Genomic DNA, 121,896 nt, shown 5'->3' with positions numbered 1-121,896 from the left:
AGGTAGGCGGTTCGAATCCCCGCGACGGGGTGAGCTCCCGTTGCTCAGTCCCTGCTCCTGCCCACCTAGAAGTTCAAAAGCACGTCAAAGTGCAAGTAGATAAATAGGTACCGCTCCAGTGGGAAGGTAAACGGCGTTTCCGTGTGCTGCTCTGGTTCACCAGAAGCGGCTTAGTCATGCTGGCCACATGACCTGGAAGCTGTACGCCAGCTCCCTCGGCCAATAAAGCGAGATGAGCGCCGCAACCCCAGAGTCGGTCATGACTGGACCTAATGGTCAGGGGCCCCTTTACCTTATACATACTTATGCACATCCGAGGATATACTTTTTGTTTTGTTCTTTACATATTACTTGACAGGAGAACTGTGTTGCAAAATCTGAAGATGTGTGGTATTCAAAGGATGGCTCAATTTCGATTTACATTCCTTGTTGGCATCCATCTGTCTTGGGAGACAATGGAGGAGTGTGCCGTTGTCAAACTTTTGGAAGGTTGCAGCACCTGCTGTGCCTGTAGAGACTGATATGGGAGAGACATGTTTTGTTGCAGCTGGGGCAGGCAAAGGCGTCCAGCTGTGCTGCTGCAGATTGCACAATGGCGTTTCTTCCAGTGGTCCTTCCTCCTGTGGTCAGATAGTGTGAATTAGGTAGGTTCACCTTGAATGCAAATAGAATCAAATTCCTCCCTACTCTCTCTGTGCCGTTGCAAACGTTGCGAGTACTTTCAAGCATAGCTCATAGAACAGTTTTGTCTCCTGCACAAATTTGTTTTGAATTGGTGAATACTGCAGTCATTTTTTAAAGGTATGGGGGGAAATGTCAGGTGTGCATGCAGGAGCCAGGCCCTGTGACGAATAGGACTTTGCAGGACTGGGGCCTTCCTAAGTTTGTTCTGAAGAGGCAAGGCGCAGCCACACAGGTAAGGCCGATTGGTAACTCACAGCACCTGGTGGCAAGAGCTGGGAAGGGATATAAGCTCAGCATTTCCCTTTGGCTCTTTGCCGCAGGAACACTTTCCCTGCGTTTGACTCCCTGCTTCTTGATCCTCGGACCCCTGACTTCGTGACTCCCTGCTTCTTGATCCTCGGACCCTTGACTTCGTGACTCCTTGCTTCTTGATCCTCGGACCCCTGACTTCGTGACTCCTTGCTTCTTGATCCTCGGACCCCTGACTTCGTGACTCCTTGCTTCCTGACCCTCGGACCCTTGTCTTTCTGACTCCTGGCTTCTGGACTCCCATTCCTGCTCCCACACCGCTATCTTGCCCTGGTCCCAACGTCCCCAGCCGGGACTTCGATCGCCCATGAACTGGACCGTGACAGGAAATTACACTACAAAACAAGCTATACAATAAACAAACAAACAAACAAACAAACAGACCCCCCCCAAAAAAAAACAGGAGCAAGAAACATCAGCAGCAAAACATGCCACCAATTTCAAAATCATTAGCAATCGCATTTCATGCTCCTCATATTGATTTTTTGCCACCTCCGACCGCTGTTAAGGACACAAGAACACTCCAGGTTGGGGGTTATCTGGTCAGTTGGCAATGGTGCTGATAGCAAGCTTCATGCAAGCCTGGGAATAAATTCACAAGAGGAATTCCTATTCAGTTTCCTGCAGTTGTTTCCCCTGCTGGTATGGAACTGGCTCCGAGGCAGAAATAACAGCTGGTTGCATGATTAGCCGGCAAGTCAGGACAGAGTGTGTGTGTGGGTGTTCTTATTTGACCTCCAAGAGAGCTGGCAACCTTTTTCGGGCTGGCCTTGGCCCAGGACTGACCAGTTGCCGACAACTAATGTGGAAAGGCAGGTGATGGCACAAGCAGCTCACTGTCACTTTGAAGTGGAAACGTGTTCAGATGTTTCATTCTGGAGCATGCAGGCCACTTTGCGGGGCGCAGCTCTTGCGCCAAGCCCTGCAGACACGCCACACGGCCGAGCATGTACTCATTCATGTAACACACCTGTTTGTTTGGGCACAGTTTTGTTCCTTGGGAGCAGCCAAAGAGCAGAAACAAGCTCGCATCCGCATGTTCTCGTTTGTGAAGCGTGCAGTGCCAAACAAAACAGACACTCAAAAGCTGTTCTTGACTATCAAAAGGAGAGAGGGAGATGAGAGAGAGAAGAGGAATGGCTCTCAGTGGCAGGTCATCTGTTTTGCATGCAGAAGGTCCCGGGTTCAAATCCTGACAACTAAGCAGAACTAGGACAGACCCTGATCTAGAATCCTGGACAGCCTCTGCCAGTCAGTGAAGACGTTACTGAACTGGATGGACCAACGGTCTGACTTGGTATACTTTATTTATTTATTTATTTATTTATTTATTTATTTAATTTATATGCCACCCTTTCGTCAAAAGATCTCAGATCGGTCCACAAGATAAAAACATGAGATAAAGCACAACTAAAACAGAAACAACAAAACAAGGACCGTCCTCCCACAAACACATTTAAAAGGCTGTAAGAATATTAATCAGCCAAAGGCTTGGTTGAAAAGGAAGAGCATTCTACAAACAGGGGGCCACTGCAGAAAAGGCCCTTTCTCATGTGGGTACCCGCCAGACCTCAGGTGAAGGAGGCACGTGAAGAAGGGCCTCAGATGATGAATGCAGAGTCCAGGTCAGTTTATAGGGTGGGGAGGAGGTTCTTGAGGGTCCTGAGTCGTTTAAGCCAGCTTCCTATGTTTCTAGGGGAACGTGAGAATTGGTTGTTGTTACGTTGTGGGTGAACACATCAGACGACACAGCGATTCTTCAAACAGCTCTTGTTTATTCACAGACCCAGAACAGAACTGAACTGAAGGGTTCCGCCAGCCTGCTTATATAGAGCTCCACTACAACGCAACAGTAACCACTTTCTGTAACTATCCAATCACTGAACATCACTTTCAATTCCTTATTTGCATATGTGGACCTGAGTGAAAACTATCTACAGTATCCCCCTGCTGGCCCAGGGTGAGAACTTCAGTACATAACAGTTGTCATGATACACCAGTCCTCCTCTGAGCCGACAATGCAGAAAGCTTCCTTTCCTTCAGCTACTTTTGGTGGATGTGGAAGAAGAGAGAGGCTAGGAACTGCCGGGTTTCCCACAGTTAATTCCTGCAGAAGGCTGCCTAGTTATTTCCGTGAGGATAGGTGGTGGGGCTCAGTTCTGCTGGAAGCTGTGGCCTGTAATCCCAGGGCGAAGTAAGCGATAACAGCACTCTTCACATGCACCAAGGCACCACCTTAGCCTTACCTTACATCACCCAGAGCTTTCAGCCTGATGCTGGGAGCACGTAAGAAGAGCCTTGGTGGATCAGGCCAGCATCTTGGTCTTACAGGGCCCAACCGGATGTTTGAGGGAAACCCGAAAGCAGGACATGAGCACATCTGGGACCAGGGATGAGAAAATCTGTCAATACCAGTTTCTCATTCCCCCCCCCCCCAAATACAGCTTTCCGTACTTCCCCACCAGTTTTTAAAAAGCCACTATGAAAATTCACACAATGCTACACAAACATCTGTTTGAATTCCGCTTTGCACATCTTTGCAAGCCGTTCCTTGCAAGACAATGCACATTCGTGTGCCTTTGTAAACAATATAGCCACTTGTGTGTATGCACTGTATATGCATTCCTGCGCACATTCCTTTGCATTGCAAAATTTTGGAACAGCGTGGATTTTGGTGGGCAGCCTTGTTTTCGGCTCGTGCACTCTTTAGGAAAGTACAGAACAGGTGGGCTCACCTTTAAATGCAAACTGAATCGAATCCCACCCCCTCCCTCCTCCCTAACTGAGCTGAATCTGGAAGATATGAAACCCAGAATCTTGGCTGAAGCAAGCCGTGCTCCTGATGAACTAGACTTTATCAGGAAATCCAGCAAAATCAGCTTGTGTTTCCCTTTCTGGTAAATTAAACTTGAGCGAGGAAACCCCGGGCTTGGCTATGAACTCTGGCAGAAGGGCTGGGTCCAGGGGAGGAGAGTAGGGCGAGGCGAGCAGCCAAGCAGACTGCTGTCAGATGCTTTCCCCATCTCAGTGAGCGGCAGGCTGAAGCCGCAGCAAATACCTCCCCCCTTCCACAACTTCCCCATCTTTTCCCACCCAGTTTCTCTAATTTTGGCTTGTGTTTTCCACCATGATCTGGCTGGTATGGCTTTGCTGTCGTCTCTTGGCCGTTTCTGCACAGCAAGATCCTGAACTCCTAGCCAGGGACCTAGAAGAAGCTGAGATTTTGGATTACAACCTCATTGACAATGTAAGATCTTTTTTAATAATAATAATAATAATAATAATAATAATAATAATAATAATAATAATAATAATGGTTTTATTATTGCTGTGGGTTTGTGGCCAGATTATAGGAGACTGTTAATGGGCAGGGAGCAGAATAACTGAGAAAGGGTGTGCGGAGCTCAGCTCTTGTGACTTGAAGAGAAATCCGACATAATTTAGCAAGCAAAGCTTTTCTCCTAGCCCAGTGGGTAAAGGTTCGCTGGTTTTCTTCCTGCGTGTCCAGCTGCTGTTAAAATAAAAGGGTGGGGTAGCTGAAAAAAACTGAAAAGTGGCAAGCTTAATTAAAGAAAAGACCTCCGCAATTGTCCCATATATGCAGAGTTGGCAAGTTTAGCCTCTAAAAGGGTTCCCTTATCATATAATAAGAGTTCTACGGGAAATGCAGCCATCTGCTACCATTTCTTGCAGGCTTTATAATAATAATACAATAATAATTTATTATTTACGGTATACCTCGCCCATCTGGCTGGGTTTCCCCAGCCATGCTGGGCGGCTTCCAACAAAATATTAAAATACAATAGTCTATTAAACATCAAAAGCTTCCCTAAACAGGGCTGCCTTCAGATGTCTTCTAAAGGTCTGGTGGTTGTTGTTCTCTTTAACATCTGGTGGGAGGGTGTTCCACAGGGCGGGTGCCACTACTGAGAAGGCCCTCTGCCTGGTTCCCTGTAACTTTGCTTCTCGCAGCGAGGGAACTGCCAGAAGGCCCTCGGCACTGGACCTCAGTGTCCGGGCAGAACGATGGGGGTGGAGACGCTCCTTCAGGTATACTGGGCCGAGGCCATTTAGGGCTTTAAGGTTCAACACCAACACTTTGAATTGTGCTCAGAAACATACTGGGAGCCAATGTAGGTCTTTCAAGACCGGTGTTATATGGTCTCAGTGGCCGCTCCCAGTCACCAGTCTAGCTGCCGCATTCTGGATTAGTTGTAGTTTCCAGGTCACCTTCAAAGGTAGCCCCACGTAGAGCGCATTGCAGTAGTCCAAGCGGGAGATAACTAGAGCATGCACCACTCTGGCGAGACAGTCCATATGGTTCTTTCACAGAAGCATAGAATTGTAGAGTTGGAAGGGACCTCTGGGGATCATCTAGTCCAACCCCCTGAAGTGCAGGAATCTCAGCTAAAGAAAACCCTAACTTTGGAGGGGTGATAGTCACACCTGGCAAATAAATAAACCAATATGCACACTTAAGGTGCAGGAGAACCCCATTCTTGAAGGCTGGATTTGATAGCCCTGCTTAAACATGAATGATGCCACCACAAGTAGCTAAATAAAACCTCCCTTTTCAACTGCAGTATACCTTGGTACTGAGGACAAACAGCTGTGGACGTTCATCGCCCGGCTTGGATGCTTCCTGTAGCCCTCTCTGCTTGCTTAATATAGTTTCCTTGTCTCTCAGTTTTTTTCTGTGCTGAAGGATAACTGAGATATCTGAGCCAGTGTGGTGTAGTGGTTAAGAGCAGTAGACTCGTAATCTGGTGAACTGGGTTCGATTCCCCGCTCCTCCACATGCAGCTGCTGGGTGACCTTGGGCCAGTCACACTTCTCTGAAGTCTCTCAGCCCGACTCACCTCACAGAGTGTTTGTTGTGGGGGAGGAAGGGAAAGGAGATTGTTAGCTGCTTTGAGACTCCTTCGGGTAGTAATAAAGCGGGATATCAAATCCAAACTCATCTATTATACTGTGATTCTTTTTGGGGGAGGGGTTTGCTGTATATTGCCCTGCAACCCATCCTGATGATGGACATTTTGGAATTTCAATCAATCTGGCTCGTCAGAATACTAGGCTTCAGCTGCGATCCTATGCACACTTACTTGAGAGTAAGGCCCACTCATCCTGATGAGACTTTCTCCCAGGTAGACATAGGACTTTACTGTAAATAGACCTTTGGTCTGATCTAGGAAGACTGTCCTTCCATTCCCAACTCTCTCAGAAGCCAAGGTCAGAATGCTCAAATATCCCTTCATCTGTCTTGGGGTTGCACCTCGCCCCTTTGGACAATTTCGAGGTGCTATCTCTGGTATCCACGGGTTGTTTTCTCAGCTTCCATAGATTCTCTGTGTTTTGTTTGGGATCTCGTGCAAAGCGAGGGGTGTGTTGTCCTTTACACCGCAGGAACACCTAACTAAACAAGCCTGAGGAATTCACTAGGAAATCTTGGGTTGAAGGGCAGGTGAGAGGCAAACAGGAAGAACAAAAGGAAATAGCAGCTTTTACCGTGGGGGAAAAAATAGGTGATCTGGAGGTGATCTGGAGGTTCTCTGGAGGCTATTGGACACCAAGTCCCACCAGCCCCAGCCATCAAGGGCAACAGGCAGGGGATGATGGGAGTTGGAGTCCAATAGCATCTGGAGGGCCCACCTGCAAGTTGCCCACCACAGGCTTAACCCTTTCCATGCCCACTGCTTTCCTTCTGGAATTCTGCCACTGGCCACAGGGGCAATTTTCAGTATGTTTTACCTATGCATCTTTCGTGAGAGGCGACTCCCTTTGGGAGAGCAGCTGAAAGGAGGGCTTGAAGTAGAACAGCAGCAGGCTGGGCAAGGGTTAGGGAATCCTTATCCTCCCCCCTCCTGGCTGCTTAAGGCAGCCACTTAAAGGTAAAGGGACCCCTGACCATTAGGTCCATTCGCGGACGACTCTGGGGTTGCGGCGCTCATCTCGCTTTACTGGCCGAGGGAGCCGGCATACAGCTTGCGGGTCATGTGGTCAGCAGGACTAAGCCGCTTCCGGCGAACCAGAGCAGCGCACGGAAATGCCGTTTACCTTCCTGCTGGAAATGTACCTATTTATCTACTTGCACTTTTGATGTGCTTTCGAACTGCTAGGTGTTCTCCAGCATACAAGTACTCCCTGGTGTGTGTGTGTGTGAGAGAGAACAGCAATTTTGTTTACATGACCAACACCACTCATGCTTGGACACTGGAAACAGAAGGAATAATGGTGGCAGTGAAGCACTCGTTGCATTTTGCAGGAAGAGCAAACATTACCTGAATGGTTTCATACCATTTGCGTGGCAAGTTCCACAAACCTCTTGCAGTCTTCAGCAGTCTTACTCTCCTGTAAGAGTCGTGAATCTGGGCCCATAACCTGTTGTTGGGATACTGGCAGGGAGACAGAGGCATCAGGCAGGCCCCCAAGTTGTCTTCAGACAATCGCTGGTCTCCCGTGGAACAGCATCAGTCAATTAGCGACACGAGCCTCAGAGACTTTCCAAGACCCGTGAACACCCTTTCAGCAAAGTGTAAGTCTCCACAACGAAAGATGCAGACAAGAGAGCATATTTACAACTTTATTCAACATAGTTCAGAACAAAGGAAACACATGACTGCTTGCCTCTGTGTCCAGAAAAACAGCCAGAATACAAAAGCTATATACAAACGGAAGTTCCCAGCAGACAGTGCTGGGAGTAAACAGGCACGTGATACACAACAATCATGCCTGACCCTTTTAAGGTGGAATGAAACTATATCCTAACACTGCCCCCCCCCACGTGGACATAATTATTAAAGTTAATGGGCTAAATAAGGCCACAACTTTATTGGTTGATGAGCGGTATTGGCTTAGGCATTGGTCCTAACCAACTATATCCGGCTTCAGCCTGTCTGCTAGAAGTCCGGGAAGGGTTAACCACCAGTAGGGGGAGTCCTGCTGATGCACATCAACTAGGAACTCCCCGGGGTCACCAATAGGGGGCGTGCCTTAGGCCCTCACCTCCCCAGGCTTCGGACAGGGCCATGCCGCCAGGAATCCTTTATCGGGCTGTCCTTCAATATGCGGGGCAGGTGATGGCGCTACCTCCCCTCTTCCGCCTACAGAACAATACCAATGCCTAACCACCAATACCAAGAAAGTTGTGACGATTTGCTATGAGGTAGGCGAAAACGAAGTGGCGGATGCCAATTTGCCAAGTGGAAAAAAATCCTACCAGGCCCCTCAACGGCGAACAACCAAGGTCCATAGCAAGGTCAAGGAACGAAAAGCTTATAGGGCGGGAGGGTGGGGAAAACCAGAACAGCTGGTAGGCAGGAAAAGAGGGAGATCCCCGGCCACGCCTGCATTAAATAGGGCAGGCCACGCCCCCAGAGCCAGCCGATTGGCTAGCCAGGAGGTGACGCGGCCAGGGATTCCCCCAATCGTGCAGGGGCTGGGCTCCAGCCACCGTGCGCGTGGTGGGGCCGTGACACCCGCAATCCCACCTCCTCTGCAGGGCGGAAGTGGCTTTGGGGTACAGTTAATGTAACTAAAGTTGTTTACAGTGTATTCATCAAAGGCGAGGAACTGAAACTATGGAACCCCCTTCCACAGGACCAACCTGGATGGATTTAAAACAGGATTAGAGAAAGTCATGGAAGAAAGAGCTACCAATGGTTATTTGCCACAATGGCTCTGCCCTGCCTCCACAGTAGTAGTAGTAGTAGTAATTTTATTTATACCTCACTCTCCCCGGCCAGAGCCAGGCTCAGGGCAGCTAACACCAGTAAAATCACAGTAAAAACACAACGGGTGGGGGGAGGACCAATTTAAGATACAGGTTAAAATGCAATTTAAAATGCAGCCTCATTTTAAAAGTAGCCCATAGATCAAAACCATAAGGGGAAGGAAACATAAGGGTCAGACTGAGTCCAAACCAAAGGCCAGGCAGAACAGCTCTGCAGGCCCTGGAGAAAGATGTCAAGTCCCGCAGGGCCCTAGTCTCTTGTGACAGAGCATTCCACCAAGTCGGGGCCAGTACTGAAAAGGCCCTGGCCCTAGTTGAGACCAGTCTAACCACCTTGCAACCTGGGACCTCCAAAATGTTGTCATTTGTGGACCTTAAGGTCCTCCGCGGGGCATACCAGGAGAGGCGGTCCCATAGGTACGTGGGTCCTAGGCCGCATATGGCTTTAAAGTAGTGCTTCTGATACCAGTTGCTGGAAACCACAGGAGGCGAGAGGGGTCTTGTGTTCGAATCCTGCTTGTGGCTTCCCACAGACATCTGTCTGGCTGCTGTGATATACGTTCTTATATCCCCACGTCCAGATGTTGTTGGACTCCCATCGTCTCCAGCCAGTCTGGTCAGTGGGGAGGGAGGATGAGAGTTGAATTCCAGCAACATCTGAAAGGCTACAGGTCCATGTGGATTGCTTGAAATAGTTTTACAGAACTCTGTTTCCTATTTGCAATATTTTGGAATCTGGGCCCAGGTTTCCCCAGCCCAGTCGAGGGGGCTTTACTCCCCCCAGTTCATTCTATATTTAAGTCAGAGAAGCATTTCCAAATCCAGGGGATTTCTCTGCAATCAAAGCGGGGTTGCAGAACTACATTTGAGAGAGCAGCTTAGTTGCTGGCTGGGTGGGAGACATTGCAAAGGAATGACTTGGCCGTAGGATATATTAACGTCATTCACTTTTCCGCCCCGGGGCAGAAATAAACAAATGCCCACACTTGTTGCCAGGGGTTGTTGTGGTAACGCTGGTTAACATCATCTGTTCCAGCGAGAGGTTTATAAAGCTGTCAGCCCGGCCTGCTGAATTGCTCACATGCCCTTCTTGTGGGTTATTGCTTTGCAAGGACAGAAATGCAATCTGCAAAACAGTCCGGCAATTGCGTTTTCTACACATCTGCTCTGCAGGTCTTGTTTCTTAGCAGAAAGTTCTACAGAAAGGGCCACCGGGTCAGCCAGGCGTAAGCCAAATTGCTGATAGGTCTGCCCTCTGGGGTTTTTCACTGGGGAATTATTTTTTATTTATTGTTGTTGTTTAGTTGTTTAGTCGTGTCCGACTCTTCGTGACCCCTGGGACCAGAGCATGCCAGGCACTCCTGTCTTCCACTGCCTCCCCCAGTTTGGTCAAACTCATGCTGGTAGCTTCGAGAACACTGTCCAACCATCTCGGCCTCTGTTGTCCCCTTCTCCTTGTGCCCTCCATCTTTCCCAACATCAGGGTCTTTTCCAGGGAGTCTTCTCTTCTCATGAGGTGGCCAAAGTATTGGAACCTCAGCTTCACGATCTGTCCTTCCAGTGAGCACTCAGGGCCGATTCCCTTCAGAATGGATAGGTTTGATCTTCTTGCAGTCCATGGGACTCTCAAGAGTCTCCTCCAGCACCATAATTCAAAAGCATCCATTCTTCGGCGATCAGCCTTCTTTATGGTCCAGCTCTCACTTCCATACATCACTACTGGGAAAACCATAGCTTTCACTATACGGACCTTTGTTGGCAAGGTGATGTCTCTGCTTTTTAAGATGCTGTCTAGGTTTGTCATTGCTTTTCTCCCAAGAAGCAGGCGTCCTTTAATTTCGTGGCTGCTGTCACCATCTGCAGTGATCATGGAGCCCAAGAAAGTAAAATCTCTCACTGCCTCCATTTCTTCCCCTTCTATTTGCCAGGAGGTGATGGGACCAGTGGCCATGATCTTCACTTTTTTGATGTTGAGCTTCAGACCATATTTTGTGCTCTCCTCTTTCACCCTGTCGTACTCCTTTCCCAATTTTGAACCAATCAGTTGTTTTATTTATTAATAACATTTTATTGCATTATGCATTTATTGTATTTAAAAACACAGCTTTTTCTTCAAGAAGCTCATAGTGGGGCACATGGTTCTCCCCGCTTATTAAATCTCCACAACAACCCTGTGAGGTAGGTGTAAAGGGAATTGGGGGTTGCTTGTGCGTAGAGGGTACTGATGCTCTAGGCAACGTTCCCTGGCTAAACCTTTCCCTGGCTGGACAGCCTTTACTCCGTGGCTGTGTCAGTCGCTGGCAGAATCCATCAGTGGGCGTTTCCTGAACTTCCTCCAACATAAAAACTCCTTGACACCAAGTCTCCGCCTAGACTCCCTGCGCGGAAGTCTCCTGCGCAGAGTGGGCGTGGGCAGCGGAGGTCCTGGACTCTCCCCGCTGGTCTCTGTGGAAGAGTCCTGGAGCCCTCTCTCCGAAGTCTTTCCCTGCTCCCCTTCCTCCCAGGTGTCACGCTGATTTCCTTCCCCAAGGGAAGTGTTTTCTCTCCCTCTGCTGGTCCCTTCTCCCGCATCGTCGGAGAGCCTTACCTCCACTCTTGGCTCCGATAGCAGTTCCCTGACAGTAGGTTAGGCTGAGAAACAGTGTCACCCAGCTGAGTTTCATTTCTGAGTAGGGATTTGAACCTGTATCTACCAAGTCGTATCCCAACACTGTAACCACTACACAGCACTATCGCCCCATCATTCCCCCGCAAAGATCTTTATTGAAACTTAACGTATATACACAATAACCAAAATTCCCAATGATTCCCACACATAAAATATAATATCTAAATTACAACAGCTGCATAATTATACACTTAATTATAAAACCCTCTACCCTCTACTTCCCTCCACAGCAATTTGACTTCTTTATATTTCTTTCTTCCTTTCCCCCCTTGCATTCTATAATAAATAATTTTTGTTAAATTCTGATTTTTCCTTCTTTGTTATTGCTTACATTTTTTTATTCTAAGCCTATTAGCATGTCATTTTTAGAACAATATTTTGACGTATAATCTTCAAAATACTAGCATGATAACTTGGCAAGTGTACATTTTCACATGCCCAATATCTGCTTCTAGAAAACCTTTAGATCAAGGGTGTTGTGTTTCACCCATGAGTGTGTATGTGTGAATGTGGCCCCCCAGGCCACACTATATGGCCCCCAGAATCTTCCCTAGGCAACACCCATCTCTCTGGGCCACAGCCCTTGTCAGCACTTCTCGGATCTCTTCTCCAGTGCATTGGTCTGGTTGCAATTATTATTATAATTATAAATATATTTAGATTCCACCTTTCTTCCAAGTTGGCAGTTTACAACATTTAAAAGCATCATCACAGAGCACAGGGCAATAAAAATAAACTAGCTAAAAACAGAAAACAGCAACGTCATGTGTTCCGGAGCTGAGAAAATATCTCTTGCTTGCCCAGACTGAGGATGGAGAGGTGAGTGTGACTTTTGCATGGTTGAGATGTAGCCTGCTGTACAAAAGGCATCATGTTTGTTCTGTTATGTACTGAAGTTCTCACCCTGGGCCAGCAGGGGGATACTGTAGATAGTTTTCACTCAGGTCCACATATGCAAATAAGAAATTGGAAGTGATGTTCAGTGATTGGATAGTTACAGAAAGTTGTTACTGTTGCGTTGTAGTTGAGCTGTATATAAGCAGGTTGAACCCTTCAGCCCAGTTCTGTTCTGGCCTGTGAATAAACAAGAGCTGTTTGAAGAATCGCTGTGTCGTCTGATATGTTCACCCACAATTTAACATGTTCCTTCCACTTTTGGCTCTGTTCATGACCACCCTTGGCATGCAGTCCTGGGAGGGCTGGTGTCAGGAGCAGGCCAGCAATATCTCACATGGTGCCAGTGAAGTTCTCTCTCTTTATTCAAAGAAACAACTCAGGAGTCCAAGCCTAGTGAGCGCAGCAACTCTTCTCCGCAGGTTCCTTCCAATCTGAGGCTCCTTCATCTTGCCTGTCTTTGCTACACTCTCTTCATACCGCTTTGGGTTCTGGGAGACCCGGCGGAAGGGAGCTGGTTGCTTCAGGAAGGGGAGACAGCCTGGCTTCCTGACCAGACTGACTCATTTCTGCTTCTTGGCCTCCCTCCTCTCCAGCCTCTGCTTCTGCCTCTGATTCTGGGCTGCTCTCTGCCACAGACTCTTCCTGCTCACTAAGCCCTGTTGCCTCTTCAGCTTCCTTCTCCTCCCAGTATGCTTCCTCTTCTCCTTCTGACCACACATTGTCGTCCCACCAGGCTCTGAGCTATCTTCCCTTGGGGTTCCGCAGCTGGTGTCTCCCACCATTCCTATGCTTCCAGCCAATCCATGACAGCTGACCATGAAGGAACGTGGTCAGTGGAGGGGAGTCCATTAGGGCAAATGGGTCAGTGCTCCAACAGCCTCAGGATGTCCTCACCTGCCAATCTTCTTTCTTACAACCAATTCAGAAGGTAGCCTTGGCTGTTGGATTCCTCCTTGGTTTTCAGTGTTGCACTAGAAGAACTCAGCAGGAATGTGGAGGAGGACAAAGCTAGATCTAGTCGGATCTGCCTGCCGTTTGCTCTGGCTCCCCCTACTGTTGAGCTCCCTTCCTTCTGCCTACCAGTTCCAATAGGCACCAGCAGCGAATGGAGGTAGCCCTCCCCACCACCCTCAATGAGTCAAATCGCTGGAAAGAAAATGAATGAAGGTGCCATGTTGTTGTTGTTGTTTAGTCGTTTAGTCGTGTCCAACTCTTCGTGACCCCATGGACCAGAGCACGCCAGGCACTCCTGTCTTCCACTGCCTCCCACAGTTTGGTCAGACTCATGTTCGTAGCTTCTAGAACACTGTCCAACCATCTCATCCTCTGTCGTCTCCTTCTCCTTGTGCCCTCCATCTTCCCCAACATCAGGGTCTTTTCCAGGGAGTCTTCTCGTCTCATAAGGTGGCCAAAGTATTGGAGCCTCAGCTTCAGGATCTGTCTTTCCAGTGAGCACTCAGGGCTGGTTTCCTTAAGAATGGATAGGTTTCATCTTCTTGCAGTCCATGGGACTCTCAAGAGTCTCCTCCAGCACCAGAATTCAAAAGCATCAATTCCTCGGCGATCAGCCTTCTTTATGGTCCAGCTCTCACTTCCATACATCACTACTGGGGAAACCATAGCTTTAACTATACGGACCTTTGTTGGCAAGGTGATGTCTCTGCTTTTTAAGATGCTGTCTAGGTTTGTCATTGCATACTTTGCACCAAAATCACTTCCATTGTCTGCAAGAGAATGGTGGAAACAGATGCAGAGGAGGTATAATAGTAACAACAACAACAACAACAACAACAACAACAACAACAACAACAACAACAATATATTTATACCCCGCCCATCTGGCTGGGCTTCCCCAGCCACTCTGGTCTGCTTCCAACAAAATATTAAAATACAGTAATGCATCAAACATTAAAAGCTTCCCTAAACAGGGCTGCCTTCAGATGTCTTCTAAAAGTCTGGTAGTTGTTCCTCTCTTTGACATCTGGTGGGAGGGCCTTCCACAGGGCGGGTGCCACCACTGAGAAGACCCTCTGCCTGGTAACTTGGCTTCTCACAGTGAGGGAACCGCCAGAAGACTTTCAGAGCTGGACCTCAGTGTCTGGGCTGAATGATGGGGGTGGAGACGCTCCTTCAGATATACTGGACCGAGGCCGTTTATGTGTTTTGACACTGGGGAATGCGTGACTTAGCTCTAGCCTCTTGGCATTCCAGCCTCCATGTAAACAGTCATAAAAATCTCATTTCTGGGAGGCAAATCAGCAGATATAAATTGACAGCAAGGAAAATTGTAGGGTGGGTGGGAGGCAAAATATACCCTTACATTCCTGAAGTTCCTGTTCCTTTTCACCAAGGATAGGGGGAAAGGGCTTACTGTTCACTTTTAAGAGGGAGATTCTGTAGAAACACTTTCCCTGAACACAATCCTTTCTTCCTTGCCAGAACATTGCACATAATTTGCGAAATTCAGATTGCACCCTCATCAGGAAGAACTTAATAACAGTAAGAGCTGTTGGACAGGAGAATGGACTCCCTTGGGAGGTGGTGGGTTCTCCTTTCCTTGGAGGTTTTTAAGCAAAGGGTGGGTGGCCATCTGTCATGGATGCTTTAGATGAGATTCTTACATTGCAGGGGGTTGGACTAGATGACCCTTGGTCCCTTCCAACTCTACAGTTCTATGATTCTATTATATATGTGAGTGTCTGGAGGCAGTTGGAGGATGGATGGCGGCTAACAGATTGAGGTTGAATCCTGACAAGGCAGAAGTATTGTTTTGGGGGGACAGGAGGTGGGCAGGTGTGGAGGACTCCCTGGTCCTGAATGGGGTAACTGTGCCCCTGAAGTCATTTTGGACTCACAGCTGTCCATGGAGGCACAGGTCAATTGTAGACTGGTAGTTGTCTGGTAGTTGTTCTTCTCTTTGACATCTGGTGGGAGGGCATTCCACAGGGCGGGTGCCACTACTGAGAAGGCCCTCTGCCTGGTTCCCTGTAACTTGGCTTCACACAGTGAGGGAACTCCCAGAAGAGAGGGCTATAAGTGCAATAAATAAATATGAAAACATCTCAGAAACAACAGCTGTTCCAAGGCAGTCCCATGTATAACAGATCAGTGGGGTCTTATCTGTATTTTACCAGAGCATGGATTGCAGTAGCACGGCTGCAACGTGACTTACAAAATTCTAAAAGGTTCCCTGCGTAGCTGGCTCTGTGTGTGTGTGTGTGTACACTTTATGGGGATAGCTTGGCTTTGTGCCAAGGACCATGCATTCCTTAGCTGGACTGCTGCACGTTCCAGCATTCAAACCAGGACACAACCCGGCGATAACTTGGCAATACAATCACAATTCCATTTTCGCAGCTTTGTCCTGTGAAGTTGTTTGCTTTCAAGCGCACGTGTGTGTGTATAAATATAAGGAGAACTTGACGGTTAAACAAGCAATCGCTCAGTACAAAACTGTCCATGACTGCAACTGTTTATTTCTCAGTTAAAATGACTTCTTTCCTTCACCAGGGATTGCCAGTGTGCTATCCATGACTCCTAGTGGTATAAGAAATGGAGAAAGACTTGCACTATTACGCTTTCTCCATGCCACGCATAAATTGTGCAAACTTCCATTATGTTTCTTCTTACTCACTTTTTCTCTAAACTAAAAATTCCGAAATGGGACAACCATCCCTTGCAGAGAAGTGCAAGAAATCTTCATTCCATAGTTCAGTTGGTAGAACATCAGACTCTGAATCTTGGGAGACTCAGCTTCACTAGAAATATATAAAAAAGGTCCAGTAGCACCTAGGAGACCAACTAAGTTTGTTTGGGGTATAAGTTTTTGTATGCATGCACACTTCTTCAGATACACTGAAACAGAAGTCACCAGACCCTTATATATAGTGAGAGGGTGGGGTGGGGTTTTTCTCAGGAGGGTAGTAGGAGATGGGTGATTGACTCAATGGGTATGGAAAACCTGCTGATGACTGTTAACGACTGCAATTAGTCCTACAGCAAAAAGCAAGGGATAGTATGCAGATGACCAAAAATAGCTTTAGCATATGTAAAGGTAAAGGGACCCCTGACCATTAGGTCCAGTTGTGAACGAGTCTGGGGTTTCTGTGCTCATCTTGCTTTACTGGCCAAGGGAGCCGGCGTACAGCTTCCGGGTCATGTTGCCAACATGACTAAGCCGCTTCTGGCGAACCAGAGCAGCGTACGGAATCACCATTTACCTTCCTGCTGGAGTGGTACCTATTTGTCTACTTGCAGTTTGCCGTGCTTTCAAACTGCTAGGTTGGCAGGATAGCATATGTAATGAGACAAAAATCCAATATCTCAATTCAGACCAGGTCTCTCCATAGTTTTCAGTTTAGTGAGAAGTTGTAATTCAGCAACTTCTCTTTCAAGTCTGCTTCTGAAATTCTTTTTGAATTCTGAAATCACTTCGTTAGGTTTGTGTTTCTAAAAAATGCGTTATAACACTGTGACACCATATGGTGCTGTGGAGTCCCATCTTTTGGCAATGTGATTTCCCATTATGAGGTTTACAACACATTTTCCTGAAACCATTTTTTGTGTGTGTGTAGATCCAGCCAGGATTGTGGGTTCAAGTCCCACGTTGGCCAAAAATATTCCTGCATTGCAGATGGTTAGACTAGATGACTCTTGTGTCCCCTTCCAACGCTGTGCTTCTCTCCATCTCAGACGGAGAACTCTCTTTCTGCATGATACTTCCTTGGTGTGATCTCTTTTTTGGCCTGCCTTTTGGCCACCTTGTTAACATTATTGATTTCCTTGCAACAAATCTTTCTTCAGCACCTGCTACATTGTTTTTTCTGAAAAGGAAACCACGACTGTGGGGACCTAACGTTTCTGGAAGTCCCGGAGGGTGAATGGGGCTGGCCTGAGTTTGGGACCCCCAATAGGACATAGTTTCCTTAAGGTCCTTGCCGAGATTATGGATAGAGTTGAACCCGTGTCAAGCTCCATGCGGCATGGGGCCCCCTCTATCTGTACCTCTACATAAATTTTCTCTACGTTGGGGTGGGGCAACTGGTATACCTGGAAGTCCGTGAGCTCCGTTGAGTTGCCTTGGTGCGTTGGGCCATGGGACCTGGGGCTCTTGGATCAGTCATCTGATGCCTGGAGTCGGGTGGGCCGAGCCCGACACACCCGGGCGATGTGTCCCGATTTTCTGCACTGCCTGCACTCTGCGTTGCGGAAACCTGCAGACCAATCATACTGCTGCATTTTTCTAGGACCAATCAGACTGCTGCATTTTGGATCCTATTGTTCTAGGACCAATCAGACTGCTGCATTTTTCTAGGACCAATCAGACTGCTGCATTTTGGATCCTATTGTTCTAGGACCAATCATACTGCTGCATTTTTCTAGGGCCAATCAGACTGCTGCATTTTGGATCCTATTGTTCTAGGACCAATCATACTGCTGCATTTTTCTAGGGCCAATCAGACTGCTGCATTTTGGATCCTATTCAACTCAGTACATAACAACAATGAATAACAGTGTCCCTACCTTTGCAGGTTGCTCGAAGAGTCCCAAGGCATAACCGGTTTCTGCAGAGATTGGTAGGTTCACAGTGCTTACTATTTCCCTACAAAAAGCTGTTGTCTTTGCAAGAAAAGAAAGGATGAGTTTGCAAGTTTGTTTGCTTGTTTTGTTCCCAATATTTCTAGACTTCTTTTCACCGTAGAGGGTCACAAAACAGTTCACACAGCAATCCATAGATCAACTCATCCACCAAAGTAATACAACGCTTAAAACAAACAAAAACTGCAGGTGAAAACATAAAGCGCAACTTACTTAAGTCTCCTGCTGAAATGGAAAGGTCCTCATCATCACGTATCTGAAGTTCAACAGGGGGGCTTGTCTGATCTTGGCTGGGAGAGAGTTGCACAGAATCGGGGCCACAACAGCTCCTGGTAGAGATAAGCTGTACATCTCAACCATTGGGTGCAAGTAACAGACTCCCTCTGAGGACCTCAGTGATCGGGTAGGGAGATAAAGTCCTCAAGGTGTCCTCAAGGTGTTGTTAACACTTGCAGATTAATACAAAAACCTTGAGCTTGGCAGGTAACTTATGTGCAAGCTCTTAAGCACCGGAGTTACGAGCCGGCAATATTCTGTGTTGCAACAGCAGAGATCATTCAGTTTGTAACTTAAGGGTTAACCTTGTTGGCGTTAAACTCAACTAGCCAAGGGGGAACATGGGTGGAAGTGTTGCTTAGCAACCAGGCAGCATGACATGAGGCACTCTGATTGGCTTTGTAGTTCAGAAAGCGCATCCTTCTCTATGCATCTACAATAGGAATCCCCAAACTTGGCCCGCAGATGTTTTGGGACTACAATTCCCATCATCCCTGACCACTGGTCCTGTTAGCTAGGGATGATGAGAGTTGTAGTCCCAAAACATCTGGAGGGCCGAGTTTGGGGGTGCCTGATCTACACAATCATGTGGGGAGACACCTGTAGTACACCTGAGGGTTTCAATATGTTTCTGGACTCCCACCAGCCCTTTCAGCATGGCCAGTGGAGCCAAGGGGGTTGTGCGATTTGTAGTCTTGCAAAACCTGGAGCATCGCAGGTTCCCCATCCCTGGCTTACTATTAAGAAAACCTCAAAGCAGTTAAAAAAAAAACTGGGGAGGGGAAGGAACACACATTACAACCATTTGAAAAAGTGCAATTATCAGAAGATGCACATTTGGAAATAATTACGAGCGATTATGCCACACCCACCGGGGGTAGCAGAACATAAGAGGAGAAAGTTGGATATCCCCAGCAGTGTAGAAAACCAATTGCCCTTCTGCTCGTAGCGTTTTGAACCACCCATCCGGAATCAATGATCTTGAGGAACGTGCCACGTCCTGACTTCACCTTTCGTGAATGATTTGCAACTGCTAAGCTGAGCTCCCCGCCTTTCACAAACTTCCATTCACACCCAAGGAGACTCCAACACTCCTTTGCCTATGGGCCTTTCATGCAGGGATTTGCTTGGCAGTCTGTTATGAATGAAAGCTGTTTGTACTCAAAGCTCAGAGAGCTGTAATGGATTGCTGGAGGTGCATCGACACGTTGTGATGCCGCTAAGGAATGGCTGCTCTCTTCCAACAGGAGACCAGGCCCCGGATGTCTGAATTCTCAGTGAGATCCACAATCATTTCGCGCTATGCATTTACGACCGTCTCCTGCACCTTGGTGAACAGCGGATCGGAGCCCAGGGAAGGCCACTTTGAGATGCAGATACCCATCACGGCCTTCATCTCCAATTTTACCATGTAGGTGAGAGGTTTTGCTGAGCCTGTGGCTGGGAATGAAGGGATTCACATTGCATTTACAGACAAGACATATTTGCACTTTCTGAAATGATAACACACCCTCCCCCCAAAAAACCCCCCAGCACACCAAATTTCTGGAATTTGATCTCGCAATAGAATGTAGGGATACCTTTTCATATACAGTGGTACCTCTGTTTACGAACTTAATCCATTTTGGAAGTCCGTTCTTAAACCAAAACTGTTCTTAAACTAAGGCACGTGTTCCCTAATGAGGCCTCCTGCCACAGGTGCCCTTCCACTGTTCGGATTCTGTTCTTAGACTGGGGTAAAGTTCGCAAACCAGGACACTATTTCCGGTTTTGCAGAGTTTATAAACTGAATCGTTCTTAAACAGGACTGTTCTGAAGCCAAGGCACCACTGTACATCGTGGTGAGATGTAGTGCATTCGGGTATTCCAGCATTTATATAAACCAGTTTTCCCCAAAGTTTTTTCTGTGTCACTGCCCTCTTGATTCCACAAACTCATCCCTAGTGCCCCCTGTTGTATAGTCGTTTAGTCGTGTCCGACTCTTCGTGACCCCATGGACCAGAGCATGCCAGGCACTCCTGTCTTCCACTGCCTCCCTCAGTTTGGTCAAACTCATGCTGGTAGCTTTGAGAACACTGTCCAACCATCTCGTCCTCTGTCGTTCCCTTCTCCTTGTGCCCTCAATCTTTCCCAACATCAGGGTCTTTTCCAGGGAGTCTTCTGTTCTCATGAGGTGGCCAAAGTATTGGGGCCTTAGCTTCAGGATCTGTCCTTCCAGTGAGCACTCAGGGCTGATTTCCTTCAGAATGGAGAGGTTTGATCTTCTTGTAGTCCATGGGACTCTCAAGAGTCTCCTCCAGCACCATAATTCAAAAGCATCCATTCTTTGGCGATCAGCCTTCTTTATGGTCCAGCTCTCACTTCCATACATCACTACTGGGAAAACCATAGCTTTAACTATACAGACCTTTGTTGGCAAGGTGATGTCTCTGCTTTTTAAGTGCCCCTACCCGATAAAAAAATGTTATTCAGAATAGCAGTTTGCATGATCCGCTAAGGACGATAACACAATAAAATTCAAACCGGTAATAATTAATTGCACATCTTATAAAAAAACCCCAACAATTTGTCTTTACTCCCGATGGTGCAATCTTCTACTGCCTCTCGAGACACATGGATGCCAGCAATATTCAGAATCCGATACAAATTATTTAGTGTACTTAATTCATCAAAACTGATGAACATGATGTATTGATACCTGCTTTTCAAAGTCTGATAGTCAAGCACACCTCCAACATCTGCCTGGTACCACATTACTTCTTTTGCACCCCTCCCAGGTTATCCCACGGCCTCCCCCCAGCCCAGTTTGGGAACTCCTGCCAGAAGTAGTCATATAACGTCATTCAAAAATACTCACCGTACTTAAATAACCAATTTTCACACTAGAAAGGAGATTTTGATGGCTGTTTTGTATGAAGGCTGGAATGCCCAGTTGTAAACTTGACCACTTAGCTACATGGCTGTGTGGCCTACTTTGCAGAAACAGTCCTTTATTTGACGGTGAAGAACCTTAAGTGGGGAAAAGCTGGGATGGGGAGAGTTTGAAATTGTCTATCAGCAGCCGGCGAAGAAGGCACACAGGCCAATGGGTCACAGCCAATCCTCACAATGGTGAGATGCGATGCATCTGGGAATTCCAGCCTTCCTATAAAAACAGTCATAAAAATCTCCTTTCTGGTGGAAAAAATATCTCAGATTTTTTAAAATGACAGTTTTATAAGAAGGCTGGAATGCCCACCCAGCTGCAGTGCTTCTTACCACCACAAGGAAAGCTGTGGCTGGCAGAATCCACTCGATCCTATGCTAATATTATCTCTCTTTTTTCCAATTTTTTTTATTGGTTTTCCAAATTTACAACAAACACACATTAAAAAAATTACAATATTAAAAGGAGAAAAACAAACAGACATATAGACACCTATCTGTTGAGAGCCCAATTTAGTTTTCATTGTTAAATGACTTCCTCAAATCCCCCCTAACTGAGTTTCCATAGTCAAAATAAAAAAATTCCTTCCAGTAGCACCTTAAAGACCAACTAAGTTAGTTCTTGGTATGAGCTTTCGTGTGCATGCACACTTCTTCAGATACACTATAGTGTATCTGAAGAAGTGTGCATGCACACGAAAGCTCATACCAAGAACTAACTTAGTTGGTCTTTAAGGTGCTACTGGAAGGAATTTTTTTATTTTGACTATGGCAGACCAACACGGCTACCTATCTACTACTGAGTTTCCATAGATCTCATTGTAGCACTTTTCCAATACAGTGGTACCTCGGGTTACATACGCTTCAAGTTACAGACTCCGCTAACCCAGAAATAGTGCTTCAGGTTAAGAACTTTGCTTCAGGATGAGAACAGAAATCATGCTCCGGCGGCCCAGCAGCAGGCCCCATTAGCTAAAATGGTGCTTCAGGTTAAGAACGGTTTCAGCTTAAGTACGGACCTCCGGAATGAATTAAGTACTTAACCCGAGGTACCACTGTATCCACTTTCTAATAAAATTAACTTAATCAAGTTGCTATCTTTCTTTCTCCTCCTAATATTTTCAGTCCATAATGTTATACAATTCAACATATTTTACTCCTAGGCAAATTTGGTACTTACAAATAGTTCTACTTATGTTATATTGGAATATCTAGCTAAATAGTCCTTAAATTTCTTCCAATCTTCTTGACGTATCTCCTCTTTCTGATTGCGGATTCTTCCAGTCAGGTCGGCCGGGTCCAGAAAGTCCATCATCTTCATCTGCCATTCCTCCACTGTTGGTATTTCTTGCAGTTTCCAGTTTTTAGCTAACAAAATTCTTGCTGCAGTTGTGGCATACAAAAACAATCTAACATCTTTTCTGGGCAATTCCAATCCTATTATTCCAAGTAGAAAGGCTTCTGGTTTTTTAATAAATGTATATTTCAACAGCTAACATTCTCTCTTTCGTGGCTCCAGGGTCATCGGTGAGAGGGTTTACCATGGGGAAGTAATCGGGAAGGACCAGAAGTACGGGGGCACGGACAGAAAGAACAGATATTTGAGACCCACAGATAACGGGTAGGTATTGCAAAGAGAGGGGCAAACCTCCTGCCGTTTGATCTGTTCCAGGTCTTACTGGGGGACTCGACCCATCTTATCTGGTCTCTGGGCAGATTTCTAAGGGGAAATCCTGGCAAATTAATGTGGAAATGCAAAGGTGAAAAAGGGGGTGGATCATTACTTACAAGGCAATGCAAGGGTTTCACTCTTTCCATTTTTTTTTTAAAAAAAAACCTGTTTCAAAGCTTCAGAAACCACCCAGCTGTTTGCAGTTTGGAGTGGCTTGCATGTGAGACTTCTTGTCACCATGCCTCAATGAAAACTTTCAAGGCAGGATTCAGGCACATTCCAGCCTGTCAAAATCCTTATTAAATGGTGGTACCCAGAATTGGACGCAGGACTCCAGGTGAGGTCTGACGAAAGCAGAATTGAGCGATACAATTACTTCCCTTGATCTGGGCACTATACTTGTGTTGACACAGCCCAGAATAGCATTAGCGTTGGTCCATCTACTCAGCATTGTCGACACTGACTGGTAGCAGCTCTCCGTGGATTTCAGATGGGAAATTCCCAGCCTGACCTGCAGACGTCAGGGATTAAACCAGAGACCTTCTGCATGTGAAATATGTAGGAATGGATTTAGGAGAGGACTTATTATTTAGTTATTATCCTTCCTTGCTCACATGAGTGAGATCAGCAGAGTACCATCCTTTGCAGCTTTAAACTTGGAAGCTAAAACAAGGCTAATAATAATAATAATAATAATAATAATAATAATAATAATAATAATTTAAAACCCTGCCCATCTGGCTGGGTTTCCCCAGCTACTCTGGACAGCTCCCAATAGAATATTCACATGATCAAACGTCAAACATTAAAAACTTCCCTAAACAGGGCTGCCTTCAGATGCTTTCTAAAACTCAGGTAGTTGTTTATTTCCTTGACATCTGACGGGAGGGCGTTCCACAGGGCGGGCGCCACTACCGAGAAGGCCCTCTGCCTGATTTAACCTTCTAGAAACAAAACTCCAGGTTACTTTATGGCAAACTGGATTTCCCCTGTTATTTTCCCTTTTCTCCCCCTTAAAAATAACAACCAAACAGAAAATGTTTTGTGAAGAAATAAAAGTAGTATTTACTTACATAAGCTAGGTCTTGAAGCAGCAGCAAAAGGAAGGCAGGTTTATGATGACCATCTAAGTTTTAAAAAAGTAAAGGTAAAGGGACCCCTGACAGTTAAGTCCAGTCGCAGACGACTCTGGGGTTGCGGCATTCATCTCGCTTTACAGGCCGAGGGAGCCGGCGTTTGTCCGCAGACAGTTTTTCTGGGTCATGTGGCCAGCATGACTAAGCCGCTTTTGGTGCAACAGAACACCGACACCAGAGCAGCGCATGGAAATGCCATTTACCTTCCGACCTATTTATCTACTTGCACTTTAATGTGCTTTCGAACTGCTAGGTTGGCAGGAGCCAGGGCAGAGCAACGGGAGCTCACCCTGTCACGGGGATTCGAACCGCCGACCTTCTGATCAGCAAGCCTCAAAGGCTCAGTGGTTTAGACCACAGCACCACCCGTGTCCCCACCGTCTAAGTTACAAAAGTACAAAATCTGTGTTGAAAATGGTATCTGAGCTGCAGAGCTCAGGCATGCACATGTGGTCAGCTTGGAGGCATGAGGAAGAAAAAAAGAGATGCCTGGGCAGGAAGGAAGGATGTAGTGTTACAGCTTCCTGCCAAGGCAGACAAAGGAAGTGATCTCACAGAGCTCTCTCTAGCAAATTTTACAGGAAAGCTCTGTGAGCTTTAGCCCTTCATGTGCCTATCTGGCAAAATATGAATTGTTGGTTTGACTGCAACGAAGGCCCACAAAACAGATGCTGTACCATTGAACTGTGGCTGCTTTGATGGCTACCGCCTCCTCCTGGCTTTTGAGTCCAAAGTAGTCTCCTTTCTGCCCTTTTGCCTCTGTGGGGGATGAGGTGCTAAGTATATGAAAATACATGCCCTGTTGAAACCCACACGCTAACTGCACCTTTGAATTCTCCTGGTAGGGAACACAGAGTTGAGACATTCAAAGCCTCCGGAACAATTCCCCGGAAAACAGAAGCTGTCTTCCTACTGCACTATGAGGAGCTTTTGCAGAGACGGTTGGGGAAGTATCAGTACACGGTCAGCATCCGGCCTCAGCAGCTGGTAGGGAAGCTACGGGTGGAGGTGAACATCCTTGAAAATTCGGGCATCGTCTCTCTGGAAGTCTTGCCTCTTCAAAACAGCAAGAGCAGGGGCAATGGGAGCAGCGAAGGTGAGTAGAACTTAACACGGGGGCAAGGAACGCTTTTCAGCCAAGTGTGCTGGGCATGGGGGGTAACCAGAGCAATGCGGTCCAGGTCCAGTCCGGAATCCAAGGGTTCCACGAGGAGTCAGTCCGACAGGGCCAAGGCAGGAAGTCAGGTACAGGGTCTCAGGCAGGTTCTAGCAAACAGCAACGTTGCTCCCGCAACCTGGGGCGGGGTCCGGCAGCCTTTTATCTCTGACGGGGTAACGACTGGTCCTGATCCCCGGTGACTCACCTCCCTGTCTCGCCTGAAGGAGAGCACTCCTCCTGCGAGTACTCAGGTCTCTCCTTCTCTCAGACCTGAGTCTCTGCAGCTCGGGAGCCGTCTGTGGGTTACTAGACCCAGGGGCCGCCTCCTGACCCAACTGGTAGTGGAGCAGCTGTAAGTGATGGCCCAGCTGAAGGCAACAAGGTAATCCCCACATCTGGAGCCAGGGCAGGCTCAGGCCCCTGACTTGGCCCAGCTGGTGTTTGTTGCAGGGGAACCTGTGCAGACTGGGACTCTTCAGGATCAGGCCCCAGACTTGGTTCAGATGATGCCTGAGGCAAAGGATCTGGTGCAGACTGAGACTCCTCTGGTTCCGAGCCTGAGTCCCAGGCCATCACACCAGGGGCCAAATTCTGTTCTAGGCAATCTCTGAGGGGCCAGCTGGGAGAGGAGGGCTTGGCCAGAGGCAACCTTGACCTCTGTACAGTGGGCTAATTTCTTCATCTAGGCAAGCAAGAGGCACTATCAGAGTTCAAGGAAACCTCAAAAATATGTATACACACAGGTCCCTCTTACTGAACACAATGCGTTCCCAGGAAACCGTTAATTCACTGAGGGTTCACTTAGCGGGCTGATGGCTTCCTTCATTTCCTATGGGAGAATTTCCAATCCATGGTTTCTCCACCTCTGCCACCGCCATGGTTTCTTCCAAAAATGGCAACCAGCCAACCAGCAAAAGAGAGGCAAAAGAAACACTGGTTTGTCCAATCTGTTCTGCTCCTGATTTGTCCGTTCTCGCTTCTTGCTCCCTCTTTCCATGGCTCTTGTCCACAAGTGGCCACAGTTGACTAGCAGGGCACAAACCAGTAAGGAAGATGGCAAGCTCCATCTGTTCGGATATCTGAATCAGCTGTGCAGGTAGCAAGGTCAGGGTATAATTCTTTTGTGTCTGGATAAGTGAATTTTTGCGCAGACATATAGCGGGACCTGCGTGTGTTTTGCAAATTTGCAGGCACAAAATTGTGTATTAGGAGAAAGTGGCCCAGTACCGTTGAATATCTTGCCATTAGAGATTCAGTGGATGCCTTCTGTTTCTTGTTTTTTCTGTGCCAGCTTTTAAATGCTCGCTGATAACTTTTCTGTTCCACCAGCCCTATACAGGCAATTAAGAATACTTCCTTCCGCAATGATTAAATGTCTGGTTTTTACTATTTTAATGATTTTTATTATATGGTTTTTATTGTTGCAAACCACTTCAATGAATGCTTTGCGACACAGTGGTATACAAATATTTTAGCAAATTAGTAGATGTGCACCCCACCTGGATTTTAAATAAATAAATCAGAAACGGGTGTAGAAATTTGTGGAACTGAATCTAAGTTTGAAAGAAGAAAACCCCCTGAGAGAAACCGAAATTGACCAATTAGAATTGGGAAGTTTTTAATGTTTGATATTTTACTATGTTTTATATATCCTGTAAGCTGCCAAGAGTGGCTGCGGAAACTCAGCCAGATGGGTGGGGTATAAATAATAAAATTTATTATTATTATTATTATTATTATTATTATTGCTGTTGTTGTTGTTGTTGTTGTTGTTGTTGTTGTTGTTGTTGTTGTTGTTACCTACTCTCCAGCACTGCCAACCTCACAGAGTTGCTGCGAGGTTTGAGTGCGGAGAGTGGGGAGATGCATGTCACCCTGTCGTAGGATGGGATGGAAACGTAAACAGAGAAATAAAATTCCTTTCTGCATCTGAGAACGATTCTCTCTGACTCCTGATCTCCTCCTGGGAACGTGCTTATTTTAAGCAAATTGTTTTTTCCATCTGGCTGTGCCAAATCGCATAGGAAGTCCAGCTGCTCTACAGTGATGGAAATCCCCCTGTTTGCCAAAAGCAGTAGCCAGCAGGCGACGCAGAGGCATTCTGCCACTCCTCTGTGTTTCCCTGCCCATAGTTTTCATTGTTCCTTTGTACACTGGCAGCTCTGCGGGAAAGGATGAGGACGCTGTCTCTTAGCCTAGCAAACACCGTCCTAAATTAGCAAGGCTGTCTTGCTAAATGACCCAAGGTGGGGATTGAACCTGTGTCGTGTGCCAACGCTCAGATTTCAAGAACAGCAGCCTGTGTCTGTTGCAAGAAATTCGGTGGCATTAAACTAGCCGACGGTCTTTTCCAAGATCCCATCCTCACTTCTTGCTGTGTTGGAGTCAAACAAGATGTTACATGGCAGATGGGTGTAATAGACTCTTTGCTGCAGCCGCCTTCACAATGGAAAACAACTGTGGGTGTTTATGATCTTGAGAAACCAACAAAAAAATCCCTTTCCCTCCAGTCATTTCCCATTCAAAATCCCACTCTTAAAACTTCCTTTCCATGCATTGGAGAGGGACTGTAATCTCCCTCTGGAGACGGAAGGTAGTCATCATGTTCTGCTTATAAGATGCTCAGATGGACTCAGGACTCAGTTCTACAGCTGCAAATGCAATGTTTTAAGTGCATTAGACAAATGTGACACTAGATGGCGATGGTGAGCTTATGGCAAATTCGATATATTTTTCAAAACGTTTTTTTAAAAGCGTTTTCACAGCGTTTTTTATATGTGTCTAGATTCCACCCCTGTCTCTGGATGCAGGGATGGGAGTAAATTTGACTCCGTTCTCATTTAAAGGTGGACTTGTCTAATTTGAACTCTTCGAGGCAACACGTGAACCGAAACACAACCGTCCTTCAAAATTCACACTTTGCCAAATTTAGAATGCAGTTCTCCAGCCAAATAGTGTGCACAAAAAGTCACACGCTGGGTTTAATTGTGCATGAAATTGCATATATATATATATATATATATATATATATATATATATATATTGATTAAGGCAGCAGTTCTCAACCTGTGGGTCCCCAGATGTTGTTGGACTACAACTCCCATCATTCCTGACCACTGGTCATGCTGGCTAGTAATGATGGGAGTTGTAGTCCAACAACATCTGTGGACTCACAGGTTGAGAAACACTGGGTTAAGGGAACATGCAGACATGCATTGTTTAAGGGGAAATTGCTGTGCAAAAATGTATATAAAAATTGCATACAAAACTGTGTCACACAGTTGTGTATTACGGGAAATTCACCTTTAAATGCTTGTGGATTGTTACGAGGGTTTTAGGAAGTGAATGGAAATGTATGGAGAACTGAACTTAAGAATGGAAACTGAGAGAAACCAGAATTGAGGGGTTCACTTGTCCCAATGCCCCTCCACGTTGAACTCCTTCTCCACTCATGAAAAGGGCTCCTCTAGTCTTCCTCTGCAGATAGCAAATCTGTTTCCTTCATGAACTTTCCCTGACGGACCCTTAAATTAAGACCCATCTTGCTTGCTTTTACATCAATTGCACCCACACGTCCTGGAAACCCTCTATTAATGAGGGATAGAAAAATGCTACGTCTTGAACAAGAAGAGGAATAATAAATAATAATAATTTTTTATTTATACCTCGCCCTTCCCGGTTCAGAAAACTGGGCTCAGGGCAGCTAACAACAAATTTAAAACACTTAATTGATGCAACAGCATAAAATACAGTATAGAACGTGAATAACAATAAATTCAGAATTCAAAAATCAATTTAGGGGGGAAAGCCATCCAATAAACATTAGATGATCACCAGGGCTAGCTGGCTAAATTAGTCCTATTTGGGCCAGCGAGGAGACCAGGGGAGAATTAGCTGTCAGGAAGGACTGACGGTGAAATAGTTGGCTGCAAATGGACAGCTCTCTTCGTAAGATACGTGCGAACCCAGCTATTTTGTTTTCCCCAGGCAGGAAACTTGCAAGCCACCAACTTTTGGAAAACTGTTTTCTGAGCCAGGCAGGTGTTGGGCTATTAAAAATTAGTTATTATGATGATTTGGGCTGCCACCAACAAAATGATGGATAGGAAACTGAAGCCAGTATGTTTTGCCCTTTTGGATGATCTCATGCCCAGGCTTTATTCCAGATGACATCAAAAGTCGAGAGTTCCTCTCTCCATCCCTGCTGAAATGTCATTTTATTCTCAGCTATAGATGGACGAAGAACTTTTTGATGGTGAGAACTCCTCAACAGCAGGGCTGGCTCTCTCAGAAGGTGGTGGACTCTCCTTCCTTGGAGGTTTTTAAGCAGAGGTTGGGTGGCCACCTGTCATGGATGCTTGAGTTGAGATTCCTGCCTTGCAGGGCGTTGGACTAGATGACCCTCGGGAGTCCCTTCCAACTCTATAATTCTATGAAATTAGATTCAGTTCACATTTAAAGTTGAACTTACCCAATTTGCAATGAGCTACTTATCTCTAAGGACGTGGGTGGCGCTGTGGGTTAAACCACAGAGCCTAGGGCTTGCCGTTCAGAAGGTCGGTGGTTCGAATCCCCGCGACAGGGTGAGCTCCCATTGCTCGGTCCCAGCTCCTGCCAACCTAGCAGTTCAAAAGCACGTCAAAGTGCAAGTAGATAAATAGGTACTTCTCCGGCGGGAAGGTAAACGGCGTTTCCGTGCGCTGCTCTGGTTCTCCAGAAGTGGATTAGTCATGCTGGCCACATGACACGGAAGCTGTATGCCGGCTCCCTCGGCCAGTAAAGCGAGATGAGCGCCGCAACCCCAGAGTCAGCCACAACTGGACCTAATGGTCAGGGGTCCCTTTACCTTTACTTATCTGACGCTTGCCTCTCAATTCTCCAGCTGGTTGCCATATGTCCTCTTTTTCCAGGACATGCCCTCTTTTTCCAGGTAGAGTTGTCGTAGCAATGAATAGTTAAAAGCAGAAGTAGGCAAATGTGTTCCATTTTTTGCTCTTCAAATTATGGCAACCCTAAAGGTGTACCAGAATGTATATACTACGGTAAGGTGTGCACAATATGCATATATCGCTGGAAATGTCATACAAAAATGCAATCAATTAGAGAAAATTGTCTTGTCAAAAATGTGTCTATTAGGCAAGGCAGCATACGGATATGTATATATCAGGAGACTTTTGCACTAAACTGTTGCATTCAAATTTTCATTTAAAAAAATTAAAGCCTTGTGCAGAACCAGTTTTAAGGTTGGAAAACAACAACCAAGTGCTCTTTGAATTTTGCACCACCATTTTTGACAGTAATAATCATAAAATTATAGAGTTGGAAGGATCCCAAAGCAATGAAGGGATCAATTAAGGGCCAGGGTTATAACGAACAAACTTGCTGCAGGGTTCCAGAGTCAGCAATACAAGTGGGTACTGCGACAAAATGTTACAGCATGCTGTGATCTTGTTTATGAAGCTTGTCATAGGTACTTAACGGTGTGTTTTCCCCACCAGATGACATCTCCCCGCCCCCCTCGACGGTGGTTGGCCAGACAAAAACTTTAGCCAAGGTGACCTTCAACCCCAACGTTGTCCAGCAATCCAAGATAGCACGGAATGGCGTCCTGGGAGATTTTGTTGTCAGATACGACGTCAACAGGGAACTGAGTGTTGGAGATGTCCAGGTAGCATGGCCTGCCGTTCGTTTCATTATTTGCTGTGCAGTTCGTGAAATCGATTTCTGAAGGGAAAAGGCTACCTGGCCAACACAGTGCAAATTGGCATGGGTGGGTTGGTAGATTTAAGCCTCCTGGGAAATTCCAGAAGCAATGCATGATTAAAACTGTGAATTATGGAAGGCCTAGGAGGGGGCTGGCGGTGCTGGTGTCAACCTCTCTTAATGTATCAATTCAACAGTATCCCACGTTGACCACTCCTAATTTTTAAGTGTTGTCCCTTTCTGATAGTCTCCTGAGAAATACTTACTGTGTGTACATACCTCCAGTAGAGTCTTGTGGGGAACTGAGAACATATTGGGGAAAACTTGACCACCTACTCGAAAGTATAGACTCTTTGTCACCCAACCCTCGGCTTGTCTTGGGAGGCGACTTCAATGCCCGGATCGGCCTTGTTTCCCCACAAAATACAATATTATCTGGACTAAACTTGGAGGACGAACCTGAAATCTGTCAGAGGGCAGCAATGGACACCACCTCTAACCACGCTGGGAAATAACTTTGTGAACTTATAATTAAGCATAACCTTTTGTTATGCAATGGGCACGGTCAAGGGGATAGAGATAATCTCTTCCTTTCCCCAAAGTTTGAACTTGCCTGTGACAGCAACTAGTTCCTAGAAGCTGCTATTCAAACCTGGATCAGACCCCGCCAGTTACCTTGTAGTCATGGATCTGAAGGTACGGACGGTTTGCTGAGATCTAAGCAACGCCCAGCTCTTTGGCTGATAACTGGAGACTGAGGCTCATTGCGATTGGTAGGAGAGGAAGGAGGGAGGTGAACAGTAGGTGGCGCCGGAGCCAGCAACAAATGGAGCCAACCAATTCTGATTTGCTCTATTCTTCCCATTCTGTTGGAAGATTCGGGAAAGATGAAAAAGCACATAGTTAAACTGATGAACCCGCTTTCACAGGAGGCAGTTTTGGGGCACCAACCTAGATGGCTTTTGAAGAAGATTAGAGAAATTCAATAGGCTCTTCCTATGCTCTTAATGGACCAGTTTTCACTGCCTTTCCCGAGAGTTTTGCAGTGACACCTGGGCTGCTAGCATGTGCTGGACCCGGGGGGGGGGGTTACCGAGAGGCGTGGTCAGAGTCCGGTCCTGGGTCGAGGGTCTGGAGACTGTCCACCAAGGGCGAAGCGGGGTCCAAAGCAAGAAGCCGGGTGTGGTCAGGAACTCCGAAAGAACAGGTCTGGGTGCTGGCAGAAACAGGTTTCCAACGTCGTTGCTCCTGCAACCTGGGACTGGGCTGACTGGCCTTTATCTCCTCTGGGGCGTAGGGTAGTCCCGGCCCACAGGTGACACGCCTCTCCTGGCCTTAAGGCGAGCACTCATCCTGAGAGAACCCAGTTCCCTCCGCCTCTCTGCCCTGAGCCTCTGCAGCTCAGGAGAGGCTGGAGGGTTATTGGACCCAGGGGCAGCTTCACCTTCCCCTGACAGGGCTGGGAGAGGCTCACCTGTAGGCACTGTGTCCTCAATCACCTCCGGAGCCAGAGTGGATACATCTGGTGTCTGCTCCTGAGGACCCGGCAAGATGCAGGCCCTTCAGATTCAAGCCCCTGCCCCAGCTCACCCTGGAGGCGGGGACTCCTGTGCAGGCTGGGGCTCCTCAGGTTCAGCCTCTGAATCAGATTCCCAGGCCATCACGTAGCATCTCTTAGGTGTTACACCTGGGCTGCTAGCATCTCTTAGGCTTGGCTGCCTGGGACTTCCTGGGTCTGAAGTTCTAACAAGGTGGTTGGCACAGCGCTAAGCTCCTGATTTCTTTCTTTCTCATCCCACCAGGTTTTGAATGGATACTTTGTGCACTATTTTGCTCCCAAAGACCTCCCTCCATTGCCGAAGAACGTGGTGTTTGTGCTCGACAGCAGCGCCTCCATGGTGGGAACCAAGCTGAGGCAGGTGAGAGTCTGGGGTTCTGGCAATTCATTACCCTGACCCTCTGCCTGATGACATCACAGCTCCTGCTCTGGGGGAGAAAGTGTTGGACCTGCATTCCCACTGGGTTTGGTGAATGTTGTTGTTTAGTTGTTTAGTTGTGTCCGACTCTTCGTGACCCCCTGGACCAGAGCACGCCAGGCACTCCTGTCTTCCACTGCCTCCCGCAGTTTGGTCAAACTCAGGCTGGTAGCTTCTAGAACGCTGTCCAACCATCTCATCCTCTGTCGTCCCCTTCTCCTTGTGCCCTCAATCTTTCCCAACATCAGGGTCTTTTCCAGGGAGTCTTCTCTTCTCATGAGGTGGCCAAAGTATTGGAGCCTCAGCTTCAGGATCTGTCCTTCCAGTGAGCACTCAGGGCTGATTTCCTTCAGAATGGAGAGGTCTGATCTTCTTGCTGTCCATGGGACTCTCAAGAGTCTCCTCCAGCACCGTAATTCAAAAGCATCCACTCTTTGGTGACCAGCCTTCTTCATGGTTTGGTGAATCGATGGGAGTAAAGGAAATTCCTTTCTGATGATCTAGGGATGAAGGAAGTCCTGCTAGAACAGAGGCAGTTGGTGTTGTGTCTTGCATCAGATTGTGTTGCTCTGGAGTTATTTGCATGGACCAAAGGGGTCTTTCACCTCTCTGGGGTGAAAGACTCCCCAAAGTTAAGCAGCGGTTAATTAAGCCCAGTTTGCTGAACAGGGCAGAAATGAACAACTAAAGGCTTAGCCACCTATGGCTGGGAACAAAGGATTAAGTCTTTTTCCAGCCAGGAGTTGGTGTGAACAGGCCAGCTCTGTCTTAGGTCAGGGATTAATCTTTGCAAGCACTTTTACTTTCCTCCTGATGGGGCTCGGATTAGGAGGAGGGTTGGTTTGCATAGTACAGTCTCAGGTTAACCCTCAAAGAGCTGTGCTCAAACACCAGCAGTGAGCTTTGAACTTGCTGCTTTTATTTTTTTAAGGTGTGTGTGTGCTTAAATGGTGTGCTGCGTCGTTGTCATAATCTTAAAGCATGAAGACAGCAAAACATATATGTACAATGTTTTCGGAAGGGAGGAACTTAAGGGGTTTGCCACCCCAAGAGCCGCCAGATAAGGAACATATTGCAAAGGCTGTTAACTATACAATTTTTAGAAGACGTCTGAAGGCAGCCCAGTATAGAGAAGTTGTTGATGTTTGATGTTTTATTGAGCTTTTATATTTTTTGGAAGCCACCCAGCGTGGCTGGGGCAACCCAGTCAGATAGGTGGAGAATAATAATAATAATAATAATAATAATAATAATAATAATAATAGACATGAACAGTGCTTATGCCACATTGGTATCATGTGTTTAAAGTGCTATGATACCACTGCTATGTCACTTTAACAGCCATGGTTTCCCCCCCAAAAATTATGGGAGCTGTAGTTTAAGGGTGCTGAGAGTTGCTAGGAAACCCTGCTACCCTCAGACTGCATAAGGGGGGGGGGGTTAACGTTAACCCCTTTCCCCATGCTGTAGTCCCAATGAAAATTGCAAACAACAACAACAATAACCCACATCTCATCCTATTAGTCCTTGGAGGAATTGTGACCCTCCTAGAATCGTAAAATTGTAGTGTTGTAAGGGACCCTGAAGGTCAACTGATACAACCTCCTTTAATGAAGGAATCTTTTGCTCAATGTGGGACGAGGGGGATCTAACCCAGGCATAGGCAACCTTCGGCCCTCCAGATCTTTTGGCCTACAACTCCCATGATCCCTAGCTAACAGGACCAGTGGTCAGGGAGGATGGGAATTATAGTCCAAAACATCTGGAGGGCCGAAGCTTGCCTATGCCTGATCTAACCCTTCTGCCCCTGATGAAAATTTCACACCCAAGGCAGCAACGAAACCTTCCTTCCAGCAGGGGGCAGTGCTCATTAGGACTGGTTGGGCAGAAGGCAGGGAGCTCAACACTCGGTGGCGCTAGAGCACGCACTGACTGGTTGTTGGAATGTCAGCAGGCTAGTGGTGGGTGTCTGGCTGAGGGCAGACTGCTGTTGGTAGGGCATGGTGCCACTCACCCTAAAAGACAAGCCTCCACCGCTTCCCTCTCTGGGATGAACTACACTTTTGGGGGAAGGAGCCATTTTAATTGGAACTACAGCAGGGACGCGGGTGGCGCCTAGGACTTGCCGATCAGAAGGTCGGCGATTTGAATCCTCACGATGGGGTGAGCTCCCATTGCTCGGTCCCGGCTCCTGCCCACCTAGCAGTTCGAAAGCACGCCAGTGCAAGTAGATAAATAGGTACTGCTCCGGCGGGAAGGTAAACGGTGTTTCCGTGCGCTGCTCTGGTTCGCCAGAAGCGGCTTAGTCATGCTGGCCACATGACCCGGAAGCTGTACGTCGGCTCCCTTGGCCAATAAAGCGAGATGAGTGCCGCAACCCCAGAGTCGGCCACTACTGGACCTAATGGTCAGGGGTCCCTTTACCTTTACCTTTACCTTTACAGCAGGAATAAGGAATAAAACCCTGATTCCCCACCCCACTGTTATTTTCAAACTATATTTGATCATTGCAACCACACAATAAGCATCATGTCTAGGTGCCATGTTTGCTAGGAAGCGATTTTAAGGGCAGAAGGCAAGAATACAGAAACGGGCTTATCTCTACAGCTAGACGCAGGTCCTGTTTCTTTCCTGGGAGTGCAATCTAGGAAGTTGGAACAAAGCCCTTATTATCGGAGGCCGTGGGGAAGCTTTGCTCCCTTCAGTTCTGCACACTTTGCTGGAGGGGAAAGCGATAGCGCAAACGAGGGAGTGTGAAGGCGGGAAGAGGAATGTGAGATGTGCGGAGAAAGGCAGATTTCAAGTTTTGGAAATGGGCTGGAGGTTAAATTTAAATTACAGATAGCCTGCCTGGCGGGATGATTAGAAAACTGCCCGGACTGCGGAAGGTGTTTGGGGCTAAAGGTTATCCGCATGGCTTCTTGGCAGGATTTCTGCGCCTTCCAGGGATGGGTGCCAGGTAGACATTCAGTCGGAGACACTTCCTGCACGTTTAAATCTTCCAGGAAATGAGGGAGAGCATTTGTTGATTTATTTTGCTGTTAAAGACACTGGAGATTTGGCTTTAAAAAGGGTGACGGTTTTAGAATTTGAGGTCACCCCATGCAGTTGGTTTAGCAGGATAAAATGAAATGAACTACTGTATGCCTCTTTGCCGAGGTGAAATAAATTTATGGGATACAAAATCTGCCCTTATTCCCTTATGGGGGACGCAAGAGCCCTTATAAAGTCCTTTGTAGGTTCTCCATTGGTCAGAGAAAAGAACAGAGGCCAACCACAAAATATTGAGAAGCAAAGCAGCTAGTAAGCCTGATCTTTATTGATCTGTTGCAACAAGGTGCTCCCCTCACACGCAAGTGGAGGAGGAGGACCCAGAACCAAGGTGTGCCCGCCCTTATATAGACATTTTAAATTGCCCGCCTTGGAGTCCAAGACCACCCCCAGATACATCATACCTGCATCACAGAAAGAGCAGTCTACAACAGAAATCTGAGTGTGTTGTTTACCTCCTGTCTGGCAGGTTACCTGTTAATGCTTACTTGATTGGATACCCTGGGGAGCATAGCCAGTCTTTTGTAATGATAAATTCTTAGTTCCTGAGCCAGGTCACAGGCTCACCCTATTCATACACAGACATACCCTTAAGACAGGATTTATGAGCAAAAAGACAATGAGAAGGCTCCCCAACCTCCTCCCTCCTTGAAGAGAAAACATTTGGTCAGTTTGGAAGTGAAAATGCTTTCAGGGTGGTCCTCCTGGGCTGCTCCAGACATGTGGTCCACACATCTATGTATGCGCTTGGTTGGTGTGTGTGTGTGTGTGTATATATATATATATATATATATATATATATATGCAGGTTTTGGTGTCTTCGGGTGTCTTCCCGTGTAAGAGTTGGGGTGTCTAGGCGACGTTTCGACGAGGTCTCACTCGTCATCTTCAGGCTGGTGCTTTCGGCTTCTTGTTACTGGAACAGAGCAGGATCTCAGTGTTTGAGTTCCTATACATACTGTTGAGGGGTGTGGTATATAGCCTCCGACGTTCTGGGCAGAGAGGAAGTTCCCAGGTTAGTGTGCCTTTTCTTCTTTTGTTCCTTAATTACTTGAGGGATATCTTGAGTGATTTCTTGAGTGATATTCTGAGTACCACTTAGGAGGGTCATTAAGTGTGGATTAGTTGCTAAAGCTTTCGTGTCTTGACCTCTTGAGCTTGTGAAGAGTTTTTCTGAGAAGATGGCTGTACTGCACTTAGTTGTGCTCTGGCTTGGCTTCGTGTATAGGGGCGAGCTGTGGTTTTGTGCCCTGTGCCAGCCAGATCTGTGTAGGGATTGCAGGGGGGTGCAGCATCCGGAGGTGCCACTATGGTTTGGCTACTGGATGGTGTCTGTAATTTATCTGTGGAGAGGGTCTGGGTTTGGGTCTGGTGTGGTTGATTGGTGATGGCGTTCTGTGTGCCTCTGGTTCTGGTGTCGGTTTTTGTGGGGAGGGCTAATTTCCAGATGTCTGGCAGGCGGGACGTGTCGTCACGCTTGTTCATGTTGTGAGGGTGTTTCTCTATCTCGATGGCTTCCATGATTATTCTCTTGTGGTGATGTTCCATGTTAAAGAGCAATTTGGAATCTGCAAAATTAATTTCGTGTCCTGTTTCTTTCATGTGTTGGAAAAGAGAGGAAGTTTTTTCTTCTTTTTTGACGGCATTCTTGTGTTCTGCGATACGTGCATTTATTCGTCTGTTTGTTTGTCCAATGTACGTGGCTGGGCAGACTTTGCAGGGTATTTCATAGACCCCTTGGTTTTCCAACTGGATTTTATCTTTGGGGTTTCTGAGGATATTGGCTATTTTTTGGTTGGTGCAAAAGGCTGTTTTGATATTGTGTTTATGGAGGATTTTGCTAATTTTATCTGTAGTGCCCTTGATATAAGGAAGGAGGGCCATGCCATTGTTTTCTTCTGTGTCTTGGTTTTTGGGGGGTGTTTCTTTTTGGATTAGCTTCGTAACCCTGTTTTGCTGGTATCCATTGGCGATTAACACATTTGAGAGATTCTGTAACTCAGTTGTCAAGTGGTCTTTGTCAGCCAGGCGTTTGGTTCTGGAGATGAGAGTCTTGGCTACGGAGTTTATTTGTGCAGGGTGGTGGTGTGATTGTGCATGTAAATAGCGGTTGGTGTGTGTTTTTTTCCGGTAGATAGTGTGTCCTAGGGAGCCATCAGGTTTTTTGTAGATTAGGACGTCAAGGAAGGGAAGTTGGTTGTTGGCTTCTATTTCCATAGTGAATTGTATTTTGGGGTGTAGGCTGTTGAGATGTGTGAGGAAGCTATCTAGTTTTTCTTTCCCGTGTGGCCAAATTACAAAGGTGTCGTCAACATATCTGAGCCAAAGTTTGGGTTTGTGTTCTGACTTGTCTAAAGCATTGGTTTCAAAGTGTTCCATGTACAAATTTGCGATGACCGGTGAGAGGGGTGATCCCATAGGTGCTCCTTCTATCTGTTTGTATCTTTGTCCATTGTGGATGAAGTACGTGTTGGTTAGGCAGTGGTTGGTCAGGTCCAGGATGTATTCGGGGGGATTGTATTTGTTTTGAATGGCTGTCAAGGCTTCATTAATGGGCACTTGTGTGAAGAGAGATACAACATCGAAGCTCACAAGTAGGTCATCGGGATGTAGGTTTTGCTTCTTTATTGTTTCTATGAACTGGAAGGAGTTAGTAACGTGTGAAGCGATGGATTCTGCATAGGGCTGAAGTTGCTTAGCGAGAAATTTAGCGAGATTTTGTAGAGGTGAGCCTATGGAGCTGACTATTGGTCTGAGTGGTGTTCCTTCTTTGTGTATCTTGGGGAGACCGTAGAGTTTGGGGCATCTGGATGATTTTTCTCTGGGGATGATTCTTAGCTGGATTTCTTCACTGATAGGAGAGGCTTTTATTTTGGATTTGGTGGTTTTTTCCAGATAGGTGGTGGGATCTGTTTTTATAGGTTGGTAGGTAGGGTCTTGGAGTAGATTTGATAGTTTTGCTTGGTAGTCCGATGTGTTCATCACAACAGTGGCATTACCTTTGTCTGCTGGGAGAATGATTATGTTGTTGTCTTTCCTCAGGTTGGTGAGTGCTTTCTGTTCTTCTTTGTGTAAATTGCTTCTGGGTGGTTTGCTGGAGCAGAGGATGTTGGTGACTTCAAGTCTGATTTTATTGGCTTCATCTGGGTTGATTTTGGTTAGGCTAGCTTCGACTCCGCATATGATGTTTTCCGTGGGGATGCGTCTCGGGGCGACTGCAAAGTTGAAACCTTTGGAGAGTACTTTGGTTTCAGTTGAGGTGAGGATCCTGTCTGATATGTTATGTACTGTTTGTTTCATGGGTTGTTGTGGAGGGTGGCTGGGCTTCTGGCGTTTCTCTAGTTTGTGGAGTTTGTTGGTGTGTCTGTCTGTCTTATGTGAGGTCTCAGTTTCAGCTCTCCAGACGGCTAGTTGTTTGCATTTGTCCCAGAGTGCAGGGTGGATTTTGTTACAGAGTTTGAGGTGAAGAGTGAGCAGATCTTTGTTGGTTTGGTTTAGTAGGTATCTTTTCTTATGTATTTCGTTTCTGATTAGGGATAGTTCAGTTCGTTTCAGGATCCTTTCGGTAGCTGGGGTTTTAGAGTGGAATTTAAGTTGGAAGCATGTGGGAATTAAGTTGTTGTCTCGGCAGTTGCGTAGGAACAAGAGATCACATAAGATGGTGGCTCTTCGGATTTCTAGTTTCTCGTAGGTTCTTGTCAGCTGGAAGGTTTCCTCCCCGTAGAGGTGAGATATTTGCTTTCGTAGATTTTCACGGGTACAGGAATGCAGGTTTTGGTGTCTTCGGGTGTCTTCCCGTGTAAGAGTTGGGGTGTCTAGGCGACGTTTCGACGAGGTCTCACTCGTCATCTTCAGGCTGGTGCTTTCGGCTTCTTGTTACTGGAACAGAGCAGGATCTCAGTGTTTGAGTTCCTATAAATACTGTTGAGGGGTGTGGTGTATAGCCTCCGACGTTCTGGGCAGAGAGGAAGTTCCCAGGTTAGTGTGCCTTTTCTTCTTTTGTTCCTTAATTACTTGAGGGATATCTTGAGTGATTTCTTGAGTGATATTCTGAGTACCACTTAGGAGGGTCATTAAGTGTGGATTAGTTGCTAAAGCTTTCGTGTCTTGACCTCTTGAGCTTGTGAAGAGTTTTTCTGAGAAGATGGCTGTACTGCACTTAGTTGTGCTCTGGCTTGGCTTCGTGTATAGGGGCGAGCTGTGGTTTTGTGCCCTGTGCCAGCCAGATCTGTGTAGGGATTGCAGGGGGGTGCAGCATCCGGATGTGCCACTATGGTTTGGCTAAAACTCTACGGTCTCCCCAAGATACACAAAGAAGGAACACCACTCAGACCAATAGTCAGCTCCATAGGCTCACCTCTACAAAATCTCGCTAAATTTCTCGCTAAGCAACTTCAGCCCTATGCAGAATCCATCGCTTCACACGTTACTAACTCCTTCCAGTTCATAGAAACAATAAAGAAGCAAAACCTACATCCCGATGACCTACTTGTGAGCTTCGATGTTGTATCTCTCTTCACACAAGTGCCCATTAATGAAGCCTTGACAGCCATTCAAAACAAATACAATCCCCCCGAATACATCCTGGACCTGACCAACCACTGCCTAACCAACACGTACTTCATCCACAATGGACAAAGATACAAACAGATAGAAGGAGCACCTATGGGATCACCCCTCTCACCGGTCATCGCAAATTTGTACATGGAACACTTTGAAACCAATGCTTTAGACAAGTCAGAACACAAACCCAAACTTTGGCTCAGATATGTTGACGACACCTTTGTAATTTGGCCACACGGGAAAGAAAAACTAGATAGCTTCCTCACACATCTCAACAGCCTACACCCCAAAATACAATTCACTATGGAAATAGAAGCCAACAACCAACTTCCCTTCCTTGACGTCCTAATCTACAAAAAACCTGATGGCTCCCTAGGACACACTATCTACCGGAAAAAAACACACACCAACCGCTACTTACATGCACAATCACACCACCACCCTGCACAAATAAACTCCGTAGCCAAGACTCTCATCTCCAGAACCAAACGCCTGGCTGACAAAGACCACTTGACAACTGAGTTACAGAATCTCTCAAATGTGTTAATCGCCAATGGATACCAGCAAAACAGGGTTACGAAGCTAATCCAAAAAGAAACACCCCCAAAAAACCAAGACACAGAAGAAAACAATGGCATGGCCCTCCTTCCTTATATCAAGGGCACTACAGATAAAATTAGCAAAATCCTCCATAAACACAATATCAAAACAGCCTTTTGCACCAACCAAAAAATAGCCAATATCCTCAGAAACCCCAAAGATAAAATCCAGTTGGAAAACCAAGGGGTCTATGAAATACCCTGCAAAGTCTGCCCAGCCACGTACATTGGACAAACAAACAGACGAATAAATGCACGTATCGCAGAACACAAGAATGCCGTCAAAAAAGAAGAAAAAACTTCCTCTCTTTTCCAACACATGAAAGAAACAGGACATGAAATTAATTTTGCAGATTCCAAATTGCTCTTTAACATGGAACATCACCACAAGAGAATAATCATGGAAGCCATCGAGATAGAGAAACACCCTCACAACATGAACAAGCGTGACGACACGTCCCGCCTGCCAGACATCTGGAAATTAGCCCTCCCCACAAAAACCGACACCAGAACCAGAGGCACACAGAACGCCATCACCAATCAACCACACCAGACCCAAACCCAGACCCTCTCCACAGATAAATTACAGACACCATCCAGTAGCCAAACCATAGTGGCACCTCCGGATGCTGCACCCCCCTGCAATCCCTACACAGATCTGGCTGGCACAGGGCACAAAACCACAGCTCGCCCCTATACACGAAGCCAAGCCAGAGCACAACTAAGTGCAGTACAGCCATCTTCTCAGAAAAACTCTTCACAAGCTCAAGAGGTCAAGACACGAAAGCTTTAGCAACTAATCCACACTTAATGACCCTCCTAAGTGGTACTCAGAATATCACTCAAGAAATCACTCAAGATATCCCTCAAGTAATTAAGGAACAAAAGAAGAAAAGGCACACTAACCTGGGAACTTCCTCTCTGCCCAGAACGTCGGAGGCTATACACCACACCCCTCAACAGTATTTATAGGAACTCAAACACTGAGATCCTGCTCTGTTCCAGTAACAAGAAGCCGAAAGCACCAGCCTGAAGATGACGAGTGAGACCTCGTCGAAACGTCGCCTAGACACCCCAACTCTTACACGGGAAGACACCCGAAGACACCAAAACCTGCATTCCTGTACCCGTGAAAATCTACGAAAGCATATATATATATATATATATATATATATATATATATATATATATATATATATATGCAGGTTTTGGTGTCTTCGGGTGTCTTCCCGTGTAAGAGTTGGGGTGTCTAGGCGACGTTTCGACGAGGTCTCACTCGTCATCTTCAGGCTGGTGCTTTCGGCTTCTTGTTACTGGAACAGAGCAGGATCTCAGAGTTTGAGTTCCAATAAATACTGTTGAGGGGGTGTGTTCCAGTAACAAGAAGCCGAAAGCACCAGCCTGAAGATGACGAGTGAGACCTCGTCGAAACGTCGCCTAGACACCCCAACTCTTACACGGGAAGACACCCGAAGACACCAAAACCTGCATTCCTGTACCCGTGAAAATCTACGAAAGCAAATATATATATATATATATATATATATATATATATATATATATATATATATATATATATATATATATCAAAACACAAGAACCTCAGCCAGCCAGTGTATACAGTGCTGAGTCAGTATATAAGGCAGCTTCCTGTGTTCCTAAATTTCTTTGGCCCGGCTCTGCTAACAGAATAGCAAGATAATAGTCACCTAACATGCAAAGGAAAGTGGCCCTTAGCCTCCGAGTGGATGAAAGGAGATGGACGAGGCACCAGAATGGGGTTATTGTTGCCAGGCCATTACTTCATAGGAAGTTTTCTGTGTGAGGCAAAGCGAGTGCGTTCTGAACAGCTGAGCTCTTGTGTCCCTATGAACTGACTTGACTTCCACTTCCCAGCCGGGGCCACCTCCCCGCCCCCAACCCCCGGCCCACGCTGCGTAACAACGGAGGGATTGTGTGAGACAAATATCACCAACAATGGCTCGCATTTCACAGGGACCTCCGTCTGGCCTCATGCCGTCACCTCAGCTTCTGGGAATGAGCCTGTCACTAGTTTGGACAGGTGGAAAGTGCCCAGTTAGCATTCTCCCAACTGCCTTTGGTCTCCACGACTTGGACGAGAGATGGAGAACCTAGGGCACTCCAGTGGTTGTTGAACTCCAACTTCCATCAGCCCCAGAGAGCAAATGGTCAGAGGTAACAGGACCTGGAGTACAACGACGTCTGGAATACTACATGTGCTGAGGAATTACAAGCAGGTTTAAAGGATGTATGATTAAATGATTATTGAACAGTTGCAACAGGGTGTTCCCCTCACAAACAGGAAAGGAGGAGGACTCAGAACCAAGGTGTGCCCACCCCTATATAGACATTTTAAATTGCCTTCCCTGGAGCTCAAGACCACCCCCAGAAACATCATACATACTTCACAGAAAAGGTGGTCTACAACAGAAATTTGAATCTTGTTGTTTTTCCTGTCTGTCAGGTTATCTGATGTCTTATCTGATTGCCTTTCCTGCCCATTGCTTTGAGATGTTGATTTCCCAATTCCTGAGACAATGGGAAGATTCCCTCACCCCCTCCCTCCTTGCAGAGAAAACATTTGGTCAGTTTGGGAGTAAAAAATGGTTATATATATATATGTTGTTTTTTAGTCGTTTAGTCGTGTCCGACTCTTCGTGACCCCATGGACCAGAGCACGCCAGACATTCCTGTCTTCCACTGCCTCCCGCAAACTCATGCAAACTCATGTTTGCAGCTTTGAGAATACTGTCCAACCATCTTGTCCTGTCGTCCCCTTCTCCTTGTGCCCTCAATCTTTTCCAACATCAGGGTCTTTTCCAGGGAGTCTTCTCTTCTCAGGAGGGGGCCAAAGTATTGGAGCTTCAGCTTCAGGATCTTCTCACGAGTATCTCTTCTCAAAGTATTGGAACCTCAGCTTCAGAATCTGTCCTTCCAGTGAGCACTCAGGGCTGATTTCCTTCAGAATGGATAGGTTTGATCTTCTTGCAGTCCATGGGACTCTTAAGAGTCTCCTCCAGCACCATTATTCAAAAGCATCCAGTCTTCGGCGATCAGCCTTCTTTGTGGTCCAGCTCTCATTCCATACATCACTACTGGGGAAACCATAGCTTGAAGTATACGGACCTTTGTCAGCAAGGTGATGTCTCTGCTTTTTAAGATGCTGTCTAGGTTTGTCATTGCTTTTCTCCCAAGAAGCAGGCGTCTTTTTATTTCGTGACTGCTGTCACCATCTGCAGTGATACATATGACCTTAATTTTTTTATTTCAACAGAATGCTTGACTAGATGACTTTTTGACCACACCCTTTCTTATGGTCTTATGTCTCCATTTCTGAAATGGAGCACTGAGGCTGGAGATAGAATGGGTGCCTCAAAAAGCCACACAGCATGTACATGAGCAAGGATTTCAACCAAAACTAGTGTCTCGGGCCTGTGTCCAAAATGCTCCCCAGTGAATCACATCAGTGCTGGAAAAGTTTCTTTAAAAAAGCACAGACACAAAACCCCCCTCCATTGTCCTTGATAGCCCTTGGATCCGACCCCAAGGTCGCCAGCTGGAGAGATGACTCCAGATTCCATTGCGGTGGGTAATGTGTTTTGCCATGACATCATCAGCTTCCATTCGAGATCACAAGGGAAGTTGAACAGAGACGACTAAGATGTTTCGGATGCTCTCCAAATTTATCCTTGCATCTGGGACCAAGAAGCCTTCAATATTTGAAGATGGAAAGGGAATGGACTTGGCATGGGGCTCTTCAGGGAAGCTGTTGTGTTAAATATCGGATTGCAGGCAGCAATCATTTAGCACTTGAATCTGTCAAATTATATAAGTCCAAATGTAGAAAACGTTCATCTGGGTGGACGTTTTTCACTTTGGGCTCTTTCATCGCAGGCGCCTTGAAAATATTATTATTATAATTCATTTTATTTCTATACTGCTTTATATTTTTAAGGGGGGGGGGAAATCTCAAAGCGGTTTACAACCTACATTAAAAGATCAAAACAAAGCATTACAGAAGAAAATCCCATATACATTCAAAGCAACATGATTAACAGGGAACTGAAAATATCACCTTAAACATTTCAAAACAAGGCATTGCTAAAGGAGGTCAAATATAAAATACACATATATTTATTTATTTTTAAAAAATGTATTTTTTATTAAAGATTTTCTTGATTTACAAATGTATGTGCAATGTCTCTCTCTCTCATATTTTTTCCCCATGTAACATTTTTTTTTTTTTTTACAAATCGATTTCATTTGTTGAGACATTAGGAACAATAGGGGGAAAGATGAGTGGGGGTGGGGTCGGGTGGCAATGTTTCTATTATACTTAATATATGTAGGGTTTTGTGTCAGCGTTGCTTGTGCAGGTTTTCTGCTGTTCACTTGTGTTCCTTTGGTGGTGGGAGAGGTTGGGGTTGGCCGAGGGTGTGGCTGTTCATTTCTGGTTGGCTGTGGTGGTCTTTGTTTTCGTGTGTGAGTGGGGTGGGTGGGTGTTTTGGATCAGGTTAGCCGTATTGATTTGTATGCCGCTGGTGGATTTTTGTCATTGTCTTGTTGGGCTGTGTATGTGATAAAGGGAGCCATACCGGGGTGACGGTGCCTTCTTCTACAGTGGTACCTCGCAAGACGAAAAACTCGCAAGACGAAAGAGTTTTTCATTTTTTGAGTTGCTTCGCAAGACGAATTTCCCTATGGGCTTGCTTCGCAAGACGAAAACGTCTTGCAAGTTTGTTTCCTTTTTCTTAAAACCGTTAATACCCAGGGTGCATTGCTTGAAGAGGTGCTTCGCAAGACGAAAAATTCGCAATACGAAAAAACTCGCAGAACGAATTAATTTCGTCTTGCGAGGCACCACTGTATTTGTCCCTGTATCTAGTGTAAATATACATCCAGGTTGCGTCTCTCGTTTCAGACCAAAGATGCCCTCTTCACTATTCTCCAGGATTTAAGGCCTGAGGATCACTTCAATATTATTGGCTTCTCCAATCGAATCAAGGTTTGGCAACAAGACCAGCTGGTGCCCGTGACTCTCAACAACATAAGAGATGCCAAGATCTACATCCATAACATGTCACCTACCGGAGGTACTCCTGGTGTCAAGGGGGCACTATTATTTCCCTTGATCTAGATGCTATACTCCTGTTGATGCAGCCCAGAATTGCATTGGCTTTTTTAGGTTCTGTGAACATAAGGCCACCATGACTAGTGGCTATGGAGAGTCCTCCATGAATTTGTCTTAATTCCCTCTTGTGAAAATCCACATGTCATACACAGACAAGTGAAAATGAAGTTTGCCTTTTCCTGGAACGCTAGGAAAGACTCTCGGTCCTCCAAAAAAGAGACATTGTTACGAGCCTCTAGGTATTGGCTCATCACAGGAGGGAATAATTTTTGGCTTGTACCATGCAGAGCTGTGAAGCCAAGGGGTAGGGTGGAATCAACTTGGTTGTTGACACATGCATACTGAAAGAATTAGCTTTCTCGCCCAGTGGGACATTTCCAAAGAATCTTAGGTAGCTTTAGTCCAACCGTGGAAAAGCAAACTCAGCACTGATGAACTTTATGTTAATATTTTGTTTAAGGGAGGGGGCGGGAATAGATCGATAGAAAGAGATTTCACTGGAAGACTTATCCAGGTTTGGGACAAGCACTCTTTGGTGAGAGAGCTCCAGCAGAGATTTTGAATCACAAAACGTGCAGCAAGGTAAAGCATGGAAATATAGGCTGTTAGACCAGAGCTTTCCAAACTTTTCATGTTGGTGACACATTTTTTAGACATGCATCATTTTGCGACACAGTCGGTTGGCGGTTTGAATCCCCGCGACGGGGTGAGCTCCAGTTGCTTGGTCCCTGCTCCTGCCCACCTAGCAGTTCAAAAGTACATCAAAGTGCAAGTAGATAAATAGGTACTGCTCCGGCGGGAAGGTAAACGGCGTTTCCATGCGCTGCTCTGGTTCGCCAGAAGCGGCTTGGTCATGCTGGCCACATGACCCGGAAGCTGTACGCCGGCTCCCTCGGCCAGTAAAGCGAGATGAGCGCCGCAACCCCAGAGTCGGTCACGACTGGATCTAATGGTCAGGGGTCCCTTTACCTTTACCCTTTTAGTTCAGTTTTACTAGCGGACCAAAAGTTAAACTAACCCTTTTCCAGCCCTGGGAGGAGTGTGTGGAGCGTTCGCAAAACACACCTACACACTGCAGCCGACACACTGCAATCGTGACACATAGTTTGGAAAGCTCTGTGTTAGACCTTTTAAGTTGCTTTCAAAACTACCCACTTACCACATGCTGGGTAAGTTAAAAATGGTTTACTTACAAACGCTTCAAAGGTCAGATTCATGTGTTTTTCCATACAGCAGCAAGAAAACACAGGCAGTATCAGTGGCGGAGGAAGGGGCTGAGCAACTAAGTCCCTATTCCCCGTGCCCCAAAAGGTTAATTCTGCTGTGTCTTCCTAGGCACAAACATCAATGGAGCCCTGCAAATCAGCACACAGATCCTCAATGACTACATCACCCAGAACGACATTGAAGCGCGGAGCGTCTCCTTGATCATCTTCCTGACGGACGGACGGCCGACAGTTGGAGAGACGAAGTCCGCCAAGATCGTCAGCAACACCAAAGAGGCCATCCGCAACAGGTTCTGCCTCTTCACCATCGGCATCGGCAACGACGTGGACTACCAACTATTGGAGAGGCTGGCGCTGGAGAATTGCGGGATGACGCGGCGGATACGGGAAGACGAGGATGCTGCCGCACAGCTGAAAGGGTAAGTGGAGAAAACGGAACTAGTTTTAGCTCTGGCTGTTTGGATGTTCTGCTTGCTGGGCGCAAATCCAGCTGTGGACTTTGGTGGGGCCGGGGCACTTTCACGAGGCAGTTTGTTGCTGACTCGCTGCTGCTCGTAGCGACGTAGGAAGTTGCAGAGTCGAACCGTTGGTCAGCCTATTTTTTATTTTTATTTAAATTAAGTACATATCCATATCCATATTGGGACCTGGGTGGCGCTGTGGCTTAAACCACAGAGCCTAGGGCTTGCCCATCAAAAGGTCGGCGGTTCGAATCCCCGCGACGGGTGAGCTCCCGTTGCTCAGTCCCTGCTCCTGCCAACCTAGCAGTTCAAAAGCACGTCAAAGTGCAAGTAGATAAATACTTTTTTTTTAAATACTTTTTTTTTTAAATACTTCCAGCGGGAAGGTAAATGGTGTTTCCGTGCGCTGCTCTGGTTCGCCAGAAGCGGCTTAGTCATGCTGGCCACATGACCCGGAAGCTGCATGCCGGCTCCCTTGGCCAATAAAGCGAGATGAGCGCCGCAACCCCAGAGTTGGCCATAACTGGACCTAATGGTCAGGGGTCCCTTTACCTTTACATATCCATATTACATATACAAACAAAATAGAAGAAAGAAAGAAAGAAAGAAAGAAAGAAAGAAAGAAAGAAAGAAAGAAAGAAAATATAAAGAAAAGAAATACTAAAAGAAAAATACTCTCAGATACACATCTTATATAAGGAATACAAGCCATCTTATGGTCCTCTTCTATTTTAGTAATATCTCCTTTTGCTACTTCTGACTCAACTCCCTGATTTATATACAGTATTGACTTCCCTCCACCCCTAAACGGTCCCTAATAATATATATTTCCAGTTCTCTGTTTTCAGTTAGTAAGTCTGTGGAGAAACATTCTGGTTTCCTGTGGGGTTAATAATAATAATAATAATAATAATAATAATAATAATAATAATAATAATAATTTATTATTTCTACTCCGCCCATCTGGCTGGGTTTCCTCAGCCATTCTGGACGGCTTCCAACAGAAGGTTAAAAATACATTAATCTACACTATTTTTTATTTTATTTTTTAATAATAATTTTTTATTAGTTTTCAGTTACAACAATCCAGTAACAATGCCTCATTATAACAATGCCAAATTAATAATAGCAATCACTGAGATGCCAAATTATACAATCTAGGTGCCCCCCCCCCCCCCCCGGTGCTAGAATTAATGGTTTGATGATTTACTTTACTTCTGCTTTCCAAACTCTTATAAATTTCAATTACGCTCCAGTCAAGATACCAATCCCTTATATCGCAACTGCAGTTTTAATGATTTCCATTTGTATCAACACATTAAATGATTTGTACACCTACAGAGGTGAAGCATTCAAACTCACTCCTTCCTGTGTGTGGCAATTATTCTGTCCGTAATGTTTCTTCCCGTCCCCATAGAATATTATGTCTGTCTTTTGCCAGTTCTTGCTGGGCTAGTGTCCCATTCTTGTTTCAGAAGTTCTCCATTCCTCCGTCCCTGCTTCATTGTTTTGCAACTTTAGCAGCAGCTGCAAAAGTCACACTGTCTCCATAAAAACCCTGTTTCTGCCATCTTTCTCTCTCAGCCTGGGAAAGGAGAGCAAGCTGTCAAACTTCAAAAAACTTCCGCAAGGCAGTTTGCTGTGGACTTTGTGCTGCTCGTAGGGACATAGGTAGTTGGCGAGTCAGACCACTGGTCTGTAATAAACTAAAATCTGCCCTGATTCCCTTATGGGGGACACAAGAGCCCTTATAGAGTCCTTTGCAGATTCTCCATCGGTCGGAGAAAATAACAGAGGCCAACCAGAGAATATTGAGAAGCAAAGCAGCTAGTAAGCCTGATCTTTCTTGAACTGTTGCAACAGGGTGCTCCCCTCACTGGCGTGCTTTCAAACTGCTAGGTTGGCAGGAGCTGGGACAGAGCAATGGGAGCTCACCCCGTCACGGGGATTCGAACCGCCGACCTTCTGATCGGCAAGCCCAAGAGGCTCAATGGTTTAGACCACAGCGCTGCACAAGTTAGGAATCTGATGCAGGGCTATTATATTTGTCATCTGCTGTAAGGACGCCTGTCTGCTTCCACTATGCTCTGCTTATATATCAGTAATGTCGCCCCTTGGAGCTTCTTAATAACAAACTGTACCTACCTATGCAGATTCTATGATGAGATTGGGACGCCTCTTCTTTCCGACATCCGGATCGATTACCCTACGGACAGCGTGGAGCAAGTGACCCAGAACCTCTTCCCCAACTACTTCAATGGCTCTGAAATTGTCATTGCCGGGAAGCTCTTCAACAAGACAGCCGACCGCTTACATGTGGAGGTGACAGCCAGCAACAGCGACAAGTATGTCCTTCTGAAAACGGACGTGGCCGTAGACCTCTCTGGCAAAAACCACATTGGACTGGCCTCCAGTGGTGCCGAAGACCCCACGGATGATCAGAACTACGTCGAACGGACTTGGAGCTACCTCACCATCAAGGAGCTGATGACCTCCTGGCTGAAGAGCGACGACAGTGAGGAGAAGGAGACCTTGAGGGAGAGAGCTGAGAAGCTGGCCCTCGCGTACAATTTTGTCACCCCCTTCACCACGCTGAAGATGAAGGAGCTTGCGAGCCAGGCGGACCTCCCAAAGGAGGTTTACACCGGCCCATCAACCGAAGGAGTGGGGGAGATCGTACAGGGACTTCAAGGTCACCGGGCACCATCAGGTAAGCATGATGCATATTTTCTTATGTTCTGAATGGTTTGCAGGTATTATGTCAAACGATGTGGGAATGCAATGTGTCTGTCACCATGCAGTCTAGTTGTGGTCTTGGTTTGAAGAAGAAGAGGAGTTTGGATTTGATATCCCACTTTATCACTACCCTAAGGAGTCTCAAAGCAGCTCACAATCTCCTTTCCCTTCCTTCCCCACAACAAACACTCTGTGAGGTGAGTGAGGCTGAGAGACTTCAGAGAAGTGTGACTGGCCCAAGGTCACCCAGCAGCCACATGTGGAGGAGCAGGGAAGCGAACCCAGTTCCCCAGATTACGAGTCCACCACTCTCAACCACTACACCACACTGGCTCTTCTCACACTGGTTCTTCAAGTTCTGGCCTTTATGTAGCCTATTCACATACAAGGAGAAGGTTTCATCAGGCTGGGGGACCCCAAGGCTTGCAGAAGTTAGGGGGAATATGAGAATTGCAGAATATGGTGGGGGCAGAGGCCCCAAAACAGCCCCGGGAAGGCTGCGTGGCCATGGAAATCAGACCGATCATTGGGTGGGGAGAGTAGAAAAATCGATGGCAGGGGGAATTAAATGGAGAACTGTGGAGCAGGCAAAGTCATTTAAGTCCCACATAAACGGATTCATTTAAATTGAGCCACAACTACCGTATTGGCCTGAATATAAGCCGCACCCAAATATAAGCCACACCTTTAAAATTCATGGGGGGGGGGAGAAAAAAAGACAATACAGTGGTACCTTGGGTTACGTTACCTTTGTGTAACATAATTTCGAGTTACAAATGTGTCAAACCCAGAAGTGTATACTTCCAGATTTTGCCGCACACACATGTGCAGAAGCACTCTGTGCGCTTCGTGCATGCGCAGAAGCGGCGCCTCTGGATGCGGACTTTTCAGGGTAAGTACGGACCCCAGGGAAGAATTACCGTATTTTTCGCCCTATAGGACACACTTTTCCCCCTCCAAAAATGAAGGGGAAATGTGTGTGCGTCCTATGGGGCGAATGCAGGCTTTCGCTGAAGCCTGGAGAGTGAGAGGGGTCGGTGCGCACCGACCCCTCTTGCTCTCCAGGCTTCAGGAGAGCCCCAGCACCAGCCCCACAAGGTCGGGGGACAGAAGGAGGCGGAACGCCGCCATCCCAGTGTCTCCCGAAGTGGTTTGGAGACCCCGCCGCCAGCCCCGCAAGCTCCGGTGACAGTGGGGAGGCGCAGCGCGTCTTCCCGCTGTCCCTGGACCTGATCTCAAGGTGGACAGCGGGGAGAAGAGCGCTTCTCCCCGCTGCCTGCCCCGCAAGCTCCAGGGACAGCTGGGAGGCACAGCGCGTCTTCCCGCTGTCCCCGGACCTGATCTCAAGGCGGGCGGCAGGGAGAAGAGCGCTTCTCCCCGCTGCCTGCCCCGCAAGCTCCGGGGACAGCTGGGAGGCGCAGCATGTCTTCCCGCTGTCCCCGCTGCTGGCCCCACAAGCGCCTGGGGGGGAAATAAAATTTTTTTCCTTTATTTCCCCCCCAAAAAACTGCGCCGCCACTGCACAATTTCTGTTCTCATCCTGAAGCAAAGTTCTTAGCCCAAGGTACTATTTCTGGGTTAGCGGAGTGTTAGGGATTGATTAGCTGCTTGTGCGTAAAAACGTGCTCCCTCAGAGTTTGTGCGACCCCACAAACCTCCGTGTGTGACGGAGCTCCTCAGACATGTCTGCTCTAGTCACTAGTAGAGTCCGACAGTGGCTGTCTGCGGAAGCGTTTCCAGCAAAGGAGCTCCTTAACGGAAACGCGTCTCCTGGACTCACGGCGTGACAGTTTCCGGCGAGGTGTGGGTCTCCCTATGGGAGACTCAGATACCTCCCCACTGTTCTCGCTGGAAGCTTCCCTGAGCCCTCCCTCCTGCTCGCATTCCCTCAGAGACCCACTCCTCCCCCTGCTGGTCCCTGCTTCAGCTGTTGAGTCTCTTTCTTCCTCCCTGAGTCCCTCCACCACCTGATGCTCCGATGGCAGTTCCCTGACATCCACCTCCCCTCCAGGGCCCCCCTCACCCCCTCCCATTTCCTCTCCCCTGGGAGGTGAAGGGCTAAAACCCCGAAACGAATCTTCCTCATCCTCCGACGTCTCGAACAATTCCCTCCATCGATCGTCGTCCTGGCTCGCTGAATCCTCTTCCTCTTCAGAATCTGGGAACCCCTCCAACTCCTCTTCCTCGTCGGTGGTGGCAAAGTATTCCCTTCGGAACCTCGCTACAGGCTGAGGTTTACGTGGGAACCTCTGATGAAAAGTCTCTATTAAAACTTCGTCATTGACATCCTCTGCCCTAACCCAGGTGTTTTCCGACTCCGGTTCCCCTTCCCACATTACCAAATACTCTACTTGATCTCCCTTCCACCTGGAATCGAGGATCTCCGCTACATGGTAGCTGTGTTCCTTCTCCTCCATTGCTGGTCCCCTAGTGACCCTCCCTTCACTGTCTCCTCTATACGGTGACAGCAACGACCTGTGAAAAACTGGGTGCAGCTTCATGTGGTTCGGTAACCGGAGCCTGAAAGCCACTGGATTGACCTGCTGCATGACTTCAAACGGACCCAGCCTTTTGGGTCTTAATTTCTTACAACCTCCTTTGAACGGCAACCCTTGGGTTGACAGCCACACCTGGTCCCCCACCCTGATGCTTTCACCTTCACTTCGGTTTTTGTCTGCCTGCCTCTTATATTCCTCCTTAGCCCTGTTTAAGTTGAGTTGGAGCTGGCGATGGATCGCTTCCATTTCTTCAACGAACTGTTCTGCAGCTGGAACGCTCCAGTTCTCCCCCTCCCCCCCTGGGAAGGCTCTGGGATGGCACCCGTGATTAGCCAAAAAGGGGCTCATCCCCGTGGACACGTTCTCTGCATTGTTGTAGGCAAATTCTGCCAACGCCAGCTTCTCCACCCAATCATTCTCTCTGTCATTAACATAACACCTCAAATATTGTTGGAGAACCCCATTTGCTCTTTCCGCCTGCCCGTTGGTTTCTGGATGACGGGCCGTTGAAAAATTAACCTCTACATGCAGTAAGCTCATGAGCTTCCTCCAGAACCTGGAAGTAAATTGTTTCCCTCGGTCTGAAACCACCCTCAAGGGGGCGCCATGCAACCGAAACACATTCTCTACAAACAATTTGGCTGTTTCTTCTGCTGTGACCGCATGTGAGCAGGCTATAAAGTGGGCCATTTTAGTTAACAGGTCTACTACAACCATGATGGCTGTTTTCCCTCTAGACCTTGGCAGATCAGTCATGAAATCTATTGCCACTGCTTCCCACGGTCTTTCAGGTGTGGGCAGTGGTTCTAATAAACCAGCCGGCGCCCGCCTCTCCCCCTTGGCTCTTTGGCATTGTTCACACCCTCTCACATACTCCCGCACATCTTCCCTGACCTTGGGCCACCAAAATTCCCTGGTAACCAGCCACATGGTCTTGTGTTGCCCAAAATGCCCTGCTGTGGGGCTATCGTGCAGCTGCTTGAGTACCTTCTCCCTCAATTCCCCTTCAGGTATATATAACGCTCCCTTATAATACAATGCCCCGTTTCTCTCCTCAAAACCACCGGATTTGTCTTCCTCCCTCCTGAGATCCCTGAGTTTGTCCTGGGCGTATGCATCCTGCACCGTACCCTCTACCAATTCCCTTTGCCCCACCAAAGTCGCCCCACACACCCAGCGGTCCTCTGGAATGATATGGGTTTCTTCAGGTGCTCCCTCCCCCTCCAAATATTCAGGTTTGCGTGAGAGAGCGTCCGCCCTAACATTCTCTGGGCCTGGCACGTAACAAATCTCAAAGTTAAATTTGGAGAACTCCTGGGCCCATCTCAACTGCCTTTGGTTGAGCACTCGCGCAGTTCTCCAATACTCTAGATTTTTATGGTCCGTGCACACTTGCACCTTATGTTGTGCACCAACTAGCAGATGCCTCCATCTCCGGAACGCCTCATGAATAGCAAGAAGTTCTCGGTCGTACACCGTGTAGTTCCTCTCGGATTTGTTCAGCTTTCGCGAAAAGAAGGCACACGGTCGCCACTCTGACTCCTCCTTCCCCGGCTGCAGAAGAAGCACCGCCCCTATGGCTCTGTCAGATGCGTCTGTTTCAACCCTTAGCTTCTTTTGTAAATCCACATGCAGAAGTTGTTCTTCAGAGGCGAAGGCCCTTTTCAGCTCCTCAAACGCTCGCTCCGCCTCCGCCGTCCATACAAACTTCTTTTTACTGCTGAGACAGTCAGTGATGGGCGCCGTCAGATGGGCGAAGTTGCGGATGAACTTACGATAAAAGTTTCCAAACCCTAGGAACCTCTGCACATCCTTCTTGGTTTTGGGTGTTTTCCATTCCAGCACTGCCTGTACCTTGCCGGGATCCATGGCCAATCCCTTGTCTGACAGGCGGTACCCCAGGAATTCCACCTCCTTGGTATGGAACCGACACTTCTCCAGTTTGACCCACAGCCTGTTGGCTTGCAGTCTGCTCAACACTTCTCTGACGTCTCTCACATGTTGCTCCTCATTCTCCGAATACACCAACACATCATCTAGGAAAGCAACGCAATTCTTGTAGAGCAAAGGGCCCAGTACGTGGTTCATAAAAGATTGAAAACACGCTGAGCCTGCTTGTAATCCAAATGGCATAACGAGGTATTCAAATGCCCCCAAAGGGGTAAACATGGTGGTTTTCCATTCATCCCCTTTCCTTATGCGTATCAGGTTGTACGCCCCCCTTAGATCCAGCTTTGTAAAAATCTTTCCCTTCCTCACCCTGGTCAAAATATCATCAATTCTGGGCATAGGGAAAGCCACCGGTTCAGTCACTGCATTTAACCTCCTAAAATCGCATACAAGTCTCGGCTTGTCCGCGTTTTTTTTGTCCACAAAGAACACTGGGCTACCCCCTGCTGCTTTGGACTCTCTGATGAAGCCTCTCTTCAGGTTCTTGTCAATAAACCCTCGCAACTCCTGCATTTCTCTGTCTGACATGGCATACAACTTGCCCACAGGAAGCTGTGCTCCAGGGAGTAAATTGATCTGGCAATCAAAGGGTCTATGAGGTGGTAGTTGGTCAGCTTCCTTCTCGCTGAACACGTCGCTGAGATCTGCATACTGTGGTGGTACCTTCACCTTCTCCATTACTTCAGTCCCTGCTAGGGTGGCTTGGGCCCCTGCTGAACCCTTTTCCCCTTTGCAGTGTTCTAAGCAATGTGCTGAACCAAAGGACACCACTCTTTGATGCCAGCCAACCAGCGGATCATGTAGAGCTAGCCAGCTCATTCCCAAAATAATGGGAGCGCCTCCCAGGGTGGCCACATTAAACGCTATCAGTTCTGTGTGCCTTGCCACCCTCATTATCATTGGGACAGTCTGCAAGCTGACTCCTCCTCCCAACAACTCCCTGCCATCAATCGTGGTCACCTGCAGGGGGTTGCTTAAAGGGATAGTCTGTATCTGGTGTTCAGCAGCAAACTCCTTGCTCATAAAATTGCAGGAGCTGCCTGAGTCCAATAGCGCCTTTATTTTTAGGGGGTGCCCATTTTGCAGCTCTAGCGACACTTCAATCACTAGAGCAGGTCGAGGAGCTTCTGGCACGGGCACTTTCACTGCTCTTTGGCCTGGCTGCAGTGCCCCGATTGTGGCAACCAGGCGTTGGCTTTTACCTGCTCCGTTCCCCCCTGTTCTCCCCCCTCAACAGCTCCCACCATCCCTTGCCATTCCTTCCTCTGGGGGCAGACTCTGGCAAAGTGGCCTGGCTGTTGGCAGAGATAGCATTTCCGGGGGCCCTTTCCCTCCTTCTTAGCCCCCTCGCTGGTTTTTGAAAATGCGCGCGCGCGCGCTGTTCCGATTTCCATCGGCTCTGCCGGCGGGAAAGCTGGCTCAGGAATGTCTGGAATGCGGAACTCCTTCCAACGTTCCCCTCTCCCTTCCCGCCTCTCCAAGGCTCTTGCCTCCTGCCGCGCTCCTATGGTCAGCGCAGATTTGGTCAGCTGATCCATAGACTCCGCCCTGGGGCTCCGTGACAGCTCGTCTTTCACCGCCGAAGAAAGACCTTCTTCAAATAGCATTTGAATGGGTGCCGCCGATAAATCCCAACTCAGTCTGTGAATCAGCATGGTAAACTCAGTCCAGTACTCACGGACAGATCGACTTCCCTGCTTACAAGCCATTAGCTGTCTGCGCACCGCCCCTTCCTCAATATCGCTGGAAAACATGATATCCATTGCACGAAAGAACTTCCTCGTGTCCTTTAGTATGTCATTGTGCGTTGCCATTAGGGGTCGAACCCAGTCTCTCGCCCCTTTCTCAAGATGCCCAATTACGAAAGCAACTCGCGATTCCTCATCAGGGAACTCATCGAACTGCACATTAATGGCATATTGCATCTCTGTCCTAAAGGCATGGTAATCCTTGGGGTCCCCCCCAAATTTTTGCACCAATCCTGGTACCTTTCTGGGGAATTGAGTGGCTCTCCCCTTCTTGTCTGCATCCTGAGCCCTTCTCTCCTCCAGCCTCGCCGTCTGCAGCGCCAGTTGGACCTCCAACGCTCGGTATCTATCTTCCAAGCTTGGACCAGCTCCAGCCCCCGCTCCTCCGGTTCCGGTTGGTTCGCTCATGATGCTTTCTCTTGCACAGGCAGCGTACAGAGACTGTCGGACTGCTGTTAGGGATTGATTAGCTGCTTGTGCGTAAAAACGTGCTCCCTCAGAGTTTGTGCGACCCCACAAACCTCCGTGTGTGACGGAGCTCCTCAGACATGTCTGCTCTAGTCACTAGTAGAGTCCGACAGTGGCTGTCTGCGGAAGCGTTTCCAGCAAAGGAGCTCCTTAACGGAAACGCGTCTCCTGGACTCACGGCGTGACAGTTTCCGGCGAGGTGTGGGTCTCCCTATGGGAGACTCAGATACCTCCCCACTGTTCTCGCTGGAAGCTTCCCTGAGCCCTCCCTCCTGCTCGCATTCCCTCAGAGACCCACTCCTCCCCCTGCTGGTCCCTGCTTCAGCTGTTGAGTCTCTTTCTTCCTCCCTGAGTCCCTCCACCACCTGATGCTCCGATGGCAGTTCCCTGACACGGAGTCTGTAACCTGAAGCGTCTGTAACCTGAAGCGTCTGTAACCCGAGGTACCACTGTATACCCAAATATAAGCTGCTCCCTTAATATTCTGCAGGCACACACACCCGTTCTGTTTTACCGTATGTCTGTTTCAGCATCAATATCGTAAAAGCCAATTTTTGTAAGGTTGCGAATTCAAGCCGCACTTTAACTTTTCACAGTCAGTATTTGGGGGAAAAATTGAGGCTTATATTCAGGCCAGTACTGTTGCAATTCCATTTTTGCTACCATTAAAGCTTGAAAGGACAAAGGAAAAATACAGTATACAGAAATAAGCACCGAATATTAAGCATTTTTTTAAAACACAGAAATTAAAGAAGAGAAGAAAAAAGGAGGGAAACTTCAGATAGTTGTGATTCTTGCATTGCAGTAGGTTGGCTCTTTGAGTCAACTGTACAATTCTATGATATTCTTTGGACAAAAGGGAACCTTAAATTACAGTATGAAATAGCCATGTTATTGCTTATCATGTTTGTTTTCTCCTCCCTGTTTTTTCCTGGCTATCTAGGGCCTGTTGTTGCAAAGCCAGCGAAACAGAAAGTTGAAGTCACGAAAACATCAGGTAAGTCCCCTAGCAAGGCAGGTCGTTCCCGTTCAGCATATTCTCTTAACTTAGCACAAACTTTCTGGAAGTATCTTAACAGTTTCCTCCAAAAGGCGTTGGCACACTGAGCAAGCAGGACTCTTTTGAGTGCTGGAGAATATTACCAAGAAGGCCTTGGCTCTCGTCACCATTCATGAGACCTCAGACAAGTTGGGTTGTTGTTGTTTAGGCGTTTAGGCATTTCCGACTCTTCGTGACCCCATGGACCAGAGCACACTAGGCACTCCTGTCTTCCACTCCCTCCCACAGATTGGTCAAACTCATGCTGGTAGCTTCGGGAACACTGTCCAACCATCTCGTCCTCTGTCGTCCCCTTCTCCTTGTGCCAATATCAGGGTCTTTTCCAGGGAGTCTTCTCTTCTCATGAGGTGGCCAAAGTATTGGAGCTTCAGCTTCACGATCTGTCCTTCCAGTGAGCACTCAGGGCTGATTTCCTTAAGAATGGATGCATTTGATCTTCTTGCAGTCCATGGGACTCTCAAGAGTCTCCTCCAGCACCATAATTCAAAAGCATCAATTCTTCGGTGATCAGCCTTCTTTATGGTCCAGCTCTCACTTCCATACATCACTACTGGGAAAACCATAGCTTTAACTATACGGACCTTTGTTGGCAAGGTGATGTCTCTGCTTTTTAGGATGCTGTCTAGGTTTGTCATTGCTTTCTTCCCAAGAAGCTGGCGTCTTTTAATTTCGTGACTCCTGTCACCATCTGCAGTGATCATGGAGCCCACAAAAGTAAAATCTCTCACTGCCTCCATTTCTTCCAAGTTGGGTTGGGAGCACCTTAAACCATGACCCCTCATCTGCTGGTCTCAAGGAACAAAGTGTAACATGGAAGAGTCGTCCCCATATGTTGGTGGCGGATTGGGCCACCAGTTTTGACCCAGAAGTGAACACAACTTGGATTTCACTTATATGGCAGCAAAACAATTCAATAACTGAAGTGCTTCCCTTTCGTTGGATGTTTTGAGCTTTGTGTAGAAATGTCACAATGGGGTTGTTCAACGTTACATGTGCAAGAGTAGCATGAGCCTCATGTGTATAAATCTAAATCAAATAAGTGTTGGAAATGGAAAGAAAGTGTTTTTTATCATATGTGGTGGTTTTGTAGTAATGTTTACTGGGAAATGATATATAGTGTAATGAAAAGGATGTTTAAAATAACCTTTGTAGAAAACAAACACTAGAATCTTTTCTTTTTGGAACTATAGGGACAGAACTACCTAAAATGTATAGAAATCTATTCATGTATGCTACTACAGTGCGAGAATGTTATTTGCCCATAAGTGGAAAGAAGCAGAAGTCCCGGCAAAGGAAGAATGAATACAGAAGCTTATGGAATTTGCAGAAATGGCGAACCTTACTGGAAGAATAAGAAATCAAGACAACAAACTTTTTATAAAAGAATGGAAATAGTTTATTGAATATTTACAGATAAATTGTAAACAGATAAGGACATTGGCAAGATTATAAACCTGCAGTTTTATAGTGAGTTTATATTTAAAGTAGATGAATAAATGAGGAAATTAAGATAATTTGGATATGCAGATGGTATTAAAAATAAATTTAAGGAACTGCAGAAAAAGGGGGAAGGAAGTCGAGTTTTGAAATGTCAAAATGATTGTAAATTCAGTGAAATGTAGAAATCTGAAAAGCATAAATATTTTTTTTAAGGGGTGTGGATTGAGCCTCAACTCTTCACCCCTTTTCTGCTAAATGCCCAATGACCTCCTCCTGCCTATCCTGCTTCAAGACAAACCATAGTTTGTTTCTTCGTTTCATCCAAAACATGGCAGACTATGGTTTGTGCACACAACCAAGATTGGAAGCTAGAGTGAGCTTGAGGCTTGTCCCAAGCTGCATCAGATAAAACCCACAAAAACATCTGCCCCAATCGTAGTCTTGAAGGCATCTCAAATTCATCTCCCTACATTCAACAGTAGTCCATTGTGGATGGTCTTCTTTGGAGTCTTACCTATGGTCTAGTTTGTTTTTCCTTTTAGAAAAAACTTACCCCCAAAGCTACAAAATGTTCATGGTGATGCTGGTAATGGAGGGGAGAAGCAAGAGGTCTCCTCAAATGGGGTGGCATTTTTGTTTGGGGCTGTGTGTGCTGGTTTGGGTGGGAGCCTTGAACTCTGCAACTCCATAATTATTATTATTTAATTCTTGTCTTTCCAGCGGATGGGGACCCTCATTTTGTCGTCGATTTCCCCTTGAGCAAGCTAACGGTCTGCTTCAACATTGACGGGGAGCCAGGAGACATCCTCAGATTGGTTTCCGACCATAAGAACTCTGGTATGTTGGAAGAAGAAAGAAATGTTTAGTTTCTGTATCAGCAGAGCTAGATTAAACAGATAAGTCCAGTCGCGGACGACTCTGGGGTTGCGGTGCTCATCTCGCTCTATAGGCCAAGGGAGCCAGCGTTTGTCCGCAGACAGCTTCTGGGTCATGTGGTCAGCATAACTAAGCCGCTTCGGCCCAGTATACCTGAAGGAGCGTCTCCACCCCCATCGTTCTGCCCGGACACTGAGGTCCAGCGCCGAGGGCCTTCTGGCGGTTCCCTCATTGCGAGAAGCGAAGCTACAGGGAACCAGGCAGAGGGCCTTTTCGGTGGTGGCGCCCGCCCTGTGGAATGCCCTCCCATCGGATGTCAAGGTGATGGACAACTACCTGACATTCAGAAAACATCTTAAGGCGGCCCTATTCAGGGAAGCTTTTAATGTATGATATTTTAGTGTTTTTTGGTTTCTGTGGAAGCCGCCCAGAGTGGCTGGGGAAACCCAGCCAGATGGGCGGGGTACAAATGATAAATTATTATTATTATTATTATTATTATTCTGGTGAACCAGAGCAGCACACGGAAATGCCTTTTAGCTTCCTGCTGGAGTGGTACCTATTTATCTAATTGTACTTTGGCGTGCTTTCAAACTACTAGGTGGGCAGGAGCAGGGACCGAGCAATGGGACCTTCTGATCGGCAAGCGCTAGGCTCTGTGGTTTAACCCACCCGCACTTCTTAAAGGGTGACTTAAGCAAGTTTGTCTTTAAACTGAGCCAGTCACGATCCCACTCCACAGAATGCATACTAACTGTACAGTACACAGAATCACTAGTACCGGGTCTCAGTTAGCATTATTTCAGAGCTAGAATTACAGAAATTCTTCCTCTTCTGGGAAGGCTCTAAGAAATCCACTGAGTGCTTTCCTTCTCACCTCTCCGCCATCAGTTGGTTGATGGTAATGTAGGCAACAGCTTTTCAGTGAATTTTGGCTCTGCATGATTGTCCTTCCAGTGAGCACTCAGGGCTGATTTCCTTCAGAATGGATCGGTTTGATCTTCTTGCAATCCATGGGACTCTCAAGAGTCTCCTCCAGCACCAGAATTCAAAAGCATCCATTCTTTGGCGATCAGCCTTCTTTATGGTCCAGCTCTCACTTCCATACATCACTACCATACATCATTGAACATAGCTGTCAACGTTTCCCTTTTCTTGCGAGGAATCCTATTCAGAATAAGGGAATTTCCCTTAAAAAGGGGGAAACGTTGACAGCTATGTCATTGAATGTCTGTGTGGATTCGGACCCTTGTGTTCCCCCGTCCCCCGTCCCCAATTCCTTCGGTACAGTTTGCCTCCAGAAGCAGATTAAATCAAGGCGATGGGAGCTCTTAAGTTAAAATGTTTCAGTCCTAATGGTTTAGAGGTCTTGAGCTTCTGATCTGGCCTGGAATTCCTAAGCAGCTGTGATTTGTAAGAGGATTATATATGGCAGCAAAGTTCTTGACCAGCCAGGGCGGGGGGGGGGTGACCATGAGAGTGAGGAAGACAAGGCAACCATAGATTTACAAAAGAGAAGGCAAACAAGACCTTTAAGAGGAATCTATCTAATGACCTCTCCCTTGTTCCACTCACTCCATAATTCAGTGTACTTCATTAGTTGGATAGTTAAATTAATTATTATTATTATTATTGTTTATTTGTACCCCACCCATCTGGCTGGGTCTTTCCAGCCACTCTGGGCGGCTTCCAACAAAGATAAAAAATACATTAACATGTCACACATTAAAAACTTCCCTGAACAGGGAATTTGTATAGTTTTGTTCAACTGAATGTCTGGGAGGGAATATTCTGTGGCTTGGCAGCTTCTACAGCTTGGATCGAATTTTGTTTGTTACACTGATGCTGAAGCCACATTTTATTTTATTTTTTCCCTATAGTTTTTATTAAATTTTCTGTTTTACATTTTGGAATATTCATTTAAACAACCTTAAAATTCCAGCATTGCAAGGGGTTGGAAGAGACAATATTTGGGGTTTCTTCCAACTCTGCAATTTTAGTGTCTCAGAAATCCAATTCATGTGTTGCAGACTCTACAAAAGCTTGTCTTTCCCGAACGTTCCTCTTGACTCAGCATCCAAACCGTTTCCTTCTGATTCTTCCTTGCCCCTTAAGGTGTGACCGTGAATGGCCAGCTGGTGGGAGCCCCTGCCCCTCGTAGAGGCCATAAGAAGCAAAGAACCTACTTCAGAAGCATCACCATTCTCAGCAACAAACCAGAAAGGTCCTACCTAGAGGTCACTCCCACGAAGGTCATCATGGATGATGGGAAGAGGCTCATCCTGCCTTGCGACCGCAGCGCCACAGTAGCAAGCAGGAACCTCGAGGTGTCCATTGCGGCCCGTTCCAACGTCACCGTGGCCATAAGGGGCACCGTCGGTTTCGTCGTTCTGATCCACCACTACAAGAACCCCGCCCCCTACCAAAAGGATCATCTGGGCTTCTACATCTCCAACAGCCGAGGCCTTTCCCCAAGCTCCCATGGGCTGATCGGTAAGAGGGAAACACTCTGAGAATGTATGGTGCCAGGCCATGGAGCCTAAATTAGAGCGGATGTTCCAGCTTATCCCAGCACCGTCTCCAGGAATTAGGGACAGGGAACTTCAAAGTGGAAAGATCCCAATTGTACAAGAATGAGTTGGTACATTGCCTATCATAGGACCTAGGACCCTCGTACCTCCGGGACCGCCTCTCCCGGTATGTCCCACAGAGGACCTTAAGGTCCATGAATAGCAACACCCTAGTGGTCCCGGGCCCTAAGGAAGTTAGATTAGCCTCAACCAGAGCACAGGGCCTTTTCAACACTGGCTCCAGCCTGGTGGAATGCTCTGTCTCATGAGACCAGGGCCCTGCAGGATCTGATTTCTTTCCACAGGGCCTGTAAGACAGAGTTGTCACACCTGGTCTTTGGCTTAGACTCAGTTTGATTCCCTCCCCCTCTTTCTTTTTTCCTTTCTCCTCCTGTGATGAGGCTGCATTTTAATGTTTTAATGTTGTATTTTAATCTTGTTTTTAAGTTGTATTCAGTCAACTTGTTTTTATTATTGGTTGTTAGCCGCCCTGAGCCCGACCTTGGCTGGGGAGGGTGGGGTATAAATAAATTTTATGATGATGATGATGATCCTTTTAAGAATGAGGCAAATGGGGGACTTCCGGTTTGCTGCGGAGGCAATGACAACGCGCTCCGTGTCGTCAGCTTAAAGGACTGCACAGTTCTGGCAGCTAGAGCTTTGGGGGTGAGCGCTGGGGCTAGGCACCCCCCCAAAAAAAAACTCCCCACAGAGGAGTGGGGATCCTAGGGGTCCAGCAGTGCACGTGAAATTGCCCTCCTGTGCCCCCCAGCTGCCGTTTTTGCGCTTTTAAGAATGAGGCAAATGGGGACCTGCAACAAAATGTTGCAACGTAGAATGCTTCTGTTCAGGGTTATTGCTCCTCCTTCAATTCCCTCTCCTGTTCTCTCCCCGTTCCCCACCCCCCAAGTTAGCATTTATTGGCCACTCAGCATGGGAGGTATACCTCTCTAGGATTCCCCCCACCCCAAAGATCTTTGGAATTCTTGCAATCCTTGGGGTTCCACCAAGCCACACTTTTGCAGCAGAGGGCTAGTGTTTTGGCTACCTAAGGGGCAAGAGAGCATCCTTCTTTTATTTATTTATTACATTATCCTACCACATTCATGTTTTCGGAATATATCCCAGCTATAAAGAATCCTGTGGCAGTGGTGGTTGGGTGATAGACCTTTGACTCTCTAAAAACTAATCACGCTATAGTTTTAATAGAAGAGGTTACAGGACTTAGTGAGCAGGAAGAGGCTGTGGCAGATAGCAGTCCAGAATCAGAGGCAGATGCAAAAGAGGAGGGGGGCCAAGAGGCAGAGGCGAGTCAAATTGTGCTGGTCCCGAGGGTTAACCATGCGGCGAGGTTCAAGGCCAGTCCAAGGTCGAGGGTGCGGTATGGAGGCTGTCCGTCAAAGCTGAAGTGGGATCCAAGTCAGGGAGTCAGGTGAGGTCAGGAACTCTGGCAGAAGAGCAGGACAGGGTGCAGGCAGGAACAGGCTACCAACAATGTTGCTCCCGCAACCTGGGACTGGGGCTGGCTGGCTTTTATCTGCCCCGAGGCATGGGGCGGCCCCGGTCCACAGGTGACTCGCCTCTTCTGGTCTGCAGGTGAGCACTCCTCCTGCGGGAACCTAGTTCCCTCCGCCTCTCTGCCCTGAGCCTCTGCAGCTCAGGAGAGGCTGGAGGGTTACTGGACCCAGAGGCAACCTCCTCTTCCCCTGACGGGGCTGAGAGTGGAACACCTGCAGGCAATGGGTCCTCCATCACCTCAGGAGCCAGAGCAGACTTAGCTGGTGCTTGCACCTGAGGATCCAGCACAGGTGAGGACCCTTCAGGCTCAGGCCCCAGCCCCGGCTCAGCTGGTTCTGGAGGCAGGGACTCCTGTGCAGGCTGGGATTCCTCAGGTTCAGCCTCCAAGTTCGAATCCCAGGCCATCACACAAATTTGCGAAGAAGCCGAGGTGTCTCCTCCTGCTGCTGTGACTAGCTCCCCCACCCCGGTCTCCCAGGACCAGAAGAGGTAGGAAGAGAGACAGGCATGCTGGGGGAGTCTCAGATTGCCTAGGAAGGACCCGGGGGAGGAGGACAACTGTGGGAAGGTAAGGACCTTCAGTCCCAACTGTGTCATAGGTGCAAGATCCACTGGGACAAACTGCTGTGTTCAGTAGGACTGCCCCCCCCCCCGAGTCGACCTTGTTTCCTTGAATAAAGAGTTAACTTCACAGACGTGGTGTGATTTATTGCTGAAAAATCTCCCCCTCTGTTCTAAGGGGAGGATGTGTCACACGGCAGGAGCCACCACAGTGAAGGCCCTGCTATGAGTGGCTCCAAGATGACTGCAAAACTTACCGTATTTTTCGCTCTATAACACGCACTCGACCATAACACGCATGTAGTTTTTAGAGGAGGAAAATCCGTAGGCATGCCACCCGTAGGCATTCCCTCCATAACACGCACAGACATTTCCCCTTACTTTTTAGGAGGAAAAAAGTGAGTGTTATGGTGCAAAAAATACGGTATCTGTATTCATATCTCTGACAAGCTCTCCCTTTCCTCCTACACAGGCCAGTTCTTACACCAAGACGTTAAGCTCACTACCCAAGACATAAAGGCTGGGAACGCGTTAGAGCTGAAAGGGCGCTTGATTCCCGTTGTATGGAAGCAGAGGAAGATCTACAATGGCGAACAGGAAGTGGACTGCTGGTTTGCCAAGAACAACGCAGAGAAACTGATCGACGGGGCCTATAAGGATTACTTGGCATCTCACCCTTTTGACACAGGGACTAGCTCCTTGATGGAAAACCAACTCTGAGGAGAAAAAGAACCCCAGTTGCTTTTTGACACATAGGAAGCCATCCGGTCCAGAGGCGATTCCTGCACTTTGACAGCGTTTTGTAAAGCCAAAGAAATCAAGATTTCTTTCAAAAGGAATTCCATTTATACAAGACAGCTGCCTGCTCTCTGGTTCACTAAAGGACATTTTCCCGGGTGACTATAATAAGGTCTAATGTGGACTTTTAAAAAAGAAAGGAACAATAAAAGATTGCGAATATTGTCCGCGGTGCCCGTAATACAGGAAATAGCTTACAGAATGTGGGCTATTTCATTCAAATGAACGATTTTTAAAAGTGCCTATTTTTGACCTCCACAGTTCTGGTGCTATGCTTTCATTGAGTCTGAAAGGTCACAAACCAGCCCAAATGAAGCACTTTTAATAGATCCCATTGATTTCATCAAGCAAGGTTAATTTCTCCCTTGAGATCAATGGGATTTAAATGCCCTTCGCTTCAATTGAATCATGCCTATCACAATCAAACCGGTGGGGAGAGTGTCTTCCTGTGTTTGCATGCAGAAGGTTCCCAGTCCAATCCCCAACCATGTCCAGATATGGCTGGGAATGTCTCCCTGTCTGAAACCCTAGAGGGTTGCTGCCAGTCCGTGTAAGCACTACTGAGCTAGATCGACCAATGGTCTGACTTACTATAAGGCAGTTTTCCATGTTGTAGTTAAGAATAAGAATGCAAGTCCATGCACAGCTCAATTTACACCGTCTTCTTCTTTGGCGATCACTCGTAGCCGAGCAAGATTGTCTTCCATAAACACGGTTTTAACAGTGAGTCCGTAAGTGACTGTGGAGGCCAATTCTGGATCCAAACGTCCTTCCACAGTGGGGACATTCATGTAGATGCAGGCAACAGAAAGCTCCTGTCAAGTGTCTCCTTTGTCTCAGAACAGAACAACATTTTTGGTAGCGTGGTTTCCAAATCTGTTGCCCTCCAGTTACTAACTTTCTTGTGAAAAGAGGCTTCTATTTCCCTGCCTCATTCCTCAGGGCACTTTAGAATTTCCCCCCACGTGGTGCTTTGAATTTATCTTATTATTTATCATATTATAAACTCCCTTCTCCAGTGCTGTGCAGCCTCCCTGGCTGCCTGAACTTGTTGATCTGTGAACGCTCCAGGGGAGGAGTTACCTCTTGCTGTGTTCCCCTAGGTCAGGCATCCCCAAACTTGGCCCTCCAGATGTTTTGGGACTACAACTCCCATCATCCCTGGCTAACAGGACCATCATTCAGGGATGATGGGAATTGTAGTCCCAAAACATTTGGAGGGCTGAGTTTGGGGATGCCTGCCCTAGGCTTTCATTGAAAGGTGTGCAGCTGGGGAGGCTGATGAATGCAGACCACTGGTGGGATGATTTGCAGAACGAAACAATGGTACACTCACACAAAAAAATCACCCACCTGAAAATGATGGTAAGCTCAATACTACCCATAATCATCCCACTGGATTTTACTCTCCTTTGATAATTCTGCAGTGCAATTTCTTTTATCATTAATCGAGGAAGATTTTTGTTGTTAAAAGGTGGGAGACTAGATTTAGGAAAGTGTTTGTGTAATATCCTTACAAATCCCTTTGTGACGTCTGTCAATATATTAATTCAATTTTACTGAGGCTAAAACAGGAAATGCAGCCCCAGGCTACACATTGAGCCGACTGCATCCCGACATTCCAGCTTCCAATCTATTGTTTGATTGTGCAGTGTGCAGACCTCTGAAGATCTGACATGTTGTGTATCCACAGGTCCAGTGGAAACCAGCACTTAGCCTCCAGTCCTCCTTGGAAAACAGACTCACCCCGGTGACATGTGAATAATAAAGGAATGGGTGTCTCTGACAATGTGCAGAGTGTTTGTTTGTTTGTTTGTTTGTTTGTTTTGCTGCATTGGGTTATCACAGGTGCTCAGACTTCGGGCCAGAGTTTCCAGTTCATTTTCCAGATAAGCTTGAATGTAGGTAGCCCCTCTGCTGGAAAAATTAAAACTGGGTGGACCCTGAATCCAATCAGCGACAGACCAACAGAAGTATAGTGTCCCAATCAAGGTAATAGGTAAAGGGTAAAGGGACCCCTGACCATTAGGTCCAGTCGTGACCAACTCTGGGGTTGCGGCGCTCTTATCGCTTTATTGGCCAGGGGATCCAGCGGGTGGTGCTGTGGGTTAAACCACAGAGCCTAGGACTTGCCGATCAGAAGGTCGGTGGTTTGAATCCCTGCGACGGGGTGAGCTCCCGTTGCTTGGTCCCTGCTCCTGCCAACCTAGCAGTTCGAAAGCACGTCAAAGTGCAAGTAGATAAATAGGTACTGCTCTGGCGGGAAGGTAAACGGCGTTTCCGTGCACTGCTCTGGTTCGCCAGAAGCGGCTTAGTCATGCTGGCCACATGACCTGGAAGCTGTATGCCGGCTCCCTCAGCCAATAAAGCGAGATGAGCGCCGCAACTCCAGAGTCAGCCACTACTGGACTTAATGGTCAGGGGTCCCTTTACCTTTTAATATTAACGTGCATTTACCAAATTCACAGCTTTTTGGGAACTGAACCGCAACTCTCCTCTGAAATTTGCAATTCCTCGGATTTTGTTGCACGCCTCTCCAAATGAAAGTTTCTACATGCATATGCTAGGTGATGTTTTGCACACACAAAAAGGGTACCTTGGGATAAATGGGGATGCTTATATTTCCACCCAGCTCGGGGGTGAGTCTAGAGCACTCCGTTAGAGCATGTTAAAAAGCATCCAGTACTGTCACAGGTAACAGGGAGACCCTGAGGAGCTGCAATTAATCAATGTTAGCAAAGCTCCACAAACCAACATATCAGTCTCCCACCACAGCCCCCTGGTATCCTCCAGAGGTTGTGGACTTCACCTCCCATCAGCCCCGGCCAACATGGGTCATAGTCAAGGATGCTGGGAACTGTAGTCCAACCAATGACCTAGTAGAAAAATGTTTCCCTTGTTTAGGGTCTGTGGCTCTGTGGATCTATGTTGGCCGAAATCCCATAGCAGTTACCAGTACAGTGGTACCTCTAGCTACGAACTTAATTCGTTCCAGAGGTCCGTTCTTAACCTGAAACTGTTCTTAACTAGAGGTGTGCTTTTGCTAATGGGGCCTCTTGCTGCTGCTGCGCCGCTGGCACACAATTTCTGTTCTCATCCTGGGGCAAAGTTCTCAACTCGAGGTAACTCTTCCAGGTTAGCGGAGTTTGTAACCTGAAGCGTTTGTAACCTGAGGTACCACTGTATATCCTCTGCTGTCTTCAGAAATGACCAACCCTGTATGATCAGCTAGAAACCCCAAATTGGGGGAACTGTAAGAGATCATCTGATAGATTCTTAGGACCACATTTAGTAGGGCAAAGGTGTTAAGCATCCCATTACAGTGGTACCTTGGTTCTCAAACTTAATCTGTTCCAGAACTCCGTTCCAAAACCAAAGTGTTCCAAAACCAACGTGTGCTTTCCCATAGAAAGCAAAGCAAAATGGATTAATCCATTCCAGACTTTTAACAACAACCCCTAAAACAGCAATTTACTATCTAACGAGACCATTGATCCATAAAATGAAAGCAATAAACAATGTACTGCAGTCACACAATCAATAAATCAGGAGCTGAACTGGGTTCCACACAGTCACAAGAACGAAACAAAAGCTGCAAAAAAAAAAAATGCAAAATAAATAGCAAAAACAGACAGACCTCAGCATAGCACTCAGAACAGAAGTGTGGCACTCATTTGGAAGTGTGGCACTCAAAATGGAGAATGTTCAGCTTCCGAAAAAGGTTCGCAAACCGGAACACTTACTTCCGGGTTTGCAGTATTGGGGTTTCAAGTTGTTTGACTACTAAGCCGTTCGAAAACCAAGGTACCACTGTATTGCAATGTGCTTCCTTCCACAGTGGTGCCTCGAACCCAAAGGCTCCCAGTGAAGGAAGTCTAGTTCATAGAATTGTAGAGTCGGAAGGGACTACTAGGACCTTTTGCCTAACATGGGGCTCGAACCCCCAACCCTGAGATTAAGAGTCTCATGCTTTACCAACTGAGCTATCCCAGAGCTTCCAGGTCGCACCAACCTTCTTTGGCTCAAGGCGTTTCAGTGCCGTTGACCTTCCCTGGGGCTGTGAACATGTTTTTACAGATGCGAGGGCTTGTTTTCTTCCCTGTGCCAGGCCCCTGGGGAGAAAAAGCTGGAAACTGGGCCAAAATACGAAGGATGACAGCAGTAGGCTGGGGAAAGAATGTTTTTGTTCCTTCCTAGGAGTCAACAGAAGCAGCACAAACTCGGATAAGCTGTGCTATTAAAGAAGTGGGGAGGAGGTTAGGAATGGGCCCACTCTGTTTGCAGGATGCATTCTTGTTCTGAGTGCCTTCTCTTCAGTGTTGAGGGGCATATCATAAAATATACCATAAATGCGAAGCGCTGGCCGCTAACGTACCTGCTTGGTGCATGCTTCATTAACATGGTGGGCATAATTTTTAATTTATTCAAAGCATGGAAGAAGATGAAGGAGGCTTGCTTTTCCCCATGACTTCTCCTATGCTGGTGCAGAAGTCATAGCTGTCAACATTTCCCATTTTAAAAGGGAAATTCCCTTATTCCAAATAGGATTCCTCGCAAGAAAAGGGAAAAGTTGACAACTATGGCAAAAGTCACAGAATGCGCACAACCTTCCTCACCTCGCGACCCATCCAATTTTACCACCCGCACCTGCTGTAAATAGTTCCCTCTTGCAAGTCCTAACTTTTGTTGTTGTTGTTTAATCATTTAGTCGTGTCCGACTCTTCGTGACTCCATGGACCAGAGCACGCCAGGCACTCCTGTCTTCCACTGCCTTCCACAGTTTGGTCATACTCATGTGGGTAGCTTCCAGAACACTATCCAACCATCTCATCCTCTGTTGTCCCCTTCTCCTTGTGCCCTCCATCTTTCCCAACATCAGGGTCTTTTCCAGGGAGTCTTCTCTTCTCATGAGGTGGCCAAAGTATTGGAGCCTCAGCTTCAGGATCTGTCCTTCCAGTGAGCACTCAGGGCTGATTTCCTTCAGAATGGATAGGTTTGATCTTCTTGCAGTCCATGGGACTCTCAAGAGTCTCCTCCAGCACCAGAATTCAAAAGCATCAATTCTTCGGCAATCAGCCTTCCTTATGGTCCAGTTCTCACTTCCATACATCACTACTGGTAAAACCATGGATTTAACTATACGGACCTATGTCGGCAAGGTGATGTCTCTGCTTTTTAAGATGCTGTCTAGTACAGGGTCTAAGTACAGCCCCCCAACTGGCCCTTGAAGCAAGTAGTGTAGAGGCAAATGCAGATGTGCAAAGTTCCTTCACGATCATGCCCTTTCTGTTATATGCAATAATCTTAATAACTATGCGGTAATAACAATTAGGAATGACCAGTGCAGATCTCCATGTGCTGCCTGTTAAACAGATCTACTCTTTTCTGTGCAAGGATATGGGCAGAAGATATTGGACCGCTCCAATATCTTCTTGCAGAATGAAGTTGTGTTTTCCATGAAGTTCCACGGAAGGTAACAGAACTTGCACCCCGTTCTCATTTAACTGAAGTACCTCGTCTTTTCAGCTTTCCTAAATGCTTAGCTTTGGTGCACACAACGACTGAAAAGCTCCCCTTTCATACTGGTTGGGTGGCTTCTAGGACACTGGAGATGGTGTTTTTTTTTTTTGTTTTAACTACACAAGGGTCCACACACCAAGGGTTGTATCTAGTTCTATTCAGAGTAAACCCCCTGAATAGTAACTTGGGTCCATTAATTTGAGTGGGTCTACTCTGCTGGATACAACCCAAAGAATATGGGATTCAGTTCTCCTTCCAGGCACTGATCTACCTCCCAAAGCCTCCTGCTCAAGAAATCTTCTTGCTGCAAAACAAACCAACATTCCAGCCCAACAACAGAATAATTAGAGAATGAGCAATGAGGTGCATTTCAGGAATTGGAAGTAACTCTGCTGCCAGGCCAAAAATTGGCTCCTTGCCGCGAAAGGATGGAGGCACACCTAGATGATCTGCTAACGTTTTAATTGTACTCACTGGCCTGGATACAACGAGCAAATTAAGAGAGAATTTAGGCGTCTTTCTGCCAGATGCCCAATGCTGAAATACTTCTCCCTTCCTTGGAGACATGATTTAGGCTTGCTAAAAGTCACACTAGCTTGCACAAGCACACATTTCTGCAAAGGGAAGCACAATTTATAAATAGCAAGGGGTGTGGCGGTCAAGTGTTATTCCGTTGCAGATGCCTCCCTAGAATTCCTGGGGCCCAGGGCAGAAAACCTAAGTGATGCCTCTCCCACGCTCTGTTAAGCTGTAAAATAAAATAAAGTCAGGCACCCTAAATTCTGCCACCTGAGGCAAGCTGTCCAATCCCGCCTAGTGATAGGGCCCCTACTTCCTCATCAGAATTGAGGAATCTGCCACCCTTCAATTGCTGCTGGGCTCCAACTCCCATCAGTGCCAACCAGCATGGCAAGCAGTCAGGGATGATAGGAGTTGTAGTCAGGGGAGCCCCAGGTTCCCTATCCCTGCCAGAAGGGAATCTGACATACCAGAGGCAGGGAACCTGTGGCCCTCCGGATGTTGTTGGACTACAACTCCCATCATCCCTGACTACTGGCCATGGCAGCTGGGGCTGATGGGAGCTGGAATCCAACAACATCTGGAGGGCCATAAGGGAGCCAGCATGGTGTAGTGGTTAAGAGCGGTGGACTCGTAATCTGGTGAACGGGGTTTGCGTCTCCGCTCCACCACATGCAGCTGCTGGGTGACCTTGGGCCAATCACACTTCTCTGAAGTCTCTCAGCCCCACTCACCTCACAGAGTGTTTGTTGTGGAGGAGGAAGGGAAAGGAGATTGTTAGCTGCTTTGAGACTCGTTAAGGGGAGTGAAAGGCGGGATATCAAATCCAAACTCTTCTTCTTCCCCCATCCTGTACCAAGGCAGACCCCGCAACAGAACTCCTGCATGCACAAAAAGCATTGCACTAAGAACTTGAATTTTGCAAACAAAACTATACGAGTGCATGCAGTTTTGTTTAGCATGTACAGTGGTGCCTCGCAAGACGAAAAGAAACCGTTCTGTGATTCTCTTTGTCTAGCGGTTTTTTCGTCTTGCGAAGCAAGCCCATTGAAGGATTAGAGGATTTTAGTGGCTTTTAGCGTCTTATCAGCTTATCGGATCAGCTGATAAGCGGCTTAGTGGCTTAGAAAAAGGGGGGGAGGAAAAAAACCCCGCAGGAACTCGCAAGACATTTTCGTCTTGCAAAGCAAGCCCATAGGAGATTCGTTTTGTGAAGTACCTCCAAAACGGAAAACTCTTTCGTCTAGCGAGTTTTCCGTCTTGCGAGGCATTCGTCTTGCGGGGCACCACTGTACCGTTTTGTGACTGCAATGTTTTCTCCCTCCCTTAATTTAGGTTTTCCTTGGGTGCTGTCAAGGGTGCTCTGTAGCCAAAGGAATGCATGTCAAAGATAGCATAGAGACCTACGCACACCAATCTAGGGTCTAGGCAGCTATTCCAGGTCTGCAGTTGCAGCAACAGGGGGCCACTCCCCCTCCACGGTTTATGTACCTTCCCTTGACGGGCTACACACATGTAACCAGAGACTGAACCTGCATGGCAACGTCCTCTGCTCCTCTCTTTTCAGTTCCCTCCTGGTTCTGGGAGACAGTTGTGCAGGAGAGGGCAGGGAAGTACCTGCTCCTTCACTTAGATAATTTATTATGGTCAGAGACCAGCTTACAAAACACACTTGGGGGTACAATCCCAGAAGGAAAACAAACATTTAAAACAATGTACAACAATAAATTTAAAATTTATAAATATGATAAACGTATAGACGCTTAAAACTTTAAGATAAGCTACCGCAGAGAGATGACCCAGAGTCACACATGGAACCAAGTTTGGGGATTTTCTTATCGAACTAGTTTGGGTTGGGAGATGGTCTGTGCCTACAGATCTGTACACAGAATCTGGCGACCATCCGGGTCGTCTTATGATCATTGCCTAACAGGAAAAGGTCAAATTCTTGCTTTTCTGGGAGGTCAGCGAGCCTCACCAGCAGGGGATCAATGGTCTCACTACGTGCCTCTTCATAAAAGGGACATCTAAAGAACAAGTGCTCTGGGCTTCTTACGTCCCCCAATGAACAGGCACAAAGTCTCGGAGCATATGGGACTTTTTCAAAGGATCCTTCCAGGACCGGCGAGGGCAGAGCCGAGCTTCTGGCGAGTGTAAAAGCCCTTCTTGCATTTTTGGATACGAGAAAGAAAAGATATGCTGCCGGTGCGGCTATATATCTCTCAATTTCTCCAATTTTATAGTCGGGGCACCTTGAGCAGTCCTGTTGTCTCTCGGTTTCTGTGATTCTTTGCCTGACCGTAGCTTTTGCCTGGCCCAACCCTCCACTGAGTATTTTAAAGGCCAGGGACCTCCACCCCTCTGCTCCACCCTCCAAACCATCCTGTCCTCCACCCTCCAGCTCTGAAGCTTCCCCTGCTTCCGACTCTTGCCTCCTGACCGGTACAGCTCCCCACAAATCACTGGCCCCCTCTCCCAAGTCAGACTCCATCCCTTCTTCCTCCAGGATCTACTGTATTTTTTGCTCCATAAGACGCACCTAGTTTTTAGAGGAGGAAAACAAGAAAAAAAAATTCTGAACGAAACAGTGGATGTATGATTTTTGTGGTTCATGCTGTGGCCACAGCCATGATATGTGATTTGACGGTGAATTTGGGGTAGCCCAATGCAAAAATCCTGAGAATCCATGTGGATCCCTGCCATTGCGGCCCCACGAAACAGTGGATGCATGATTTTTTGATGCAGGCCATGGACATGCTGTGTGGTCTGATGATGAATTTGGGGTGACCCAGTGCCAAAATCCTGAGGATCCATGTGCTTTTACCTGCCCCCTCCCAGGCAGCCTCCTTTATCTCTAGAGTCCCTTATCCCTCCCAATCGCTTGCTGATCAGCTGCTCAGCGGTTTCGTTTCAACACCCCCTTCCATCTTTCTAAAAGAAAAAAGGCATGATCTGCTTTTCTCCCCTGGGCAATTCGGCTCCAGGGACCACGCATTTGCTCCATAAGACGCAAGACATTTGCCCTTACTTTTTAGGAGGAAAAAAGTGCATCTTATGGAGCGAAAAATACGGTACTTAGCAGCATCCAGCCAGCCCCTCACAGGTACCTGGCATGGAAAACTAGATGATGTCGCCCTCTTATTACAGAGCTTCTGAAACCATCCTGCCATTGGGAGTGGGTGGATTTTGCGTACAGAACCCAACATGAAGAAAAAGCTTCTCCTGAGGTTTACTGTTATGGAACAGTTTCTACTCGGGAACAATCCAACTTTTGGATAACCAGCAACCAAACACTCAGAATAGACTCCCCTCAAGAGACGATTCAAAGGACAAGCATGGCTTCCAAATACGAGGAAAGTTTAAATATCAGATATTTATTACACTTCTTATAATAAAAGCGTAAAAAAGCAACCACAGTTGAGTCGAGATTAGTCCTCATGCTTTGTGTTTTCAAAAGAGAGTTTTGCAACCTGATTTTTTTTTTTACAAGTGATCTGTGTGCAGATTTACGAGTGATCTGTGCCAGAAGCGTCCGCTCCAGACATACAATCTTGATTCTTTCAAGGATGCAGTGTTACCATTCGGACCCAAACAAAATCTGCCACCAGCTGGCCAGCCAGAATCAAGTCAATCCACTTCGTCTCATTTGCATGAGCACAGCTCAGGAGAACAAAATGCAACCAACAATGTAATCTTCTGTCGATCAAACACCCGACACCATACTCCCGAGAAAAGGCCAGGAATGATGGAGAATCCCACGCGCATTATCACTTTTGGATGCAATGGGATGGCGCCACCTTGTGATCCTCATTTAAATGCATAATTGCCACAGACACTCCACTTCCCCGGAAAACCAAAGATGGGTGCATCATTTATGAAGCATCCTTATTGAAGGTCTCTCAGTTGCTACTGTCCCCTCCTTTCGGCTCAGCTCGCAATCCCCATTTAAACTGAAACCGGGTGGTCCAATGGTCTTGTCGTCGGATTCACTCTGAGGAAAGACCCTGACTGTTCCTGGTCGCTTGCGGGATGGTCAAAATCCACAGCCGGACACAGCAGCACCTGCAAAACCAAAGCAGAAAACCAAGATGCCAACTTAATTCTTATTTCATTTATACAGTGCCACTTTTTTAATCGTAACGGGTCGCTGCGTATTGCACGTTTTAAACCAGGGAAATTTGATTTAAATGTTTCAATGGGGTTGTTTTATTGTGTATCTTAATTAAGGCTTCATATTTTTAATGTTTGTATAACGTAGCCCATCTAGGAGAAGGAAGACTCTGATCCTAAACTGTTGCCGTCACACTCATTTGTGAGAAAGGCTTCGGGAGTAAAACCTGAGGAACAATCCATACTCACTGCCTTGTGGGACAATTTTGGGAGAAGGAAATCCTATGGAGTAAACCCTACCTACACAGATCAGATTAAAAACTTAAAAATATTCAATTTAATTTTTTTAATTTACCTACCGTTTGTTATAATAAAACCTTTAAGCGACTAACAAGAAAACCCCCATTAAAATATTCAATAAGAGACTGTTAAAAACAGGCATTTAAAATATAACAGTAAGCTTAGTAAAGGTAAAGGCAAAGGGACCTCTGACCATTAGGTCCAGTCGTGGCCAACTCTGGAGTTGTGATGCTCATCTCGCTTTTACTGGCTGAGGGAGCCGGCGTACAGCTTCCGGGTCATGTGCCCAGCATGACCAAGCCGCTTCTGGTGAACCAGAGCAGCGCACGCAAACACCGTTTACCTTCCCGCTGGAGCGGTACCCATTTATCTACTTGCACTTTGACGTGCTTTCGAACTGCTAGGTTGGTAGGAGCAGGGACCGAGCAAGGGGAGCTCACCCCGTCGCGGGAATCTGAACCGCCGACCTTCTGATCAGCAAACCCTAGGCTCTGTGGTTTAACCCACAGCGCCACCTGTGTCCCTTAACAGTAAGCTTAAAACAAATTAAAACACATGCCGAGCAAATTTGATCACCACACTGACCCTGCCATGGCCATCAAAAACGGATGGATTGTTCTGTAATTCTGATGCTGTTGCAGAAAGATTCAGCTTAATGGCATTCCCTGCATTGCCCCAATTTATTTAACCACCGTACAATCCTATACACGTCTATTCAGAAGCAAGTCCCATTGAGTTCAACAGGGGTTACTCGTAAGGTGCATAGGACTGTTTAGAGAACGTAATGAAAACATTCAGAAGAGTGCCTTGAAAGCTCACCCCCGGAAAAACAGGGTAGTTAACAATGTACCAACAGCTCGTCTTGGCTCCAGCACAAATGACTGTTTGTTCCATTCTTGTCTACCTCCCAAAGTTGCACGTTCATTTGCAGAAAACGGAACAATAGGATCTGCCCGTGTTTTAGTTACTGTTAAGGCTGGAATCGGCAGGAAGGCCGAGGGTGGGGGTGGGGAGGAGGCAGCCCCTATGATGACCAGAAAGCTAAAGAGGAAATCCAAACACAGTGAACATCCTCCCATGAAGGAGGAAGTGGGAGAGGATGGCAAACACCACAGTATGTGATACCTAAAGTTGTAAGGGGGGGAGGAAGCCTTGCAGGATCAGTCCAGTGACCTACCAATTTCTCACAGTGGCCAAGCAGACATTCTAAGGCAGGGATCAACAAACTTTTTTAGCATGGGGCCGGTCCACTGTCCCTCAGACCTTGTGGGGGGCTGGACTATATTTTGGAGGGGGGGGGAATGAACGAATTCCTATGCCCCACAAATAACCCAGAGATGTATTTTAAATAAAAGGACGCATTCTACTCATGTAAAAACACACAGATTCCCAGACCGTCCGCAGGCTGGATTGAGAAGGCGATTGGGCTGGATCCGGCCCCCGGGCCTTAGTTTGCCTACCCATGCACTAAGGGGAAGAATGGAAGCAGGATCCGAGCTTAACAGTTCGCTCCTGGCTTGCAATTTCCAGCAATTGCCATTCAGAGGCGACAGTAAATACAAAATGTAGCCATGAATTTGCCAAAAGATAAAGGTAAAGGGACCCCTGACCATTAGGTCCAGTCGTGGCCAACTCTGGGGTTGTGGCGCTCATCTCGCTTTATTGGCCGAGGAAGCCGGCGTACAGCCACTTCTGGCGAACCAGAGCAGTGCACAGAAATGCCGTTTACCTTCCCACCGGAGCTGTACCTATTTATCTACTTGCGCTGGTGTGCTTTCGAACTGCTAGGTTGGCAGGAGCTGGGACAGAGCAACGTGAGCTTACCCCGTCGCGGGGATTCGAACTGCCGACCTTCTGATCAGGAAGTCCTAGGCTTTGTGGTTTAGACCACAGCACCACCCGCATACCTTTGATGAATTTGCCTATTCCTCTTTAAAGCCGTCCAAGGTGGTGGGCATCCCTTGGGAGTGAGTTCCACTGTTTAACTATATGCTGTGTGAATAATTGCTTCCCCCTTCTGTCTGCCCTAAGTCTTGTCAAACCAGTCTGTCAGTCCCCCTTTCCCAAGGAATTCTGGGAAATGGAGCACTGTGAGGGGAAACGGGGTCTCAGCAACCTTATCAAGCTACAGCTCCCAGGATCCTCTGGGAGAAAGACATGACGCAGCGGTTCTCAACCTGTGGGTCCCCAGATGTTGTTGGACTACAACTCCCATCATCCCTGAGCTCTGGCCTTGCTAGCTAGGGGTGATGGGAGTTGTAGTTCAACAACATCTGGGGACCCACAGGTTGAGAAAGGCTGGTTTAAAGCAATATAATACTTCTGTCCTCCTAGTGGCGCAGCAATAAAAGTGCTTGCACATTTACAAAGCTAAGCAGAGTCTAGGGTGGTTTCAAACTGGGTGGGGGACTGAGTGTTGAGATTCTGGCATTGCAAGGGGTAGGACTAGATGACCCTTGGTGTCCCAGGAAGGCCACCTAAAGCTTGCTAACACAGTGATTTGTTTTCACCTGTGGAGACATACTCCATTGTCTCTTGAGAAAGATGGGTGCAAAAAAACCCACTCATCATCATCATCATCATCATTATTATTATTATTATTATTATTATTATTATTATTATTATTATTATTATTCTCGAGTTTCTAAAGGTACGATTTCTAGGCAGGTTTTGCACATTTCTCCTTCCAGAATGGGCAGCAAGCCTGACATTTATTTCCTTGCGAAGGAAAGCAGAGGAAATGCTTCTCTCGATTTCCTTTTTTTAAAGTAGCAATTATGGAGCTCAGGCAGGACTGCATGAATATTTGGTCTGCTCCTATTCAAGCCTTGCAAGAACTGTATACTTGCCCCCTCTGCAGAACTCTGCACTGCGAAGAATGGAGAGCTTTATTTCAAAGATAGGACCTGAAATCTAAGTGGGGTGGATAGCAATTGGCGCCTGCTTGCAGCCAGACCTGATCAATGCGGATAAAGCTCTTGAGGTACTTGACCTGAAGTGAAGCCAGGAATACAGGTAAAAAAATAAAAGTCTCTACTGTACATCTCTTTGAGGAGGAGAAACCGAAGGGAAATCTGTTCCAAGTATTTTCAGCTGAGTGAGCAAAGGAGAACTATGATTAAGATCGACCTCAACCAATCCTTCACGTTCCAGAGGGTCCACTTGCACCCTGCTATAACTAAAATTTTTGCGAATGTTGTTTGTTTTAAACTGTTTTTAAGCAGCGGTTCTCAACCTGTGGATCCCCAGATGTTGTTGGACTACAGCTCCCATCATCCCTGATGTTATGTACTGAGTTGAATAGGATCCAAAAGGCAGCAGTCTGATTGGTCCTAGAACAATAGGATTCAGAATGCAGCAGTCTGATTGGTCCTAGAACAACAGGATTCAGAATACAGCAGTCTGATTGGTCCTAGAACAATAGGGTCCAGAATGCAGCAGTCTGATTGGTCCACAGGAGCCACCCAATCCAGCTCCAGGTGGAAGTGAATCCGCAACCAGATTGGCCTACAGGTGAATCCCGGAATTAGCCAATCACGTGGGGCCCATTGTGTAAATAATGTATATAAAGCAGACATTCTGGGGGAACTTCCATTCCTCCTCACCACTATGAGCTGAGTAATGAGCATGAAATCCACTCTCGACTCCGAGTATATTTCACCTGAGCTCTGGCCTTGCTAGCTAAGGGTGATGGGAGTTGTAGTTCAACAACATCTGGGGACCCCCAGGTTGAGAAAGGCTGGTTTTTAAGGCTCAATTTTTAATTGCCCTGGACAGAGTGGTCTCTCTATACAGTAGACAGAGGCAGCGAGCCAACCACTGTCTACTGCAACTAGGAGGTCTCCTCCTCTTCCTTCCAGCTAGAATTTGTACATTGCCAAAGACCTGAATTTTCAATACAAACACATGCAGTCCCTGGAAACCGACAGGAGCAAGGTTAAACGACACAGACAACGATCAACTACCCTCGTTATGCCCTTTGACCATAATGCATATGCAAACAGAGACATGGGATGCCACAAACACAACCTCCCCAGGGGCCCAAGTTGTGTTAGCAAAGGCCGAGAACAAAGACCTGCCGGGAAAATATTATGGATCTTTTCCTTTGAACTTGCAACGAAGGTCGTGGAGGACACTGAGCCAAGAGGAAGAGCTTCCTTGCCTGCTTTTGGGAACAACAGGAAGATTTCGACCTGCCTGGTTAGTGTCCATTGCCTGCATTGAGTTTTCCAATGTGGGGTGGGGATTTCCCCCCACTTTTCTTAAGATTTCTTCCTTGCACCAATTCAGTGAGTCACCGCCGCTCATTTTATGGCGGAAAACTGAGAACCTCACAAGAACTTCTATATCATCCTTTGCCAACCAGATGCCCTGCAGAAGTTCTGGAACAGGAGGACGTACAGGGACCAGGAGTTGTCCTGCAAAATATCTGGAGGTCTTACTAGGATTTTAAAGGATGTTTGGCTTGTGCTGGATAGTGGAGCAATGCCCGTTTTTAGAATCTTGTGCTTGATGCACACAAAATCAGCTGGACTTTCTTTTCCTTTTAGAAAATCTTTTCCTTTTACAAAGGCAAAGGGACCCCTGACCATTAGGTCCAGTCGTGACCAACTCTGGGGTTGCGGTGCTCATCTCGCTTTATTGGCCGAGGGAGCTGGCATACAGCTTCCGGGTCATGTGCCCAGCAGGACTAAGCCGTTTCTGGTGAACCAGAGCAGCGCATGGAAACGCCGTTTACCGTCCCGCTGGAGTGGTACCTATTTATCTACTTGCACTTTGACGCGCTTGCGAACTGCTAGGTTGGCAGGAGCAGGGACCGAGCAACGGAAGCTCACCCCGTCGCGGGGATTCGAACCGCGACCTTCTGATCGGCAAGTCCTAGGCTCTGTGGTTTAACCCACAGCGCCACCTGCGTCCCTCTTTTCCTTTTAACTTATTTTTATAAGAAAAGAGAAAGGGCAAGAGGGAGCATTTAACGCTGTGGAAATGTTGGGGAAATCCTCAGAAGGACTTCGGCAAACAGGACGGCCGCTATCCCAGAGGACAGAATCTCCGCACTGTGCACAACCAGTTATTCAAAAGACATCTCAGGCGACATTTGCATCATACATTTAAAGCAGCGTCATGCCAGTTTTTGTAAGACATCTTGACTCCCAGTTCTCTGGGGGAAAGGCGGAATAAAAATGATAATAAAAAGCTAACAGAATTAAGGGACGAACAATTTGATGGGTTTTCTGTTCTCACCTGGTATTCTTCATCCCGCAAAGCTCGTGAGATTTCCATCACTCCACTGATTTCAAAGCTTTCTTTCTGTTTGTGCTTCTTCATGATCAAGCTGTCCACTACCCAGAACATAACAGCCTTAAAAAGAGAGAAAAACAAAGGGGGGAACTATTAATACAGTCATACCTTGGTTTTCAAACAGCTTAGTTCGCGAACGTTTTGGCTCCTGAACACCTGAAATGAGTGTTCCGGTTTGCGAATGTTCTTTGGAACCTGAACCTTCTGCAGTTTCTGATTGGCAGCAGGAGCCTCCTGCAGCCAATCAGAAACCGCCCTTTGGTTTCTGAATGTTTTGGAAGTCGAACGGACTCCCGGAACAGATTCCGTTCAACTTCCGAGGTACAACTGTACTTGAAGAACAGAGGGGCAGACATTAGGTTCTGTACTTCCAGGGCGGAAAACCTGAAATTCTTCGCAGGAGATAGGTATATTTTGTTGCTGCTGTTGTTCAGTTTTGGGTCCCCACTAAAATGTAAGGAAGATTCCATGTCAGGACAGTGGTACCTCAGGTTACAGATGCTTCAGGTTACAGACTCCGCTAACCCAGAAATAGTACCTCGGGTTAGGAACTTTGCTTCAGGATGAGAACAGAAATCGTGCTCTGGCAGTGCAGCGGCAGTAGGAGGTCCCATTAGCTAAAGTGGTACCTCAGGTTAAGAACAGTTTCAGGTTAAGAACGGACCTCCAGAATGAATTACCGTATTTTTCGCTCTATAAGATGCACCAGACCATAAGATGCACCTAGTTTTTGGAGGAGGAAAACAAGAAAAAAAATATTCTGAATCTCAGAAGCCAGAACAGCAAGAGGGATAGCTGTGCAGCCTGCATTCACTCCATAAGACGCATACACATTTCCCCTTACTTTTTAGGAGGGAAAAAGTGAGTCTTATAGAGCAAAAAATACGGTAAGTTCTTAACCCGAGGTACCACTGTCCAAAAAAAAAAAAAAAAAATGCAAGAAAAGAACAAGCAGCACCCAGACACATAAAACAAAAGCCAACGTTTTGGAGGGTGGAGCAAATCCATTCATGGTTTCCTGGCAGGACTTCAAGGAACTCCTTTACAAAAAGCAAAAGTTAAGAGTGACTGATCAGAAACAAAGCCATCCTGTGTTTCTTCTAAGCATTTGAACCGAATGCTCTCCTGCCACAGGGCTCTGACATCAGAGACATACCGCTGTAACAGGGGCATAGCGTAGGGGGTGCCAGAGGGGCTGTGACCCCGGGCACAGATTTTTTAGGGGGCGTGAAGCGGGCACCCTCATGCAGGCACCCCCCAGCACAGCACAGCCTGGCGCTACTCTTCAGGCACTGGTGGAACCAACGCTCGCGGAAAGGAGCACCAGGCCGTGCTGTGCTGGGGGCCTGGTGTGGGGGCACTTGCTTTGCGCCTGCCAAGTGCTGCATCGGCTGCCCAGCGAGCGGCAGGGGGCGCAGCATGTGGTTGTCGCTGTCCCCAAGCGGAATTGCAAGGCTCAATTCTGGGGAAGCTGGCACGAGAAGGGCGAGACAGCCGTGCCGATCGGGGCTGGTGTGGCCTTGATGGGGGCTGGGCAGGCAAGATGGGCTCTGTTTGTGCCCTACCCCTGGCATGGGATACGCACACACACACACACAACCACACACACAACCGCTCCACCGCTGCACTGTAAACTAAGAGACTATTATTTCTTGTGAACTGTAACGTCAGCACAAATACCGAGGGTAGAGGTAAAACCGAGTTTTGGTCAAGAAAACAGCTGCAACGCACTCAACTTATATGATCCGAAAACGCTTCGTTGCAAAATAATGACTGTCTCAGTGTGGAAAATGATAGCAAGAAATTAATTTATAATGAGCTCACATAGTAACACTACATGCCAAATCTTTCTACGCCCCACCCCGGCTGATGGCTTCCTACTGCTCTGCCAGTTTTAACAGCAGATGAAAAGGTTTCCCATAAATGCTCTACATTTTCTTCTTTTAAACAACAACCATCGTACGATTTGTCATTTGATAGAACAAGCTGGGGTGCAGATAGCAGCTTCCTGGTTTTTTTTACTAGCATGTTTTTATAGCTCCGGTCCAATCCCCTTTAAAAATAATTCTGCTCTGTCAGATATGCAAAAAAGCCAGCACCCTTAAACCAGATACAGTGGTACCTCTGGTTACATACGCTTCAGGTTACATACGCTTCAGGTTACAGACTCCACTAACCCAGAAATAGTGCTTCAGGTTAAGAACTTTGCTTCAGGATGAGAGCAGAAATTGTGCTCCGGTGGTGCCAGGAGGCCCCATTAGCTAAAGTGGTGCTTCAGGTTAAGAACAGTTTCAGGTTGAGTACGGACCTCCGGAACGAATTAAGTACTTAACCCGAGGTACCACTGTACTGTCATCACTACTTGTGCTTGTATTATATATCCCTTAGATTTTTGCAGACATGCAAAATGCCTGTTATTTTCCAAACTCTTGCTTCTTATTGAAGAGAATTTGAGAATGCAGCTTTCTGGTTTTGTTGCCTTGCCAAGAGGTCTCCGGATTACGGAATCCGTGGGTTCTGGTCAGTCTCCTCCCACCTCTTTCCCCCAGGCCTCAGAGCAAAAAGAGAGGGGTATTTGTTCCTCTTCATCAGGGGCAGACAATTAAAGGGCAAATCTTTTTAATGCTGCATTGAGCTTCCAACCTCAGCGTCAGCTTCCCAGCTTCAGAAAGAGCCAATTGCCATTGCTCTGTAGCAGAGAGCCTGTTTTATATGCAGAAGATATTGATTGCTGGCACCTCCAGGTATGGCTGAGAGCCCTGTCCGAAATCCCGGACAGCTATTGCCAGTCAGCATAGCCAATACTGACCTAAATTGACCCACGGTCTCCACTCAGCATAAAGAGGGTTTCCTATGTCATCATGAACCAGTAGATCACCAGTGTTGAAGCAATGATTCTTCAACATCAGTTCTGTTGAACTGGTCATGTTGTGCGGATGCCTGATGATCGTCTTCCAAAGCAACTACTCTATTCCAAACTTTAAAATGGAAAGTGTAATGCTGGTGGTCAACAAAAGAGGTTTAAAGACTATCTCAAGGCAAAGCTAAAAAAAAATGTAGTATAAACACTGGCAACTGGGAAACACTGGCCTGCAAGCTCCAGTTGGAGAACAGCCTTTGCCAAAGGTGTCATGGGCTTTGAAGACACTCGAACTCAGGACGCAAGGGAGAAACGTGCTAGGAGGAAGGCATGCTTGGTAAATCCACACTGTGATCAGCTCCCACCTGGAAACCAATGTCCCCACTGTGGAAGGACATGTGGATCCAGAATTGACCTCCACAGTCACTTACGGACTCATTGTTAAAACCGTGTTTATGGAAGACAATCTTACTCAGCTACGAGGGATTGCCGAAGAAGAATCAATAATGGACAAATCTGTCAATTTCAGTCTCTCTCTGTTTCTCATGTTCGTATTTAACGCTCAGTTCTCCATCTCAGTTTGTGGAAATTTTATTTTTTTAACGTCTGCACAAAAATGCACCAGCACTTTTATCTGTAAGCCCCTTTTGAGTCCTGCCAGGGAAAAAGGCAGGGTATAAATTAATATAGTTTACATTTATATTTATTTAGTGCTAATTTATCCCTCACATTTTTATAAGCAGTTACAGATAGGTAGCCATGTTGGTCTGCCATAGTCAAAATAAAAAAATTCCTTCCAGTAGCACCTTAAAGACCAACTAAGTTAGTTCTTGGTATGAGCTTTCGTGTGCATGCACACTTCTTCAGATACACACATATTTTTATATTTTTATAAGCAGTTTGCCCTAGTAGACGCAGAGCTGTAGCTAGGTGATCTTGCGCCCCTGGCAGAAAACGTCTAGATTGCGCCCCCTAGCCAAGAAAAATAGGGGGAAATGCCCCCCCCCCCCGTGCATGCATGTCATATAAAGACCCTCTATTAAAAACCTTTTCTTATGAGGCAATAATCAATATTTTTTATTTATAAACATACTTATGGGCATATTCTAGCCGATTTTGCACCCTGCCCTCACCTGCACCCATGGCAGGGGCCTTCCTCGCCACTCCTTAGCCATGGCCCTGAGTGGACGTATTTCTGCAAAGCAATTTCACCCAGTATAATGCGCTTCCATTACACTGTTTTGCACAGATCTATGCATTTCTAATGCACACTTTGAGCCAGGGCATGTACTTAATGTAAGCATTACGTGCTTGAAGAGAGCAAGTTCTGAAGGACGACTGTGTCTCAGCACACTTCCCCACCCCCCAGAAAGTGTGAATTAGGTATGTGTGCCTTTAAATATAACAGAATCAAATTTCTCCCTGATTCATACCTCCATTCCACCCGGCTTTGCTCAGAGCTCAGCCACCACCTCATATTTCCAAAGATCTTCCTCCACATCACTATTTTATCACAGGGTGAAAATCCCCCCCCCCCCCCGCTGCTTCAAGATTGCAGCCTCAAAACAGACAGAAAGCTCAAGATTTCCTCCCAGAAGTTACTCACGTTGACTATAAAAGGGACCACAAGCATCACCAACACCAGCTCCAACTGTGGATCAGGAATGTAGTTCAGAAGAATCTCTTGAAGCTGGAAAAGGCATAAAACACCACACACCTTTCAAAGAGATTAAATGCGTCTTGCATGCTTACTGAACAAGGTCTGGTCCATGTGATCCCCTTCAGATATTAGGTAGAACTACAAATCCCATCATCCCTGCCCACACTATCTAGAGAGGAAAGGATACGTTTACAGTTGAGGACATTCGTAAATGTGCCTTGCCAAGTCTGAAAATGTTACAACTGGCTTCGCGCAGAGTTGGTGAGTTTCAAGCCCAGCGTTTTAGGAAATCTAGACACCCAAGTTGTTCACGATTTTCCTTTCATCTCACAATGATCTACAGATTTTAAAACTGCAGCCACGCATCACACTCAGCTGTCCCCAGCCCACTTGGGAATGCGTTCGCAAGAATGTGCGAATCAGGGATTCCTTCGTGGTGGTTAAAGGTAAAGGGACCCCTGACCGTTAGGTCCAGTCGCAGACAACTCTCATCTCACTTTACTGGCTGAGGGAGCTGGTGTACAGCTTCCAGGTCATGTGACCAGCATGACTGAGCTGCTTCTGGGGAACCAGAGCAGCACACAGAAACACTGTTTACCTTCCCGCCAGAGTGGTACCTATTTATCTACTTGCACTTTGATGTGCTTTCGAACTGCTAGGTTGGCAGGAGCTGGGACAGACTAACGGGAACTCACCCCCTTGCGGGGATTCAAACTGCCAACCTTCTGAACGGCAAGCCCTAGGCTCTGTGGTTTAACCCACAGCACCACCTACGTCCTTATAGTTTTCCCTATTCCTTCCTTGCGAGCAGATCCGCTGGTTAAAAACAAACCCAGGGTTTCAGGTGTCTTGTCTGTTGCTCAAAGGAACGCGTCACAAAGCTTATACCCAGAACAAACTTAGTTGGTCTCTAAGGTGCTACTGGACAATTTTTTGATTTTTTTACAAATTCACTCATTAGCCATGCATGAAAGTATGGGCGACTCCACTGAATCTAACCCAAGAAGTATCTCTAGACCAGGGGACAGCAAACTTTTTCAGCAGGGGGCCCGTCCACTGTCCCTCAGACCTTGTGGGGGGCTATATTTTGTGCCCCACAAATAACCCAGAGATGCATTTTAAATAAAAGCACACATTCTACTCATGTAAAAACACCAGGCAGGCCCCACAAATAACCCAGAGGTGCATTTTAAATTATAGGACACATTCTGCTCATGTAAAAACACAATGATTCCCGGACCGTCCATGGGGCAGATTGAGAAGGAGATTGGGCCGGATCCAGCCCCCGGGCCTTAGTTTGCCTACCCATGCTCTAGATTAAGGTCCCATCTGCACTATGCATTCAAAACAGTATCGTACCGCTTTAAGCAGTCAGGGCTGGGAATCCTGGGAATTGTAGTTTAAGAAGGGTGCTGAGAGTTGTTTGGAGACCCCCTCTTCCCCTTACAGACCTACAATACCCAGAGTTCCCTAGAAAGAGGGATTGTTTGTTTCGCCACTCAGAACACTGCAGCTCCCTTATCCAATGATAGTTCCCAGGATTCTTTGGGGGAAAGCTTTGGGACGGCTTGCTCCCCCCCCCTGTCCTCAGGCCAAGCCTTTTCTGCCTCCTCTTTTGGAATAGTTAACATACACCTTTCTTACCTTCGTCCAGCCAGGAATGAGCAAGACAAGGCCAACTGTCGTCTTCTCAAAGACCATAATCAACAGGTAGAGGACGCATTGTCCAATCCAAGCAGCTGCTTGTGGAGGATCACCTGGAAGAAAACGAAATGATGGAGGTGAACCCCAAGTCCGTGGGCCTATAAAAGAATAGGCAAAGCTGACAAGGAAGCCAATCACCCGACAGCACTCAACAACCACCAGCTGCTTTTTCTTTTACACTGATGCATATCTGCAAGACAACAGAGAGCTGTTGTAGTACAGTGGTTAGAGTGTTGGACTAGGACCTGGTAGATAAAGGTAAAGGGACCCCTGACCATTAGGTCCAGTCGCGGCCGACTCTGGGGTTGCGGCGCTCATCTCGCTTCATTGGCCGAGGGAGCCAGCGTACAGCTTCTGGGTCATGTGGCCAGCATGACTAAGCCGCTTCTGGCGAACCAGAGCAGCGCACAGAAACGTCGTTTACCTTCCCGCTGGAGCGGTACCTATTTATCTACTTGTACTTTGACGTGCTTTCGAACTGCTAGGTTGGCAGGAGCTGGGACAGAGCAACGGGAGGTCACCCCGTCACGGGGATTCGAACCACTAACCTTCTGATCGGCAAGCCCTAGGCTCTGTGGTTTAACCCACAGCGCCACCCGTGTCTCTTAGGACCTGGTAGACCAGGGTTCAAATCCCCACTCAGTCCACTGGGTACACTTGGGCCCAGACACTTACTCTCAGTCTAAACTACCTCTCAGGGCTGTTGTGAGAATAAAGTGGGGAGGAGGAGGACTATTAAGTGTCAGGGACAGGGCAGAGGAGGAATGGTGGAGACCGCCACCCCCCAGCCTGAACCTTCCAGAGAAGAAGACAACAGTTCAGAATTATAACAGGGGTTTTTGAGGGAGGTCACAGTTCAGAGGCAGATGAGGGGGAAAGCTGGGAAATAATGGGAGGAGGAGGGGGAGGAGGAGAGAAGAAGAAGAGTTTGAATTTGATATCCCGCTTTATCACTACCCGAAGGAGTCTCAAAGCAGCTAACATTCTCCTTTTCCCTTCCTCCCCCACAACAAACACTCTGTGAGGTGAGTGAGGCTGAGAGACTTCAGAGAAGTGTGACTGGCCCAAGGTCACCCAGCAGCTGCATGTGGAGGAGCGGGGAAGCGAACACGGTTCACCAGATTATGAGTCTACCACTCTTAACCACTACCACCACACTGGTGGAGAAGGAGGAAGAGGAAGAGGAAGCACCAGTGGGGCGACAGCTGACGGACACAGTGTCTTTAGAAAGCATTCCAGACCAGCCCCCTCTCCCAGCACCCAGCAAGCCTTGAAAGCAGGAGAGCAAAAAGCTCAAAGGCAGAGGGCACTTTCCAGCACCCATAGAGATGGTGAATGAGGAAGTGCAAGAGACACCATCAAAATCTTAGGGAGATTCTGGGCCCTTGGAGAGTCTCCTATCTTGAGGATCTGAAACACCAGAAGCTGTGAGGGTTTGCTGGCATGTAACCAGCCACCCTTAATTATGTAGGCAAGACGAGTGAGAAGAACATTGTAAGCAGGAAGAAATGGGAATTTATTCAGGCATTCTGAAATGATTGTGTTATGAAGAAAAGCATTCAACCTCGTTCAAAAGAAAATCCAGATGTTCTCTTGCGGGGATAAAAAGACGGTTGCTACATTTCCAAAAGTTACGTAAGATTTAGAAGCAACCCAGTGGCTCACTGACGTCAACTCTTTGCACAAAGAGCAAATTCTGGAGAGTCAGTGCACTGGTGTGGAGACTAGCGCTGCAGAGACTTGGGTCCAGGTGGGTGCCGAGTTTTGTGCGAGAAGCCGTGCGCCCTCCTTGCCCTATTTTGCTTTGTGAGAGAAAGAAGACAGTGCCCTTGTGTGCTTCAGAGCACAATTCAAAGTGTTGGTGCTGACCTTTAAAGCCCGTAATGGCTTCTGCCCTGTCTACCTGAAGGAGCGTCTCCACCTCCATCATCCAGCCTGGACACTGAGGCATAGCTGTCAACGTTTCCCTTTTTTAAGGGAAATTCCCTTATTCCGAATAGGATTCCTCACAAGAAAAGAGAAAAAGTTGACAGCTATGAATTACACACCTTCCGGGCACAATTCAAAGTGCTGGTGCTGACCTTTAAAGCCCTAAATGGCCTCAGTCCTGTATACCTGAAGAAGCGTCTCCAGCCCCATCGTTCTGCCCGGACACTGAGGTCCAGCGCCGAGGGCCTTCTGGCGGTTCCCTTGCTGTGAGAAGTGAAGCTACAGGGAACCAGGCAGAGGGCCTTCTCGGTAGCGGCACCCTCTCTATGGAACGCCCTCCCGTCAGATGCCATAACTATATAACCCTTAGAAGACATCTGGTACAGTGGTACCTCAGGTTACATACGCTTCAGGTTACAGACTCTGCTAACCCAGAGTTAAGAAATTTGCTTCAGGATGAGAACAGAAATTGTGCTCCGGCGGCACGGCAGCAGTGGGAGGCCCCATTAGCTAAAGTGGCGCTTCAGGTTAAGAACAGTTTCAGGTTAAGAACGGACCTCTGGAACGAATTAAGTACTTAACCCGTGGTACCACTGTATAGGGAAGTTCTTAATGTTTGAGGTTTTATTATGTTTTATGTGTGATGGAAGCTGCCCAGAGTGGTGGGGGCAACCCGGTCAGATGGATGCGGTTCAAATTGTTATTGTATCTGGCCCCGCCCATTATCTCCCCCCCCAATAATTTTTTATTGTTTTCTTTACATATTCTTTCTTTCCATACATTCATCAATATATAAACCTTTTTGCTCTGCCGAGCTGTGACTTCCCTCCCTCCCTCCAGTTGATATCCCTTATCACGTTCTTTTCACGTATTTTATCATCACATCTTATCTGTTTTACATTGTAGGAGTTACTTCAATCCTGCTAGTGTTTTTAAGTTTTTTGTAGCTGTCCTTTAAATGCTCAATAAATTTACTCCAATTGTCCTGGAATCTCTGGCCATCCTGGTTCCAAATCCTTCCGGTCAGTTTGGCTAGTTCCGCAGAATCTGTCATTTTCGACTGCCGCTCCACAATGGTAGGAACTTCTTGTGATTTCCAGTTGGAAATTGGCCTCAACCATTATCAGCAAATGGCCCTCAGAACATTGCCCAGAAGGTTAATGTGGCCCTCAGGCTGAAAAAAGATTCCCTGCCGCTGAATGATGTAATGACATTAACATCATTCAGGCATTGCACAAAACACAGACATAGGCTCAAATGGTCAGGGTCATGGGCAAAAAAAACCCCTTGTCTTCCATGGCCGTGAGAGAGAACAAATGGATTGTTTCCTTTCTGCACTTGAACTCTGCTTCTCTTGAGCTCGTAATCTACTCCCTGCCAGTGCGCAGTGACCCTTGAAGAAGAAAAGGTTAGCTAACAGGAAAAAAAGAAAGACAGACAAACCCACAACAAAACTACAGGGGCCTTTAAACATCTCACAGCTGTTCCAACGCCACTAAACATTTCCAGATGCAATGTCAAGCTCGGGTGCAAATGATGTGCTGTGTAAATTAAAAAAAACCAGCATAGCTGCCCACCTGCTACTGCCAACTGGGATGGGAAAAGCACTGCAGATACCACCAAGTTCTCTCTCTGCTTGCAACCACATAAAACAAGTTTTGCACCCCTCAAAACGGTCAGTTATTCATCAGCGCAAAGAACAGATGTCCCCAAAGATCTGAACACTGGAAGAGAAGGGGGGTAATGAAGATTTAGAGGCACGAAGACATCTGCAAAATATTTTCTTGCGAAAAAGAAGAGGGTTGCAAATGAAGTGTTTATGGGAGAATTTATAGGCCAGGGTCCAGAAGAAATGGGGGAAATTAGTTTGCATGCCTGAGGGAGCTCTGGGCTTGTGTTTCTCCAATCCCAGTCCTGCTGTCCTCCCTTCCCAGTGCAGGGTACGGTGTTTGGAGATCTAGGGCGGACCCCCAAACTGTTTGTGTGATGTGCCAGTGGGGGGGGGGGTGTTATTCCAGGGCAATTGAAAATCCAACAAGACTGGAGGCCTTTGTGTTTGGCTAGGGGTGGAGAATAATGTCTGGGCTGCCTTTTTAAGCACATTGACCTAATTACGACCTCCTGGACTAACGATACCTGGGCCGGAACAAATTACCCTTTGGATTCTGCACATTTTGCAAAATAGTCAGTTGTTTTTATTTATTTTTTAAAGGACCAAAATACATTTAAAAAACACTGCATTTTAGGACGAAATACGTCAAGACCATGGGGAGGCAAACTAAGGCCTGGGGATCAGATCCGGCCCAATCGCCTTCTAAATCCAGCCCACAGACGGTCCGGGAATCAGCGTGTTTTTACATGAGTAGAATGTGTGCTTTTATTTAAAATGCACCTCTGGGCTATTTGTGGGGCATAGGAATTTGTTCATTTCCCCCCAAAAAAATATAGTCCGGCCCACCACAAGGTTTGAGGGACAGTGGATTGGCCCCCTGCTGAAAAAGTTTGCTGACCCCTGGTCAAGACGGACAGACAGAAAGAGCTTTTTACTACAGATATTTTGGAATAAATATACATTCCCTTGCCCCCCCCCCATCTTTCTTTTAAATCTTAGGTGGGTTCTTTTTCTTTTTGAATTGTTTGGTTGCGTACTTTTCCAGTCTGTATTTCTGTTTTTTATTTGCATCTGGGTTTGTAGAGCCAATATTCTTTCATCCATCTCTTTATAAACATAAGGGCTAGAAACCTGTTTCCTGTATGTCTGTATTGTATGTGGAAAGAATGAAAGCTGACATCCTTAGGAAGCTGAGTTACGTTCTGCGCTTATAAGTGCTTCTGACACTCCTAAGGAATTGCAGCAATTCTACAAAACATCCCTGGTCAGTGCCAATAGTCGAAGTGTCTATTTACAAAAATAGAAATATGTCACAGCGATGCACACTAAATAGGCAAAAACCGCCCACAAGTTATGATTCACTTGAACCTTTTCTTGGCTCCTTTTCCAAATGCGATGCCTAAAAAGGAATAAAAATAAAAAAATTCCTTCCAGTAGCACCTTAAAGACCAACTAAGTTTGTTCTTGGTATGAGCTTTCGTGTGCACACGTGTATCTGAAGAAGTGTGCATGCACACGAAAGCTCATACCAAGAACTAACTTAGTTGGTCTTTAAGGTGCTACTGGAAGGAATTTTTTTATTTTGACTATGGCAGACCAACACGGCTACCTATCTGTAAAAAGGAATGTGCACAAAAGGCTCAAAAACCCAACAAACCCACGTACCTTAAAACAGATACAACAACGATAGCAGAAAACGGTAAGACCTGCAAGGAAAATTGCTGTTGATAACTGTTTTGTTATCCAAGCTGATGGAGCAACTAAAATTCACCTTAAATGACCAACAAGTTTATTATGCCACAAGTGTAAGGAAACTACACTTTCTGAGTTCTTCAGAGCACATCCCATAATACTATGGTTCCCCCATGGACCACATGAAAATTGCTGAGGGTCTTAGCGGACCACTTCATAATTCTTCCGTTCACTTCATTACTGTAGCAACTGTAATGTGCTGTGCTAGATGATGCATGATTTTTAATTACTGTATATTTTTCCAGACACACTGCAGGAAACCTAGATGATGCTCACAGGCCACAGTTTAGGAACTGCTGCCCCCAATGAACTTGCTGCCTTTTAAGGCACCACAAGGTTTTTGTTGTTGTTGTTTAGTTGTTTAGTCGTGTCCGACCCCATGGACCAGAGCACGCCAGACACTCCTGTCTTCCACTGCCTCCCGCAGTTTGGTCAAACTCATGCTGGTAGCTTCGAGAACACTGTCCAACCATCTCGTCCTCTGTTGTCCCCTTCTCCTTGTGCCCTCCATCTTTCCCAACATCAGGGTCTTTTCAAGGGAGTCATCTCTTCTCATGAGGTGGTCAAAGTCTTGGAGCCTCAGCTTCAGGATCTGTCCTTCCAGTGAGCACTCAGGGCTGATTTCCTTCAGAATGGAGAGGTTTGATCTTCTTGCAGTCCATGGGACTCTCAAGAGTCTCCTCCAGCACCATCATTCAAAAGCATCAATTCTTCGGCGATCGGCCTTCTTTATGGTCCAGCTTTCACTTCCATACATCACTACTGGGAAAACCATAGCTTTAACTACACAGACCTTTGTTGGCAAGGTGATGTCTCTACTTTTTAAGATGCTGTCTAGGTTTGTCATTGCTTTTCTCCCAAGAAGCAGGCGTCTTTTAATTTCATGACTGCTGTCACCATCTGCAGTGATCATGGAGCCCCCCCCCCAAAAAAAATCTCTCACTGCCTCCATTTCTTCCCCTTCTATTTGCCAGGAGGTGATGGGACCAGTGGCCATGATCTTCGTTTTTTTGATCTTGAGCTTCAGACCATATTTTGCGCCCTCCTCTTTCACCCTCAATAAAAGGTTCTTTAATTCCTCCTCACTTTCTGCATTATTATTTATCCGCTTCTGCTGTAGCGGGCGATCACAGCTTCCCCTCTGGAAATTAGTAACTGAAAACATTTTGACCTGCCAGTAAAAATGCAGCCAAAGGCCTGTTGGGGGCTTTGCTTGCCCAAGCCCCCCCCCCACTCAGGAACAAAAGCGTGCATTAGCAATGACAAATTTGGAAAATACTGAGAAAGCCGAACAGAGTTATCGGCCCCTAGACAGCAAACCATATGAGTTTTAGCCAGGTCAATCAGCAAACTGCTCCGTAGTTTCTTCTGCACTTATCAGGAGGAGAAACTGATTCAGCAACTCATTTCCAAGCAGGGCTGTCTGTATTCTATAGATATATTACGCTATTATTATTATTATTATTATTATTATTATTATTATTATTATTATTATTATTTAAATGCACTGAGCGCTGCTTGAAACTGGAATGGCTGGTCCGTGTAAGAATGCAGCCCATCCCGTTCCTTGAGTTATGCTGCGAGGAAGCAGACTGTTTCTGGCAGAGACTGAAAAAGAAGCTGAGACGAAACCGCATGTTTTTCAAAGTCAAGAGTCCGAGCCAGCCCCCAAAATATCATCTCTCCCCAAAGGCTGCACATGCATCAAGTGGAAAGAGGGATGAGACAGAGGAAAGGCAGGGAAAGGGTTTGTTTAGCACTTGGGCCTGCCTAAGAAACAAGGGCTGCGGCTTTTAAACTTTGGAGAAGCGAAATCCAATGGCATCTGTAAGAGAAATGATGGAAAAGTCACTGGACCATCTTCCTAGTTCATCCCTGTTGTTCAGTGCCAAGTGGCTGGGCAGAGAAGAAGTAGGACGCTCTACTACCAATGGCCGTGTCCGCACTAAACCTTGGCACCACCTTTACTGAGATGGCAACAAGTGGAAGATATCTGGGATAATGTGAACGAAACACTTTTTGAGCTGTTAAAGGTGTGTTTATGCAGTTTAAAAAAATTGGGAAATGATATATAATGAGTTGAAGAAAATGTTTAAAATGACATTTCTTAAAAAAAACCCAGAAGCATTTTTGTTAGGGATTGTAGGACAAGACCTGCCAAGGAAAAAAAAGAATTTATTTATGTATGCAACAACAGCGGCAAGAGTCTTGATAGCACAAGGATGGAAGAATGAGGAAACCCTGACAAAAGAGTGGTGGCAAGAGAAATTGATGAACTACACAGAATTGGCTATACTGACATACAAACTGCGAGACAAGAACAGCTGTGACTTTAAAGAAGAATGGGAACTTTTCACAAACTATTTAAAAAGAACAAAATGAACTGGACTCCTTGGCAGGTTTTGAATAAACATACACAAATTTATTGATTGATAACATGGTAGACAGATAATGGAAGGACTTGTATAATTTTATAATATGCAGAGAATAATATGTGCTGAGAAATCAGAGAGAGGAGCTGAGGGAAGTCTTTGGGGGAGGGGAGGGAGGGTTTGAGGGGAAAGGGAGGAAATAATGAATATGATACGTTTTGATATGTTGTTATGTTGAAAATGCTAATAAAAACATTTATAAAAAAATAAAAATAAAGGTGTGTTTATGCAAAATACAACACAGTGGAACGATCTCCCTTGGGAGACTGTGGGCTCTCCATCCTTGGAGGTTTTTAAGCAGAGGTTGGATGGCCATCTGTCCTGGACGCTTTAGCTGAGATTCCCCTGCATTGCAGGGGGTTGGACTAGATGACCCTTGGGGTCCCTTCAGACTCTACAATTCAATAGCTAATGACATAAGAGGAGCCTGCTGGGTCGGCGCAACCAGTGACAGATGACTCATTAGGGCAAACTGGGCACTGCGCCCCACCAACCTTAGACTGCTCTCAGCCAGTTCCCACCTGCCTGTTGACTTACCTATGACCAGTCAGGAGGGTTTTAACACAAGAAATGGCCTTGTATCAAGTCCAACCACATCTAGATCAGTATTGTCTTCACCAGGGGTCCCCAGACTAAGGCCCACGGGCCAGATAAGGCCCGAGGGACTCATTTATCTGGCTCGCGGCGACCCCCACTGCCGCCACCTCCTCTTACCGACGCTGTGCTGCACGGCTCCCCACTTCCGGATCAGAGGAGCACCGGAAATAGCTTGTGCACATGCGCAAGCATTATTTGCGCATGTGCAAGCGTTATTTCCGGTGCACATCTGGGTTGGAGGAGGCCCGTGCACATGCACACAAGCTATTTCCGGTGCTCCCCCTGTTAGTTTCTGTTTGCCACTGTGCAGCTGCTTAGAGTCACAAGGCTCTGTTTACATTCCAGAGACAGTCCAGACTATTGGAAGTCTCACGGGAGACTAGAGACGGATGTGACGTTACTGGTTTCCTGATTCCTTTGTTCCTTTGTTCGGTTGCATTCTGCTTTCATAGAGAGAGGATGTACATTTCTTTGCTGTCTGCGTGGTAAGAAATAAAGCATAGCGATGTAGCCATAAATCTCATCGCTTCCCTGTGCTGGATTCTCTGCTGAATGGGGGAACGTGCCTGAGGCCTTATCAAAGGCTCAGGTCGTTAATTATTCGTCGGGAGGCGATTCCGAAGGACTCGGAGGAAGATGAACTTTATCAGCTTGGCCGAGCGGAGATCCCGACACCTCCGACCTGGAAGTGCACCGGAAATAGCGTGTGCGCATGTGTATGGGCATGCGCTCCACCGTCCTCTGGCCTGCCGCACGATCGGAACTGGAGACACCGGCCCGAGGCGCAGTAAGTTTGCTGACCCCTGGTCTTCACCTACTGGCAGCAGGGTAACTCTTCACACAGGGGGCAATTCCTAGCCCTACCCGAAAGTGCCGGGACTTGAACCCAGGACCTTACGCATGCAAAGCAGGTGCTCTACCACTGAGCTATGGTCCTTTCCGGCAGACGGCTCTGCCTGTGGCTGGCTCTGGCGCCCCCTGCTGGTGGTCTTCCTACCATCCACAGCACAAGTACCATTGAGCACCCATTGCCACCACTGTCTGCAGCAAAGACAAGTCCCAAATCTCAGCTTCCGTCTTTCCTAGCTCGTTTCTCCACTGCCCTCCAGGACCAAAACTTCCCCTCCGGGGTGCACACGCACTTCCCAGGAGATGGTGGAATTTGACTGCCTTGTAAGGGAGCGTTGCTGCTTTTGCTATGAGCTGCACCCTGGGATTATTTTTAATCCGCCGCGATTCCAAGGCGCTGAGCAAGCAGCAGACCCGAGACATTAGCCTGCCTGATTTACTGAGTCTTTATGTGAAACTGTGCAAACTCACGTACATATCGGAAGACGCACGAGCAGCTATAAAAGACAGCAAAGGCTGGATAGAAGCCCAGAGAACAGTTACTCCTCTGCACAAAGCACAAAAGCCAATATTGAAAGGTCACTTGCATTTAAAGGGGGAGAGCTTTGCTTGACATCTTGGCAAAGGAGGCCGTGCATTGAAGATGAATGATGCCCTTGCGTCACGTGGTACAGGCAACAGAATTGAACAGGCAGGCCATTTGCCCACGATGCTTTGGCTGGACAGAGAGCGCTTCACAGAAGCATAGAGACTGAAGGGACCCGAGGGTCATCTAGCCCAACCCGCAGCAATGCAAGGTATCACAGCTAAAGCATCCATGACAGATGGTCGCTGGTTTTCCCCAGAAGCACTTGAAATCAAGACAACAGTCCAGATTAGGGGTCAGCAAACATTTTCAGCAGGGTCCACTATCCCTCAGACCTTGTGGGGGGCCAGACTATATTTTGAAAAAAATGAATGACTGAATTCCTATGCCCCACAAATAACCCAGAGATGCATTTTAAATAAAAGGACACATTCTACTCATGTAAAAACACGCTGATTCCCGGACCGTCCATGGGCCGGATTGAGAAGGTGATTGGGCCAGATTCGGCCCCCGGGCCTTAGTTTGCCTACCCATGGTTCAGATAGTTCAATCCAAGTAATTTTTATATTTTTTAATATGCTTAGATCTCACCTTTCTCTCCCCCCGCCCCCAGTGTCAGGTGTGTGTGCTGGTGCCAGGCCCTGTGACCAATAGGACTTTGCAGGACTGGAGCCTTCCTAAGTTTGTTCTGGTGAGGAACAGATGAGGCCGATTGGTAACTCACAGAGCTGGGAAGGGATATAAGGTCAGCATTTCCCTTCGGCTCTTTGCCGCAGGAACACACTTCCTGCCTTGCTGCGTTTGACTCCCTGCTTCTTGATCGTTGGACCCCTGACTTCGTGACTCCTTGTTCCTCGGACCCTTGACTTCATGACTCCTTGTTCCTTGATCTTCGGACCCCTGACTTCGTGACTCCTTGTTTCCTGACCCTCGGACTTGGCTTCTTGACTCCTGGCTCTCTGACCCCCTGACTCCTGGCTTCTGGACCCCTGTTCCTGCTCCCACCCCGCCATCTTGACCCCTGTCCCGACGTCCCCAGCCCGGACTTCAATCGCCCATGAACCAAGCTGTGACACCCCGCCCTGAGAGATCTTGGCGGCGTACATGTTTCTCTCTTCCAATGTAATTCCACAACAGCCCTGTGAAGTTGTCTAGGTGCCGAGATGAGGAGGGAGTGGGGTTCAGATGACTGGGGGTTGAGCCTGGGGCCAAAGAGCACAAGACTCTTAATTTCAGGGTTGTGGGTTTGAACCCCACGTTGGGTGAAAGATTCCTTCATTGCAGGGGGTTGGACTAGATGACCCACGTGGTCCCTTGCGACTCAACAATTCTATAATCTTCAGCACTGAAGTAAAACTCAGCTGAACAACACACAGCACCGTTTAGCAACCCAATATCAGGGTGAGCAAGAATACAGTGGTGCCCCGCAAGTCGAATGCCTCGCAAGACGGAAAACTCGCTAGACGAAAGAGTTTTCCGTTTTGGAGGTGCTTCGCAAAACGAATCTCCTATGGGCTTGCTTCGCAAGACGAAAATGTCTTGTGAGTTCCTGCGGGGTTTTTTCCCCTCCCCCCCTTTTTCTAAGCCGCTAAGCCGCTTATCAGCTGATCCGATCAGCAGATAAGCCGCTAAAAGCAGCTAAAAGCCGCTAATCCGTCAATGGGCTTGCTTCGCAAGACGAAAAAACCGCTAGACGAAGAGAATCACAGAACGGATTTTCGTCTTGCGAGGCACCACTGTATTTTTAATTTTTCCTCAATGTTAATAAGGGGGGGGGGAGGACATGCACCTCACCAGGGAGGACATTCAACAAGCAGAAAACTACCACCAAGGAGGCCCTGCCTTGCCTGGAAAAAAAACCCTTTGATGGTCCCACACATTGATATGTGTCCCCATCAGCCTCCGAAGGTCTGCAAACAGGTTTGCCTGCCAGCAAATTCGTGACGCTGGGTTTTTAAAAGGAGGCAGGTGTTTCCCTATCTTGATTGCTCACGCTTCAAAAATCTCCATGGAGGGTAGGGGTGGGGAGAGCAGAAGATGGGGAGGAAGAATGATTTCTTTTTGAAGCCAAACAAAAATGGTTAAGAACTCGTTTTGGCTGCTCTTCGGGGAATAGGAATTGTGATGGAAATGTTTGAACGCCGCCATGACAACAGGCCAGAATCAAAACACACACACAGGCCTTCGGTTCAAAATCCAGCAACCGAAACAGAAGACTCATGTTTCCCACAGCCCAAACACAAACCTGATCACGAAAGATGCTTGAACAGTCTTAAGTCAACCGGGCGCCTTCTAAACTATAGCTTCCTCCCACCTCCACCATACCCCAGGCAGCTGTACTGGCTCTGCCTGGAAAAGGAGGCAAATAACTAAATATTGTTAAATTTTGAAAGGGATGGGAAACCCTCATTTGTCCTAGCCAATGTTTTGCTCTCAGCTTCTCTTCTGGTTCCTGAGATTTTAACCAGGCACAGTCTCACACGTTTTCAACAAGCCCACCCTGTCTTTGCAATCTTATAAAAACCAAGGTACAGCATGAAGGAGTATTATAAACACTGATTAGGGCTGGTTTTCAACATTGCGATATGTCGCCAAGGAAACATCGCAATATGCTGATGTAACGCGATGTCTGAAACAAGGATGGAGCAATGTAGAGCCATTGGGTGCTGTGCCAGATTTATGTATAAGATACACAAACTATAGCTTAGGGCCCCACTCTCTTGGGGCCCCCCAAAAAATGTAAAGGAAAAAACACCTGAATGTACATTTCCAAAATATAAGATAAAAAACAAATAAAATAAAACCTACATACAGCAACAGTGTTTTGTGTTGTGTAGGCTCCTATGATGTAAGTAATGGGCTCCGCCTGCTAGCCTGCTCCCTAAAATATTACTCATTTTGCTCATTTCTATATATAGGGTGCCTACATTCTGCATGGACTGGTTGCATGGCAACATGTGCAAATGGCTTGAGATACCTATTAGAGGTAAAGGGACCCCTGACCATTAGGTCCAGTCGTGACCGACTCTGGGGTTGCAGCGCTCATCTCGCTTTACTGGCTGAGGGAGCCGGTGTACAGCTTCCATGCCATGGGCCAGCATGACTAAGCCGCTTCTGGCGAACCAGAGCAGCACAGGGAAATGCCGTTTACCTTCCCACCGGAGCGGTACCTATTTATCTACTTGCACTGGCGTGCTTTCAAACTGCTAGGTTGGCAGGAGCTGGTACAGAGCCACAGGAGCTCACTCCGTCACGGGGATTCGAACCGCCGACCTTACGATCGGCAAGTCCTAGGCTCTGTGGTTTAACCCACAGCTCCACCCGTGTCCCTATTAGGTCCACAAATTACCAGATAGCATATATTCAGCACACAAAAACAGTGGCAATTTGTTGTTGACAAAGGACAGCTGGACATACAAAGGGCCCCAATACCTTCAGCAGCTTAGAGCCTCATCAAACCTAAATCCAGCCTTGGTTGGATGGCTTCACAGTTTTCCCCACATTGTGATTTTTGCACAGCACACAAACACACGTCATGATTCGCGACATATTGCCAGGTCAAAAATTCCGAAACCGATATCACTATATGGCCTTCAAACAGGTTTCAGATGATATATTGCTATATCGCCCAGCCGTAGCACAGATAAAAAACAGGAATTCAGAAAGAATGCCACAAATCAGGGAAATCCTGGGCAGAAAGAGATGCTTTTGCTGAGTTGGCTGAGGCGAGCGATGGTTGATGTTTCATGTAGAACAGAGGGGAAGGCTATGCAGGGCAATGGTAGAAAATGGACTGCTTTGAGTTCACTGCCATGTGATATTTCGGCAAGGATGGTTTTGGCAAGAACTAGAACCATCAGATTTTGAATTCTGGTGCTGGAGGAGACTCTTGAGAGTCCCATGGACTGCAAGAAGATCAAACCTCTCCATTCGGAAGGAAATCAGCCCTGAGTGCTCACTGGAAGGACAGATCCTTTAGCTGAGGCTCCAAGACTTTGGCCACCTCATGAGAAGAGAAGACTCCCTGGAAAAGACCCTGATGTTGGGAAAGATGGAGGGCACAAGGAGAAGGGGACGACAGAGGACGAGATGGTTGGACAGTGTTCTCGAAGCTACCAGCATGAGTTTGGCCAAACTGCGGGAGGCAGTGGAAGACAGGAGTGCCTGGCCTGCTCAACTAAACAACAACAGAACCTCCAGACACTTTTTATGATTTGGGTTTGTTTGTTTTTACGACACATACAACAGAGCCACCATTTTCAAGACAACTCTCTTCACAAGCCCGGGAAATCTCAATGATACTTTATCATCTGACTGTGGCAGTGGCCCAAAGGGCCACAATAAATGTGATAGTGTGTACCCCTGGAAATCCTTGAGTGCACTTCTAACAGGGAAGTTATGGTAACCTGTTGCTTTATGAAACTGATGATTTTGCATCTTGCCGTCACCGCCTCCCCCAAAATTGGGGCAGAAATACAGCTAATATGTGAATTACAAAGATACAGCCAAAAGCTAGAACATAAGTTGCTACGTGGTGCAAATGGCTACACGTAGGTTCCCAACATCCACACTAACACAATGTAACAGAACACGGTGGGAATCAGAACTTAATCAGCAGGAATTGCCAGTGCTTATTGCGCATGTGTATTAAACATGAAATGAGGTAATGATGTACAGTCATTTCTCGGGTTAAAGTTGCTTCAGGTTGAGCGTTTTCAGGTTCCGCGACGACCCGGAAGTAACGGAACGGGTTACTTCCGGGTTTTGCTGCTCGCGCATACGCTCAAAATGATGCCACGCGCATGTGCAGAAGCAGCGAATCACAACCTGCGCATGCACAGACGTGGGTTGCGTTCTGCTCATGTTGCGAACGGGGCTCTGGAATGGATCCTGTTCGCATCCAGAGGTACCACTGCATATGATTGGTGGAAACTGAAATGCTTTGTTTGAAACTTTATAAATACCACTGCCTGGACCACCGGGCAGGATTGCATAGCTGTCAACTTTTCCCTTTTCTTGCAAGGAATCCTATTCGGAATAAGGGAATTTCCCTTAAAAAAGGGAAAACGTTGACAGCTATGCGGGGTTGCAGTTTTGCAGAACGATCCGACTGTAACCTATTGCTTTGCAATAAACAATGGACTCTTAACTCCTCACGTCTCTGAGTTTTATTGGTGTAAACTCAGAAGATGCTATTTTCTGGCCCGTTCCATTTAGCCAGTAAGAACAGTACCAGCTCCCCTAAAGGTAAAGGTACCCCTGCCCGTACGGGCCAGTTGTGTCCGACTCTAGGGTTGCGTGCTCATCTAGCTCTAGAGGCCGTGAGCCGTCGCCGTCCGAAGACACTCCTGGGTCACGTAGCCAGCGTGACGAAGCTGCAGCTGGCGAGCCAGCACCAGCGCAGCACACGGAAATGCCGTTTACCTTCCCGCTATAAAGCGGTCCCTATTTATCTACTTGCACTTAAGAGTGCTTTCGAACTGCTAGGTGGGCAGGAGCTGGGACCGAACGACAGGAGCTCACCCCGCCGCGGGGATTCGAACCGCCGACCATACGATCGGCAAGTCCTAGGCACTGAGGTTTTACCCACAGCGCCACCCACGTCCCCACCAGCTCCCCTACTAACATCCAAAAAGGTGTTTGCAACATGATAACACTAATAGTCTTTACTTGGACTTTACTTTAACCCCTGCGCAACTGTACTCATTTTGCATGCCTATTTGTGGTGTTGTTTTAATCTTTTAATATTTGCCTGTTATAATTGCTCTCCCTGTCGTATATATGTTATAAAATGAAATGTAAACTGGGGGTGGGGTGGGGGGGTGCTCTTTAAGTATCAGGACTGACAATTTATCTCACATCAGGCAAAGTGAGGTTTAAGAGCTGTCCGTGAAGTTAGATTTCGCATTTGGTAGGAACTGCTGCCACCCAGTGGAACCATAAGGAGAAGCTGCCACAAAAAAAGACCATTTCAGAACAGACCAAAATTAAGCATCTGAAGATCTGAAGATCTGAAGCATCTTAAGTGTGTATCTGAAGAAGTGTGCATGCACACGAAAGCTCATACCAAGAACTAACTTAGTTGGTCTTTAAGGTGCTACTGGAAGGAATTTTTTTATTTTGACTATGGCAGACCAACACGGCTACCTATCTACTACCAAAATTAAGCAGTGTTTTGTAATTTCAAGGGTATGTCTTTCGCAAGGGGTTGTACTAGATGATCCTCTTGGTACCCCTTCCAACTCAACAATTCTATGAAAGCGTCTTCTCTGAATCTTGCCACATAATTCTGGGCAGGAAGACAACTTCACTTGAGTACATGTCCCTTGTTATTGGGTCAAAACAAGTTAAGGAAAGGAGGAGGAGGAGGAGGAGGAGGAGGAGGAGGAGAAGGAGAAGGAGAAGAAGAAGAAGAAGAAGAAGAAGAAGAAGAAGAAGAAGAAGAAGAGTAGTTTGGATTTGATATCCTGCTTTATCACTACCCTAAGGAGTCTCAAAGTAGCTCACAATCTCCTTTCCCTTCCTCCCCCACAACAAACACTCTGTGAGGTGAGTGGGGCTGAGAGACTTCAGAGAAGTGTGACTAGCCCAAGGTCAAGGTCAAGGTTCCCTTTCTGGGTCATGTGGCCAGCATGACTAAACTGCTTCTGGTGCAATGGGACACCGTGATGGAAGCCAGAGTGCATGGAAACACCGTTTACCTTCCTGCCACAATGGTACCTATTTATCTACTTGCACTGGTGTGCTTTCAAACTGCTAGGTTGGCAGGAGCTGGGACAGAGCAACGGGAGCTCACCCCATTGTGCGGATTCGAACCGCCAACCATCTGAAGTAGATTGGTCTCGACTTACCATACTCCCCGAAGACAAGATGCATGCATTTCTGACCCTCCACAACCCAGGACACCATTTTAACGCCGAACCAAATTAACAGCATCCCCAAAGTGGCGTCCAGGATGAAATTCATCAGGTAGCTGTAATAAAAAAATACAACTGTTTTTTAGCGGTTCTTATCTTATCTGTAAGCCGCCTTGAGTCCCAATGAAGGGGGGGGAGTGGGGTATAGGTAAATACATAAATAAAATAAAATAAAAACCCATGTGAACACTCCAGAACACACTCAAAACTCCCACCATTTCTGCCCAAGGCTTTAATCAGGGTGGATTTGATTTAAATCAAGTCACTTTAAATCAGGATTTAAATTATTCTTCAGTAAGACTTGATTTAAATCATTTCTTTTTACAGAAATACTCATTCTTGCTGGTATCATAATAATATTGACAACCAGATGAAGGTTTCAATTTTGGGAATAATAGATTTTCAGAGTAGTTTTTACAGTTATATCAAAAAGTACTGATTTAGTTATACTATTAGAAATACACAAACAGATAATTATGAAATTATTATGAGGTTTAATAAGTTAACTGTTTATATTTGGACAACTTTTCTGCTATACTTTATTGGAAGGAGAAAAATAATCATTTCCTTAATAACAATTTAAACAATTTATTTAACTAAAACAATAACATTGTAGCATATGTATCCATGTTTGCTAACTGATGTGGTTAAACAAAACAAAAAACAAAAAAAACCTAGACTGAGTTTTAGCATACATGAAAAACTTTAAACTATAATGTAACTTCAATAGAAAACTCTCTTTAGAAAAAAAATTCCTCCAAAAGCTTTTTATTTTTAAAATCCAATTTAAATTTTAAAAAAATCTGATTTAAATAAAAAATAAAATCTGATTTTTAAATTTTATTTTTTTAAAAAATAATAATAATAATTGATTTTTATCCACCCTGGCTTTAATGCATAAATCAGATTGGTACCTGGGCGGGGCTCAGGTTACAAAGTGAAACATATACTTAAGAGATATGGATACCCAGCTAAGCACAAGCTAAACTGTTGTTCTACCAAGTGACACACACAAACTCCTGGACCGTCCTTTCGAAAAAGCAGGTTAGCACAGCTCTTAGCATGGTGAGCATGGAACTGGGTGAGCAAACAGCACTCCTTCAAGTGGGTTGGGTGTTGAGGTCTTCTTGCGCTGGCATCTCAACATCCTTGGGAGCTCAGCATCCTATTTACCCTCAGCTGTCTCCCTCGAAGGAGGCTCCTTGACGACAGGAGAGTGTGAGACCGGGGAAAAAGGGGAGTGTCAGGTGTGGCTCCACACAAGCACTTCCTGGTGTCTGAAGTCATGGGGATGGAGACAGAAGATTTACCCACTCTGGAAGAATGGCAGATGATGGTGATCAACTACATGGAATTGGCAGAAATGACTGGCAGAATCCGAGACCAGGGAGAAGAGTCGGTGAAAGAAGACTGGAAGAAATTTAAAGACTATTTACAGAAATATTGTAAAATTAATGAATGTTAGAAGGATGTGGGATAGAAACTAAGGGGTTTCTAGCTGTAATGCTTTAAGAGAATATGAAACAAAGGTTTATAAATGGATAAAAGCTTAATGGTAAGGATTTACTGAACTAATAAATTTAAGTGGAATACAAAAAAGGGAGGTATGAGGAGGTCCGGGGAAATAAGTCTAAGGAAAATAAGAAATGGAAAATTAATGTGTTTTTAACTATTTTTCTTTTGCATTTTTCTTTTTCTTTTTTCATTTTTATTGTAATGTGTGAAAAAATCTTAATAAATATCTTATAAAAAAAAGAAGTCATGGGGATGGAACACCCCTCTGCCAACCTGCCCCACCAGGGACCCAGTTCTCCATTCCCTAGACCACTGGCCTTCTCCTCCTCCTCTGGTTCAGACACATCAAGGGCAGTGTTCGAAATTAGCCAGGCGCCAGGAGCATTTTGCATCTATCGGCCACTTGCGACTAAGTGAAGTTGTCCGGGCCACCAGGATTGTGCCTGACATCTCCACCATCTTGGGATCATTGGATCTGGACTGTTTTCACAAACTAATACCCCATCCTGCAGAATGCTATCTGTTATATTTTATCTGCACAATCGGAATGAATTTCCGGAACCAAATTGCTTTTTCTCTGCAGCCTGACTTAGGCGGAGACCACTCTCCACCGGGTGTTCCCAGTTCCAAACATGCACTGCCCCGGAAGATTGACCCACTGCTATGGGCTGGCTGGACGAAGAGGTGCGTTGGAGGCACCAGCTGGGGAACCCCCAAAGGAAGAAGGTGTCAGGTGTGCGTGCAGGAGCCAGGCCCTGTGACCAACAGGACTTTGCAGGACTGGGGCCTTCCTAAGTTTGTTCTGAAGAGGCAAGGCGCGGCCGCACAGATGAGGCCGATTGGTAACTCACAGCACCTGGTGGCAAGAACTGGGAAGGGATATAAGGTCAGCATTTCCCTTTGGCTCTTTGCTGCAGGAACACGCTTCCTTCCTTGCTGTGTTTGACTTCTCGCTTCTTGATCCTTGAACCTCGGCTTCGTGACTCCTTGCTTCTTGATCCTCAGACCCCTGACTTTGTGACTCCCTGCTTCTTGATCCTCGGACCCCTGACTTCGTGACTCCTTGCTTCTTGATCCTCGGACCCCTGACTTTGTGACTCCTTGCTTCTTGATCCTCAGACCCCTGACTTTGTGACTCCTTGCTTCTTGATCCTCAGACCCCTGACTTTGTGACTCCTTGCTTCCTGACCCTCGGACCCTTGGCTTCTTGACTCCCGGCTCTCTGACACTCGGACGCTTGGCTTCCTGGCTTCCGGACCCCCATTCCTGCTCCCACCCCGCCATCTTTCCCCCGGTCCTGACATTCCCTGCCGGGACTTTGATCGCCCATGAACCAGACCGTGACAGAGGGCTCAGAGCCCGGGAAGTGGTGGTGGGACGGCATTGAGTGGTCAGAGGAAGAAGGCGGGGATAAGGTCTCGGAAGCTGAAGAGGCAACAGGGCTTAGTGAGCAGGAAGAGTCTGTGGCAGAGAGCAGTCCAGAATCAGAGGGGGACCAAGAGGCAGAGTGGAGGCAGGTTGTTGGAGCTAGAGAGTCTCTTCCTCTTGCTGGGACCAGCTCCCTTTCTCCCCGGTCTCCCAGAAAACGAAGAGGAATGAAGAGGGTGGAGCAATGAGAAAATAGGCGAAGGAGCCTGAGATTGCTTGGGAAGGACCCAGGGGGAGAAGGAGTCTTAGGGAGTGGTGGGAACGTGGGGACATTGTGTGAGAAATAATATATTGTTGCCTCTTCATTGTTTATGAAATAAGATGTTTTATCCAAACATTTATTTGAGCACACTCATTACAGTCTACATTTAAATCTATGTTGTTGTTGTTGTTTAGTCGTTTAGTCGTGTCCGACTCTTCGTGACCCCATGGACCAGAGCACGCCAGGCACTCCTGTCTTCCACTGCCTCCTGCAGTTTGGTCAAACTCATGCTGGTAGCTTCGAGAACACTGCCCAACCATCTCGTCCTCTGTCGTCCCCTTCTCCTTGTGCCCTCCATCTTTCCCAACATCAGGGTCTTTTCCAGGGAGTCTTGTCTTCTCATGAGGTGGCCAAAGTATTGGAGCCTCAGCTTCAGAATCTGTCCTTCCAGTGAGCACTCAGGGCTGATTTCCTTCAGAATGGAGAGGTTTGATCTTCTTGCAGTCCATGGGACTCTCAAGAGTCTCCTCCAGCACCATCATTCAAAAGCATCCATTCTTCGGCGATCAGCCTTCTTTATGGTCCAGCTCTCACTTCCATACATCACTACTGGGAAAACCATAGCTTTAACTATATGGACCTTTGTTGGCAAGGTGATGTCTCTTGCTTTTTAAGCTATAGGTTGGCTCTTTTTGAATGAGATGCTTCTAAGCAACTCTTTACCCTTACATTTGCAATTATTTCCCTTACATTGATTCTGTTTTATGCTTTATTTGCTTCTCATATAAAGAACAGATGCCTGCTAGGCTAATAGTGAGTACAGAAACCGACAGCTTAGAACTGATAAAAGTAACCACAAGACGACCCCAGGATATGAAGGAGACAGATAAGAAAAGTGATGTATCTCCTAGACACCAAACATCTCACACTTGCAAGGTACACATTGTAAGACACACAAAGGATGTAGCTTGCGGTTGTGAACATGAACATGGGAACCGCACATATCTATGCCTGTTGGTTAATGCCTGTCTTTATCAGATAAAGAAACTGGCTTGAACTTGTATTAGGGACAGACAATGGCTAAGGCACAAAAGGAGAGCAGCTTGTGGTCAGTGAGTAGGTAATGAAGACCACCCTGCAATACAGATATTCTGCTGATGGGTCAATAAAATAATCTAAGGGGGCTCTTGACCATATTTGTACAATGATTAGCAGGGGAAATGGGATGATATTATGTTAATAAAACAAACAAGACATGCTGTGGTTTCTGTATCTTGGTGTGCCTGTTCTGTACTCAGGTTACCAGCTTGCAAGCCTATTCGATAAAGCTTTCCTATTTCACCAAACTTGTTCAAGATCATTTTATTAAGCATCCAGAAGACCTTACGTCTTGATGGACCATCAGTGGCGTAGCATGAGGGGTGCAGGGGGGGCCAGGCGCACCGGGCGCAACATCTGGGGGTTAGGGTTAGGGGGCGCAAATCCATGGGTTAGGGGGTGCAAATCCACGGGTTAGGGGGCGCAAATTACTTGCCTTGCCCCGGGTGCTGACAACCCACGCTACGCCACTGTGGACCATTTTTCATATATAACACCTTGCAACTGCCTCATTGGGGCAACACCTCCTGAGAAGAGCTGTGGTGATCACTAGACCTGAGCTGTTTCGGTTTCCTTGGAGAGTTAACTTCACAGACACGGGGTGCTTTATGGCTGACCTGAGCCTGACTCCAGCCCCCGACACCCACCCAGGTCCCTTCACATGCAAAGCCAAACTCACAGAGAGCAGGGGTCTTCTTCAGTCAGGTCAGACAGGAAGACGTTGGCAAAGTGGATGAAAAGGGCGCCTATGGCTTGCTTCGACGTATCGTAAAACCTTGAAAGAGTTTGGAACGCATTGTTATTATAGATTGAACTTTTTAAGTCGCTCGCTACACAACAAAGCCTCTGAGTGACTTACAACATACTGTAATACAGAGTTTTTTTTCAAAAAAATTTTTTAAAGGAAAAACAAAGTGATCTCACCATATTCTCCAGGGTCGCCTCTCTCCTTTCGGTTCCTTAAATCGTTTTACTGTAAAGAAAGACAATCATTTTAATGGCTGTAGAAAGGGCAGGGGGGCAGTTCTGTAAAATAATAATAATAATAATTTATTATTTATACCCCAACCATCTGGCTGGGTTTCCCCAGCCACTATGGGTGGCTTCCAGCAAAATATTAAAACACAGTAATTCATCAAATGTTAAAAGCTTCCCTAAACAGGGCTGCCTTCAGATGTCTTCTAAAAGTCAGATAGTTGTTTATTTCCTTGACATCTGATGGGAGGGTGTTCCACAGGGTGGGCGCCACCACTGAGAAGGCCCTCTGTCTGGTTCCCTGTAGCTATGCTTCTCGCAGTGAGGGAACCACCAGAAGGCCCTCGGAGCTGGACCTCCGTGTCCGGTAAAATGATGGGGTGGAGATGCTCCTTCAGGTATGCTGGACTAAGGCTGTTTAGGGCTTTAAAGCTCAGCACCAACAATTTGAATTGTGCTCAGAAACGTACTGGGAGCCAGTGTAGGTCTTTCAAGACCGGTGTTATGTGGTCTCGGCGGCCGCTCCCAGTCACCAGTCTAGCTTCTGCATCCTGGATTAGTTGTAGTTTCTGGGTCATCTTCAAAGGTAGCCCCACGTAGAGCGCATTGCAGTAGTCCAAGCAGGAGATAACCAGAGAATGCACCACTTTGGCAAGGCAACGCACAGGCAGGTAGGGTCTCAGCCTGCGTACAGATGGAGCTGCCCTGGACACAGAATTGACCTGCGCCTCCATGGACAGCTGTGAGCCCAAAATGACTCCCAGGCTGCGCACCTGGTCCTTCAGGGGCACAGTTAACCCATTCAGGACCAGGGCATCTGGTTGGCCACCACAAGAAAGGGCCGCTGGGCCGCTGGACTGATCCAGCAGGGTCTTCTGTTCTTCATGTCAACCAGAAGGACAGTAAACAAAGATTCATCAACAGGTCAAGGTTTGCTTCAGGGACTTCTGGGCTCAAGGATCACAAGGGGTCACGAAGAGTCGGACACGACTAAACAACTAAACAACAACAACTTCCTCCCACAGAACTAAATGGGAACCCATTCAGTTTTATGGCAGAAGCCACAGGAAGTCGGTTTCACTAAGCAGCATTCTGCTAGCAAATCAGGGTGAGGAAGCCTGGAAGTGATGAACCTGGTTCTTAGCTAGCCAGGAGATCCGACGATAACACACACACACAAACACATATCCTCTCTTTCTGGAAAATGACACAAAATACAGTTGTTGAGGGTGATAAGATGACAACTTTGAAAGGAGGAGAGTTAATGATGTGCAGCCTTGTTGAGCAGGTCTTGTCAGGCCTCATTAGATTTAAGAGAGTTATCAGAGACGGTGTAATTATCACAGGCAGTAAAACGGCTGCATTAAAAGATAAAAGGGAGTATGAGAGAGAAATAATTAACTGCTTAATAGGGCATTAATTCAGAGATGGCTCTGAACTGGAGAGCGCCAGCCAAGATTATGGGGGCTTAAGGGGGCCATGGGATCCATTTCATTTTGCTTGACCTAAAAAGTTAGGGGGGGGCGTCAGATGCACATCAAAGCAATTCTGGGATGCCGCTGTGGAATCAGCATCTTCAACAGAGGGCATCGTGAGGACAACACACACACTTGAAATTTGATGGTTTCAGATGACAAGGGGTACCGTATTTTTCGCTCTATAAGACGCACCAGACCACAAGACACATCTAGTTTTTGGAGGAGGAAAACAAGAAAAAAAAATTCTGAATCTCAGAAGCCAGAACAGCAAGAGGGATCGCTAGGCAGTGAAAGCAGCAATCCCTAGAATCATAGAATCATAGAGTTGGAAGAGACCACAAGGGCCATCGAGTCCAACCCCCTGCCAAGCAGGAAACACCATCAGAGCACTCCTGACATATGGTTGTCAAGCCTCTGCTTAAAGACCTCCAAAGTAGGAGACTCCACCACACTCCTTGGCAGCAAATTCCACTGTCAAACAGCTCTTACTGTCAGGAAGTTCTTCCTAATGTTTAGGTGGAATCTTCTTTCTTGTAGTTTGGATCCATTGCTCCGTGTCCGCTTCTCTGGAGCAGCAGAAAACAACCTTTTTCCCTCCTCTATGTGACATCCTTTTATATATTTGAACATGGCTATCATATCACCCCTTAACCTCCTCTTCTCCAGGCTAAACATGCCCAGCTCCCTTAGCCGTTCCTCATAAGGCATCGTTTCCAGGCCTTTGACCATTTTGGTTGCCCTCCTCTGGACATGTTCCAGTTTGTCAGTGTCCTTCTTGAACTGTGGTGCCCAGAACTGGACACAGTACTCCAGGTGAGGTCTGACCAGAGCAGAATACAGTGGCACTATTACTTCCCTTGATCTAGATGCTATACTCCTATTGATGCAGCCCAGAATAGCATTGGCTTTTTTAGCTGCCGCGTCACACTGTTGGCTCATGTCAAGTTTGTGGTCAACCAAGACTCCTAGATCCTTTTCACATGTACTGCTCTCAAGCCAGGTGTCCCCCATCTTGTATTTGTGCCTCTCATTTTTTTTGCCCAAGTGCAATACTTTACATTTCTCCCTGTTAAAAGTCATCTTGCTGTTCTGGCTTCTGGAATAGCTGTGCAGCCTGCATTCGCGCCATAAGACGCACACACATTTCCCCTTACTCTTTAGGAGGGAAAAAGTGAGTCTTATAGAGCAAAAAAAACGGTATTTCTTGTGTACGTTTGAGAGGGTTCTGAAAAACTTAAATCAGGATGTTGCTGGATGACAACTCTAATGATCTTTGAAGGTTGTTGTTGTTGTTGTTGTTGTTGTTTATTATTATTTTCCTTGCAGGTTCTTATAGGAACAGAGGAAGCACCTTTGTACCAGGTCCAATCCTTAGTTCTGCCCTGGGCTCCTTTCAGAGGAATGGCAGAATGATGGGTTTCCATAGGTGGTTTCCTTGAAAAGTTTTAAAAAACCTTTAGTTTTATTTAGCCTTATTCTATGGGCCACTCCAACTGGGCTTAGCTTTTCCTTGCTTTTGGGGGGGGGCAGGATGGGTGTATACTGCAACATATCACTGATGCAATTAAACCACATTTGTGATTAATTTATACCAGACCCTCCACTCATCGTTCTGCTTTGTTAGATGTTCTGCAATGTTTCCTCAATATTTCCTCTGTTGGCTGTTCTGCAACGGCTTCTGCATTATTTCTGTATGGAGCGGCACTCTCGTACAACAAAAGCAGGACCAAACCCCCCCCCCCCCTCTAATCAGAACATTTGTGGCATGAAAGGTCACAGGATTTTAGCAGGAAATGACAGGACACACACACCACAGCCAGTGTGGTGTAGTGGTTAAGAGCGGTAGTCACGTAATCTGGTGAACCGGATTCGCTTCCCCGCTCCTCCACATGCAGCTGCTGGGTGACCTTGGGCCAGTCACACTTCTTTGAAGTCTCTCAGCCTCACTCACCTCACAGAGTGTTTGTTGTGGGGGAGGAAGGGAAAGGAGATTGTTAGCCGCTTTGAGACTCCTGAAGGGGAGTGAAAGGCGGGATATCAAATCCAAATCCAAACTCTTCTACTTATTACGAAGAAAGCGGTGTGACCATCTTGGAAAATCTACAGGTGCGAGTGGGATTAAAAGCAGTATCGTAGATCACTGCCACATAACATCATGAGCACAAATCATGATGAATGTTCAATAAAAAGGACATCTGGAGAGGCCGTATGTGTACTTTCCTATTCTCCCTGGGACCCAGAGTCCTTCTGTGAACCATTTAAATTAATTTCAGTCACAACTCTGAGACGGCGGCACTTTGTTTCTGCTTCAGGTTCACCCACCGAGATGAAATTTCAAACCCAAATTTACAAGTCCGCGTAGAACAGGACTGTTCACTCTGCAGCGCCTACTTAGTGCATTAACACTAAGCTGCAGTTTAACAAATTAACTACAAATTAACTACAAGTTGTCCCACTGACGATAAAGCAGGCCATGGCTTCTTCTTCCAAAGTTTGGTTGGGTCTTCCAATGCTCTTGCCTCTTGTCTCTGTGGCTTGGTCAACTATGGTTTTCCCAGTAGTGATGTATGGAAGTCAGAGCTGGACCATAAAGAAGGCTGATCGCCGAAGAATGGATGCTTTTAAATTATGGTGTTGGAGGAGACTCTTGAGAGTCCCATGGACTGCAAGAACATCAAAGCTATCCATTCTGAAGGAAATCAGCCCTGAGTGCTCACTGGAAGGACAGATCCTGAAGCTGAGGCTCCAAGACTTTGGCCACCTCATCAGAAGAGAAGACTCCCTGGAAAAGACCCTGATGTTGGGAAAGATGGAGGGCACAAGGAGAAGGGGATGACAGAGGACGAGATGGTTGGACAGTGTTCTGGAAGCTAGCAGCATGAGTTTGACCAAACTGCGGGAGGCAGTGGAAGACAGGAGTGCCTGGCGTGCTCTTGGTCCATGGGGTCACGAAGAGTCGGACACGACTAAACGACTAAACAACAGCAACAACATAATAAGTTTGTTTAGTGTTCTGGTTTGTGTTTGTAAGTATTGCATTTATCAATAAAAGTTAAAATAATAATAATACAACAGCACACTCCTCTTCTTGTGGTTTCCAGCAATTTGCACTCAGAAGCTCTTAATGCCTCTGACAGCGGAATGCACAAAAGGAAAACACATGCAAGATGTGGAGTTCTGTGCTTATCCACATCTCCAGCTCAAAACAGAGCCCTCCGTCAGGGACATATGCAGCCACAGGACTTGCCCGCAGGGCCCTGGCCCACTCAGCCGATGAACTAGCCCCCTCCCCTCTTTGCATTCTTAGCTTCACCAACGCCGCTCATCCAGATGGCTGAGTTTTGTAGAACAATGCAAGGCAACCGACTCAGCAGCTGCGTGGCGGAGTCCCGGGAGCAACACATGGCAAGACAAACAGCTAGGATGGACTTGGTGCATCTGGCAAAAGAGTGCCTCGCAGAGTGAGGAAAAACCCAGGGGGTGCTGGGTGGGGGGAAATGTTTAGGACGCTCAGATAATAGGCAAAGTTTATGATCCAGGTTTAGGATGCATGCATGCCCTAGCTGTGAGACCAACTTATCTCCTCACTTTTGGCCCCTTAAAACAGCAACGGCTCTTGCTACTTACAAGTCCAAGCCTTAAACAGAAGCTAAGTTTCTAGGCCTCTTGACAGACCTGAATATGTGATACCCCCAGAAGATTCCACCATGGCCCTCAGTTATTAAAAGAGAAGCGCAAAAGAGTAACTTTCATGTCTGGGGAGAAGTTGGGACAGGCCCAAGAGACATCATTACATGCTAAGATTACCCTTTAGGAGGCCAAGGGTACATAAACCATTTGGAGATTTCTCTTTTTCTGATAAGTGACTAATAAAGTCACATAAATTAATAATAATAACAACGTCAGGCCAGAGCCCATTAGGACAAAATTAAGGCACCCTAATATTCAGTCAGAGTAAGATGCAACATCAAAATTCCAGCCCATCAGTCCTTCATCGGTCTAACCTCAACTCCTCAACAAGGCGGACCAAATAGATCTGGAATACTGTGCCCAGTTCTGGGAGCCACAATTTAAGAAGGATTTTGACAAGCTGGAAGGTGTTCAGAGGAAGGCAACCAAGATGGTCAAGGGTCTTGAAAGCAAGACTTAAGAGGAACGGTTGAGGGAACTCAGTATGTTTAGACTGGATAAGAGGAAACTTGAGAGGAGATATGAGAGCCATCCTCAAATATCTCAAGGGCTGTCACATGGAAGATGGACCAAGCTTGTTTTCTCCTGCTCTGGAGGGTAGAATTTGTACCAGTGGCTTCAAGAAAGGAGATTCCAACTCAACATCAAGAGTTTTCTGACAGTAAGAGTGGTTCAAGAGTGGAACCGTCTCTCTTGAGAGGTGGTGGACTCTCTTTCCTTGAACGTTTTGGGTGGCCATCTGCCATGGATGCTTTACTTGAGATTCCTGAATCGCAGGGGGTTGGACTAGATGACCCTCAGGGTCCCTTCCAACTCTACAATCCTAACATTCTAGGTGCAGCTTTTCTAAATACTTGCATTAAAGATAATAACACACGCACACTGCTTTTTGTTCAGGAGTACCATCACCTCTTTTTTTGAGACAGCAGCAATCATTTTGTGCTGCCACCAACAACACTCCGATCAAGACAGGAATTACCAGCACTTTTCTATGAAAAACCCCACTGACTGCTAGATTAATTAAGGGCACTTTTTTGATTGATTGCAAGGTTTTTAATGATTTCATCTGACTGATATTTAGGGGGGTAGGGAACCTGTTTTGGAGTCAGAGGCGCAAGATGGCTGGAGGATGGGGCAGCAGGCAGGTGGATTGGAAAGGGTCACTCTAAGGAGGGATAAAGGATGGAGGGGCAAGAGGAGACCACTTCAAAAAAGGTGGGTTGAATGGCCAGGTGTTGGAGGTGCTTCTCAAGCATATGGGATTTCGGTGCATCCGACTTTTGCCTTTTGCTGCATCTTCTCCACCGAAAGTGTCCTTTCGAAAGGATCCGCAGAGCCTTGCTGTTGGGAGGCTGGGATTCTGGCAACACTCAATAACTCAACTGCTGTCCCTGAACAAACTAACTACCTTTGCAGGATAAAGGTAAAGGGACCCCTGACCATTAGGTCCAGTTGTGACCGACTCTGGGGTTGCAGTGCTCATCTCACGTTATTGGCCGAGGGAGCCAGTATACAGCTTCCGGGTCATGTGGCCAGCATGACTAAGCCGCTTCTGGCGAACCAGAGCAGCGCACGGAAACGCCGTTTACCTTCCTGCCGGAGTGGTACCTATTTATCTAATTGCACTGTGTGCTTTCGAACTGCTAGGTTGGCAGGAGCAGGGACCGAGCAATGCAGGGATTCGAACCGCCAACCTTCTGATCGGCAAGTCCTAAGCTCTGTGGTTTAACCCACAGTGCCACCCGCGTCCCACCTTTGCAGGATAGGTGAGGGGGAAAGTAGAAGAAAAAGAAGGGATGAGGAACAGAAAAAAAAGAAACAACCAGAGAGAAGAAAGAGGGGGGAAAGAGAGGGAGAGGAACAAACAAATAAAAACTGGAGTTTTTGTGTCAGTGTTGCGAGGATAGGTTTTCATTTGTCTGTTTATTTGTTTCCAAACATATACTAAGCAAAAGAATGAAAGATCATTACTTGCCTTCTTTCTTCCAGATTTTCTCCCCCGCCACCCTAAACCTCACAATATCTACGACACCAGTGTCTCACACCAAATGCAACTGACTCGTAGAAAGGACTCTACGAATGGAAAACAGAGATGTTGCATGTACCCTTGTTAACTACGGAAATCCTTTAATAAAAAGAAATTAAAATAAAAGGTGGAGAACAGAGAGGGTGGAGAATAGAGGAAGAGAAACGGAGGAGAGGAGAGAAAAGGGAGAATGAAGAAAGGGGGGAAAGGAGGAAAAGACAGAATCGTAGGACGGTAGAGTTGGAGAGGAACATGAGAGGCATCTAGTCCAGCCCCGCGCAAAGCAGGAACCTTTTTGCCCAGCGAGGGATTCGAACCCAGGACACTGAGTCTTTTGCAGGAAAAGAGGGGAGGAAAAGGTAAAAGGAGAAAGGGTCAGAGGGAGGTGTAAGGCAGGCAGGCAGGCAAGGGCTCCACTTACGCATGAGGGTGCTGAAGGCCACCACGGCCAGCAGCGCCTGCACCAGCACCCCGAAGCGGTCCAGCAGCGCCCCGTTGTCGCAGCCGTGCGGGCGGCTCTTCGCCTGGGTGCCGTTGGCGCCCGGCAGCCGCTCGGGCAGCGGCGGAGACAGCAGCAGCAGCGGGCGGGCGGGCGCGGCAGGGCGCAGCAGCAGCGCCATCCCGGCCGGCGGAGCCTCCCCGACGAGGCGAGCGCAACGCCGCGCGTCCGCCTTCCTCCGCCCCGAACAAAGGCTGGCGCCGCCGCGGGCTCAAAGGGGGAGGGAGGCGGCTCCTGAAGCTGCTTCCCCCCGGGAAGGGGCCGGGCGCCAGGGGGCAACGCCCCCGAGGGAGAAAGGAGCCGTGGGGGGGGGAGCGAGGGGTCAGCGGAGACCCTTAGACGCCGAGGGGTGGGGCGCTAAGACCATCTGGGCCCCTAAGACCAGGCAGAGGCGAATCCCGGCCCTCCAGATGTTTGGGACTACAATTCCCATCATCCCTAGCTAGCAGGACCAGTGGTCAGGGATGATGGGAGTTGTAGTCCCAAACATCTGGAGGGCCAGAATTTGCCTATGCCTGGTCTTGGGGGGGGGGGTCCAGCTCAGATGGTCTTGGTGCCCCTAAGACCAGGCATAGGCAAATCCCGGCCCTCCAGATGTTTGGGACTACAATTTCCATCATTCCTAGCTAGCCGGACCAGTGGTCAGGGATGGTGGGAATTGTAGTCCCAAACATCTGGAGGGCCGGGATTTGCCTATGGCTGCCTAAGACCTTACTCCAGCCTTTCTCAACCTGTGGGTCCCCCAGATGTTGTTGAACTACAACTCCCATCACCCCTAGCTAGCAAGGCCAGAGCTCAGGGATGATGGGAGTTGTAGTCCAACAACATCTGGGGACCCACAGGTTGAGGACCGCTGCCTTACTCCTTTACCTGACGATTTGGGCTTTACCCTCCTCTCCCAGCCTCTCCCTCCATCCCCGGAGAGGGTGCGCAAAGCAGGGCTGGGAACGTGACCCAGGTAAAATAAAGCCTAGTTTTGCCCCTGCCCCAGCAGCTGGCATAAACTCTTGTCATAACCTTCTAAAACCATGTTGTGATTTTGAATTCACAATAAGCTAACCACAATCTTGTCTTGCGCTTGCTTTTTATCTCTTGTTCTGATAAATTATTAGTTTAGCCTTTCTTCTCTTCTAAGATGTAAGTCACCATGTGTGATGCTTTCTTCCTCTTTAGCTGTACCATTCTTTCAATTTAGCAGGAAAAAAACCAGGATCCTGGGGAAGGCTTCAGTTACATTCTTATCAGGGTATATGATAGGGGTCACCAACACAGTGCCCACATGTGACAATATACCCTCCAGGAACTCCTAGGGCAACCACAAAAGGTCTCGGTAAATATCCCATCCAAAACTCGCAGTGCATAAGAGATGGTTTGCTTTTCCTGCTCAGTTCCTGCTTGCACTGACTCTGGCTGGATCTACACACAGGAAAACCCCACTATAAATAAGTTATAAATTAAATTGTTGTAACAAAAGATTAAAAAAAAAAGCTCTATGTAAAATCGCATAGACAAAGTTTTGTTCTCCACAGCGCCATCTGGTGTTGCATGTTTATAACGCGGTTATAGCATTGCAACATGGCTAATGTAGTTGAGGCCTCTGTCTCTTCTGCACTGAGTACAAGCCACTTTTCACTGGCCAGACTTTTCACTGGATGCCAGAACTGAACACCCACTGTTCAGAACAGAGGAGAGACTCACAGGATTCTCTCTCTGTGAACGGACATAGCAGTAGGTGCCATTCCCCCCATTGATGAGGCAACTGTTGTAGGGAGAGGATTTTGAAGTTGAAGCTGAATTAGAAATTGTTCAACATTTTACTCCCAAAGGAACTTAATTTACTGTGCATTCAGTTCATATTGGGATGACTGACTCAATTACCTATTGGTGCCCATTATTAGTGTTCAAAGTGTGCAGTGTTTGGCTGCTAAAGGTAAAGGGGACCCCTGACCATTAGGTCCAGTTGTGACCGACTCTGGGGTTGCGGCGCTCATCTCGCTTTACTGGCCGAGGGAGCCGGCGTACAGCTTCCGGGTCATGTGGCCAGCATGACTAAGCCGCTTCTGGCAAACCAGAGCAGCACACGGAAACGCCGTTTACCTTCCTGCTGGAGTGGTACCTATTTATCTACTTGCACTTTGACGTGCTTTCGAACTGCTAGGTTGGCAGGAGAAGGGACCGAGCAACGGGAGCTCACCCCATCGCAGGGATTCGAACTGCCGACCTTCTGATCGGCAAGTCCTAGGCTCTCTAGTTTAACCCACAGCGCCATCGCACGTTTGGCTGGTACATCTGCTTAAAAGAGTAGACTTCACCTGTTTGTTATCGCAAACACACACAGATGCTTGTAGGTAATTAAGTTGTTTATTGTAGGAAATACATCTCTAGGATATAAGAGGTTTCTTATTCTAGTCTAACTGTATAGAGAAGAACAAGGCAGCCATCCTGGCTCCTTTGTTCTCTCAGAGGACAGTTCAAAGATAATGTCTCATCTTGAGATCCAGGAGAGAAGTTTGAGGAGGAGGAAGCTGTAAATGGGATGCAACCTAAGTCCTATCAGTCTAAACAACAAAGTGATAGATAGAGAGAAGTCAGCATACAGTTAAAGATACAGGGATAGTCTGAGACTCTGGAGGCTCCTTACGCTTATCTGTCTCAACTCCACTCAAGGAAAGTGGCATCCAAATTCCCAGCTGTTAAGTTGTGGCTGAACATATCAGTCGACACAGCGATTCTTCAGACAGCTCTTGTTTATTCACAGGCCAGAACAGAACTGAACTGAAGGGTTCAGCCAGCCTGCTTATATAGAGCTCAACTACAACACAACAGTAACAACTTTCTGTAACTATCCAATCACTGAACGTCACTTTCAATTCCTTATTTGCATATGTGGACCTGAGTGAAAATATCTACAGCATCCCCCTGCTGGCCCAGGGTGAGAACTTCAGTACATAACACCAGCACTTCACATGGCAATTGTGGGAACCATTTTCAGGTGCAGCTCGGAGATTTTTGAACTAATGGAGTGAACTTCGTGAAACCGGACTGGGTCATTCCAAGCACTGCAACATATCACATCATTCAGCGGTTACCCAAAAAGATGCAGTGGCAGCAATAGTTACAGGGTGGTCCTTGGAGGCCGAATATGCTGTCTCCTTGGTGGGCATCTTGGTGTACTGAGTTGAATAGGATCCAAAAGGCAGCAGTCTGATTGGTCCTAGAACAATAGGATTCAGAATGCAGCAGTCTGATTGGTCCTAGAACAATAGGATCCAGAATGCAGCAGTCTGATTGTTCCGCAGGAGCCACCCAATCCTACTCCAGGTGGAAGTGATTCCGCAACCTGATTGGCCTACAGGAGAATCCCGGAATTAGCCAATCACGTGGGGCCCATTGTGTAAATAACGTATATAAAGCAGACATTTTGGGGGAACTTCCATTCCTCACTACCATGAGCTGAATAAAGGGCATGATATCCACACTCAACTCGGAGTATATTTCACCGATTCTGCAGCAGCCTTGGTGAACAGAAGACACTTCTGATCTTCTCCCTCCCTTGTAAATTTTGCCCCTTCATCCCTGGCTGATGGGGGTGCGGCACCATTTTGTGGCTCCCCTCAGGTGCCCAAATGTCTTGGGCTGGCCCTGCTCTATTACAGTACATTTAAAGGTAAAGGGACCCCTTACCATTAGGTCTAATTGTGGCTGACTCTGGGGTTGTGGCACTCATCTCGCTTTATTGGCCAAGGGAGCCGGCGTACAGCTTCCGGGTCATGTGGCCAGCATGACTAAGCTTCTGGCAAACCAGAGCAGTGCACGGAAACGCCATTTACCTTCCCGCTGGAGTGGTACCTATTTATCTACTTGCACTTTGACATGCTTTCAAACTGCTAGGTGGGCAGGACAGGAGCAGGGACCGAGCAACAGGAGCTCACCCGGTCGCGGGGATTCGAACCGCCGACCTTCTGATCGGCAAGCCCTAGGCTCTGTGGTTTAGACCACAGTGCCACTTACTCGAATCTAATGTGCACCTTGGGGGGGGGGGGATTACGTTGTGAAAATTAAGGTATGTATTAGATTCGATGGTGCATTAGACTCAAGTAAATATGGTATATGTGAAGCTTCACCCATCAGTTGCTTCAGATGTCTTGCAAAAGCACAGGGTTTTTTGCACAAAATTTCCCTGACCTATGAGATTGGACTCTGTTATGATTCCTGTTTCCACAGTACTGGGTTGTTGTTTTGCTTACAGGGGAACCTCGGTTGTCGAACATAATCTACGCCGGAAGACCATTCGAAACGTTCGACAACTGAGGCGCAATTGCCGGCCAGC

The 121,896-nt window shown here is 47.0% G+C and overlaps 2 protein-coding genes across 4 annotated transcripts; one reads left to right on the top strand and one right to left on the bottom strand.

Moving 5' to 3' along the window:
• The first annotated feature begins 3,929 nt into the window (after positions 1-3,929).
• ITIH5 (inter-alpha-trypsin inhibitor heavy chain 5) lies at positions 3,930-67,796 on the top strand. 3 transcript variants are annotated; one of them, XR_014516119.1, is made up of 15 exons: positions 3,972-4,240; positions 17,819-17,863; positions 19,409-19,572; positions 22,606-22,707; positions 24,740-24,990; positions 30,552-30,721; positions 32,559-32,675; positions 45,888-46,059; positions 47,433-47,742; positions 49,938-50,494; positions 58,128-58,181; positions 60,405-60,521; positions 62,676-63,053; positions 65,682-67,098; positions 67,228-67,796. XR_014516119.1 is itself a non-coding variant. In XM_083461069.1 (14 exons), exons 1-14 carry the CDS (start codon positions 4,121-4,123, stop codon positions 65,927-65,929), a joined length of 2,805 nt encoding a protein of 934 aa, XP_083317195.1. In that variant the 5' UTR covers positions 3,930-4,120; the 3' UTR covers positions 65,930-67,796. The 3 variants fall into 3 exon arrangements, 1 of the variants encoding a protein (XP_083317195.1); XR_014516120.1 differs by having other exon boundaries at positions 3,980-4,240; positions 65,682-67,025; positions 67,285-67,796; XM_083461069.1 differs by having other exon boundaries at positions 3,930-4,240; positions 65,682-67,796.
• A 7,755-nt stretch (positions 67,797-75,551) lies between these two features.
• LOC310688167 (store-operated calcium entry regulator STIMATE-like) lies at positions 75,552-117,687 on the bottom strand (the record flags this gene model as incomplete). The annotated part of the gene is made up of 8 exons (XM_083464289.1): positions 75,552-76,108; positions 81,701-81,817; positions 86,224-86,307; positions 87,922-88,034; positions 104,590-104,711; positions 109,578-109,673; positions 109,823-109,871; positions 117,489-117,687. 8 exons carry the CDS (start codon positions 117,685-117,687, stop codon positions 75,992-75,994), a joined length of 897 nt encoding a protein of 298 aa, XP_083320415.1. The 3' UTR covers positions 75,552-75,991.
• Between the last annotated feature and the right edge of the window lie 4,209 nt (positions 117,688-121,896).

The sequence above is a fragment of the Podarcis liolepis genome (genome assembly GCF_965112155.1).
Source record: "Podarcis liolepis genome assembly, chromosome: 10".
Classification (NCBI taxonomy): domain Eukaryota; kingdom Metazoa; phylum Chordata; class Lepidosauria; order Squamata; family Lacertidae; genus Podarcis; species Podarcis liolepis.
Note: the sequence above shows the minus strand (reverse complement) of the source record. Positions and strands in the feature narration are given on the sequence as shown.

Coding starts and splice junctions, on each gene's coding strand:
- ITIH5 (XM_083461069.1), top strand. CDS start 4,121: ATGATCTGGCTGGTATGGCTTTGCTGTCGTCTCTTGGCCGTTTCTGCA. Junction 19,573..22,605: donor TTCATCTCCAATTTTACCAT/GTAGGTGAGAGG, acceptor TCGTGGCTCCAG/GGTCATCGGTGAGAGGGTTT. Junction 60,522..62,675: donor TTCCGACCATAAGAACTCTG/GTATGTTGGAAG, acceptor TTGCCCCTTAAG/GTGTGACCGTGAATGGCCAG.